The sequence below is a fragment of the Nerophis lumbriciformis genome, linkage group LG05 (assembly GCF_033978685.3).
Source record: "Nerophis lumbriciformis linkage group LG05, RoL_Nlum_v2.1, whole genome shotgun sequence".
NCBI classification, from domain to species: domain Eukaryota; kingdom Metazoa; phylum Chordata; class Actinopteri; order Syngnathiformes; family Syngnathidae; genus Nerophis; species Nerophis lumbriciformis.
In genome coordinates this window covers 42,193,727-42,337,905 of record NC_084552.2, presented here as the reverse complement: position 1 = coordinate 42,337,905, position 144,179 = coordinate 42,193,727, and the positions used below count along the sequence as shown (strand labels likewise).

Below are 144,179 nucleotides of genomic sequence, written 5' to 3'. Positions count from 1 at the left end.
CATTAGCATATAGCTAACAGCAAAACGGCTAATGACTGGCAAGAAAACGTAATGGTGGTTTATTTATTTTTACACTTGCATTGCAATTAGGAATGTTGACTTGTAATTTGATGAATATTTTATCATTGCCACGGCTTGACCCTGGAACAGACAAATTCACACAAACAACTAGAGATCGATATTATCGGCCGATAAATGCTTTAAAATGTAATATCGGAAATTATCAGTATCGGTTTCAAAAAGTAAAATTTATGACTAAAACGCCGCTGTACGGAGTGGTACACGGACGTAGGTAGAAATACAGAGAGCCAATAAACCTTAAAGGCACCGCTTTTGCGTGCCGTCCCAATCACATAATATCTACGGCTTTTCACACACACAAGTGAATGCAAGGCATATAGGTCACACTGAGGGTGGCCGTATAAACAACTTTAACACTGTTACAAATATGCGCCACACTGTGAACCCACACCAAACAAGAATGACAAACACATTTCGGGAGAACATCCGCACCGTAACACAACATAAACACAACATAAACACAACAGAACAAATACCCAGAACCCCTTTCAGCACTATCTCTTCTGGGACGTTACAATATACACCCCCCGCTACTCCCCCCCACCCCAACCCCGCCCACCTCAACCTCCTAATGCTCTCTCAGGGAGCTTAGCTTAGTCCTCTTGCACTTCAGGGTGCGTAGAGCTGACCATAGCAACCAGGTCTCTCCATCTGGGTCTGTTGTGGGCAAGGTGTTGAGCTTGTGCCATAGTCACATTGCAGGCCTTAAGGTCCTGGGCTAATACATCCAGGGAGAGCATGTCCCAAATTCCAAGCTGCTGTTTTGAGGCATGTTAAAAAAAATAATGCACTTTGTGACTTCAATAATAAATATGGCATTGCCATGTTGGCATTTTTTTCCATAACTTGAGTTGATTTATTTTGGAAAACCTTGTTACATTGTTTAATGCATCCAGCCGGGCATCACAACAAAATTAGGCATAATAATGTGTTAAATCAAATCAAATCAACTTTATTTATAAAGCACATTTAAAATTCCACGACTGTATATATCGGTATCGGTTGATATCTGAATCGGTAATTAAGAGTTGAACAATATCGGAATATCGGATATCGGCAAAAAAAGCCATTATTGGACATCTCTACAAACAACACATTGTGTTGCAATTGAGAGTCATCACTAAATTAGAGATGCGCGGTTTGCGGGCACAACCGCGGAGTCCGCGGATTATCCGCGGATCGGGCGGATGAAATTAAAAAAAAATTGATTTTATCCGCGGGTCGGGTCGGGCGGTTGAAATTAAAAAAAAAAGATTTTAAATAGATTCAGGCGGGTGGCAGTTAAACCAATTCGGAAATATATATACGTAGTTAAATGTTGTTACCCACATACGAAAAACGAGCAGGCACCTGCAGCATATGCCACAACAGAAGAAAAAAAGAAAGAAGAGATGGACACTTTTACGGAGCGGAGAAGGGACGCCTCGCCGGGGTCCGGGACCGAGGCCCCTTCCCCCGAGAGGGCCCCACCGGGAGCCGTAGCTGAGGCGATCCGCGAGAAGGGCCCGACGCACGTCCAGGGTCACCACCGCGCCCACCGCACCGACACCCCGCCTCGTCCGCCTTCGCCGCGGCCGGCGTCACGCGCAGCAGGTAAGCAGCTTACCTGCCCGCCACCCCCGTGGCCGGGGGCTCGTAACAGGGGTCACTCCGCGCGCTCCGCCCGCGCAGCTTACCTGCCCGCCACCCCTGTTGCCGGGGGCGCGTAACAGGGGTCACTCCGCGCGCAGTGCGCTCACGAAAGGGGTGGGGCTCACCCTGGTTGATATAGACAGCAGGACGGTGGCCATGGAAGTCGGAACCCGCTAAGGAGTGTGTAACAACCCACCTGCCGAATCAACTAGCCCTGAAAATGGATGGCGCTGGAGCGTCGGGCCCATACCCGGCGGTCGCCGGCAGCGAGACTCGCTTGGAGGTGCGCTCAGCGCGGCTCCCATATGATTGCGCACTGGTGTGCGTCTGGGCCGTGACAGCGTGGCACGCGAATGTCTGTGCTGCATTGGATCAGTCTCCTTTCTTTAACAGGCAAAAGCTTTATAACCTCACTAATGCCTTGCATCGTCTATATTAGATATATAACAACGGGCGGGTGCGGTTCTGATTAAATGTTAGTTCGGGTGGATGGCGGATGGTTGACGACTTTCTGATACGGTTGCGGATGAAATAATTGCCTATCCGCGCATCTCTATAAATACTCCGCTCTGCCTACAGTGAGCCTTAGCTAATAAAGGCAAAGTCCCAGGGCAGGTAAAATATTTTTACAAATAATAAAATATGTATTCATGGCACATGTTTTTATGTTGAGAAAGTAAACCGTGTGAAAATATGTTAAGAAACAAGAAGTTGTGATTTATTTTCATTGCAAAGTGGCTCCTGCTCGGATGGGCGCCACATTAGAACATTAGCTTGCTGCTACAGCTGACATATCCAAGTACCATTGGCTGCCGCCCGCGGGTAGGGGCGTGGCTCAACATTGAGCCACGCCTCTTTTTAGGCGCCATCTGGTGGCGGAAACTATGACCGGTAAATGCAGCACCGGAGTGCCGGCCAGCGGCTTCTCGACCAAATTGACTGTCGTCCTCACAACTTACACTGCAGTATGTGGGAGACCAGCAGGGCGGCGCTGTTGTCGTTACAAGTCAGACTTCCGGTGGACAAGTCCCGTTTGACCTGTAAGGCAAAAAGATAGCTGCACGTGCACAACATGGCGGTCAGCGAGCGGAAGATCAAAGAGTGGCGGCAAAAGGAAAGGAAGTTACCGAGTGAGGCTTCGCTTCAGTTGGCCAGGATCCGGAGGGAAAAACTTGACGATAAACCTGAAGAACAGATCGCTGGTGTCTGGAAGAGGACGAGTAATTTTGAATAATTAGTCTACATCCTTAACGAGCTTATATGGACGTCTTATGGACATGTTGACAAATATAATAGACATTCACACTCTTGGAACAACAACATAGACAAAGCCATCATGTTTCCTCTACAAAGAATCAATCATCAGCAGGGGACTATAGGGTTGGTTGGTTGTCACACTTTGGATTGAAAATATCAATGAAATTGAAGCTTAGTGTTGGATCTCATTTTGCAACTTCTTGTAACAAAGGTAATTTCCGAACAAAGACACTGTGACAGTAAGGTATGTTAACTTATCAAGAGGAAACCATTTAGGCTAGCCTACTGTAGCTATATGTAATATTTATGGAATATATGACTACAGTAGGGCAGCACGGTGGGACAGGGGTTAGTGCATGTGCCTCACTATATGAAGGTCCTGAGTTGTCCTGAGTTCAATCCCGGGCTTGGGGTCTTTCTGTGTGGAGTTTGCATGTTCTCCCCGTGACTGCCTGGGTTCCCTCCGGGTACTCTGGCTTCCTCCCACCGCCAAAAACATTCACCTGGGGATAGGTTGATTGGCAACACTAAATTGGCCCTAGTGTGTGAATGTGAGTGTGACTGTTGTCTGTCTATCTGTGTTGGCCCTGTGATGAGGTAGCGACTTGTCCAGGGTGTATCCGGCCTACCGCCCGAATGCAGCTGAGATAGGCTCCAGCACCCCCCCGCGGCCCCAAAAGGGAAAAGCGGTAGAAAATGGTTGGATGGATGACTACAGTACCCAGGGTTCGTAGGGGTGCTTAAAAACCTTGTAAATGCTCGGAAATGTTCATTATATTTCTCGGCAGTCTGACTCAATAGTGAAGTGAAGTGAATTATATTTATATAGCGCTTTTCTCAAGTGACTCAAAGCGCTTTACATTGTGAAACCCAATATCTAATTCACATTTTTAAACCAGTGTGGGTGGCACTGGGAGCAGATGAGTAAAATGTCTTGCCCAAGGACACAACGTCAGTGACTAGGATGGCGGAAGCAGGGATTGAACCTGCAACCCTCAAGTTGCTGGCACGGCCGCTCTACCAAACAAGCTATACCGCCCCAATCGGCTAATTATAAAATGAAAAAAAATAAAATGAGTTTCCTTAAAAATGAAAGGTACACGCTTGATCTGTTGGCTTTGCACGAGCCTTTACATTAGGTTGTGTCGCCCCCAAGAGGACAGTGGTGAATCGGTCCATCATGCCGGGAGGTTGTCGTTTTAATGAAAATTGGATGGAAAATGACAAATACAAACTTTGGATAAAAGTGGACCAAATCCACGTGTAGCCTCCTGCAAAATATGCAAAAAGGAAATCCAGCTTTTCGCAATGGGAGAGTCGGCTTTCTCGAGTCATATGAAAGGTAAGCCACAGAGATTACTAGCCCTACAAGTTAACTAACGTTACCTAAAGTTTTGTTTTGTAACCTTTTTGTACAAGCCAGACCTAAACTGTGAGATCAGTGCTAGGTTACATGTTAATTACGGACAGTTATTACGAGCTATGAAAAGAAAAAAGCGAAGGTTTGTCAATGATAGATTATAATGCTAAGAACTTCCCTCAACTAAAAATCGATTTGTTGTCATAGCCACAGTTATAAGGCTAGATATGCTTAATGAAAGGTGACTGAGGTGTTGTGAAACAAACAAAATATTTTCCTTTAATTTATTATCCTTATATCAATGTGGAACAGTTTTGTTAATAAATGAGTTAAATTTATATTTTGAGGGTGCGTGTATTTATATCACATTATGCAGTTTACAAGCACAAACACAGTGTGAATCAATCCGTGCTGTTCGATGTCATTGAGTGCTGCAAGTAAGAAAAATAACAAGAAATTTGGGGGAAAAAAACACAAATGGAGACATGTTCGCAAACACCAATGACAAAGTCTACAGAAACACTGCTTCATTTTGTATGTGTCACACCTGGGTAAAGTCTTGTCTGGGTTTCGTCTGGTTTCATGTTGTTTTGTCATTTCCTGTTTTATTTTGAAAGGTTAACTCTCCCTCTCGTTTCAGGTCACTTGCTCTTCCTCCTGTTTCACTGGTCTGATGTCTCCCCTGATTGCCTGATTGTGCCCACCTGTGTCACCCTCTCTCATGTGTATACCAGTAAATGTCTCGTCGTCCTCTTGTCCTGTGCCAGAATGTTTTGTATCGTCTTGTGCGTACCTCCAGCGTTCCTTTGCCACAGCCTTGTCTACAGCCATTGCCACGTTTTTTGTACTTTTGATCCACGGGAGATTCTTTGTTTGTAACCTTTTGTCAGGTAAGATTAGCTTCTTAGCATCGCTTCCGTTGGAGCGCTTTTTGTTGTATTTGTTAGTTTTTGTTCTTAGCCCTAGTGATGGGTTGATGAGGCATCATGAAGCGTTTCGACACATTGCAAAACTGTATTGATACTGTGTCGATACTGTGTCACTAAATACTGACATCTGCTGGACATTAAAAATCCCTACAGGCAACCTATGGACCGACTCAACTGACACTGATTTTATGACCTAGTATAGGGGTCACCAACCTTTTTGAAACCAAAAACTACTTCTTGGGTACTGATTAATGCGAAGGGCTACCAGTTTGATACACACTTAAATAAATAAATATATTGTCATTTGTAAGTTACACGTAAGTGTGATTTAAACAAGAATAGCTAAATAAATACATTTAATTATATATATATATATATATATATATATATATATATATATATATATGGGTATTTCTGTCTGTCATTCCCTCGTACATTTTTTTCCCCTTTTACGAAAGGTTTTTTGTAGAGAATAAATGATGAAAAAAACACTTAATTGAACGGTTTAAAAGAGGAGAAAACAAGAAAAAATTTAAAATAAAATTTTGAAACATAGTTTATCTTCAATTTCGACTCTTTATAATTCAAAATTCAACCGACAAAAAGAAGAGAAAAACTAGCTTATTTGAATCTTTTTGAAGAAATTAAAAAAAGAATTTATGGAACATCATTAGTAATTTTTCCTGATTAAGATACATTTTAGAATTTTGATGACATGTTTTAAATTGGTTAAAATCCAATCTGCACTTTGTTAGAATATTTAACAAATTGGACCAAGCTATATTTCTAACAAAGACAAATCAGTATTTCTTCTAGATTTTCCAGAACAAAAATTTTAAAAGAAATTCAAAATACTTTGAAATAAGATTTAATTTTGATTCTACAGATTTTCTAGATTTGCCAGAATATTTTTTTTGAATTTTAATCATAGTAAGTTTGAAGAAATATTTCACAAATATTCTTTGTCGAAAAAACAGAAGCTAAAATATTTATTATTCTTTACAATAAAAAATAAATAAATTTACTTGAACATTGATTTAAATTGTCAGGAAAGAAGAGGAAGAAATTTAAAAGGTAAAAAGGTATGTTTGTTTAAAAATCCTAAAATCATTTTTAAGGTTGTATTTTTTCTCTAAAATTGTATTTCTAAAAGTAATAAGAAGCAAAGTAAAAAATAAATGAATTTATTTAATCAAGTGAAGATGACCCATCCATCCAAATTCCTACCGCTTATTCCAAGTGAAGACCAAGTCTTTAAAATATTTTCTTGGATTTTCAAATTCTATTTGAGTTTTGTCTCTTTTAGAATTAAAAATGTCGGAGACCAGCTTGCTGGTAAATAAATAACATTTTAAAAATAGAGGCAGCTCACTGGTAAGTGCTGCTCTTTGAGCTATTTTTAGAACAGGCCAGCGGGCGACTGATCTGGTCCTTACGGGTGACCGCGGGCACCGCGTTGGTGACCCCTGCCCTAGTATATACAATAATATAAACCAAGTCATTGTATTTCATTTAGGATTTTTTCATATCTTCATTTAAATAAAAATATATTTTTATCTTTTTTAGATACAGTCAATAAATAATGTGAACATGTATCGTAACATGGAAATCTAAGAGAACGTGTTGTGGATGATTGTGGACTGGGAATTTTATTAATTTTATTTTTTACACATTTTTATAAAAAAAAAAAAAAAAAAAAAGTTTTTCCGACGTATTACATTTTAGACGATTGCTCTTCTTAGTTATTATTTCACCGGCTGTAGAAAAGAGCCGCTCACAGGGCACAGAGGAGGCGTCAGTGCGACACAGTTCGCGTATCGGTCACGTGACCAAAACAGCTCATGGTCGGTCACGTGACTTTCTAAAAGCGGTACGCGCACCGACACAGGGTTTTGCTCTATGAGCTCGACGCATGCGCCGATGCATCGGTGTTGCCGGACCCATCACTACTTAGCCCCTTTTTCCCTCCATAGCCGGAGCGTTTTGAGTTAATATTTTTGTTAGTTTAGTAGTCAGGTTAGATCTGTTTTGATAGCCTGTTTTGTTTCTCCCGTTTTGGACCCCTCCCCTTCTGAGAATAAACAACTGTTTTCAGTAATCCTGCATCTGTGTCCAGAGTCCTAGTCGGGGCGTGACAGTATGCCCCATTCAGTTAATGATAACTGCTGGTTCAATGTTAGGCTTAGGTTTTAGCAGATTTTCCGTATTTTTTCAACAGACAGCATTTGGTGACCTCAAACAACAAGGCTATGGATTGATTCACTTTGGTTTTTACCGAAAACGGGAAAATGGATCTTGAAAGTCCTTAAAAAGTGCTTGAATTTGGCCATGGAAAAGGTGTACGAACCCTGAGTACCTCAACTTAAGAATGTTTTGAGTAAATAGCTATCTCTCTGCTAATTATTGTACTGTAAGTTACGAGCAAAAATTTGAGTTACAAGCATCCCTGTCATTAGTTGGCATAGTAAATGTCACCGTGACGTCTGATGCAACATGTCTTTGATTGTTCTCATTCATCCAGGTCATTGTCATCTCAGCGTATTCAATAGATTGCAACTGGACTGTTTGGTTTGTTTAGAAGACGTTTCGCCCCTCATCCCAGGAGGCTTTTTAAGTTCCCAAATATTTATGCTCCAAAAACCATGAGGGTGTGCCTGGGGCAAGGATGGTTTCGCACTATCGCAGTGAGAAAAACAACAGTTTGTCTGATCCTACTCGCTAGAATTAGCTTATAGCTACAGATAGAAATAACTTTGGTTTTCCAAGTACGAGATGGAAGGAAGTGAGCGTGAAAGACCGTGCTGAGAAGAAGTGGAGGAAATCCGAGGAATTAAAGAAAGAAATAATCAAAAACATGACAGCGTGTAGTCAACTTGGTAAAACAGCTTGATTGTATCACTGCTATAGTCTGCACCTTACTGAAGCAGAATGAGTAACACCAGCCAACGATGTTCAAATAATATCTAAACAGCTTCCATACTTACCATGTAAGTATGGAAGCGCTGCTGATGGTGTGTTTGATGGCAAAGCGGCTCAAAGAAGGTGGTGTAGAAGTCCACTCTCCAAGGTAAATACGGTACATTATTATTACATTGGAAAAAAACTACAGTAATTATTTTGTACATTATATAGTATTGTTTTTTTATACAATATTTTTTATCTAAAAGTTTTTGGGGTTTTTTACATGTTAAATTGTGCTGTTTTGGGGGGGCCATGCGCCAATTAAATTAATTTCAATGGGAGACGCTGATTTGAGATACAAGCGTTTTGAGTTAAGAGCGACGTCACAGAATCAGTTAAGCTCTTTAGTTGAGGTACTACTGTATATTAGGCTTGCGCAATAAACAAAGCTGCCTAAATGCACCGGCTTACCTGGGCTGAAGCCCAGAGGCCCCACCCGATCAGGGACCCCGGATTTTGGCGACGGAATCCAATGATTGGTGTTCACAGCTGTCAAACAGCTCAGCTTTGTGTAGCGATTATGTACTCTCTGCCTCGGCTGCGTTGCTTTTCCCTACTGCTGCAAGCGGGGCTCGAAGCCATGCTGCCTGTGTCAGAGACCAGCGTACTACTACTACTGAGCTAAAAACACAGGCATTCTCCTGGATCGCCAACACTTTTCCTGCAGTTAACTGGCTTCTATTACACTCGCACAGATGTGCATGCATGAAGGAGATGTATTCATGACCAAAATTATTTTTAAAATAGGTAATATTTTTCGCATTGTTGTTGTTCTGTTGAGTAAAATCATGATTTATTTTTCAATCTTGTGGTTTCGTGGGGTGGGAGGGTATGTTGAGGTCAAAACCCTCTCAGCTCCAGTGCCCACCTTTGGGTTAATGTGGCCCTGGCGATATATATGATATAAAGTTGGTCGATGATAGAGCTTTTAATACAGTACTATCGTTTTATTGTGATAGCTGTGTGTCACAAATTTGACAGCGACAAGCAAATGAAGGCGTCCCTAATGCAATGGAGCATTTTCGTGAGCGGCTAAAATCCCTCCACAGTGCATAGCCACTTCTAAGTCAGCAATCCTTACCAAATAAACTACATTTCTTACAAGTATCATCCCTACTACGCTACACACTGTAGGAGGATATGCTAACCGCAAGCTAGAGGTCTTGAATGTAAACAAAGGTATCATTACTGTCGATAATACCAAATATAATATCATTATTTGGTAAAAATTACAGTGGTAAGATCAATACTTTAATTATAAAAATTATATGTTGAGTTTTTGTTTACAAATTCAAAAATTAAGTCCCTGGACACAGGAGGGTTTTAAGGGCAAAAAAACCCAAACCAGAATTAGGAAAGAATTTCCATATTTAATTGATATTGTTACACCACTATCCTGTGTTTTTGTTTGATTATAATTGTGATCAAAAAATGAAAGCATTCAATGATCTTCAAAATCAGAAGTATCACTATCAGCATTGGTATGACCGATACTACTTGGCTGTTGATCGATACCCAAATTTGTAATGTCAGCCAAAACTAATACATCCAAACAACAGAAGAATAAGTGTTTATTACATTTTAAAATAGGTATAGATGTAACATGTTACAACAGAGAATAACCACCTATTAACAAGTAGATTCATCAATCAAAGTTTATCTATATAGCCCTTAATCACAAGTGCCTAAAAGGGCTTCACAAACCACGACATCCGCGGATCTAAACCCACATCCGGGCAAGAAAAAACTCAACCCAAGAGGATCAATGAGAAACCTAGGGAGGGATTGCCGACCCCCCTCATCCCACCCCAGGCTGCAATATATATTGCGATATAGACATGAGGTCATATCGCCCATCCGTACTGTATATGTGACAAGCATAACCACCAAAAAATCCCAAATACATTTTTTTGTTAGCATCAAGGCTAACAACCTTGTGGATTCAGTTATCTAGCTATTAACAATCTAAACCTTGGCTTACTAATGAGCTGAATATTTACTGTTTGACATGAAAAACACCAGAAGTCCTTTCACCTCAAATTCAGCCGTCTGATTCTAGAGAAGACTACATAGGTGAGATCTGATCCCACTTCTGTAATTTTCTACCCAACAGTTTGAGACATAATGAGTGTGACAACCAACTCCATTTCTTCCCTGCTACTGATTTATCACACACATCAACACTTACATGTAATCTGCTTTGCTAGCGGCTTGAGCAGCTCCAGCCACACCTGCCACACACACAACATATCTCATCACTTCATTGTGTGTGTGTGTGTGTGTGTGTGTGTGTGTGTGTGTGTGTGTGTGTGTGTGTGTGTGTGTGTGTGTGTGTGAGAGAGAGAGAGAGAGCACTGACATAGTTGCCACTGTGGTGTCTGAACTCCAGGCCAAAGTATTCCTTCTCCAGCAGCTTCAAGTGACCACACACTTTGTTGAAGAAGTCACAGCCCAGAACCTTGTGCTGGCACATGCCATGAGAAGAAGTTAGTTGTTGAGTTAAAAGTGAAGACAAATTAAATTGTCTCTTTCCTGCAGGACACACTTTCCCATTTACTGTAAGTGTCTTCTTCACTGTCCTGACCCTTATGAAGAAATTATCATGAGCGCGTCAAAGAGGGGTGAGTCAAAGCACTTTTTCTGAAACTTTTCTGCAAAACATGTCATGAACGAACAGCATGGTAATTCCATGATCCAATCAGATGATTGCTATGATATGCTGTGATGTATGAAGCAGTGTTCATGTGTCAGGTGTGATGTCTTAATTTTAGTCTTTGCTGTCCACAAGCGTGTGTTTATCTCTGAAGGAGCGCTGTGATTAACTTGTCATGGTGTGTGTGTGTGTGTGTGTGTGTGTGTGTGTGTGTGTGTGTGTGTGTGTGTGTGTGTGTGTGTGTGTGTGTGTGTGTGTGTGTGTGTGTGTGTGTGTGTGTGTGTGTGTGTGCGTGCGCGTGTGTGTGTGCGCGCGTTTAGTGATGGGGGCAATGGGGTAGCATCTGTGGACAATTACAGAGTAGAGAGTGATTATTAGTGGAGGACAAGTCTCATGCTGTGTCTATACACTTACAACTCACCATTAAAAGGGAGAGAAGAAGAAAGTAAATATTACGATCCTCATTTTTGGTGTGCAGACAGTAATGTATTTGGGACAGCACTGCGCTCTTAAAGTTGGCACACTCAAAGAACTAATTACAAAATGTAGGGTAGAACAGGATTAGTTGTCACACTTTTTACTCAAGTGTGAATTGCTGATCATTAAACGGGTCATATAATGATGTTTTTCTCTTTTCAAAACACTTGGTTTTGGTCTACATAACATGTAATGATGTTCTTTTGGTCAAAGTTTAGTATAGACTGTGCTGTAAAGAACTATCTTCAAGCCACTTTTTGCTGTTTCCAAAAACGTTGTTTTGAGAGGTGGAGTTGTTAGATGCAAATGAAGCCCTCCTTGCCGCTCCCCCTCACGCTGACACGCAGACTTGTTTTGCAGGGTTTTACTGTTTTTGTTTTGCTAATACTGTATTGAATATGGACACCGGTGAGCGCCACCAGCCATCTAACTTTTCCTTGACTTTCACCACAACGCAACATCTCAGATGATGTAGCGAGAACAGCAGCTCATTGGCAAAAAGGAGACGACGCCGGGCACAGAAAAGGAAACCCGGCTGCTAATCTGGTACTATACGCTGGCTAAGGTTAAACTTCTACCGAGTCATTATCTCTACAATGCTGTACATGTGTATATTGACCATAAAATTATTTTCTATTCTATATCATGTGATACATTTACTGCACTGCTGCTTTGAACACTTGTAAACAATAGAGGTTCGAGCTGCAATACAGTAAACTTAAGCTATCAGCTACATCACAAACATAATAATGGATTATATTACTAACTGGTCCATTTCGAAACACAGTAGGCACTGATCCAATTATAAGGAGTTTTTAGGAAAATATTTTTTTTATTTTGCCGTAGGACAGAGAGACGCTGTTTTCTTACAGTAAGTAGAAGGCTAAGCTAGCTACACAACAAATCAGGCTAACGTATCATTTACGCATTTGTAACCTACTGTTATTACTTACTGTTTCATTGTGTCCTCCGTTGCCACAAATAAAAGGCACCGAGCCGCCATTAAAGCAGTTTTTCGAAAAATCAATATTTTTGTGAATGTCAGTGGTTGGTGAAGCAGGACTCTTCTTGGCACACACTCGGAGCGAATCATTCCCAGTTGAAGGCAAATTGTCATCTATCATGAAAGTTAAAAGGCACTTTTTACTTCCGATGAGGCTGAAAGTTTGTGTAGTGACTTAAAGCAACCAACAACAGAGCACTTTCCTTCATTAAGTTTTATTGTAGAAATGTTGGGGTACACCGGGTCCTATACATCATTTTTAAAATGGCTGACTCGGGCAAAGTATGAAGGAAGGCAAGATTGTTTTATAAATATCTCTGCAAAACCTCCACTGATTGATTTCAAATGTTCAGGACTTATGCAGATCCCAAATACACATAAACAGGTACCAATAGGTAAGAAATAATAGCAACCCTTTAAAAACGCTGATTAATAGTCTTTCCTACATTAAACTGATGATTTAAATGTTGGCTCGAAATATTTAGCCCTTTTATTTGACGACTCCATCCAACCAAGAGCTAATTATAACTATATATATTATTGTGTGAGTTTTTGTAATACCATGTTATCCTTTTTTTTTGGAATTTTAGGAATTTTCTTCACTTATGCACAGTAACCTCTGCATGTTTAAGTGTTCCTATATATATATATATATATATATATATATATATATATATATATATATATATATATATATTAGTTTCCGTTGCACTAAATTAACGCTGTATCATATGATGTATTGTTGAACGTTTATATATGGCAGTGCTTCGCAAATATTTTCTGTTACGCCCCCCCGGAAGAAGAAAATATTTCTCCACCATGACTAAAAATAGTATATTTTGTCGATATATTTGTTATGACAAAACCTCTGCATAACATTGTAAGCTCATCAAAAATAAAGGAAACAACACACCAGTCTTTCCTCCTCCCCTACCGTGGTTACAGTGAAGCCAAATGCGACATACGCTCATCATATTCTGGTACAGAAAAAAAGTGTTTGCGCCCCCCCTGACATTGCACCATGCCCCCCCAGGGGGGCCCGCCCCACTGTTTGAGAGAGACTGATATGTGGTAACATTACTGTAGCGTAAACATTTATTTCCTGTGTTTTATACGGTACGTTTTACTTTGCTATCGATAGCATCTGTTTTCTCTTCATTCACCGTTTTAGACGGCTGCAGAAAGGGTGCATATTTTCTCATTAGTTGCTTATACACAAATAAGGCAAGCGCAAAAATAGCTTTCGTGGATGTGGCCATCTTGATTTTCGATTTCAACTAGAACGCTCACAACTCGGCTCCGACTTCCAGCTTCCGACGTAAATGGAACGCACCATGTCACATGACTGCAAACTTGACACCTCATTGTCTGGTTCTGATACATCTTTGAATGCTTAGGTCTTAATTTACTGAAAGTGGATGTTGAGTATTGAAGCAACGAATATTTAGAGTTTTTCTTAATAGAATTTTTATAGACTGACTGAATTTTTAAATACTCATTTTGCGCAGCAATTTTTATTCAATTAAACTGTCAGCAAACTTTGTAAAAAAAAAAATAAAAAAGCATTTCTCAAATTCGAATACAAAAAACTCTGTTACATATTTTCAGTGTTAAAAAAGCTTTGGTAATAAAGACCCAAATTAACCCCTATAAAAAGTCCTCTCACCTTAAGTTCAGCTGTGGGACAACCAACCTTGTTAACCCCCACTTATAAAAGTATCCCGTTTCATACACAGCCTAAGAAAATGTATCCCAGGAGCTGGTTAGCGACTTGCTAATGTGACCCACCCATAATGTGTCACATTTTTGTGTTGATATATTTATTTTATTTTATGGTTTGAATTCGTTTTTGGAGCTGTCATTCCACATTTATCAATATTCACATTGGTCAGTAGGGGGCAGCAGGGCGTTTCTTCCCAATTGAATGCGATCACCTACAGACCGGAAGTGTCTTGTCATTCTGACGAGAGCGACCAGTCTGTGACCAACTGAAACGTTCTGTGTGCTTTTTTCCTCCTGTATAACAGGTTAGTTTTAGTAAAACAACTCACTGAATAATATCCATGTTTTTTTCTAAGTTTAAGTACACATTCTGATGGTGGAGCCTAACTCTAAAGTGTTTGTGAGTTGTAGTTTGTATTTGTGAATGAATCCGGTGCACAGCTGTATTAATCAATACAAAATGGCGACGTGAGTGCGCAATGTTTATATAGGAACTTCTGATCCTAATTCAGACTCCCCAAATTAGAGCTCCCGTTTTCTTATTGATTTCATATGTATATTTGTATAATGTGTGTGTTCTGAAATAGGTTTTACATGCTATTTTGTTATGTTTAGACATGGTTATATAAGTTAAGCTCTCAGGAATGGTCAATGAACATTTCAAGTACAGTAACTTAAAGCTGCTGTATAAGAAGAAGAATATGAAGAAAAGTAAAGTATTTAAATGAATGTTGCTAAATTGTGCATTAAGTTAAAGGTGAATATTCCTGAGAAAGACAAGACAGTGAAATAATGTCTAATTGAGCACTATATTGTATGTTTTGGAGTGATGATGTGGATATGTGAGAATATATGGCAAAGGCATACAGTATTGTTATGGTAATTATAACTCCAGTGATACAGTAACAGTTTAATGATAGTTTATTGAGTGTTTTGATGAAAATAGAGGTGAAGATAAAGTAAAAGACATTGACATGATAATACAAAGTGACAAAATATATGGGAAATTAAGTGAATTGTGGATTTGTAAATTCTGTTAATAAATTCTGACGAGAGCGACCAGTCTGTGACCAACTGAAACGTTCTGTGTGCTTTTTTCCTCCTGTATAACAGGACAATATTATCTGACTGCTTGTCCTGGCTACCTGGGACCTGCAACAGATATTTGGGGGCTCGTCCGGGATCGGCAACGCCATTGATGGTTTGACGGTTGCTGATCCAGTGATATATATATATGAACCCGTAAGGCCAGAGTGACTGCACGTTACTGAAGTGAGGTGGCGTGTCTGCGGTGCGGCAACAGAGCAGAGGTGGTGTGTCTACAGTGCGGCTACAGAGAAGAGGTGGCGCGACTGCAGGACAACTACAGTGCAGAGGTGGCCTGACTGCAGTACGACTTTAGTACAGAGGTGACGTGCGACCATAGAGCCAAAGCGACTACAGAGACTGCAGTGCGACTACAAAGACTGCAGTGCGACTACAGTGACTTAGTGCGACTACAGAGGCGAGGTGAAGTGGCCGCAGAGCGACGACAGAAGCAAGGTGTCATCACTGCAGCTAAGGCCATGTCTGAAGGACGAAAAGAACTCTTATGGAGCATCAAAAAGCAACTATACCATCTCTCAGGCACCGAAGCCTATGAGGTTGCGATGTCCATCGGAATTGATCATCCAGGCACAGATGAGCTGAGCTTAACCGATGAAGAAAGCTGCATCGACCATATCCTTTCCTTTATGCAATCTGATGATCTGTTTAATTCTAATGATGAGGGTATTGGTCGTTTGATGATATTGAATGATGTAATATTGAAGGTTATCAAAAAACGTGATTGTTTTGAATTGCCTGTTTTTGTTTTAAATGATGAGCCATCTCGTTCAAATGCACCACCCACACGCTCAGGTGATACTACATATCCACACACTAACCCCAGTACACACACCCACACAACCACACCAGATATGAAGCAGCTACAAGCCATGTATGAAGAACTAGGCAGGAAGTTACAGGAATGTGTGACTCCCATCACATCTTCTGGCCTGACAACCACACCTGAACAACCATGATGCAAATGACCCCCTAATGACTCAAAGAACCCCAGCACAAGTTGGCAGCCAGCCACGTCACCATAGTGATATTGAACCCACACCACGCCAAACCTCAGAGAGGTTGGTCTCCCTACAAGATCTTGCTTATCTCCAGCGAAAAGAGTACAGGATACATGGGGGCCAAATAAGTGACACTACATCTGACCTCAGCTACAACAGCTTATGCAAACAAATATATGAAGGTCTCAGAGAGAAACACACTGAGGGTGAGGTCATTAGAGGGGTGCTCCGTACAATCAAACCTGGCAACTTCAGAGATATGTTGACAAACAAAGACGACCTGACTGTCACAGAACTCAAAAGCTTCCTCCAGTCACACCTAGGTGAGAAGGGATGCACAGAGCTCTTTCAGGACTTGATGTGTGCCAAGCAATATGAAAATGAGACACCACAGCAATTCTTGTATAGAATGATTGGCCTCAAACAAAAGATTATGTTCACTACTAAACAAACAAGCTCAGTAGTTAAGTATGATACCTCCACAATACAGTGCATATTCTTGAACACATTATGTCAGGGAATAGGAGAGAAGTATGATGATGTCAGGCGTGAGCTCAAGCCTCTCCTTGCTGACCCAACAGTATCTGATGAAGCTTTGCTGCGACAGGTGATAAAGACCACCACAGAGGAAAGTGAGAGAAAGCGCAGATTTGGTCGCAGCTCTGCCCGCAAAGTAAGTCAGGCCCATAGCACCCAGGCTGAACCTGAGGAGAAAGTTAAGAGTGAGGTAAAAGTCAACACTGTTAATAAAGATGACACAATACAGAGACTTAGCTCCCAGGTTGAAGCATTGACCCAGGCAATGGAGACCCTGAAACAGCTGGTCACACAGGCTCATGCACCAGATCAGCGCTGTACACCAACCTCTTACTGTGACCCTGAAAAGCCCAGAACTGAGAGAAAGACACAGAGACCCTATGGCTGCACACAATGTGTCGCCCAGTCCAATCCAAATTGCAACCACTGCTTTGCATGCGGAGAAGAAGGCCATCGTGCAGTTGGGTGCTTGAAGAAACAGAAACTGTCGGGAAACGGGGTGCGGTCAAGACAGAGGGACTACCTTTGACCGCTCCTGCACCCATGTCCCAACCCCAAACAGGCCTAAAACAAAAGCCAGTTAAAATCAGTGATGCCAACACAATACAATCTCAAAATACCTCACAGCCATGCAAGCTAGTAGCCCCACTCATTGGCCGCAAATCCCTGCTGAAATGTAGTATGGGTGGCTACGCTGTCACTGTCCCGCTGGACACAGGAGCCAATGTGAGCCTAATTGACCGCACGTGGAAGAACAAGTATCTACCTAGCCAAGATATTCGACCTCTCTGTGAGCTACTGGACAATGAGCTGAATGTTTCGGCAGTCACGGGTGATGAAGTGCCTTACGACGGATGGGTTGAAGTGGTGGTAAACCTGCAAGGCAATGATGATCCAGACTTATCCATCCGTGTACCCTTCCTAGTGAGTTGCCTGAAACTAGACAGACCATTAGTTGGTTTTAATGTAATCCAAGAACTCATTAAGAGTAATGAAGGCCGGCCTAAACTCATGTCCATTCTGTCTAACCTCCTTGCAGGTGCCATGGAGATTGATGATGTTAGTGCTGGGGCCATAGTGAGTTTTATTCGGACTCAGAACTCCCCAAAAGAGGAAAATGCTGCTGTAAAAGTGGGTTTCAAAGAGGTCACAATTTGTTCAGGTCAGGTAGTTCACATTAAGTGCAGGGTTCCAGCCAATATCAACCCCTCAGAGTCATTTGTGTTGTTTGAACCCAACCTTGACAGTGTACAGCTGGAGTCATTGAGCATTGGAGCAGGCTTAATGGAGATTCACCAGACAGACAGGTGTTTCATTAAAGTTCCAGTGTCAAACCACTCCCAACATGATGTGACCTTGCCAAGCTTCACAGTCCTAGGCATCATTGAGCCCATTGACAAAGTCATAGAGACAGACAGTCCCCACAGTGACCATAAGAGTATTCATGTTAACACTGTTGACTCCTCACCTCCCCCCAATTCTAATCAGGTCCCACCCACTGCAGACCTGTGGCACCCACCAGTGGATGTCAGTCATCTGACAGATGATCAACAAGAGGAGGTGAAACAAATGTTGATGGAGGAATCAGGAGCTTTTGCTCGCAATGATGGTGACATTGGGAACATCCCAACCCTCCATATGACCATCAGTCTGAAAGATGACATTCCAGTCCAAAAAACATATTCATCCATTCCCAAACCACTCTATCAAGAGGTCAAACAGTACATCCAAGAGCTGCTTGCAAAGGGCTGGATCGTCAAGTCAAAATCACCCTTTGCAGCACCTGTTGTCTGTGTCAGAAAACGTGATGGATCTCTAAGACTGTGTATTGATTACAGGCAGTTGAACCAGAAAACAGTGCCAGATCGCCACCCACTGCCTCGCATCCAGGATCTCTTGGACACCCTGGGCGGCCACAGCTGGTTCACCATTCTTGACCAAGGCAAAGCCTATCATCAGGGCTACATAGCTGAAGGATCCCGCCACATGACAGCCTTCATATCGCCTTGGGGTCTATTTGAGTGGGTGAGAATACCGTTTGGTCTCAGCAATGCCCCTGCTGCTTTCCAACGCAGCATGGAGGAGATGCTTGTCACCTTGCGTGACGACTGCTGTATTCCTTACCTTGACGACATCCTCTGCTACTCCAAGACCTTTGCTGAACATGTCGATGCAGTGCGTCGTGTCCTGAGAGCCCTGCAACGTTATGGAGTCAAGCTGCGACCCACAAAATGTGAGTTGTTCAAACCAGAGGTCAGGTATGTGGGGAGGTTAGTGTCAGCTAATGGGGTGAGAATAGACCAAAAGACATCGAGGCTGTAATGTCACTGAGGGAGAAAAGACCCACTACAGTGGGGGATGTCCGTAAACTGTTAGGTTTTCTGAGTTACTATAGGATGTACATTCAAGATTCCTCCCGCATTGCTAAGCCAATATATGGGCTGCTACAAGTGAAAGGAAATCCTGATGCAACACAGGGGAAGATAAAGAAAGGTAAAGGAGCACAGTTGCCTTCAAAGACCCCCATACAGTGGACTGATTGTCACCAGACCATCCTCGAGCAGCTCATTAACGTCCTGTCACACCCACCTACACTAGCATACCCTGACTTTGAACTTCCCTTTACACTACACACAGACGCCTGTCAGCAGGGACTCGGTGCAGTCTTGTACCAGCGACAGAGTGGAAAGCTGAAAGTCATTGCATATGGTTCAAGGACATTGACCCCCGCTGAAAAGAACTATAACTTTCACTCTGGAAAGCTGGAGTTCTTAGCCTTAAAGTGGGCGGTATGTGAAAAATTCAGGGATTATCTGTTTTACGCCCCATCCTTCACAGTGTATACAGACAATAATCCACTAACATACGTGATGAGTACTGCAAAGCTGAACGCCACAGGCTACAGATGGGTTGGAGAGCTTGCTGACTTCAGATTCAACCTAAAGTATAGGCCAGGAAAAGTCAATGTGGATGCTGACACACTGTCTCGTCTCCCACTGGACATAAACCGTTATGTTGAGGAGTGTACTGAAGAGCTCGACAGAGATGCAATACATGCTACTTGGGAAGGAAGTGAGGCTGCAAAAAGGTATGACATTGCCTATGTTGCTTCTCTTAACCTGGCCCAAAGTTCAGAGTCTCAAGTTAAGTCCCCAGTACCGACCATCAGCCAAAGTGAACTAATCAGATCTCAGAGGCAGGATGCAGCCATCAGTGAGATAATCAAGCTGAAACAGACAAAAACAGCACTGACAAATGAGGACAGGAAGAAAGCAGGTGGCCCTGTGAAAAGACTCATGCATGAGTGGGGTAAACTGTATATGGAATGTGGCCTACTGTACAGGAGTGCAGGGGGTCGACAGCAGCTTGTCCTACCTTCTGAATATCGGCCCCTTGTATTGAAGCATCTCCATGATGACATGGCTCATCTAGGATCAGAGCGAGTCATTGGGCTGGCAAGAGATCGTTTCTATTGGCCCTTCATGAAAAAGGACATTGAGGTTTATGTCACAAAACAGTGCCCCTGTATCAGTGCCGGCCCAAGCCTCCATGGGGCCCTAAGCAAAATTTGATTTTGGGGCCCTCTATTTCTGCCAATAATATTGATTGTTGATCATTCATACACCTACTATAAACTCATTGCGGCTCTGGCAGTGTTGTTTACATTATCCTATTGTCAGCCTGGCATGTCTTTACAAATGGCGTGTCATTTATAAAGATATGGGGGTGGCCCAGTTAAGAACATAAATAATACCAATGAATGAACGAATGATGTCCAGAGTGCCACATATGGTTCCTAATCTTAAAATGTAGAAAACATTCAGCTACAAGAGTGGCCTGGGGTTGAACAGTCCAAGTGATAAAGCTTTGTATTTACAGTAAAAGTGTCATCTTGTCTCATCAGTCTTGTACATATTAGTCTTTAATTACTAGTTTATATTTTTAGTTATTGTTCATATTTAATGTTTACTTTGTACAAAGAGAGCGCAGTCTACTGAAGTTAAATTCCATGTGTGTTAAACATAACTGGACAATAAAGCTGATTCTGATTCACTTTATTATTTTTGGTAACAAAAACCTGAAACAGCAATGTGCAAAAATAATTCGTAGTGCAAGAAAAACAATAAAGTGCAACAATAAAATCACTTAAATATATATAAAAAGGAACAAATTCAATTGTACAAAAAACAACATAATTAAATTAAATATCAAGCAAATACTTAAATAATATTAATGAACAGAGTTACCAGAAACAAGGTAACATAACGGTTTATAAACAAATATAAAGTTACTACATATTAAAACTATGTAAATGTACATAACGATGTGCAAAACATTTTTGGGGAAAAAATCAAAATAAACTACCTTAAATTAACGTCCTTAATTCACACATTTGACCATCACATCACAGTTTTGTTCCTCTGTTCTTCACCACCCACACCACTCCACTCACTCCTTAAAACCTGTGCTTCCTGGCTTTTCTGGAGGCAAAGTCATTTATGACATCACTGTAAGAAATCTGATGGCCGACTTTGTTATTAATACTAATCACTGCCAGTCCACTCAGTCTTTCTTGAGCCATGGAAGATCTCAAGTAGTTTTTTATTAGTTTGAGCTTGGAAAAGCTCCGCTCTGCAGATGCAACAGTCACAGGAAGAGTGCAGGCTATCCGCAGAGCTACCCAAAGATTTGGGTACAACTCACAGATCTCATTTTGAGAGAGGTAAGTGAGCAATTCAAAGGGGGTCATCTGTGCTCTAGGGAGTTCTGGAAGGTTCTCCATCTCTGTGGCCAGTGCACTCCCATCAATATCAAACTGTTCTCCAAAGGTGAGTTTGTCTCTGAGAACTTTACACTGGTCCTTCCTTGCCTGTGCATCAAGTTGGCTAAAGTTGAAAAGCACTCCAAAAATGCTTCTAACCTCCCCTACGGACTGAAAGCGGTCCTCCAAAGACTGGATGGTACAGTCTACCACAACATTAAAAAAGGTTACTTCCAGCCTCTTCATGGCATCAGATTGTGGCTCATCAGTCATCTCATAGGCAAAGTGCCTTTTTGTCGTTCGCAACCTCTTCTGTTTCAGCACTACTTCAGTGTTCATTTGTTCACATGTCTCTTTTGCTGAGATCTGTGCATCTTTAAAACCAGTTGCCCTGTAACTGATTAAATTTTCTTTGTTTTTCTGAATGAGCCCCACTGCAACATCCAACTGCATGTTGGCTGACTGAAGTAGTTTGCTTGTGATGTTAATCTTGGAGAGAATGTCATACCACACCACACAGCAAATGTGAAATCTGAATGACCCGATTTCTTCAGCAAGCGAGCGGGTCTCAACTTTTAGTGTAGGGTCAGTAGTTTTTTCCCTGACTTCTAACAAAGCCTCTCTTACCTTGTCTGCTTGGTAGCGTAATGGTTCAATACTTTTAACACGGCTTTCCCATCGTGTCTCACTCCAAGACTTGAGTGTGATGTTCACATGTTTCTTCAAGATTGCCCACCTTTGAGGGGAAGCTGAGAAGAGTTTATATAATTTTTCCACGTGTCCAAAAAAGCAAGTGGCATCCAGGGACCCTTTAGCAGCATCGGAAACCACTAGATTTAAGCTATGGGCTGCACAAGGCACATAAAAAGCACGTGGATTTTTTTTTTAAAGCCTTGCCTGTACACCTTTATTTGCACCTTTCATGTTTGCGCCATTGTCATATGATTGTCCCCTACAGTCCTCAAAGGGGATGTTCAACTCTTCAAGCCTCTGAATAATTAGTTCAGACAAGCCTTGACCAGTAGATTCAGGAGCTAGAAGAAACCCCAAGAAGTGCTCCTTTACCTCAGGTGTTTTGTCAATATTTACAGTGCGCACAACAACAGACATCTGTTCTTGATGACTAACATCTGGGGTGCAATCCAGTATTACAGCATAGTATTTTGACTGTTTGATTTCAGACACCATTGTCTCCACTATTTTATCACTTATACAGGTTATCAACTCATTTTGAATAGTTTTCCCCAAGTATGTGATATGCTCTGCTCCACTGTCAATGCGTCTCACGTGATCTTTCAACACAGGATCAAATTTAGCAATCAGTTCCACTTCTTTTAGAAAGTTCCCATTGTTCGCCTGATGTAATGTGTCAACAGATCCCCTCAGTGCCAGGTTCCTTTCTGCCAGTGACTGGATAATAGTGACTAAGCGTGTGAGAACGTCTCTCCAGCGATTCTTTTCTGCCTCCAGGAGGCCAATTTCTGTCTCATCAATAGTTTTCCCCTTTGAAAGACGCAAGGCAAATTCCTTCCATTTCACCATGTTGCTACAATGATCTTCAGTGTTTTCATGCTGTTTCAGCAGTGCACCTATGTTGACCCAATCCCGCTGTCCCTCGGCTGCCAGTTTTAAGGACTTTTTGGAAAATAATTTGCAGCAAAAGCAATAGACTGCATCTTTACTTTTTGAATAAGTCAGCCAGCTACGCTTGACTTTTTCCCCATTGACTAGCTGTCTGTAGGTATAATGATGATGAAAACTTCGGCCATCATGCCGTTTGGGGAATGAAAAGTTCTCCTTAATAGACAGTGGTCCTCTGATCACCTGCTCAGTCCTGTCTGAATCTGAGAGGAAAGAAGGCCACTCAGCTGGGTCAACTGGCGGAGCTGATGATGGTCCATGGTGTGAAGAGGACGTTGTGGTGGAAATTGCTGAGGAAGTGACCAAAGAAAGACATTGACTAAAAAAGAAGGACCTATAAGGTCATTAAATTGCACTGTTGGACATAATTATTAATCTCAGAATGTTCTGCAGTACAATGAGCAATTATAAAGGGTGTTTTGCAGTTAACTTACTAGATAAATCAGCTGTGGCTTCAGACATGGAGGGAACAGTGGGCACAGAGGATGGAGGTGTGTGAGAGAGCACTGTAGAGGATGGAGATGGACCTAAGATGAAATACATACATATAGGCACACATATTAATGAGATACTTTGACTATATTAATTTCCCTTGAGGTGTAATGTTTATACTAAGAAATTAAATGTATACTGTATGGTGACAGTCTTTTCCTCACCTGATTCATCACTCACAGTTGAGCCTGAGGATGTGGACTGGCTCTGGGCTGATTCTGTGCCTCCAAAGTATTTTAACAATGCTCCTGGGGAAGTTTCACATAACTTATGAGTTGATGTAAAAAATAATGTTTATTTTACTCACATAAATTACCGTATTTTCCGCACTATAAGGCGCACCGGATTATTAGCTGCACCTTCAATGAATTACATATTTCATAACTTTGTCCACCAATAAGCCGCCCCGGACTATAAGCCGCGCCTACGCTGCGCTAAAGTGAATGTCAAAAAAACAGTCAGATAGTTCAGTCAAACTTTAATAATATATTGAAAACCAGCGTTCTAACAACTCTGTCCCAAAATGTACAAATGTGCAATCACAAACATAGTAAAATTCAAAATGGTGTAGAGCAATAGCAACATAATGTTGCTCGAACGTTAATGTCACAACACACAAAATAAACATAGCGCTCACTTTCTGAAGTTATTCTTCATTCGTACCGGTAAATCCTTCGAATTCTTCGTCTTCGGTGTCCGAATTGAAAAGTTGCGCAAGCGTGGGTTCCAAAATGGCCGGCTCCGTCTCTTCGAAGTCATCGGAGTCAGTGTCGCTGTTGTTGTCCAGTAGTTCTGTGAATCCTGCCTTCCGGAAAGCTCGGACCACAGTTGTGACCGAAATATCTGCCCAGGCATTTACGATCCACTGGCAAATGTTGGCGTATGTCGTCCGGCGCTGTCTGCCCGTCTTAGTGAAGGTGTGTTCGCCTTCGGTCATCCATTGTTCCCACGCCGTTCGCAGTCGTGATTTGAATGCCCTGTTGACACCAATATCCAGCGGTTGGAGTTCTTTGGTTAATCCACCCGGAATGACGGCGAGTGTTGTATTTGTGTGCTTCACTTGTTTTTTGACACCATCTGTGATGTGGGCGCGCATAGAGTCGTATATCAACATGGACGGAGCTGCGTGAAAAAAGCCACCCGGCCTCTTCACGTAAACTTCCCTTAACCACTCGCTCATCTTTTCTTCATCCATCCATCCCTTCGAGTTAGCTTTTATGATGACGCCGGCTGGAAAGGTCTCTTTTGGCAAGGTCTTCCTTTTGAATATCACCATGGGAGGAAGTTTCTGGCCATTAGCATGGCAAGCTAGAACCACAGTGAAGGACGACTTCTCATTCCCTGTGGTGCGAATATTCACCGTACGTGCTCCCGTTGTATCAACAGTGCGGTTCACAGGAATATCAAAAGTCAGTGGAACCTCGTCCATGTTGATAATGTTCTCTGGCCGGATCTTTTTTTCCGCTATCTTGTTTTTACAATATGCACGGAAAGTAGCCAGCTTTTCTTTAAAGTCGTTAGGCAGTTGCTGTGAAATAGTGGTCCGTGTGCGGATGGAGAGATTGCGTCTTTTCATAAACCGGAAACACCAAGAAGCACCACCTTTAAAATCATCCAGGTGAAGTTCGCTTGCTAGCGTTGTTGCCTTCATTCGAATAGTGATGGTGCTGACACTTCTGCTTGCTGCTCTCTGCTCAACAACCCACTGTTCGAGTTCGTCCTCCAACTGTTGCCATCTTGCTTTGTTCCCTCGGAAACTCTGTTTTGTCTTCTTTACCTGGCGCAGGTCATCTTCTTGCTTCCTCCACCTACGCACCATTGATTCATTTATGTTATATTCTCTTGCTGCTGCTCTATTTCCGTGTTCTTCGGCATGACTTATTGCCTTAAGTTTAAATTCTGCGTTATAAGCGTGTCGCTTAGTAGGAGCCATTTTGTAGTCTGGTCTTTACAGATGTAAACACACAAAGGAAATGAAACGAAATATCCTCGCGCTTCTTTTTCTTCCGGGGGCGGGCGGTAGCGCTTCCTGTTCTATGGGGGCGGGTGCTTACCTTGGCGGTTGCTTGCGTAGAAGAAGAAGCGCTTCCTGTTCTACCGGGAAAAAAGATGGCGGCTGTTTACCGAAGTTGCGAGATCGAAACTTTATGAAAATGAATCGTAATAAAGCGCACCGGGTTATAAGGCGCACTGTTAGCTTTTGAGAAAATTTGTGGTTTTTAGGTGCGCCTTATAGTGCGGAAAATACGGTACCGTGCTCTGCTGCAAACAATTTGTGCAAACATATCTCACTAGTAACCTGATGCTAAAAACATATTGCTAGCACCGCGCTAGCTAGCTAACGTCACCTAGCTAAAGCTAATTACAGCTACAAATCTCTTTGATAAACTTTTTATTACCGAGTCATGCAAACATACCTTTATCATGGCATTTTTTCTCCTCTTCCACTTTCTTCTTCTTCCTTTTTTCTGCACCTGAAGGATATGTTCTTTTTTGTGACATTGTTTTGCCTCTATCTGCGCTTTTGATGCCCAGTGCGGCAAACGTCACAGGTGCAGCAGAGGCAGCTTTACATTTAAAGAGAGGCAGGAAGAATCACTAGGCCTAGATCAGCAGCAGCACTCTGTTGACCTAAAATTGTGTTTTTGTACAATAATATATCTTTGATCATTTAGAATTCATCAGTCAGACTCGTACATGCAAAAAATAAAAAATAAGAATTTTTTGTTAATTGCTTTTGGGGGCCCCCTGGTGGCCGCGGGGCCCTAAGCAAGCGCTTAGTACGCTTATGCCTTGGGCCGGCACTGCCCTGTATCAAGAAAAAGAAACCTGTGGTCCATGATAGAGCACCAATGGGCAGTATCACGACCAGTGCACCTCTTGAGCTTGTGTCTATCGATTACATGCACTTGGAGCAAAGCAAGGGTGGATACGAATACATCTTAGTAGTCATAGACCACTTCACCAGATTTGCCCAAGCATATCCAACACGAAACAAGTCAGGCAGAACAGCTGCAGAGAAAATATTTAATGACTTCATCCCTCGGTTTGGTTTTTTATCCAAATTGCACCATGATCAAGGCAGAGAGTTCGAGAACTCCCCGTTTAAGACCCTTCAGCAACTGTCTGGGGTGGGACACTCTAGGACAACCCCGTACCATCCACAGGGAAACCCTGCCGAGAGATTCAATCGGACGTTGCTTCAGATGTTGAGAACACTGCAAGAGGAGAAAAAGAGCAACTGGAAGGATCATTTACCACAGGTGGTGCACGCATACAAATGCATTAGACACGAGGCCACAGGTTTCTCACCTCACTACCTCATGTTTGGGCGCCACCCCCGCCTCCCTGTTGATCTGCTCTTTGGTCTGTCCTCTGAAGAGGAGGGTGAAACACCCCAAGGGTACGCCGACAAATGGGCTGTGAGAATGAAAGAGGCCTACCGCATTGCATCTAAGAACAGTCAGCAGTCCAGTGCACGAGGCAAGAGACGATATGACCTTCATGTGAAGGGGATTGTTCTACAGCCTGGTGACAGGGTTTTAGTTCGCAACATGAGTGAGAGAGGAGGCCCAGGAAAGCTCAGGTCCTACTGGGAACAAACGGTAAACATTGTTAAGGAACAAATAAATGACAGCCCTGTTTACAAAGTGTCTCCAGAGACAGGTGGTGGCAAAGTCCGTACTCTACATAGGAATCTCCTCCACCTTGTAAACGACTTACCTGTGAGTGTGGCTGAACAGTCAAAGAACCAAGCACCGACTTAAGAGAGACAAAGGAATAGGAGTCAGGTTGAAAGGAATGCAGAGAGAGAGACATTCCAAAGCAGTGCTTCATCTGACTCTGATGAAGATGGCCCAAGACCACAGTACTGGCTCAGAGTATCAAGGCCAGCCGAGTCACAAAGGTCAAATATAACAACCACCCATGTGCCAATAGAAACCATGTTACTTCTCCATCCTTACATGAACAAGCAAGGATGACCACACAAGCAGGAGAGCACAGACAGCCTCCCAGCTTCACAGCAGAGGAACCTGAACTGATGGAGCAAGAACAATCCAGTGAACATGAATATGAACAGAATGCTGAAAATGAACATTGCCAACCCAGATATGACACTAACCAGGACAGTCCTACTTCCTCTCAGTGTGGTTCAGTCAGGAGACCAGTGCGAGTCAGGAGACCACCCAGGACACTGACTTACGAGTCTCTTGGCCAGCCATCCTACCAGTCAATTGGGTCAGTCAACAATATTGGACTTTGTGGGCCGCAGACATTGCCAGCATGGGGAATACAGTCAGGCCCAACACCACATTACCCACCCTATCCCACACTATACCCAACCCTGCCATACACCGTCATGATGCCATACATTGTACCTTCCTTTGCATCCTAACATACAAGTTTTGATTTGAAAAAAAAAAGTGTATTGAAAAGAGTATTTTGTTTTGAATGCCGGGAGTCATTTTCTTTGTCGGGGAGCGTGTGACCCACCCATAATGTGTCACATTTTTGTGTTGATATATTTATTTTATTTTATGGTTTGAATTCGTTTTTGGAGCTGTCATTCCACATTTATCAATATTCACATTGGTCAGTAGGGGGCAGCAGGGCGTTTCTTCCCAATTGAATGCGATCACCTACAGACCGGAAGTGTCTTGTCATTCTGACGAGAGCGACCAGTCTGTGACCAACTGAAACGTTCTGTGTGCTTTTTTCCTCCTGTATAACAGGTTAGTTTTAGTAAAACAACTCACTGAATAATATCCATGTTTTTTTCTAAGTTTAAGTACACATTCTGATGGTGGAGCCTAACTCTAAAGTGTTTGTGAGTTGTAGTTTGTATTTGTGAATGAATCCGGTGCACAGCTGTATTAATCAATACAAAATGGCGACGTGAGTGCGCAATGTTTATATAGGAACTTCTGATCCTAATTCAGACTCCCCAAATTAGAGCTCCCGTTTTCTTATTGATTTCATATGTATATTTGTATAATGTGTGTGTTCTGAAATAGGTTTTACATGCTATTTTGTTATGTTTAGACATGGTTATATAAGTTAAGCTCTCAGGAATGGTCAATGAACATTTCAAGTACAGTAACTTAAAGCTGCTATATAAGAAGAAGAATATGAAGAAAAGTAAAGTATTTAAATGAATGTTGCTAAATTGTGCATTAAGTTAAAGGTGAATATTCCTGAGAAAGACAAGACAGTGAAATAATGTCTAATTGAGCACTATATTGTATGTTTTGGAGTGATGATGTGGATATGTGAGAATATATGGCAAAGGCATACAGTATTGTTATGGTAATTATAACTCCAGTGATACAGTAACAATTTAATGATAGTTTATTGAGTGTTTTGATGAAAATAGAGGTGAAGATAAAGTAAAAGACATTGACATGATAATACAAAGTGACAAAATATATGGGAAATTAAGTGAATTGTGGATTTGTAAATTCTGTTAATAAATTCTGACGAGAGCGACCAGTCTGTGACCAACTGAAACGTTCTGTGTGCTTTTTTCCTCCTGTATAACAGGACAATATTATCTGACTGCTTGTCCTGGCTACCTGGGACCTGCAACACTAACGTTGACATTTTCCCCACTGTTGCACCCTCCCCATCATTCCTTGCCCCAGAGGTCTGAAGATGGAGGTTACACACCCAAACCTAAAAAGCATTAAAAAGTTAATTGCTAATTTCTTTTGAGTAATTTTGTCTGTTGCTCTCATAAATATTTCATAATTGTGAGCAAAATATTGTAACACATTTATTAACTGTTACTTTAAATGAAGCAATCATACGACATCATTAGCTGAAATCATTAGTCGATGGCTTGAGCAAATATTACACATCTTAAAAGACAAAGAAAAACAATGGGCGTCTATAAGATCAGAACTGAGGAACCAAGCAACCAAATGAAAAGTAGAAGACGACCAAACTGACCTCCACCTCAAAGGTCCGTTCACTGTCGTCCAAGAAGATAACACGAAGTCTGAGTTTGGTCTCTTTGGACACTTTGCTGCGTGTCTTTGCCTCGTACTCGTCCATATCTTGGCACTCAGAAGATGTGCGCCATGCTGACAAATAGTCCCACAAATATGGCTTCACTCCTCCTCCTCATCCTTGTGTGTGTGTGTGTGTGTGTGTGTGTGCGCTTCCATGTGTGTGTGTGCGCTTCCATGTGCACCAAGGAATAGTTCCATTCAAAACTATTTTTGATTTATTCATTATTAGCATGTTTAATACATTTTTATTATGTGCATGAGCTCATGCATGGTTATTGATTATCATTTGTTTTATTTAATGCAGAGCATATAAATATATATATTATAGTTTATTTTATTTCTCATGAATTAGTCTGGATATATTCGTAATCAATATATTGTGTACAATACATGTTTGTTAAAAAGGGACTTCATTTTAATTATTTTGTTAAATAATGTGATTATTTAGTATATCGTTTCCTTTTTTTTTACCTTTAAAATGATGTACACACACTTTCATTATATGTCCAGATTGTAAAGGGACACCATGTATAATATGTAAATTATATGACACATTTATTCATAGGGATAGATTATCTTTTGTTAATAGAGTCTGTCACATTTGCCTTGCGATATGTGTGCATGAATGTGTTCTCTTTCAACGGACACACACTCCTTACTCTGTGTGTGTGTGTGTGGGGGGGGGGGGGATGTTGCGCGTGCGTGTATGTGTGTGCCTTTTGTTGGAATAATGTAGATTTCACGCTGGCTGGGCGCTTTTAGACAAGTGACCTGTCTTCAAGTAAAGTAGGTTAGTAGTGCAAAAGTCTACTGTAGCCTCCAGCCGAGCACTCCGTGTATGTGTGTTTGTTTGTAAGTACTTAATGATTCTTCTCTTGTACCCACTTGTGGGGTCCCTTTTGAGTATTTCATGTGTTGGAGTCTTTGAGGTGTGTAAGCGACTGGTTTTGGTTGTGTTGAGAATGACTGTACAGCTCCCCTTGTCAGCTGGCAGGATCGTGATGTTTTCATCCTTGCCCTGTGATCTTACTGCCTTCCTCTCCTCCAAGGAGAGGTTTGGGGGTGGGGGCTTAGCATTAGAAAGAGCTGCTGTCACTTTCAACCGTATATCCTCCCCTTCGGTTTCTGTTAGGGTGTTTTTCCTAATGGCTGATTTCATCACTGTGATGAATTCAACTGTAGGAACTTAATGTGGAGTCATGGCAAAGTTCACCCCTTTCGCCAATACATCTTTTTCTGGTTGGGTAGGATTTCCTAAAATTGAGCCTTGAGGCACACCACATGCGATTTCATGGGTCGTTGAGGAGCATGTATCCATTCTTACCTGTCTGAAAGATGGGAAGTGAACCATTTGTGAACAGTACCAGATAGGCTCACCAGGTGTTTCAGTCTATTTAAAAGAATGAGGTGATCTATTGTATCAAAGGCAGTCTTAAGATCCACTAGAACCAAGGCCATGTCCACAAGAACACGGACAGTTTCAAAAACTCATATTTGGGTTCAAACTCCATCCATACAAGTGTAGTTTCAAAACTGTCTATGTCAACACACAAACGCATACATGCTGTCATGCACATTTTGTCCAATCAGAAGCCTGAAAAAAGCAGCAACAGCTGACTTGATGGCATTACACCTCCTTTATGTTTATTTTGATATACTAGACGTACAATTACATGTACATTATTTTTAAAACCAACCTGTGCGTACACAAAGCCCTGGGAACATTATCTTTTTTTTTCAGTGTTTAAAGCGCACATGCACACCTGATACCCAACACCCATAGAATTATAACATGCTTAATCAGCAACATGGTGATGTATTACATGTGTACATTATATCTACAATCAGCACGCACTAACGAGCCAAGTTAGCCTGCCAATATCCAGCAACTTTGCACAGCCATTGAAGAGGAGTGGACCAACACTCCTCAGGCCACAATCAACAACCTGATCAACTCTATGCAAAGGAGATGTGTTGCACTGCGTGAGGCAAATGGTGGTCACACCAGATACTGACTGCTTTTCTGACCCAACTAGACTCCCAATACAGCAAAACTGCACATTTCAGAGTGGCCTTTTATAGTGGGCAGACTAAGGCACACCTGTGCAATAATCATGCTGTTTAATCGGCATCTTGATATGCCACACGTGTGTGGTGGGATGGATTAACAATATTGAACAATATTTGAGAGGAATAGGTCTTTTATAATAAAATATTTAGATCTTTGAGTTCAACTCATGAAAAATGGGAGTAGAAACAAAAGTGTTGCGTTTATATTTGTGTTCGGTGTATGTTCACTGTATTAGTCTGACCAGCAGGTGGCAATATAGACTTAACTCAGACATACAAACCTTGGGTAATGATGGACTCACTAGACTTGGAGGATGATCATTCAGTTGTTTAAATGTATTTTTAAAAACCACCAGATATGACCAAAAACTATAGCCATTTCTGGATTGAAGAACTAACAAAAAAAACTACACCATTAATGACAGCTTGCTATCTCTGAGGTATGGACCTAACGATTGACAGTCATACTAAATCTTGGTTAAACGTTCTCTGATTGCTGTTTTCAGATTAATTTTGCAGGATGGAGTCCTGTCATGGACCATTTCCTTCAATTTCCACTACATATTTTTAATTGGATTTAAATCTGAACTATTTGCCGGCCTTGACATTAACCTTATGTAACTTTCTTCAAGGAGTTTTAAAATTTTTTGTCCGTGTCAAAGATGCATTGTCATCTTGAAAAAATATGTCATTATCCCCAAACATCCATTTGATTGATGTAATAAGAAAAGTGTCCAAAATGTCAATGTATAATTTGATTTAGTAAAGATGTAATGACATTCATCTTCCCTGTGAGTTACCTGACATACAGCCCCATAATCAATGACTGTGGAAATTAGCATGTTTTCTTCAGGTAGTCGTCTTCATAAATCTTTTTTTTTTTTTTTTTGCCGTCTATATGGGAACAGCTTTGGTTTAGCTTTTCTGTATTTAAGTCAGGGCTGTATGCTAAGTTTTTTCACTAGGATCACCGATACTAAATGGGGAAAAAAATGTAGCATCGAAAAAAATTAAAAGCACAGAAAAAATTAAGGAACAATATGAAATGTGTTAAATATCACACTCAAGCAACGTACACATGTGCAATCATACATATAAACACAATGCCATCAGAAGGCCTATTGCAACCCTCAATTAAACACAAAGAACATCCCTAAACTGTGCTAGCTTGCACTGTTACTAACACTAGTGGGGCTGGGCGATATGGACCAAAACTCATATCTCGATATTGTTTGGTTACACCCCAATATTTTTTTCTGTAAAGTGAAGTTGGACAAAGCTAAACTCACATGTGTGTGTGTGTGTGAGTGTGTGTGTGTGTGTGTGTGTGTGTGTGTGTGTGTGTGTGTGTGTGTGTGTGTGTGTGTGTGTGTGTGTGTGTGTGTGTGTGTGTGTGTGGTTTTATTGAAACAAGTACTTCACATAAGTAACTTTTTTTAAATCTTAAAGTTTCATGTGAAGATGTACGTTATTTATTTATATATATATATATATATATATATATATATATATATATATATATATATATATATATATATATATATATATATATATATATGTATATATATGTATATATATGTATATATAACTCTTGTAGTTTTTAGCGCTTCCATTTGGACTGTACTGACATATTAAGTTGGAACTATACGCTACTTTGTATTAGAAATGGCAACAATGGAGGATGCATGTGGATGTACAAGTCAGTCTTCCCCACAACAAGACGATGGAGAAAAAGAAGGAAGTTATTGAGTACAGCATCAGACAATGGCAGACTCACGCACAGCTCTGTGGGTAAATCTTTACCATATATAAAAATATATCTGTTGACCTATCTCCACCATGCTTTGATTTTTCGGGACTGATGGGGATCCCAAATACACAGAACAGGTACCAACAAGTAAGAAAAGTAGGTTTTTGCATAATAGGACCCTAACTTTAGAGGTGTTTTGAGGTAAGAACAAAGAAAAAGCCATGAAAATAATATAACAAAAGTAAAATGTAATCTCCAAACTTCCTTTTAATAAAAACATTTTGCTGTGCTCAATTATTTAGCTTACAAAAACACAAAAGAACAACATATGGAATAAAGTGCCTTGGTTAAGAGGAAAAGTTTAATTGTCAGCAGCAACTTGAAAATAATTGACCTTTAACAATGGTGTTTTTATAGGTAAACATTATTATTAGACATAAGCAGGTTTGTTCCCTTCCACGTGGGCAGGGTCTCCTCCCCAACCCTGAGATGGCACTCCACTCTTATCCGGGCGAGAACCATGGACTTGGACTTGGAGGTGCTGATTCTCATCCCAGTCGCTTCACACTTGGCTGTGAACCGATCCAGTGAGAGCTGAAGATCCAGGCCAAATGAAGCCATCAGGACCACATAAACAGCAAAAAGCAGTTTTAAGGTGAAGCCATTTTTTTGTCTTTTACTGACCAGTTCCTTCAACTAAGATGTTGTTTTTTTCGTGTTTAAAGACTTTGAGTGTGTGAGCGTGCCAGGAACAGCCAGTGGTCCTACCAAAAGTTGATCTCCTCCGCTTGTTAAATCTGCACTGTTGGGGCTTTGTCTGTCCACAACTGATTGATATATACTACCTGTGAGACAAACATTTAACATTCGTGAATCGTGGTTACTGTAAAGATACATGTTTAAAATGATTTAAGCCTTTATTGTGTTCGAAAAATTACCGTTTTCTTTCTCTATGGTATTAATGAGATTGCAAAGGACTGGTTTTGATCCAAAGTTTAATGTGCTATAACCTCTCTCTTGTTTACCAGCTACATATATACAATTGTAACTGTTCTTTTTTCCATTGTATTATTACCAAGGGCAGCATGGTGGAACAGGGTTAGTGCATGTGCCTCACAATACGAAGGTCCTGAGTAGTCCTGAGTTCAATCCCGGGCTCGAGATCTTTCTGTGTGGAGTTTGCATGTTCTACCCGTGACTGCGTAGGTTCCCTCCGGGTACTCCGGCTTCCTCCCACCTCCAAAGACATGCACCTGGGGATAGGTTGATTGGCAACATGCCCTAGTGTGTGAATGTTGTCTGTCTGTCTGTGTTGGCCCTGCGATGATATGGCGACTTGTCCGGGGTGTGCCCCGCCTTCCGGCCGGGTGCAGCAGGAATGAGCTCCAGCACCCCCCGCGACTCAAGAGGGGACAAGCCGTAGAAAATGGATGGGTGGATGTATTATTGCCTGCCATTTATCATAATAAAGCACACACTGTAATGTTTACATGTTGAAGTATCCTTTACAAAGTTGAAATCAAACCCAAATGACAATATGGTGGTTGTCATAAATTGATTCAAAGTTATGTTTTGATATTGACACCGTTTTTCTGTGTATCAATGATTAGAATACTGTGAGGAGTATTACATAGATCATAAGTACAGTACATTCAAATACTTTTTAGAGACACCGCAATCTGGGGGTGATTTCAACATTTCAAAAGGATACTTCAACATACAAACAATACAATATGTACTTAATTATGATATATGTAATACATATAATACAATGAACATTTAAATGTAATGAATTCATCCAAATACTTTATACTGTAAATATATAATATGTGTATGAACAAAGAGCATTTACAATTGTATGTAGCTTCTAAACAAGAAATAGGTTTTAGCACATCAACATCGTGCTTCCGCCGTAAGAATTAATTATTGACAAGGAATTAGATTTTGGCACAACTACGGGGCTCCAGCCCAGCTCCCCTCTGTGCAAGGAGAATGAAGGACATTCAGAGTGATTAGTAACATTACACGTCAATCACTTGTTCTTTTGTATAGAGATGCACAAAAAATGTACTTAAGTTTGATCAACAGTGTACAGTATTTATTTTAAAAGCAAAGTGCAAATGAAAGAAAATTTTTGTTCGCTCGTGTGCTTTTTTTTTTTTTTAGTCAGACGACATATTTCTAGTCGTGAATGCGAGTAAAATGCTGGCATTGTGCAGCCCGGATTGAAATCCCATTTCTTTTAGGCGCTTTCTTAAAGTTTGGTCACAGACAGTGACTCCAGTTTCCGCCCATTTGGTCTTCTTTTGTTTTGCTGTGCATTTTCCGTTTTCAATACATATTGCTTTAAGTTTTCTGTCTCTGCGCTTTGATGTTTTCCCTGGTTCTTCCAGTATGCTTGCCTTTTACAACTGTCCCATGTTGTTTGTACTTGGTCCAGATTTTAGACACAGCTTAATGTGAACAATCAACATATCTTGCAGCATTGCTTGACGATTTACCTTCTTGAAGAAGTTTGATAATCCTCTCCTTTGTTTCAATTAACATCTCTCGGGTTGGGGCCCTGATTCATGTCAATCCACCTGATGCAACAGCTTTTCAAAGTGTGAACACTTTTTTTTTTCCACTGCAGACTAAATAGATGTAATCTGAAGCAGGCGTTAGCTTTCAAAATAAATATGGGTGATTCCATATTTTCCTTAGAATTGAGTGATTACATACTTTTTCACTCTGCTTGATTAAAAAATGAAACTGTTACTGACTACCACAATTTATGTCTATCTGTGGTGGCCCTGAGAGGGACAAGCGGTAGAAAATGAATGGATGGATGGGTTTCTTAAAGCCAGAAAGTTGCCATTTGAAATTACTATAGTTTTTTGTCATGTTTATCTGCTTTCATTTCTACAAAATGAACAACTGAATGAAGATCTTCCAAGTCTGGTGATTCCATAATTGTTTGCAGGGGTTGTCATTTATATATATATATACACACACACACACACACACTGGAAAGGAGAAAAAGTGTTTCTGTGTGCTAATGGCAGCAAATTAATGTTTGATTGTAATTTGGGAATGTTGATGACTACGATTCTATCAGCTGGTGGGAAAATAAGAACAAATCCACAACTCATGCGTGTTTGCAGCTACAAGTGAGCTTTGTGCAACAAGAAGAAGAGTGGAGTGGCTTTAATGTGTGAGGAAAGAGCAGGAAAGATATCTCTATTGGTGCACTTTCATACTTAGTCTTTTGAGTGCATAAAGTAAGTGCGCTCAGTGGCACTGCATTTTTCAAAACTTCTCAGTGTAAACACACTTATGCACTCAAAATGTCAAGTGTAAGTATGGAAGTGTGTTATTTGAGACTGTTATGCTGGATGCTTTGCACCCTCAATAGTGGGTGTAGCTATGTAGCAAACAAAAAACGACAACGTAATTGTTGCCCTATTTGAAATTGGGATCACACACGAACAGGAAAAAGTCATAACCAATTTTTTTTTATTTTTTTTTTACTTAATGGAAAAATATTCTTATAGAGTGATAATCCATCATCAAGCGGTTGCAATTTCCTATCAAAAGGAGGGTAGAAAAAAGTGCACAATGGCTTTAGGACAGCACTACTCTGTCAAAATGTGCAAACTTGTAAATTAAGTACACAGTTTACACAGTATACTTATCGAAGTACTGTATACTGACAGAAGTGTGCAAACTGAGACGCAGCCAAGGATTTGAATGTCCACATAAAAGGACACCAAAGAGGATTTTGGAGTGCGACGTGTTAAGCTTGTTATCGCTTACAGAGCATAAAATCCCATCAAAATCTTCACTGAGTTCAAGCGCTCGCATTGTTTAAGCTTTGCTAATTCACAGTCATTGGCGGCAGAACATTGACCATTTCACAGCTATGAGAAAATGTGCGAAACCTACGCTTTGTGTCCCCCCAGAGGATCCTCACTAGGACACTGTCCCCCCCACCAAATATGACACATGAGCATATCAATTAGAGGTCAAGATGATGTTAAAAGTTTCTCCTTTAAATCTCCATGTTTGACTCTAAATGACTTTATGGACTTATGTGTGTGTGTGTGTGTTAAAAGGATTGACTACATGTCTTTGTGACTGTGAAAGGATTAATCATAGTTCTTTTTATACATGCTTTTTTCTACTTTGTTCACTCCAAGTTTGCTTATTGTGCCCAACTTGCCAATGTGTCTGTGTGTGTGGAGTATTTCTGTCAGTACTCCTTATGTATACTACTGATTGTGTCCTTCAAAGGCTCCTCTAATGCTGACAACATTGGCACTTATTTCGTAGTTGTGGACCTAAAAATGATGTCTACAGGTAAAATCCCCCCCAAAGTAGATGCAGTGGTGATTTGATGCTTGTTTTCTAGTAAGTTTCAGCACACTTTTAGCTTCAAAATGTGGGTGGGGCCTGCATCAGCCTGCTGACGTCACCTACAGAAGACTGGGGGCAATTTCATATTGTATGTGTTTCGGTAGTATTTTCATCCCACATCATGATACTTTGGTGCAGAATTTGAATGAATGATCGAAAATGGCTGCCATTGCTGAACAGCAACATTGAGGGTGTCCGTTGAGTGCACTGACAGTGCACTGCATTTTGCCCTACTTCCGCACTGTGAATGCACTCAAAATACTAAGAAAGTGTGGAAGTGTGCCAATTGGGACATGCCTTCTGCACGTGTGCGTGCATCATGTTAGCATGGCTACTACTGGGCTCAACAATGTTTTGGTTTCATGCTTGAAATCAAAGTGCACTGTGACCACTGAGTCACTGTTCAGTTGAACTTTGAGGTGTTTTTAGCTTCGTTCAGCACTGTGCCACTTTCAGCTGTGTGTGTGTGTGTGTGTGAGATCATTAAAGATGCAAAGTGTGTGTGTGTGTGCACATCTTTGCCTTTTAGCGTGCTTGTTAATGACGGCCTCTGCTGAGTCAGCGGGCCCGCAGAGTGAAGAGGATGAAAGTTGAAGGGTGACGGAAAGAGAAAGCGAGAGAGAGGTTATACACGAGTGTTTTAAAACAGCAAGATTAAAAAAAACACACTTTAGAAACAACCTAACTGAAGAAAAAGGGACACTTGGTAGCGCTTTTTCTTGCAAAACCCTTTGCGGACACGTGTGTGTGTGTGTGCCAGGACAATGCCAGTCTCTGTGTGTGCGTGCGTGTGTGTGTGTGTGTGTGTGTGTGTGTGTGTGTGTGTGTGTGTGTGTGTGTGTGTGTGTGTGTGTGTGTGCGCGTGTGTAAACAATAGAGTTGATTAGGCGTTGCGTGGCAGTGACAGCACTGAGCGGAGATGATTAATGATTCTCTGTTTAATGTGATTAGTGCATTAATACCTCCTGTGATGGCTCAGACTGGCTAACACTGAGAAAGGTCAACACACACATATGCACACGCGCACACACATTCAGCCGTAATGGATCCTCCAGCAGGTCAGAGAAGTGCTGATGTCGTTTCCTGTTTGAGAGTCAATATCTTCTTTGCTTTGTAATGTAACTTCCCTCTTTACCGTCTAACAGACCAAGCAAACACACATACGGACAACAACGTGACGTCACAAAACACAACATGGTTTTTGTTTTATGAGACCGAGTCATGATGTCAATCGAGACGCCACTGCAGTTCTTCTTCTGACCACTAAGTGATGCTGTGTTGAAGGCATGTTATTCAACTGTCTGATGGTCTTGTCATTCATTGTAGTCTTGTGCAGGTCTACAGTCTTGTCCCTGTGCTTCGTTGACACAGACAAGGTATGCGGGGGTCAGAATGCTTGCTTAATTAATTAATGGCTTTTATAACCTTTATTTCATTCTTTTTTTACCTAATAAAATCATGCATGTGTGATGTTTCTCATCTCATTGATCACTCGCTGAAGGTTTTTTCGGGCAAACGTCTTTGTCTGCATGAGATGACTGTCATTTGTGTCATGTTACGCCACCTGATTGTGTTTCTTTTGACCCTAAAAGCAATTAAAGTCTGTGTGTTTGTGTGCGTGTGTGAATATGTTGCTGTGGTACTCTATTAGTTAGTGTTGACAGCTCATGATTGATCTTCTCATCACATTACCCTCCATCACCCTGAATGTGTTTGTGTGTGCTTTGCGTCATTTCTCAGTGGCACCCTCCTGTGGTCCTGTGCAGTAAGACATGTCCTCCAATACTCGCGCTCTTAAAGGGGAACATTATCACCAGACCTATGTAAGCGTCAATATATACCTTGATGTTGCAGAAAAAAGACCATATATTTTTTTTACCGATTTTCGAACTCTAAATGGGTGAATTTTGGCAAATTAAACGCCTTTCTATTATTCGCTCTCGGAGCGATTGTGACGTCACATCGGGAAGCAATCCGCCATTTTCTCAAACACAGAGTCAAATCAGCTCTGTTATTTTCCGTTTTTTCGACTGTTTTCCGTACCTTGGAGACATCATGCCTCGTCGGTGTGTTGTCGGAGGGTGTAACAACACGAACCGGGACGGATTCAAGTTGCACCAGTGGCCCAAAGATGCGAAATTGGACGTTTGTTCCGCACACTTTACCGACGAAAGCTATGCTACGACAGAGATGGCAAGAATGTGTGGATACCCTGCGACACTCAAAGCAGATGCATTTCCAACTGGACTGGACAGATCAGCTTTCAGGAAAAGAGAGCGGATGAGGGTATGTCTACAGAATATATTAATTGATGAAAACTGGGCTGTCTGCACTCTCAAAGTGCATGTTGTTGCCAAATGTATTTCATATGCTGTAAACCTAGTTCATAGTTGTTAGTTTCCTTTAATGCCAAACAAACACATACCAATCGTTGGTTAGAAGGCGATCGCCGAATTCGTCCTCGCTTTCTCCCGTGTCGCTGGCTGTCGTGTCGTTTTCGTCGGTTTCGCTTACATACGGTTCAAACCGATATGGCTCAATAGCTTCAGTTACTTCTTCAATTTCATTTTCGCTACCTGCCTCCACACTACAACCATCCGTTTCAATACATGCGTAATCTGTTGAATCGCTTAAGCCGCTGAAATCCGAGTCTGAATCCGAGCTAATGTCGCTATACCTTGCTGTTCTAACCGCCATGTTTGTTTGTATTGGCATCACTGTGTGACGTCACAGGAAAATGGACGGGTGTATATAAGGATGGTTAAAATCAGGCACTTTGAAGCTTTTTTTAGGGATATTGCGTGATGAGTAAAATTTCAAAAAAAACTTCGAAAAATAAAATAAGCCACTGGGAACTGATTTTTAATGGTTTTAACCCTTCTGAAATTGTGATAATGTTCCCCTTTAAAGGGGAACTATTTTCTAGCGTATGAACACATCGGCATGCTTCGGTATAAGCTGTAAAAGCTAGCTACGGCACCAGGTGAGCTAGTTTCTATGTCAGCACCCGAATCGCTATTAAGTTTGTAATGCACTACACAATCTGTACTGATTGAAAAACATGACAAATCCTATTACAGTATCTGTAAAGTATTAGCCCACATTTCATGTTTTGTTTGACCACAGCTAGCTCGACAGTGTATGTAGTTGTAATAACACGCATGAAATGCTGCATGTATCATGATCAATATTAAAGTGACTCACTGAATGGACAGTTGTCTGTTTGGTCCAGCTGGCCGGGGACATTTTTTTCCGGTTTATTTTGGGTAAGTACTCCATTTATGTCAAAATAGCTGGGCTCCGAGCCCCACATTTACAATGTCAAGTCACGCCAATCACACTCTCTCGGCTTCCGTCTGCTCCAGAGTTCATTCTCCGCATTTTCAGCTTAAAAAAAGATAAGGTTGTAAATCCTCATTTGTAAATCCTTTGTTGTCTGTTACCAAGTCTGCCATGATTAGAAAACACTTGTGTTTGTTTCCGGAAGTAGGAACACACATTTATTGCTGGAAGTCAGAAGTGCGCTGCTATGGAAATAAATGCGCTGAGTTCGGGCAATGATTAAAATGACCAAAATAAGGAACATTTTGAACATGTTACACATTGGTATTTAACGTGTCTATCACTACATTATATACTTGCAGTGTGTATATAAAAAGTTGATAGAGGGCTTTGAAGGCTACAAAAGTGACTCAGCAGCTGCATCTTCCAAGCGTTTTTTACCATCTTTAAAATCCCCCCACCAAAATGTTCTTGTCTCTCATAATGATTGTGAACAATAGGCAAAATTCCAAATAAAGTGCAGTTCCCCTTTAAGTTAGTTGGGACACACACAGTTACAGCAGCGTCCCGCATGAATGTTAGTGTAAAATGTTAAAGAGGCTTGTGATGCAAGATGTTATTTCAGTCCCCCCCCCCCCCCCCCCCCCCCCCCCCCCCCCCCCCCCCCCCCAATGATTGTGAACAATAGGCAAAATTCCAAATAAAGTGCAGTTCCCCTTTAAGTTAGTTGGGACACACACAGTTACAGCAGTGTCCCGCATGAATGTTAGTGTAAAATGTTAAAGAGGCTTGTGATGCAAGAAGATGTTATTTCAGCCCCCCCCCCCCCCCCACGTCTGTGTTTAGGGGCGCGATAAAGGATAAAGGTGGAGAATTACACCCCCCAACCCCCAGTCTTCCATCGTGGTCGTTACGGCGACAGAAGCCCGGGGCAGGGCCGTCGGGCGATAAGGCAAGCTTTACGGCGTCTACCTGCGGCAGGTTTCACCTTCCTGTGTTTTATTGGGCTCACCTTGGCGGAGGCCTCGCGGGGTCCGAAGTCGACCTTGGCGAGCCGATGTGGCCAATAACTCATGGGGAGACTCTGAGGGACGCCGTCATTTCCCTGAGAGCCACTAGGCCGCTTTTGAGCTGCCCCGAAAAGTTTGAGACGCTAACGAGGACGTTATCTACTAACACTGCAGCGCTCTCTCCCTTTTTTCCCTCAATGGCAGCCATGTTGATCTCCTTATCGCAGCTGGCGGGCCTTGACGCCACAAACGTCCGCATGCACGTTAATTAATACATAGATTTAAAGGGCGGTAGTGATATCTTGTTAAAAGTCTTTTATTGCTTCTTCAATGTTGGAATGAGTATGATCTAACACGTCTGCTGGCTTATTAATTAGAACGCTAATTAAGCTAGCATTACCGCTTTGACCTCGGAGTGTGCGTGTGACACCGTGGGCACACATGCTAATTTGAATGGCAGATATGATGGATTATAGCGGTTTACGATAGCGACACTAAAACTTCCCTTCAAAGCGCTCGCTCTCAGTCTCTAATTCCACCGGACGCTTAGATCAATAAAGTTTTCCAAGTCTAATTTGGACGTCTTCCTCGTTGAGGTGACGGCCGCACCTTGAGGGAGTGGAGGGTGTTCGTTGGCGTCTTTAAACGAGGACATTACAGATAAACTTTAATCGAACCTTGCTCGTTCATTGCCAGCGGTAAAAGCTACAACCCAAAAGAGGCGGAGCGAGGCACAGTTTAGCCTCTTGATTGGCCAACAAACATGTGACTTACCAATACAACATCCTTCCTTCGTCCTTCCTTCCCCAGTGACTACCGGTTGTGCGCGCTAGTTGGACCCGTGCGACCCAAACCTCGCTCAGCGGGGCGTGGTGACAGCCGGCTGCCACTAGGGGGCTGTCACAGTGATGGATGGCGCTGATTAGCTGTGAATAATGAAATAATGTATTAAAAAATCCTCCTAAAGCTCCTCAGTGATGACCCATTGTGGCACTTCTGTACAACTTGGAACACTGGTGCTAGCGTTAGCTGCTTGCCAATCACTAGCATGCTCTTCGCATTGTGCTTTTAAGCTTCATGTGGCTTTTTTAATGATGCAAAAAGTAATACCACAAGGAATGTTGGGCTTAAATTCACACATACATTACATTTTCAGTGCATAAGTGTAATCACAGTATAGAAAACGGCAAAAGGTTTAGCGGCACTCTCCGTACTCAGATGTTGCACTCAATGAGAAACCTACCATCCTCATCATCGCCAACATTACAAAAAAGGGAAGGGTCCAACTTAAAGGCCGACTGAAATTCACTACTACCGACCATGCAGTCTGATAGTTTATATATCAATGATGAAATCTTAACATTGCAACACATGCCAATACGGCCGGGTTAGCTTACTAAAGTGCAATTTTAAATTTCGTGCGAAATATCCTGCTGAAAACGTCTCGGTATGATGACGTCAGCGCGTGACGTCACGGATTGTAGAGGACATTTTGGGACAGCATGGTGGTCAGCTATTAAGTCGTCTGTTTTCATCACAAAATTCCACAGTATTCTGGACATCTGTGTTGGTGAATCTTTTGCAATTTGTTCAATGAACAATGGAGACAGCAAAGAAGAAAGCCGTAGGAGGGAAGCGGTGTATTGCGGCAGGTGTTGTGCCGGAAAACGCACCCCCGCCGTAGAATGCACCCCCTGACTGTTTTGCCGGATAACACAGCTGGTGTTTCATTGTTTACATTCCCGAAAGATGACAGTCAAGCTTTACCATTGGCCTGTGGAGAACTGGGACAACAGAGACTCTTACCAGGAGGACTTTGAGTTGGATACGCAGACACAGTACCGTGAGTACGCATGCAGCTGCGGCTTACAAACATTTGATCGCTTGCCTGTATGTGCGTGCCGCTATGTGCATGTCACGTACGTAACTTTGGGGACTTTGGGGAAATATATGTGCTGTATGATCTTTGGGGAGGTGAAGGTGAACGGTACTTTGGGCGGTGGGATTGAGTGTGTTGTGCAGGTGTTTGAGTTGTATTGGCAGGTTATATGGACGGGAGGGGGAGGTGTTTGTTATGCGGGATTAATTTGTGGCATATTAAATATAAGCCTGGTTGTGTTGTGGCTAATAGAGTATATATATGTCTTGTGTTTATTAACTGTTTTAGTCATTCCCAGCTGAATATCAGGTCCCACCCGCCTCTCACAGCATCTTCCCTATCTGAATCGCTCCCACTGCCCTCTAGTTCTTTACTCTCACTTTCCTCATCCACAAATCTTTCATCCTCGCTCAAATTAATGGGGAAATCGTCGCTTTCTCGGTCCGAATCGCTCTCGCTGCTGGTGGCCATGATTGTAAACAATGTGCAGATGTGAGGAGCTCCACAACCTGTGACGTCACGCGCATATCGTCTGCTACTTCCGGTACAGACAAGGCTTTTTTATCAGCGACCAAAAGTTGCGAACTTTATCGTCGATGTTCTCTACTAAATCCTTTCAGCAAAAATATGGCAATATCGCGAAATGATCAAGTATGACACATAGAATGGACCTGCTATCCCCGTTTAAATAAGAAAATTGCATTTCAGTAGGCCTTTAAGTGGTTGCAATACAACATTTAAAAGGAGAGGAGAAGAAAAAAGGGGTCATTATTGTGCTCGTCATTTTTTTGGAAGTACACAACAACCGTAACAGATGTCAGTGCATCCCACAAATAGACAATCTATTTGTGGGAGCGGGGGCGTGGCCAGGTCAATATGATGTCATCATAGCATTTGCATAATTGGTTATGACGCAAAAATGTATTCATGTACAAATGACAAATGTAACAAATTGACATAAAACATCAAATATATTTATATTTACAAGCATGTTGTTACCAAACTTTGTGGATACGAATATGTACACAATGTATATGGTGCAGTATACTTATTAGGCATAAGTACAAAAGTGTGCGAACTGAAACGCAGCCTTGCCCTTCTGTCCTCGTTAGTTGACTCTAAAGACTACTAATTAGGATGAAGACTCCTGTGCTGCCTTGTCTGAGCTCTTTTAGGTCTTCTTAGCTCAGCCGAGAGAGTTTTTGGAACCCTCCATCTTGCCATTCCTATTGTGACGCGCCTCCTCCTCCAAGTGTGTTCTTTCTGGATGAGCAACTTTTATGTGGCGGTTGATGAAGAGGAGGAGGAGGATGAATGTTAGAGCGGGAAGGAGAGGTGGAGGACGAAAAGAATGGAAGTATCATAGGAGTGTGATGGCAGCCATGTTGTCCTCATTCATCAAACGAACCACGGTGACCACGAAAGTTTGTTTACAACGGCGGGAAGGTTCCTGAAGCGTGTGTCTTTGAAATGAATGAACTTATTTTGGGAACAGGAAGTGAGTCACTTGCCAACGTGATAATATCTTGTACTCAAACCTTTTGTCAGTACACGTTAATAAGCATTGTGTGTACAGTGTACACGATGTACTTGGGTCCTGAGTGTAGAGATGTCCGATAATGGCTTTTTTGCCGATATTTCCGATATTCCGATATTGTCCAACTCTTAATTACCGATACCGATATCAACCGATACCGATATATACAGTCGTGGAATTAACACATTATTATGCCTAATTTTGTTGTGATGCCCCGCTGGATGCATTAAACAATGTAACAAGGTTTTCCAAAATAAGTCAACTCAAGTTATGAAAAAAAATGCCGACATGGCACTGCCATATTTATTATTGAAGTCACAAAGTGCATTATTTTTTTTAACATACCTCAAAACAGCAGCTTGGAATTTGGAACATGCTCTCCCTGAGAGAGCATGAGGAGGTTGAGGTGGGCGGGGTTGGGGGGATGGGGTTGAGGTGGGGGAGGTGTGAGGGGGTAGCGAGGGGTGTATATTGTAGCGTCCCGGAAGAGTTAGTGCTGCAAGGGTTTCTGGGTATTTGTTCTGTTGTGTTTATGTTGTGTTACGGTGCAGATGTTCTCCCGAAATGTGTTTGTCATTCTTGTTTGGTGTGGACTCACAGTGTGGCGCATATTTGTAACAGTGTTAAAGTTGTTTATACGGCCACCCTCAGTGTGACCTGTATGGCTGTTGACCAAGTATGCAGGGCATTCACTTGTGTGTGTGAAAAGCTGTAGATATTATGTGACTGGGCCGGCACGCAAAATTTATTGGCGCTCTGTGCTTCTCCCTACGTACGTGTACACAGCAACGTTTTAAAAAGTCATACATTTTTCTTTTTGAAACCGATACCGATAATTTTCGGTATTACATTTTAAAGCATTTATCGGCCGATAATATCGGCAGTCCCATATTATCGGACATCTCTATCTGAGTGCATACATTTTGACAGCTGTCCCAAATCCATTACTGTCTCGCACACTTACCGGAAGTGACATTCACAATATTGCCCTGTTTCATCTTCTTCTCTCCTTTTTATGTTTGGAAAAGTTTGGTTATCCCCTTGTGCCCTTCCATGACCAAGATGGCGACTGTTGTGTGTGAATGCACTGATGCACTCAAAATACTAAATGTAAGTACGGAAGTGTGGCAATTGAGACACGGCTATTATTGGTGTTGGCAAAGTTTGTCATGATTAGGAGTTGAAGTAATAGATTACAATTACATCAGGTGGTTGTTGTGACAACAACGTCATGGCTCGGGCTGCTGATGATGAAGACACACACACTTGTGCACACATGTATTAATGAAGACTGGAGGCTGTGTGAGTGTGAGGTGGATGGTCTGACTTGAAGCGTGTTTGAATATAGCTAAATAAATCTTGATGGCCTCTAGTGACAGCAGTGTGTGTTTGTGTTGCATGATGTGTTAATAATAACACAATGAAGACTTGAATGGTTGAAGCCTTTCTTAGAAAACTCCCCCGGGATAAAGATCCATTTTGATGTCAAGTCTTTCCATTTTTTGTCCTCTCGTCACCTCTTGCTCCATGTCTTTGTTGTCGGTGGTCCCAGGGGACAAACTAGTCCCTCTCCTCTTTCACTGCGAGGTGCTCGAGTCGCTCTTCAGAAAAGAAACTGGGTACCTTTTCCATTGAGCGAGCGTCTCAGTGTAATGGGATTACACAGGATTACAAAAAGCAGGCAGTCTGTAATCCACACTGCTCAATCCCATTGTCGTGTAATTGCTTCTTTTAATCTTCTCTGTCTTCCGCCTAGATTTTGTTTTCTTTCTGACTTTTACGGGGTCAAAGGTCAGAGCCATCCACTCGTGGCCACCAGAGAGTGCACGTGGGCCACATGCAAGGGCGGTAAAGTAAAAACAGGTGGAAACAAATACAATCATAAATAAAGTCAAACTTTTAAAGTATAAAGTTGCTGAAAGTGAGACTTTTTGATCCAAGTTCAACCCCCCTTCACCTTTTCTAATGGCCAATCACAATGGTCAGCCTGCACACTTCCTCCTCTGATTGGTCCAGCCAAATGTTGGAGGCGGGGCCAGCACGCGGACAGACCTGGAGTGTGTTGAGGTGGATTTTACGCACAGAGAGGACACTGTGGGGACGACAGTGGACTGTGAGGAAGACAACAGCGTGGACAAGGCGCCAAAAGTGGACACAAAAAGCGTTTTCCCGCCAGAGCAAAGTGTGCGCGGAATAGCGTCCTCTCTTCCATGTCGCTGCCCGACTCTCCCTCACTTCTCTCGGCGGGCTCGGGTGCCCCCACTCCGGCCACGCTGTACCGCTCGGCACCTCCGGAGACCCTCCTCACTTCCGTCGCCCCCAGCGGAACCTCCAGCCCGGCTCACGGCAACCCCCATTCATTGTCCCCGCGGCTCAGCGGCGCCATGCTCGGCGGCTTTCTGGCCGCACCGGGAGGCGCGCTGGCCGGCTTGGGCAACGGCGCATCCGCCCCGCTTGTGTCGGCGCTGGGCTCGCTGACCCCCGGCGCGCCCGCCTTGACTCAGAGCTCGTCCGGCGAGTGCAAGCTGGTGGAGGTGCACGGCGTCAAGGTGGCCAGCTTCAGCGTGCACGGCCAGGAGGAGCTCATCTGTCTGCCGCAGGTGTTCGACCTCTTCCTTAAGCACCTGGTGGGCGGCCTGCACACCGTTTACACCAAACTCAAGAGGCTCGACATCACGCCGGTGGTCTGCACCGTGGAGCAGGTGCGCGTGCTGCGGGGGCTCGGCGCGATCCAGCCCGGCGTCAACCGATGCAAGCTCATCTCCCGGAAGGACTTCGAGATCCTCTACCAGGACTGCACCAGCGCCAGGTCAGTGACTTCAAAGTTCACTTCGCACTTTAGCGCGCCTTAGCCCGATTTGTGACGTCACCACCCACCCACCACGACTTTTATAAAGTCATCAATTTCTGATTTTTATTTGTCTTTGTTGATTCTGTGCATCCATCATAGTCCATCATTTACGCGTACACACACACACACACACACACACACACACACACACACACACACACACACACACACACACACACACACACACACACACACACACACACACACACACACACACACAGCAGTCCGTGTCAGAGGTAATAATGAATCATGTGAATGCTCATGCAACAACACTGCAGGAGAGCCATTGTGGCTGAAAACACATGCACCTCCCCCCTAATCATATTGACATTCCTCTAATGCCCCCACCCCTTGATGTTAGATCCTGGGAAAAAATACAAGTTAAAAAAAGATGAACTCCCACTGGGCTTCATCTTCTCTGTGTGCGTGTGTGTGTGTGTGTGCGCGCGCACACACAGCAAGAAGGACCACCTTCACAGTGCACAGGTGCAACTTTTTGTAATAGTTTTTCCTCTTTCTTGTTCTGTCATCTTAACTCAAGCTTCTCTAAAGTTGTCTTGCAAACTTTATTGAAAACGCTGCCAGAAACAGGTAGTCCGAAAATCATGTAAAAGTAGACCAGGCTTTATCGACTCTTTCAACACTTCCTGTTTGGTGCTTAAAACTACATGCATGTACAATTGCTAATGTGACTTACAGCCTCCTTCAAAATGTGTGTGTAGTGTGTGTGTGTGTGTGTGTGTGTGTGTGTGTGTGTGTGTGTGTGTGTACAAGTATGTGTGAATGGATAGTGAGTGACAGAAGGGGGCGGTGGGGGGTTTGCTGATGTCAAAGTGTTATTCTGGGCTCTTCTTATCATGACAGGCTGTTAGAGCACAAACACACACATGCACACACGTTCCGAAGATGGAGGTCTAATGTCTGCAGCGGGGGCAAACGCTCAGTTTTGGTTTGCTGAAATGCTACACACACACACACACACACACACACACACACACACACACACACACACACACACACTGTGGTTGTGCACTTACTTTGAACTCCTTTCATTCTGTGTTTTTCATTATTTGACATGGAGTGTTAAGTTGTTTTAATGGCACGCACACACACACACACACACACACACACACAATTGTTTTGCCTTGTGGCTGAGGTGAGCGTGTGTGCCTAAGTGTGCACAGCAGCAACTGAGCTATCAGTTGTTGCAAGGGTTCATCTCACTTGTGTGTTTGTCATCAAATAGTATCTCCAATTGTTGTCTGTGACTGGTGTAAAAACCTTAGAGCAGTGATGTTCAAACTGTGGCCCTGGAACACATTTTTGGCCAGCTACTTGTGTTTCATTGGCCCTCAGCATATTGTAAAAATATAATCAATTCAATATTAATGAAATATGTTATTAGATATGACACTAATTTGCTTTTTTAGCTAGAGCACAAATGTGCTAAAATGTTTGTTTCAGATAGCGTAGCATAAATCAACCTACATTGGATGGGTTTTAGTATATCTTAAATGCACAGAATGTATTAAAGTGGCCCCTCTGTATACTTCAGTGGTAAACGTTTGGACATTCCCGAGCTGGATGGTCACCTTGAACATCCTTTTGGCTGCACTTACTGATTTAGTGGTTTAAAGGCAGATTACTGCTCTGTTTAATTCACATACTGCGTTAATTTTTGTATTCTATGCAGAAAACGTAGTACCAGTTTAAAGTACAGGGTTAATGTCATGGGAGTTTGAAGCACACTTCATGGAGAGTAGCCTGTGAGAAACTCGCCACATATTTGTGATACTCAATTAGACATAACAACAAGCAATGCAATTCTTTTGTGCTTATGAGTGGCTTAAAACATCATGAAAACTGTCGTTCAAAACTGCTGCTCTGTTATTTATTAACTACAATTATGTTTGAATTGCACTTTAACTTATTGTGTACCAAATAATGAAATTTGCCAATATTTTTGGTGAGCAAAAGGTTCGGCCTATTATTCCTTCTTAATTGTTTTTTTTTTAAATTATGACTTGTGAATGTAATTTCAGAAAAAGTTGTACATTTATGTGAAATGATACATGCATACATGATAGACGTTGCAAACTTATGAGAAAATGGTTGTACTTCAACCAGGAAAAAGGTAGTTATATGAAAAAAATATTTGAAATGTTATGAAAATTGTGAGGTTTAAAAAAAAAAATGTTTGCAATTTACAAAATGAAAGTCCCAATTTTACAAGGAAATAATTATACTTTTACAAGTAAAAGTAATTTTATTAAATTCGGAATATTGCAAACATTTACAAGAAATAATTGAGATTTTACAGGATGAAAATCCAAATATTACGAAAACAGTTTTTACAAGAAATTGTTCCAATTTTACAAGATGACAGTTGCAACATTTAGAGAGAAGGCCATAATGTTATGAGAAATAGTCGTCATTCCATGAGAAAAACAGTTGAACGTATAAAAAAAATTATTGGCGATTTCACCAGATGGAAGTCGCAATTTTTAAAGAAATAACTACCTGTCACGGATTGTCACACAACGACGTGCCTTATTTTGAGTTTGTTGGCGTTTTCCTGTGTTTGATGATTTACTGTAGTTCCGGCCTAGCGCTCTTATTTTGGTTTCTCTTCCTGTTGTAGTTTGTCCTTTTTGAAGTGACTTGACTTGTGCCTCAAAGCGCTGTTAGGTCCACCTGAGTTTAGTTAATGATCAGCAGCCTATTTAAGCCAGCCTTGTATCTTAGTCAGCGTTTGGGAATTGACTGCTGTGGCACGTTGTTCTTTCTTTTCACGCCGTAAGTGTAGTCTTTTTGTGCGGTCCTAACCGCACTAGTGTTCTGTTTTTTCGTGTACACCCCTGCACGAGAGTCTTTATGTAGAGTTTGACTACTGGTGTTATTAAATATTCTTTTACTGTATTCGTGCATTCTAGTTGCATCTCGAAATCACGACAACTACCATTAACATGCGGCCCCGCAAGCGTGACATTACCTATACGAGTAAGAGTAATAACTTTATGAGAATAGTTGTAATATTGCTAAAATAATAAAAAATGCCTAGAAATTTTTGCTATTTTAAAGGATGAAAATAGCAGTTTTACAAGACAAAAGCTGTACTTTTACGAGAAAAAAATTATGAGAAAATATCAGAAAAAATCTAATTATGAGAAATTAACATTTTGAGAAAAAGTCTACATTTTTACAAGATTTATTCATAATTCTATTTAGAAAACAATTAAACATTATGGGAGAAAAATCTGAACTTTTTTCTCATTGTATATATTGGATCTACTAGATACTTTACATTATTATTGTATAATTTCATAAAACTATTGGATTACTGAAGTTGTTTGTAGTACATTCAACTGTACTAGTCTTTTTCTTGTATAAATTTTTTTTTTTTTTTTTAATTAAGTTTTTTTTGTGGGGAGCAAGCATAATTGATTTTAATTATTTTAATGGCCGTCGCTGATTTGAGATACTAGTGTTTTGAGTAACGATCTCGGTCATGGAACCGTTTAAGCTTATAAATTTAGGTATTACTGTGCGTACCGAACTGTAATGATGGCATACAGCTACAACCCTAACTTATAGGAATTCAAAGATTTAAGGAACTTTATGCATCCTTTGCCATGTTTTGTTTTATTAAGACGCAGGTTCATGAAAAATGAAAGTATATGTGCAGCGCCGGCGACTGAAACAAGCATCTACTGTGTTTTCTTGCATAGTGGGCGAGAGACACTCTCTCTTTGACTGTGTGTTGTAGATGAGAGGGGAGAGCAAGGGATCATAGACAGAGAGAGGTGAAGATCAAAGATAGAAATACGACCCTCCGTCACCATGGAAAATAACTGTTCTCTCTTTCTCTCTCTCTCTGTGTGTGTGCGTGTGTGTGTGTTTACCTTAGTGCTGCAGGGACACACTTTTAGGAACTAAATTGTCACAATTAGGAAGTTAGACACTTTAGTGTTGTGTTGTCTCCTACAAGGTGGCATTTTGGCTCAGGCTGCCATGACTATGTTGAGGACAAGATATGAGACGGGACGTTGTCGTGCTTCCGACGAGTGGGCGTAGCCTAAAAAAATGGCTAGAGGGGAGCGACAGGTCACTGCGTGTGTGTGTTGTGAGCGTGCGTGTGTATAATGTTTCACAGAGACTGCCACCAATGTCAGAGGACACAAAGATGCTAAATATGCTCACTCAATACTGAAAGTGTAGCTATGACATACAGTATATGCCATGTGTTTTTCAATTCCAGCACTTTCATGCACTGTCTTATAGTGCTAAAAGAGGCTGTTTGCAAATGGCTCAAATCAATTTTTTAAAACCAAATAATATGACAAGAACACCAATGGCGAGGTTATGTTGCTATTAGTAGTTTGAAAGAACCAGTTTTGTACTACCGATACCAAAATATTTCGTACCAAAATGTATTTTGATACTTTTTGAGACTTATACTAATGAAGGGGACCACAAACATGTCATTATAGACTTTATTTGAAAAAAAAATCTCACGACACATAAAATATGCATTCTTATTGCACTAAAAGAACAACCTTAGAGCGCTGAAATGAAATGGCATTAAATAACATCGTGAACAACGTCAGTCTACCCAATGGCAGCTGTGGCTACAAATGTAGCTTACCACCACCAGGTGTGAATGAATGATGGGTTCCCACTTCTCTGTGAGCGCTTTGAGTATCTAATAATAGAAAAGCGCGATTATAAAATCGAATCCATTATTATTATTATTATTGAACACTAGTAAACTAGTAAACAAACGGGTTACAAAAGCTCCTAATTTGGCTGCTGATGTATGTAGTAACATATTGCGTCATTTCCGATAGGTGTAGAAAATGGATGGATGAATGTATTATTGAGCTACTTGTTTATTTACGTTTAATATCTGTTTCCTTTTTGTTTTAACATATTCTACTAGAGGTTGGAAAAATAATCGATTCTCCGATGCATCACAATTAGAACGTGGTAGATCATGAATCGAAGAACAAATGTACATACATCGATTATTTACATATGCTAAATAAAGTAATACAGGCGGTTGTAAAATGCTGCATTAATGCTACTTTTCTTTACACCTTAGTTTATGTTTGGTTCTAACTAGCCAAAGGAGAATTTTTTAAACTACATTCTTTTAATGTTATGTGTTATATTTTTAAGTTTAATTTGGTTGTTAAGTTTTAAATTTTCCTGAGGGAAGTCTCCTGAAGGAATCAATAAAGTACTATCTATCTATCTATCTATCTATCTATCTATCTATCTATCTATCTATCTATCTATCTATCTATCTATCTATCTATCTATCTAGCTGGGTCAGTGCGGACACACACGGAGGAAGACGGAGTAGAGGACAGGCTAAATCTGAAGTAGTGAAACAAAAGAATAAATGCTTTGCACACTTCAACAGAAAGCCAATATAAACCGCGTTGCAGCAGAAAGTAACCAGCTAAGAGGAGGAAATGAGCAACTATAAATCAGGAGAGACAAAAATATCCACACTGTAAGGCAACACGTGTTGTCTGTCAGCCATAGATGGTGGAGTGGCTGGCTACAGCTTCTAGCCAATGGCTTTGACTGGGGGGTGGGACTTCCGTGACAAGAATAGGAAGTGACGTACAGTATGTTGTGGGGGTTAAAAGTTGTGTGAGGTTTCGCGGGGATAGCGAGACATGTCGGAGATTGAGCTTGTTGTAGTGGCGTGCTGAATTTTGTGAGAAACAGCGACACACCGGGACCTTAATTTTTTTGTAATGTTATAATACGAATGCAGCTGAGATAGGCTCCAGTGACCCCCTGTGACCCCGACACATAACTTTTTCACTAGTAGCACTGGTGCTACTAGTGAAAAAATTTAGTAGCACAGAATTATTTTTTGTAGCAAATATGAAATGTCTTAAAAATCACAATTTCATGATTAACACTCAAACACAGTACACATGTGCACTCTTACGTATACACACAATGCCATCAAAAGTTATACTGCAACACTCAATTAAACACAGAAAACATCCCTAAATAGAGTGTCCGCCCTGAGATCGGTAGGTCGTGAGTTCAAACCCCGGCCGAGTCATACCAAAGACTATAAAAATGGGACCCATTACCTCCCTGCTTGGCACTCAACATCAAGGGTTGGAATTGGGGGTTAAATCACCAAAAAATGATTCCGGGGCACGGCCACTGCTGCTGCTCACTGCTCCCCTCACCTCCCAGGGGGTGATCAAGGGTGATGGGTCAAATGCAGAGAATAATTTCGCGTGTGTGACAATCATTGGTACTTTAACTTTAAACTGTCCTAGCACTGTTGCTAACACAATTGTAAGGCTGGACAATATGGATCAAAACTCATATCCCGATATAGTTTGGCCCATAAACTAACCCATAAATAGAAATATTTGTTGACGTAACTAAATATCTCCAGACCCGGCGTCATGGTCGGGCCGTGGAAGCTGTTTATTTAATTTATTTATTTATTTTAGATTGGAACGGGAAATAATATGACTATATTTAATCAAAACAAAGACTCGTTGACTAAGACGATAACACAATTAACTGACAATTCAGTCAAGTATAAAAAAGAGCTGAAACGAAATCCAATCATATTTAATTTTTTCCTGTTGATGAGTGGGACAAGTTGGGCGTATATCCAATCACAGCTCTATAACGGCGTACATTGAAAGAGAGGTGTGGCTATGAATGACAGCCAATCAAATGTTCTTCCTCTTCAGATGAGGAAGTCAGGAGTCCCCGCCAAAAACGAAACCAAAATGTGTGGCTTTAACAATTTCCCACATCGTATTATGTGTGCAACTGGGATAAACACAAAAGAACAAAATGTGAAATAAATTGCCCTGGCTTAGTAGGACATGTTTAACATGAAAATAATTGACCTTTAACAATGGGGTTTTCATAGGTAAACATTATTATAAGACATACACACAAAGATGTTAGCCAGGAACACCAACCTGCCAACTGCTTCATGATGCTGTATGACAGGCTGTGTTCTGAAAATTACTTTTAAAAAGTAATTAGTTACTTGTTACCTTACCAAAAAAGTCATTTTTAATTACTAATGGAATTTCTCTTTAATAAATTACTAGGGAAAGTAATTAACTTAAAATAAACTTCCAATGTCTGGCATAGTGCAGTTGAGATAAGTTTCATTTGGATGGACATACATGGGGCGGTATAGCTCGGTTGGAAGAGTGGCTGTGCTAGCAACTTGCGGATTTCAGGTTCGATACCCGCTTCTGCCATCCTAGTCACTGCCGTTGTGTCCTTGGGCAAGACACTTTACCCACCTGCTCCCAGTGCCACCCACACTGGTTTAAATGTAATTTAGATATTGGGTTTCACTATGTAAAAGCGCTTTGAGTCACTAGAGAAAAGCGCTATATAAATATACTTCACTTCACTTCATGACAGCAGCGTGTGCCTTTTAAAAGGCGGGCCCTGTTGCCGAGTTACGTGTGACGTCAGCGAGTCCACGCAGCTTGAGGTGTTTTGGTTAGTTTAGCAGGCTAGCAGCAATTGTTTGTCGGCTGTGACGGCAGCTCTTTTGAATCTTTCACTGGTTTGTTTTACCTCATCTTAATAAATAGATTGAATGTGCTTCCATGATTGTATATTCCTGTCAACAAACGCGGTATTATTTGAATGGCAAGTTTGTCACTTCAATCATTGATTTGTTGTTCAATATTCCCTCCGACCCTCGTAGTTGGTAGCACGCAGTTCAGTTTGTTTCAAGTGGTATTGGAAAAAAACGTTGTCTTTTTTAGATCTAGTTTTATCCGTGTGTGTGAGCTCAGACAGGCTTTTTTTTCAAGTCGCACAGTCTATTTTTAGGCGCATTTGCGATTAAATTTGTCGCACCGTACAGCACTGCTTTAAGCCGCATGTTTATGGCGACCAGGACCAACGTGTCGAAACATTCTGTTAAAGTTAAGTTAAAGTTAAAGTATCAATCATTGTCACACACACTAGGTGTGGTGACATTTGTTCTCTACTTTTGACCCATCCCCTTGTTCACCCCCTGAGAGGTTAGGGGAGCAGTGAGCAGCAGCAGTGGCCGCGCCCGGGAATCATTTTTGGTGATTTAAGCAGGGAGGTAATGGGTCCCAATTTTATAGTCTTTGGTATGACTCGGCTGGGGTTTGAACTCACGACCGACCGATCTCAGGGCGGACACTCTAACCACAAGGCCACTGAGCAGGTGGTTTTTGAGGGCACAAAAATTAAAGGATATATGTTCGCCAAGGTGGGACTTAAATGTATTTGTTCTCTTAGCAGGCTACTACAGTCCTCACGGATTTAGGCTTCCATATTTATATTTGCTGTGCGCACTAAACATAAAAATGGAAATAAGGCAATACTGTATTCATAGTATACAAAGTATGAGTCTTGTAGACATGTTAAAAATATTAATAATTAAATGTAATACATTTAGAATATACTGTAACTTAATAAGCTTCCCGCATGCCAAACTAAAGACGCCGACGGGCCGCACCTGGTCTATATTGTCCAACCCAACACCAGCTGTGATGAGACAATTGATGATTCAGGTTTGTGAATCCTATTTGAAAAGTGTTGGTTACTCTGCTCGTTTGCTAAATGTTAGCTCACTATCAGTAAACTTATGGTACAAATGTGCTTACATGGGAACACTCCAAACCAACCGGGATAATAATCGTTTAGCTTACTTAAAGTATAATTATTTCTAAGTCTAATCCAGTGCGTTTTAATCTGCTTCAAAGTGGGCAGAATTTGAAAGTTGTTGTACTAGGGAATTGATTTTTGTACAGCACTACATTGTCGAACTTTGTGCCCTATAGAACTCGGTAGAGCATAGGGATGAAACGATAAAAAGTATTAATGATAAGCTCGCTAAAACTCTGGACGGTTAGTATTATTGAAAAACCATGGTTGGTAACTGCACTTTGATAAAACTGGCGCCAGCACACGATCTTAAATGCTAACATGAAAACAAGAGGGATTAACGTGTTTCCCCATTAAGAAACATCTTACTCCAATCCAAACTTATACAAACGCAACACTGTCTGAGAAACTAAGCTATTCAATTGTGCACATTGGACTTACAAGCTGTGCTCTCTTGGCACCACGTTCTACTGTATACACAGAGGAAAAAAGGACAGGTGTTTTTACAGTGCATTCAAGGACCGCTGAACAGAGTAGGATGCCACAATGCCCGCCAGAAAGAGTAAATAATAATAATAATGCATTTTATTTGTTACGCAATTTTAATTTAATTACATCTGAAAGTGCTACAGTACAAACCATCCATCCATTTTCTACCGCTTATTCCCTTCGGGGTTGCGGGGGGCGCTGGAGCCTATCTCAGCTACAATCGGGCGGAAGGCGGGGTACACCCTGGACAAGTCACCACCTCATCGCAGTACAGTACAAACCATTGTTTAAAACATTAGAAGACATAAAATGCTAAGACTAAAACACTAGGATTTCCATCAGTCTGTCTTTTTATTTAAGTTATAAAAACAAATCTCAGTTAAAAGATTTCAGTGTGTGCAAGTACTTTTTAAACACATTCAACAATACCGCGTCAATAATAACTAATGATAACCGAGATAAATAATTTTTGTCACGATAACCGTGATATGGAATTTCACTACTACACAGTGTACAGAGTATACTTACTGTACAGAAGTATTCCGTTTTAAATGTTAACACTGATGAATACGTGCTCACATGGCCACAAGAAGGCGCCTGTCAGTGTTGGAGGCGACTTTTTAACGCACCATTTATGAAAAGAGCAAATAAAAATGACGGAAAAGGATGTGGACATGTTTGGCATTAGGTGACAGGAGGAGGGGGAGGGATGTTGTCGACGGCAACAAGATTATTTGATGCCTGCAAACACACACACACACACACACTCTTAGATGCACTTAGCAGATTGGTTTAGAAATGACATTAGGCCGTGTCACAACAGCTTTTCCTCTCAGCCACCAGGTAATCTCTCCATCCCTCCTCTTCCTCCTTTTACCTTTCCGCAAACAAATCCCCTCTTCCTGTTTAAGTCCCTCCCCCTGCTGTCTCTCCTGCCCACAGGCGTCCACGATGTTCTCCTCACTCCACTTCTTCATCTTCCTCCACAACGTCTGTCTTCCTTCCCCATCTTCTTGTCATCTGCACCTAGACGTATCTTTCTATTTATTCTGACAGCATGTCAGAGGTGTGCGTGCGCTCTGGACAGTCAAGCACAACACACACGCTCACACACACCTTCATAAAATAAAACAAGATTTACAGTTGTGTGCGTGCGTGCGTGTGTTGGGCGGGGGTCAGAGGGGAAGATGAAAGGAGAATGTGTGGGCGGAGTTTAGTGAGGGTAAGGCGAGGGCAGCGATAGGATGACAGGTGATGTGTGTGTGTGTGTGTGTGTGTGTGTGTGTGTGTGTGTGTGTGTGTCGTTGTTGTTAATGAAAACATCTTAAAAACGCGCCACTCCAGCGTTGTTACAAAGTAATTGCAGGCAAAATCAATTAAAAACATGACAAGATTTACAGTTATATGTGCGTGTTTGTGTGTGTGTGTGTGTGTGTGTGTCCTGTGGCAGACAGCGTGTCATTAACACAACTTTAATTAGCGATTGCACACATGAAGGAAGTGTGTGTGTGTGTTCTGACAGGCTTTCTGTCCTTTTCGTTTCATTTATGTACGTGTGTGTGTGTGTGTGTGTGTGTGTGTGTGTGTGTGTGTGTGTGTGTGTGTGTGTGTGCTCTCATCAAGAAGAAGACATCATGTTATTAATGAAAGCGTATAATAATCCATTTAAAAACATGTCATTATGATTACAATAATAACAGTGGTTAAACTGACTGAGACGTTTCTGGACGGACAACCTGTGTGTGTGTTTGTGTGTGCGTGTGTGTTAAATGTGACAGTCCACCCCCTTCATTTATTTATTTCTTTAGTTTCTATTGTTTTCTTGCTGCCATGATGGGTGACAGCATGAAGACAAATGTGTTGTTTTTCTCTTGATGAAGACACACACGTTGATTACCTGTGTGTGTGTGTGTGTGTGTGTGTGTGTGTGTGTGTGTGTGTGTGTGTGTGTGTGTGTGGATAGCTTGTCATAGAAGCATCACATCCACTGTAATTTTCTCCTCACAGTGAACAATGTGGCCGCCTCCTGTCACTTTGTAACTTCCTGCTTGTTTTGCTCTTCTTCTGTGTGCGTGTGTCTTTCTTCCGCCTTGTTTGATTTATTGGTGTCGCCTATAAATCAGTGCACTCCCCCTCAAAGATGAGGGTGAGCCTCAGCGAGTAAAAAAAATAAATAAATAAACTTAAATCCTATTAATGTCTACACTGTCTACACTGTTAAAATCTTCAGTGGTCACTCATCTTTTTCTTTCAACAACTTTATGACGTCATGATTAAAAATGTCAAACCTGTAGCTGAATTCCAGAAAAAAACTTTGACTTTAGTTGATTATAATGATAACACTCCTTTACTTCTTCAATTGGGCTGAACATGTGCACATGCAGCTTATTTGTACGTATAAATATTGAAGTGGTTATTCTTTTGAGATCGTCCAATACGTTATTTTTAGGGCTGATTATTAGTAGTAAAGGAGGCCAACAACCGATATTTGGAGCCAATATTCATGCATTAAAGTTATTTAAACATGACCAGTATGTGTCAGTAAATAGCTGGACAAGGTTTTAAGTTGTCATTTTTTAAACATTATTTTTGAGTACGTCACAGTAATAGCGACATAATGTTTAATGCAGCACTAAAGTTGTGGTTAATTTAGGGCCAAACAACATCAGGGGATTTCACGAACACCTTTAAGTCGTGTGTCTAATGCGGGTCAGAGGAGCATCAATATTTGCATTTCAAATATAGAAAATCTCCTGGGAAAATGTGTAAAAATATGAGATTTCTCCACATCACAATAGTGCGCCTTCTATTCCTTTTTAAACAATTTTATAGCAGTGTATGGATATAGTACATTGTAAGGTTCCGTCATTGATGCCTAATGTCTGTCTGTGTGTGTACGTTTTGTGTGCTAATTGCACGGGCGCGAGATTAGCCTTTGTTGCATTGAAAATTGACACTGCTTTTAAAAGTACTTGAATTGGCTAAAATTATAGTTAGTTATTTTTCACACAACTTCATCACAGTTGTTAGATAGCTAGTAAGGTGCAAGCCAACACTCTCACGGAGTTGAGACCGTATCTTCCCTCCAAAAGTTTGACATACATACATCAGCTTTAAATGCTCGCGTATCACAGATGGACTGCCATAAAAAACAAGGTAAAAATTAGCAAACAATTCATGCCTTCAACAAGAATAGGAGGAAATGTTCTCACACTTTACATGGTTTCACTGGCAATGTTTTTACGAGTGGCGGCCCGGATCCGCTTCTGCCCGGAAAAACACACCTGATGACGTCACGGCTATTTTGGACAAATATAATTGCGGCGACAAGTTTTATTGTTGAAATTTGTCAACAATGTCGACAAAAAAAAAGTCTATCTTAATTGTTGCACTCCTAGTTTAAACCCTATAAAATGTCTGTAACTATTTTTAAACCCATTTTAAATTCAGTTTTACACATGAAAAAATGTTTACAAAACGTGCAGTTGCTTATGTACTAGGGGTGTAACGATTGATTGATAGATCGATTTATATTCCTAAATCCGTGCTAGACAAGTTTGCCTTCTGGAAGATAGGTATCGATCCAACATTGTTTTAAAAGGGAATTGATCGATATTATCTAAAGGAAAATATTGGATTTAAGTGCGGCAGACTGTATATTGAGTTTAACAATTCTAAAAATAAGGACGTTAAACGTTACGTCTATTTTGCCCGTCGTCTGCGACTGCGACGTCATCAAAACAAAAATGGCGGCAAGCTACGGTGGCTGAGAAAGGTCACAACAAACCCAAACGCCACAAGCCAATATCATTAAATACAACACATCAACTTTCAGCTACAGCACTATTGCAAAAGCCACATTAAATACATTCGATACAACACAATTTACAGCCACAACACAACTTTAAGCCACAAAAGACGTGACCGCCACACCGTAAGTGACAGCGGAGCAAGTTAGGCGACGCTCTGACTTCCAGAACACAATTACATGAGGTGTGACACACAACACACAACTGGCAGCTAATGAGAAGTCATTTTATTTATCCAACCCTAACCAATCAACTGGGATGAGGTTGCATACATGCATTAGCAGTATGTATTAGGCTTTGTATACAACTTATGTGTTTAAACATATTTACATTGGCCAAATATGTTAATTGGAGGGTCGTACTTACTGTGCTGAAAAAGTAAAACTTGCAATTGCTGCGTTACAACTTTTCAGTCCACAGGTGTACCAGTCTGTCTACCAACCCCGAGGCAGTGAGGCGTAGTTCATGATGCACATATGAAATGTAATTATTAATTATAAAAGTATTGACGCACAATCGATAATTTCAAATGCATAAACCAGCATAAACCTAACACAAACGAATGAGACCATTTTGGTATAATTTGGAGCACAAATGCGACTGGTCGAAAATGGAGAATTACTTGTGGCTGGTGATGTCACTTTTTGCAACGTAATCTTTAACTCCTAAATCATATCAACATAGTTGATAGTTTCCATGACACAAACCAGCAAACACATAGCACAAACAAATGAGGCTATTTTGTTATTGTTTGAACCATAAATCGGACTGTCAAAAACTGGGACTCTGGTTCGCTCATCATGTCACTTCCGGAATCGTTAATCGTTAATAATTCATAAAGTATAGCAGCACAAAACTAGCACAAACGAATGAGACTATTAAAGCTTAATGTGAGACTACTTTGGTAGCGTTAATATTTCAACAACGAAAGTATCCTAAATTCCTGAACAATAATTTGAACTGCACAAACCAGCACAAATTAAAGATATTATTTTGTCTTAATTTGGAAAAAACGGGGGGCTTTTGACTTCACTTCCGCTAACTTTAATATTTATTGTCTTAAAAACGAAAACGGCACAATCAATAATTTAAACAGCAAAACCGAGCGGAAACCCAGCACCAATAAATGAGACTTCACACAGGTTAATTTTACTTGATAATACATCCTAAATTAGGATTTGTATATCTAGAAATTAACAGGACTTTTAAGCTAGAAGTACTTTATTCTTACAAATGCAATTATTTTTCAACTTTCAATTCTTAAATTACATCCTTGGGATGTTGCAGAATCTATGTGGGGGAAATTTTTTTTTTTTTATGGGAATAGTTATTTTCGCAATTTTAACATATTAAACTAGAATAGAGAAAAAATAATTAATAATGCTAAAATGAAGAATATGACTAAAAATAAGTATATACCTCCCTAAAACTAGGGAAAGTTTGGGAAATAAATGTTGATCCTGGCAAGTGGCAAATAATTTGCAGTGGAAAAAAAATCGAATTGCAATTTTTCTCATCAAAATTGCGATTGGAATTGTGCTTTTAATGTTTTAAACATATACATGCATATACTGTTACTGTGAAAATAACGACTGAAGGAAAACATGTTACTTTTACACTGTCACTCAACATATTCTTGTCTCAAGTTGCCACACATTAGAATAATATGCAACAGCTTACTTTAAATTATATTTGACTTTATACAGACAGACTCAGCTTTTGTCTAAATCATGCTCCTAAACTGAATAAATACCCAATACAAAGTATACAGTGTTTATAATGTAATACATCCCTAATACATGATAATAATCCAAGTAACCATTAAAAGGGATTTAAACTTTTTTGTATCACTATTGTCGAATTGTTTACCAATGTACTGTAATTGGAAAGTAAATAACTTTGTTATTCTAAATCAGGTGTGGCCAACCAGTCAGAGACCAAGAGCCACATTTTTGACTGTGTCACCGCAAAGAGCCACATTATACACATGGGCACACATGGACATCACCCCATCAGTTCCTCACGCACGCATGCAGGCAGGAACACACCTTTGCTCAGCCCGATTTATTGTAAATGTCACACACCAACATGATAATGACAGAAATGGACTCCTACAGTTCTAAGACCACAGGCCAGTCATTTTCAACAAAGAAACATTGTGTGTACTGTCTCACACAGACAAACTATCAGTTCAACAAAGTCCAAGGCGCTGAGTTTTTGAAGCTTTGAAATGCACTAATGATGCCTGACATATAAGGCAGAATGGCTTACTATTGTGTCCAACAAAAAATATTTCTCATTACTGTAGAATTGTTTACCATTGTACTGTAATGGGAATATAAATAACTTTCAGTTATCCTAAATGAATAAACAATCAAAAAATCTAATTTCTGACACATTTCTGTAAGCAAAAAATGTACCTAAATAAATAGGTTGATTGGCAACACTAAATTGACCCTAGTGTGTGAATGTGAGTGTGAATGTTGTCTGTCTATCTGTGTTGGCCCTGCGATGAGGTGGCGACTTGTCCAGGGTGTACCCCGCCTTCTGTCCGATTGTAGCTGAGATAGGCTCCAGCGCCCCCCGCGACCCCAAAAGGGAATAAGCGGTAGAAAATGGATGGATGGATGGAAATATTGAACATCTCAAAGTGCATTTTTTTCCAGTTAGAAAAACAAAGTCCGATTGTTTTATTGTTTGTTGCCATCACATGATCACCACATTCTCGCTCGTTCATCTGTGTTAATGGCCGTATATTGTAACCTGACTCTCGCCAGATCCTTGTAGTTCGCTGAGCTCCCCACAAGGATCTGGGCTCGAGGGCAATGCAAACTTCTTCAAGATAGCAAAAAATAATGAATCAGTCAGGATCGCCGGGCGGGATTTCATAGGCGGCACGCAGCGAGGAGTCGTGTGCTGACATTGATTCTGCTATTGCAACTGTTTAGTCGAATCTATCGAATATTAATTCTGTAGTTTAGGAGCTGGGGGAGCAGTAGGTGTCGGGGGATGGGGACACAATTTCGATGGAGTCGGCACCCTGTCCCATTTATGTGCGACAGACACCTTTGCACTCTCTGATGTCGCTGTCGCCGAAGGAGATGACCGTTCAGAACTCAGTTCCTCTTCAGTTTTTAGCCATCTTTTAAAAGTGGACAGAGTGTCTTCGAGTTTCCCTATAAAGCGAAAGCACCGTAAGCATTTTCGACACGGTCTCTCCCGAACGTTCAACAATTTCAAACAAAGTTCTTTTAGACGTTCGTCTATGCTTTTTTCGTTGGCAACTTTGTGAAATGTTTTTTTGCTGTTCCCAATGAAGCCTTTTATTTGCATATTTTCTTTGCACAAACGACATCGATCGTCTACTGACATTGCTGCGTTGTTTCAGTAAAAGTTCTCTAACTTTTCGCTCTGTCGTTATCCAATATGTCCACTGTTCTGTTTTGGATTTCTCAGTGTCGCTCTCATCAGCGTCATGGGTTGATTTGGATGTGAGTGGTTGAAGTAGCACGTCATTCAGGATAACGGACAAGTGGTTTATCCAATCACATACAATTATTTTCTTACAAGGCCCCACCTTCTGAAATACATCTCCTATTGAGAAGTCCCAGATCCTTGTGTGGAGCTCAGCGAACTACAAGGATCTGGCGAGAGTCAGGTTATGTATATTGCCCATCCAATTTGAAGCTGAAATATTCCCAAAATGGGACATTTGGCTTCGTGAATCATGTTTTTTCCCCTCATATTTTTGTTACTTTGCAGCGCTATTCCTTAGTGGGTCCTGAGCAGTGTTTGTAATAATGGTGTTATTTTTTTCAGTTACAAGTAATCTAATTAAGAATAAACATTGTCAGGTGCTAAGAGCCAGAGCGCTGAGAGCGATGCAAAGAGTGAGCTGTCTTTCTCCCTGACAAACAAACGCAAGGTTTGACAGTTCTGATTGGCGAACATGAGAGCCGCGTGAAACCGGAAAAAGAGCCGGATGCGGTTTGGCGAGGCCTGCCTAAATAAACATCCATCCATCCAACCATTTCTCTCGCTTGACCCTACAGGGTCGCGGGCGGAAGGCGCGGCACACCCTGGACAAGTCGCCACCTCACCGCAGGGCCAACACAGATAGACAAACAACATTCACACTCACATTCACACACTAGGGCCAATTTAGTGTTGCCAATCAACCTATCCCCCAGGTGCATGTCTTTGGAGGTGGGAGGAAGCCGGAGTGCACACAAAGTCACGAGAAGAACATGCAAACTCCTCACAGAAAGACCATAAACAAATAAAAATTAAATGTACACTCATTTGGGTTAGCAAACATTTAACTTAAATAAATATTCGACATATTAAAGGTAATTTTTTCCCCCCAGTTTTCTGTCTGTGCTTCCTGTGTGTGCAAAGATGGCGGGGTAGCCCTCTGCCTACCAAGACATAGAATGTGAATAACTGAAAAAAGGGCTCACTTTCTTCATTTAATTCTACTGTTAAAACTCAGGTGCTGAGAGCGATGCACAGAGTGAGACATATTTCTCGCTGTTTGAAGGGAGAGGCGAATCAACGGCAGTTTCAACAATTGTGATTGGCGAACATGTCTGCCAGTCAAATGCCAGTGACAACGAGAAAAAAATTTGTCTTTTTGCGGTTACGTTATCGAACTAATTCAAACCTCAATGACGATTCGATCTCGATTAATCGTCTCGCCCTATTGTCCGATATCTTCCTGCTGGAAAATGTTGAGTGAATTTACTCATGAGACAGCGCCCTCTGCTGATACAGCACACCTTTTCCCCCGGAAGATAGTGCCATCAACCAGCCGATTCCCGCTGAACCAAACTGTCCATCCATCCATCCATTTTCTACCGCTTAGTCCCTTTGGGGTCGCGGGGGGCGCTGGAGCCTATCTCAGCTACAATCGGGCGGAAGGCGGTGTACACCCTGGACAAGTCGCCTGCGATGAGGTGAACCAAACTGATGAATTCCACAATGAAAGTGTATAGAAAGTAAATGCGAGTCTGTAGCAAGTCTTATTGCGGGTTCGCTGGGAACGGGAAAGATCAGGCTGGTTAACAGGATTTTTAGTTTGCTTTATTTTCTTTTTCTTTCCTTTCGGTATTTCTTCACTCGCTCTCCTTCTCACTCTTCGTTTTTCTCTGCCTCTCCGGGCTCCTCTCTCTCCCCGGGCTCGTCACGCTGCTTTAAATACAGGAGACAGGTGATCAGACAACCTTTTCCAGCTAGGTCATCTACTCACCTGTAGCTGCTCTATAGTCGGCTTTCGCACATGCTCCGCCCACAGGCGACGCGTGGACCACGCCCCCTCCACAGAGTCATTTAAAGAAAATAAATTAATGCTAAATAAATTCAACTTGATTCGCTGATCAAACGTCTGAGCTCATCTAATGTCGTAACTCTCCTTCACATCTATTTGGCAGAAAGCTGGCGTCTTGGCGCTGATGGCGGCGGACACCAGTCGCGACGAAGCGAGAGGCATTAAAAAGAAGAAATAAATCGCCTTCAAATCTCAATTAAAGACCTTTAAAAAGTCTTGTCAAGCTACACTAAGCTAGCCGCCTCACCGCTAATCTACGCCCTCATTAATCATTTATTTGCTATCTGCCTGTAACTGATATGTAAATAGCGTGTTTAACCTCCACTTACACGTTTGTGTGTGCGTGTGTGTGCAAGATGCAGTGTGGAGGAGTGTGTGTGTGTGTGTGTGTGTGTGTGGGGGGGGGGGGGTTGCTTTCAAGTTACAAAAGAAGTTAATTAAAAATGAAAAAGGAGAGCGGCGGGAGGAGGAGTGGATGGAGTGAGGGAAGGAATGGTGGGGGGGGGGTGCAAGGAGCGTTTTTATTGAAAACGGGTGGACAAACAGAGCGTAATTGGCTGGGGCCGCAGGGGCCAAAGAAGAGCTTCAAAGAGCAGGAGAGGGAAGAAAAAGTGTTAAGACAGGGGGTGGGGACAAAAAAAGTGTTGACTCGGAAAAAGGGAAGATCAGCTGCAAAAAGTTTGTCATTAAAGATAAAAAAAATAGTACATTGATTCATTTTTATCTATACGCCATGATGCTTCCAATAACACCCCCTCCTCTGGAGAAAGAAACCACAGTTGACTTGGTCGCATATAATATTGCGTCTCTTCATCAATATGAATAATAATCAGGTCCCTCAAGTACGGATATACAATATACACATAAGATACATTATACAAAAAAGTTTAGTTAATAATTAGAACAATTGATGATTAATAATAGTTAGCACTTGCATCCCCACAGCTGCCTCTGCATACTCAGCTGTCTACCTGCACCTCAGGGAGAAACAGCACTCCTTTGAGAATAAAAATGTACAGATTCCGGACAGGGAGGACTGATGGTACGCAAGAGGAGTGAAGAAAGTCATCTATGTCAAGGTTGAAAAACCATCCCTGAACAGTGGAGGTGGTCTCCGACACCACCTGTCTCCCACATACAACACTGTCCTTTCAACCATTCCTAAAAGACTCTGCAATTTATCCTCCAACAAATAACAGGAGTTAGAAACATTCTGATCACAAAATATGACCAGAATGCCATTTGTGCCATCTGTTTACAACATAGTGGAATGCTTACGCGGACAACAGGGTGGGAAAGGGGTTAGTGCATGTACCTCTTAATACGAAAGTCCTGGGTTCGATCCCGAGCCCGGGGTCTTTCTGTGTGGAGTTTGCATCTTCTCCCCATGACTGGGTGTGCACTCCGGCTTCCTCCCACCTCCAAAGACATGCACCTGGGGATAGGTTGATTGGCAACACTAAATTGGCCCTAGTGTGTGAATGTGAGTGTGAATTTTGTCTGTCTGTCTGTGTTGGCCCTGCAATGAGGTGGCGTCTTGTCCAGGGTGCGCCTACCGTATGAATGCAGCTTGTCCCGAAAGGGACAAGCGGTAGAAAATGGATGGATGGAATACTTACGCGGGACATTCCCACTATTTTGGACTGGTAGTAGTTGATCCACAGCGATCGTTCTGCCACACAATACCTCAATGTTCACAAGGGGAAATTACACTTCAACGACTGTCATTGGATTTGACAGTAGAATTGCTTGTTTGCATCAAAAACAGTTGTTTCTGTCACTACAATAGGGAGAAATCATCCTTGCCCAGGTACACCCTCCTGATTTTGGAGTATAAATAGTTTGGGTGTTGGCACCAGCCGCTAGACTAGATCTGACCAATCTAAGTCTATGAGCATGAACTGATGAAGACTACTCAGATGAGCGGTGAAACATCTTCTGATACGAACCAGACGCTCCGGTTGCGATCGTTTAAATGCCCTGATGGATGAATGAGAACATCCATAGACAACACTTGCATAGTTAGATGACAATAACTAGGTGGTTCCCAATACAATATTTTACATTTTTCTATACAATATAGATATTGGAGCCTTGAGTATTGGCCAATATAGATATTGATCCGATGTGACATCAGCATGAATCACACATACTTTTATTCTTTGTAGTGTGGACTATTCCAAAAGGTTTGATGAAAGGAAATTGCTCAAACAATACAAGGCATGACAAACACTAACCTATTTATTATTAACTGTCTGGAATGTACTTATGCTGTCTTTCAGTTGAAGTGGAGTGGTATTTTCTAGCCACACATATTGGCCACAATAATATAGTAAGTTAAATTTAATGACAAAATAAGCTGAATGATGCAGACAAGTTTGTTACTGGATACTTTCTAATACACTTCTGCCTTGGAGACTTTGTTTGTGTAAAGAATATGGAACTATAACTATTTCATACTTGTTTATGTTGACAAATATTGGGTTTTAGACTGCCATGTTGTTCAATTAAGGACACTTATTATTTATGTCTCGCTTGTGCTTGTGTAGCTGCTAGTTCCAAGTAGCCTATAGCCAAGTCATTTTGTAAATGACTAGACTAAAGAAAAGACCAACCTCGTGTGCTTATTGGAGGACATTTATATGTTAACTAGCTATTCACCTTTGCACAAGTAAACTTTAGAATCCAATATTTCTTTTTTTTGTTGTTGTTGATATCGGACTGGCATCTGATATCAGGACACCCCTAATAAAATTATACACTATTTAAACAATGATTACAGTTAAATTGTCAATTTAAATTTTTGTATAAAAATATATATAGTACAAATACAAATATAATAGCATGTGCATATTAGAAAGTATTTTAATGCTCTGTATATTGAATAAAAGAGTTATTTAAAAATATATATATATATATATAATTCTATATGTGCATTTTTGCCTATGTGTTGACTTATGGGACACCCTTTTGTGCAGGTGTGTTCCAACTTTTTCTACTGAGGCCCGCATACTGAAAAATCAAATATTATTAGTAATCAGTACAACATTTCACCTGTTTTCCTTATACTGTATTATACGTTTTGTGGATTAAAATACTAAAATCAATCCAATTTAGATCAATATATGCTAAGCTACACAGAACATCTTAGCCTTGTGTTAAAGGCAACACAGCAAATTAGTGTAATATCTAATAACACAGCTCATTATTAATATATTAATGTCACTCTTTATTGTGAGCATGTAGACAAGATGGAGGCGTTTGCTCGCTCGCATCTGATTTGAATGGAAGCTGAAAGGTTGTAACCTCTTTCTTAACACTGCACTGTTCTCAGCATCAGTCAGATAACACACACACAAACACGCACACACACTACTGACCTTCACACACACGTACACATTGAACACGCGTATGCTTAAAAATAAAAGAGAAAAGTGTATGCTTATCTTCTGGATTATGTTATGTGTGTTTGTGTTTCAGGTGAACCTATAGAGGATTACACATTTACACTACAGTATCAAAGGCCTTGTGTGTATTGTGTGTATGTGTATTGTGTGTGCGTGCGTGTGCGTGTGCGCATGCATGCAAGCGTGTGTGTGGTTTGGAAGGGTTGTAATAGTGACATCTGCACCGTTGGCTAAACAGCTTGCAAATATGCTGATAAAAACAATGCCGGCAGCCAAATTTACAACATCTATAAAAGACGCACATACACACACACAAACACGTACACGTACACTCAGAGGACGTATTATTGTGAGATTTACAGTGTGTGCATGTGTGTGTGTTTGGCTTTATTGCGCTTTACAGGACAGCAAGAGCGTCTATGTAAGCAAGCCACAGAGTGTGTGTGTGTGTGTGTGTGTGTGTGTGTGTGTGTGTGTGTGTGTGTGTGTGTGTGTATGCGTACGTGTGTGTGACTGTGTGTGTTTGCACCTCTAAAAAGGACACACATTTTAATAATCAGAGTTTGTTGCGCTTGTAATGAAATGAAATGAGCCCACTGCTTTTAATCGTTTTCGTTAGCTGCATTTGTGTTTTTAATTATGATTAATTTTTTGTTATTTAATACCGCCTTAGCATGCTAACATGGTACTTCAGCATGCCATGATGTTTAGCTTCTTGTTCCACAACAACGCCACTTGGTGCCATCATGGCTGCTAAGTCCTTGTCCCTCCAGTCTCTGCATGCATTATTGGTGTGTTGTTAAGGGGGTGTGAGAGTTTTCAACTAGGAAGTCGTTAAACTCAGCGCAGATGATATTTTTACCCGGCGTCATTCTTTAAAAAGAGCCCAAATAAAGTCTGTTTATAGAAGCTCTATAAGCATGGACTAAATTTAGTCTGGGACTGTTGAAGGTCCTGGGACGATGGGTGATGTGACCTGGCTCCATTAGACCAAGATGGGTTGGAATAGAAACGGAAGATAGAAGGATGTGTGTTGTTGGACGACAGCAGACACTCACCCCCACGTCAACAATCTTTTGAGTAGTGCAGTAGTACTATTATCACGGTTCAGTTAATTTTGAGTACGGAACGGGAACAAAATGCAAAACATAAAACTGATTTATAGTTTTTTAAAAGGAAAAGTTCTCCGATAAATACAATCTTGTGAAATGACAGCTCCTTACAAGTTACTACCAGTATATTTTAGAAAAATATATATATTTGAGACTATGCCGCCATACCAGTATTTTTTGATGTACCTTTCTTAAGGCAGTTTGCTCTTCTCTGCGCCTGAAGGCCACAGCACAGAGCATTCTCTTTGGCTCAACCCCGTCCCTTACGTGTTTACGTAGGGTTCTCTTGACGCACAACAAACTTTTCAAAATAATATGGCGGCTACGGTACCGACTTCTTGACTTCCGAGTGAAGCACCGACTGCATTTGGCTATCGGTAAGGGGCAACAGCATACACCAATTTGCTGAAGAACCCATTTCTCTTTTTGTAGCGACTTTATCACTAATCTCATCTGTTTATGTTTTTCAGTTCTGTTAGCAACAGCAGCTAGCAATAGCTCCTCAATGCTGGTGTGTTCACCAAAGTGGGCGAGTAGAAGCTCCATCTATCCCCGTGCACAAGCGTGAGGCAGCAAGTATGAACCTAACGTTAATAAACAAAATTAACAAAAAACGCTTTGACATAGTACTGGCTAACTAATTACTTTATAACAATAAGCAACACGTTGCGTTTCTACTTACAACAAAAAGTAATCTGAGTACTCGCAACACTGGTTATCTAGCCATAAAACACTGAGGCAACTTTAAGCACTTTGCACGTTTTGTTTAAGATACCGGTATATATTGAAAGTAATTTATATTGGAAGATATGCTTAAAGACCTTGCAAATGCCAGCAAATGTTGTGGATTGAAAATGAATATGAAGATAACAACAATTATGGCAAATTCCATGGTACCTCATGGACCTGTGACTGTTAATGGAAATGAAATTGATGAAGTTAATGAATATATCTATCTGGGGCAGAGATTTAGCCTGAAAGAAAAGAGTCAAGAACAGGAGATAGGGAGGAGAATCAGATTGGGCTGGTGCCAATATGGAAAACTGAGCAACATCATGAGAGAAGAAAAATACCGTTAAGCCTAAAAAGAAAGGTCTTTAATCAATGCGTGTTACCAACCATGACATATGGAGCTGAAACCTGGGCATTGTCAAATAAAATGGAAAAGAAAATAGCAGCAGCACAACACAACATGGAAAGAAATATGCTTGGAATCACATATAAAGACAGAAAAACTAATGAATGGGTGAGAAAACAAACTCAAGTCCAAGACATTATGAGAACTATCAAATTAAGTAAGTGGAAGTGGGCTGGACATATCAGTAGGAGAACAGATAATAGATGGACTTCCCTAATGACATCATGGAGACCCATGGATGGGAGCAGAAATAGAGGAAGACAGAGAGTGAGATGGCGAGATGAAATAGACAAATATTGGGGAACAGTGCAGTGGCAGGGAGCAGCTAGAGATCGTTCACTATAGCAGAAACATGCTGAGGCTTTCGTCCAGCAGTGGACTGACAACGGCTGATGATGATATATTGTATAGTGCCATTTGGCCTGAAAATACCAGTTTTGATCCATATCGCCCAGCTCTACTCATAATATTACAAATCTTGTAAATTTTTGACTTTTGTGGTCAAATGGTGACTTTATTATTTGTAATGGTCAGGTTTTTTTTCTTGTTGCTGCCACTAACGACTAAGGGCATGTCCACACAAACACGGATAGTTTCCAGCGTGAAAACAATCTCCAACCACACTGTTTATTTTCAAAACGCAATCACCCGCTGTCATTTTGTCCAATCAGAAAACCGGAAAAGTAGCCACAGCTGACTTGGTGGCATTACACCTCTGTTAATGTGATCATGTTAATTGTAATATATAAGACGTTTGTAAAGTGCATTGTCTTTAAAATCAGCCTACACTTAGAGTCCACGAGACATCATGAATGTTTTTTTTAATTGCATAAAGTTCCTGCTGCACAAACTGAAACCAACACTCATTGCATTATAATGCCTTGTAAATTCATGTTCTGTTGTTAAATAAGGGTTAAAAACATAAGATAATGTCGCACCTTTCCTATGACACAAAACAAAAAGTCATGCTTGTCAAAGTTGTCTAATCAGATGACGCACCAACTGGAGTCTGCCTGTTTCAGCAGCACTGTAAAGTAACAGCATGAGCATCAAGTCCACATCAACACGTTTTCAGCAATGTAGAGTGAAAGTAGAAGTATGTTTACAGTCAAACACATGACCCACCTTCTTTAGGGGTTTAACAATTGATTACATTTCAAATATATCGATCTGTGCTCGGCAAGTTTGCCTTCCAAGAGATAGATATTGATCCAAGATTGTTTTAAAGGGGAATCGATCGATTTCATCGATGCTAGAAAAAGAAAAACGTTGGATTTTAGAACTGCAGACATTATATGATGTTTATCACTTTTAATAATTAAGATTTTAAAAGTGTTTTCCCATCTGTGGAGTCATCCAAACAAAAATGGCAAATATCTGCGGGGGTTGAGAAAGGTCATAACAAACACAAGCGCCTCAAGACAATAGTGTAAAATCTGTGACATGTGTGTCTTTGTGCCTTTAAGAGGTAGTGCTGTTGTGTGTGACCTGTGCGATTCCCGCAAGAGTTTGGGTATCTGTGTTCAGTGTTTAAACGTGAGTTGTGGCGAACAGCAGCTCTTCTGTGTTTTGACTCCCTGAGTTTGTTGCCGCATGGTAAGAAAGCGTCTGAGAGTGTATCTCCGACTGTCTCTCCTCCACATTTCAATATCATAACTTTTAGTTACAGCACGATGTAAATGTAAAATCACTAATGCTAATCAGTAGCATGTCAATAGCGAAGTATGTATATTAGCATTAAGTTAGCACATATTTGGAAAAGTGGAGCCTCAGTCTACCTACATAGGAGCGTTTATTTTTTTTTAAATTTTTGAATCAACTGCTCTTTTGGCATTGAAAGTTGCAACATTACCTCAAGGTAGTTTGGCTGAGTCTGCTCTCAGTGCTGCTGGAGTGATCGCCAAGTGCCACAGTGCGAAGAGCCGACAACTGGGCGTGACGTCACGCGCAACCCAGCTACAATAACAAGGCACCGTTGGATTTTACGTAGGACCAGCGGGATTCTTAGTTGTGTAGAGAGCCCGGTCACCTTGAGGTCACAGATGAAAATTGCTCCTCTCAACCCTCATCACCTTCAATAATGTTTTAATAAAGGTAAAAGTGATGTTAAAAGTTAATGTTTCCTTCAAAACAAAAACAGAGGTACCACTGTTTTTAGTAAATGAAAAAGACCAGTGTGAATGATTTTTTTTAATGTTTAATAAAGGAAAGTTACTTATTGGCTAAGTGTTCATTCTTTATCTCTACTGAACAGTGGTGCCACACTGCTTTAGTCTTATCAGGGTTCTTACAAAAACATGGAAAGTTTTGAATTAGATTTTTATTAATTTCCAGTTCTGAAAATCTATGGACAATGGATATTTGTGTATGGAAAAATATTAATGTTTCAAGACTGTTTTTTTTTCTTTCTGAAATGTAAAATTATGAATAGCTTAAAAACAAATAAATGAAGTGATCCGTTTTTCTAAGGTGCTTGCAAAATGTAAGCAGAGGGTGCATGGAAACATTTGGGAAGATTGACAAGTTGAATGCTCTGCTCTCATCCTCCTTCATTTAAGGCCCGCCCAGGCGTCGAAGTTTTACTGCTCCTTCAACTGCCAGGTGATGTCCACACACCTGTGACATCTATTCTTACTCCAAGAGTTTTAGAGGTTGAAGACAGTACAAGTTAATTATTCATATGCAACTTCAAATAATGGCGTATATTTAAAAAATAAATAAAACAAACGATTAATTCCATGATTTGTTTACGTGATACTATTTACTCAACTCAGGGTTGGCGTTAACGGCGTTTTTGTGTCTTTTTACGCATTGAAATCAGAAAAGACGCAAAATTCCGGAAGTCTACGCGTCCCCTGGACGCGGATTTGTATTTATTTAATTTTTTTAACGATTATCGCTTTCCACCGGTGTTTTGTTTATATTTGCCGGGTCAAATTATCATTTAGTATTTGTTGACTTCAAAGTAATGCACTTTCCGGTACAATTTCTTAAATTTGTAAGTTTTATCGATCACAAATACGGCATTTCCGGTATTAGGACTGCCGGGTGTTATTGTTTTCGTCATGGCGAGCAATAAACCTAAAAGCAAAGCTTCAATGAAAAGTGGCTTCAGGAGCCACTTTTCAGCAAATGGCTCACTTATGACGATGGAAAGATGTTTTGCACACAATGTAAACGGGCTAAGAAGGGAGAACACCTTTACGACGGGGTGCACTGATTTTTAAAGATCCAGCCTCACCAGGCACCAAGAAACAGCCTTCAATTTGGGTCCCTACAATTTCGCTCTTTGGTCGATTTGTTAGAACTCTTTATTTATGTTTTCCACAAAGCCAAGCGGAGATCCACCATGCTATTAACACTCCTGAACATGCTAGCGCGCCCTCTCCTAACTTGCCCACTCACTTACACACGTCACTCACCCCACATTTTGCCATTCTTAAAGGGGAACACACAGCTTATGGCCATCACAAAGCCAGAGATGAAATGCTAGAGGCATTGGGTGCTTACTGTATTAAATGACATTGAAACTAACTTGCCAAATTCTAAGCTTGTTGCATTATTTGCCATGTAGATGTGTAGATGTGGTGTTTTTTAAACGACTGATTATCTACATACAGGTGAAAATAATCAATTCCATTTGTCATATGCATGTATGCCCTGGCACACGATTATTATAATTTAATGACCGAAGCAAACAACTTTTTACACTTTTATACTGAAATAAATACACCTACAACTTATTGAATAAAAATATAGAAAAAAATATTGGCAACGGTAAAGTTTTGATCCAAGAAGGAAAGAAGAAAGTGAATGAATGTGTACAACTGAATACATTTACATATGCATAAAAATATGATTTCTTTTGTATTATTTTTTTAATGAATTAAGTAACGTTTATGACAACCTTTTTTCAAAACACAATATAGAATGTGAGATATAACAGGACAATGCATACGTTTAGCATTTGTTTTCAAAAAGGTTACAAAAAAGTGGGACCCCATTTTGAAAATTCCTAGCGCCAACACTGCAACTGTCACAATTGTTTTTGAAAGAATTGGAGTTTAAAAAAGTATAAACCCTGTCTTATCCACTTGTCTATGTTGGTTTTCTTTATTTCACCAAAAAGGCCAAGTGTTCCCAAACAGTAGACTTTAATAACACTCGAGAGTTTTCAACCTCTGGCTTCTCCTTGGCACTATTAATAGCTGCATGACTCCTGCTGGCCAACATATTGTATTTGTTGACAGAGTAAACAACTGTATATTGTGATCCACTTGCACTTCCTGTACCACTGCGTGAGAACCCATAAACCTCTGTTCAGATTTCAAATACATGCACTGTTACACTCCTACTTTGTTGCCTTAAAGTCCAGACTGAAAGCAGGAATGTGAATCCTCACGCCGTTCTGTCCTCCCCCAACCCTCCATCCCACCCTGTGGTTGAATTAGACAATGAAAACAATGAATTTGGTGTCTGTTTCTTTCTGGGTTAAAAAAAGCCCCCATCTCTCACTTGACCTGGTGACTCTCTTTCTCTCTCTCTATCTTGCCCATGCCAGCGACCCCCGTCTCTTCTCGTCTTTCGCTTCCTCACTCGTGTCATTTTGTTCTTGCAGCCCCCCCACCCGCTTTCTTTCTGTGTGATTTCATGCTCCAGCTGCTCTGTTGTCAGCCTGAACCAGCTTGTGTTAACATCAACGCATCATCTTACTTTTAATTTACATTTTATCAATACGTGTGCTTCGTGTCAGCCTCAGAAACCAGAGTCAAACGAAGGCTGTCTTCAAAACGGAAACCTTACATCAGTTTACTTCAAGTACTAAGTATACCGTGTACAATATGTGCTTAGTTCCTGAGTGTGCACATTTTGACAGTGTAGCGCTGTCCCAAATCCATTACTGTTGTTCTGCACTTTCCAGATATGATGTAGATTTACCTGCTTCTTCTTCTTCTCTCCTTTTTCAGTGGGGAATTGCCACCACTTTACAAAAAATGATCGCCCCATGAAATAATTGCCAGCTTGGAAAATGACAAAAAAATTAATTTTCTCATCCTTTTTCATTTCTATAAAAAAAAAAGTGCCTAACTTATATTGATGTTCACAACTTTCCACCACTACTGGTTGCTCCTGAACAACCATTATTTCAAGTTAGTCCCTTTACTTCTGCTGTATAACAACTATTAAGGGTGGTGGGTGACCAATGCTGTCTCAATTTGCACACTTCCATACTTACATTTACTAAAGGTTTGCGTGTATTAAAACACATGCAAACTTAATAGCACACGCAAAGCTGATCTGTTAAACTTGTGCGCAGATGATTGCATTTCTTAGTGTAAGTGAGCAGCGTAATCCATTTAGTGCGCCTGTCCTTATAAATATGTAGAATATATGCTGATCATTAGAACGCAAAAGTAGTGAGAGGAGAAAAGACTAATCTAATTATTTAGCACACGCAGTGTGATCTATCAAGGCTGAAACTGTTCCGCGGGTGCTGTGTTGCGTCTTTGTTTAGTACATCGAGAAAGGACGTGCAATGGCAGATGTGCAGAAATAGCTGTAAGAAAGGAAGCGATCACGCTGCAGCCCTATGTTACAAATGCTTGTCATATATGGGCTGTCAAAAAAAAAAAAATTATTATTGCAATATGCATTTTGTTACATCTGCATCATTCCAGGGAACACTCGCAGTCAGTGCCAGCATCTTCCTTACTGCGCTTTCAGCGCGCTTAAAAAGTAGTTTCAATTGTAGATGCACTGCAGGACTGCGTCTACAATGCCCATAAAAAGTGGTCCATAATGGTCTGCTGCTTGTTTTAAAACACAGCAAAACACCTCAGATGACTGGCTGAAAGTCATATTTAGGGATGAATCGCAAAACTGCATTGGGCAAGGTGATGAAGCTCTAACTTTTGTTTGGTGTCGTTTCAATGAGATTTAGGACGACCCTGCCTGAAGAAAACATGCTAATTTCCATGGTTATCAGTGATATGGGGCTGTGTGTCAGGGAATGGCACTTTTATTACATTGTCAATAAATGCGCAAGTTTGCATTCACGTTTTGGACACTTTTCTTGTTCCATCAATTAGGGCTGGACGATTATGGCAAAAATAACAATCACAATTATTTTGATTGATATTGTAATAACGATTAATAACACGATCATTTATTAATTTGAAAACAGTATTTATTATCCCACCAAAACTCAAGTTTAAATACACGGATATAAATTAGTAACGTATAAACCGCAACAAATAATACAAATAATAATAAAAGTATTAACAATGCATTTAAATAACAATAGCAATATACAAAATCCCAATAAAATAAAGTTCTTCTGTTTTAATTATTTTTCATTCCGTTTTTTATCTTTTACACTTATTTTACCACTGTAGAGTGCATGCTTTGTGTGTCAAAATTGTATAAAATGTTTCTAGATTAAATACAAAAATCCCCACATTTATTGGTGCAATACATCTTAGGACCATTTTGACCAATATTTTAAGTTAAAGCATAAAAATTGTGAAAATGTATCAATAGGTGCTTTAGTACATTATGCTTGTGTAAAGTACTTTTTTGAAACCTTTAAGTTGTTAGCACAGTCAGACCGGATGTGGTGCACCTCGCTATTATTGTGAATGGCTGAAGTGTGCTGTGCTGCTGTTCTCAGCTTGACGAGTGAAGAAAGGACTTGTGACTGTAAATAGGAAGAGAGCGACTCTCAAATTGTGGCTGCTGTACTCCTGTTTGTACATTGATCTTACATCGATGATGTCATTCACGACAACACAAACAGATAAGATGTGTTCTGTGTGTATGGATTCTTCTTGCTAGCCTTATCTTCGTAGTTTGTGCATGGGGTGTGGTATGGTATTTTTTTTTTTTTTTTTTTTTTTTTTTTTGGTCAATAAAAAAATACAATCATGTGTGCTTACGGACTGTATCCCTACAGACTGTATTGATCTATATCAATACATACATATATATATATATATATATATATATATATATATATTTATATATATATATATATATATATATATATATATATATATATATATATATATATATATATATATATATATATATATATATACATTGTCTTTATAATCCGTTTTGTCATTTAACATCAATTAACATTGATGTTCATCAACATTTAACATTGTCACGTTATCGATTGGAAAATTAATTTTTAGACAATATGATTTGCCTGAGCGGCTAGGAGACACTAAGAGTAACAAGCGGTAGAAAATGGATTAGAAAATAATTTTAACTTGGGACTTCCTGTTTTGGATGCTGGGGGGGCGGATCCGGCCCGCGGGCCGTAGTTTGGGGACCTCTGATCTATATTGATGTATAATGTAGGAACCAGAAATATTAATAACAGAAAGAAACAACCCTTGTGTGCGAATGAGTGTGAATGAGTATAGATGGGGGAGGGAGGTTTTTTGGGTTGGTGCACTAATTGTAAGTGTATCTTGTGTTTTTTATGTTGATTTAATAACATTTTTTTTTTTTTTTTAATTTATTTATTTATTGTTTTTAAATTTTATTTCTTGTGCGGCCCGGTACCAATCGATCCACGGACCGGTACCGGGCCGCGGGCCGGTGGTTGGGGACCACTGCTGTACATGAAGTCAATGTCATGGCGCTAATAGTACACATGCTTTTATAGCTTGCACAAGCTGATTAGCACGTGATATTTGGATCTCAGTAAATGAGGCCCTTTTGACTTATGAGTGCACTGAAGTGCAGCAAAATGCAGTGCACTGTCAGGACCAGGATCTTGCACTTAACACGACCAAAATGGTAAATGCTGGGTTGTATCTTAAATGGAATACTTCTGCCAGACTTCAATGATATTTACACTCTGTACTTAGTTCCTGAATGCATGTACAGTATTAGTCAAAATGGTGTGTATGCCGTACTGGACACTTATCGCCCTCAGTAATGGTCCTCCTGGCTATGTAACAGAAGTGAAACCCCTGGATCTCCACAAGATACATCTGCTGAACAGTTATGCCGCGAAACGTGTCCGTACTTTGCCGGCCATCAGTGCCCACTGGCAGGCGTCTGACTTGACTTGACTCGCGGAAAAGACGGCAGCTTTGCCTTGCAGAAAACCTACTTTATTTTTGGACTTGTAGTAGCAATTACCAGAGGTGTGGACTCGAGTCACATGACTTGGACTCGAGTCAGACTCGAGTCATGAATTTGATGACTTTAGACTCGACTTGACAAAATGTAAAAAGACTTGCAACTCGACTTAGACTTTAACATCAATGACTTGTGACTTCACTTGGACTTGAGCCTTTTGAATTGACATGACTTGCTACTTTCCCCAAAACCCAAAGATGAAAAAGTTATTCGGGAGCGCTACGTATTTTTCATTGTGTACTTGTCTATCAGCGTTGCGTGTGTCAGCTGGTGTGCTGTCAGTACAACAGCCAATCAAATTAGATCTACTTTGTTTTCATCACACAGCATTCATCCAATCAAATTGCAGGACAACCAACGAAGAAGACATGTCCAAACCACACGCCAGTGAACAAAAAATGATACCTAAAATAATTTTGTTTGGGTATACAAATTACGAGGTGGTCAACACAAAACGGTTTGCAGTATGCAACACATGCGGTTCGAAAATTACTGATGGAGAGGCAACAACTTCCAACTTCGTCCGGCATTTGAAGTTGCACAAAGAACGGTAAGTTTTGAATGTAAGATAACGTTTATTGGCTAAGTAACGTGACTTTTATTTGCTGTGTAGTTAAATCAGTGAGGCTGTAAACTCACTGCTAACGTTATAACGTTATTGCAAACACGGGAATCTGTTGCAGTTCACTACCTTATTCATACTTTTTGTTCAGTGATTTTTTTTTAAGCAGGGTTACGTTAGTCAATATATCACACGTAACGTTAGACGGCGGTCAGCAGCACCGCGTATTTTAGCCACCTAAAAAAAGACAAAAATAGTAAAATAAAGGTCAGTTAAAATGTATACTATATTATGAATATGTGTACCGTTTTAGCTAGCTTTCTGACATACTGTTGGTTGTTTACCTCAGTGGTCCCCAACCACCGGGCCGCGGCCCGGTACTGGTCCGTGGATCGATTGGTATCGGGCCGCACAAGAAATGTTTTTTTGTTGTTGTTTTTTTTAATTAAATCAACATAAAAAACACAAGATACACTTACAAGTAGTGCACCAACCCAAAACAACTCTCTCCCCCCTTTTGTTCTGGGCATTGAACATGAAGACTCTTCCTTCACTGTTCCGAGTGGCCATGAGAGTCTTGGCAGTGCCTGCCTCCAGTGCTCCAGTGGAGCGAGTTTTCAGCCATGGTGGCATCATACTACGCCCCCATCGTGCACAAATGACTGACAGACTCTTGGCTAATTTGGTCTTTTGCAAATGCAATGCAGCATAGGGCCCTGACATATAAAAAGTACAACTTTTTTGTTATGTTCACGTATATGTCATGTTTTTTCAATGTTAACACTTTTGTACAAATAAGTACATTTGCACTTTATTTTTCAATGTGTTTGTTCTGTAAAGGAATGAGTTAATGTTTAAAATGACTGGTTAATAGTGCTATTATAAAGTGCAATGTCAGCACAATTTCCTTTCCTGCAATTTAAAATGCACTTTTAATAAATACAGCGTTTGAAAAGCATACACTATCTGTGTTAATATATTAGTCTGTGGTTAAAAGGACTTGAAAGGACTCGAAACTCAAAATGCAGGACTTAGGACTTGACTTGAGACTTTCCAGTCTTGACTTTGGACTTGACTCGGGGCTTGCCTGTCTTGACTCGGGACTTGACTCGGACTTGAGGGCAAAGACTTGAGACTTACTTGTGACTTGCAAAACAATGACTTGGTCCCACCTCTGGCAATTACATCCCTAGCAAGTTACCACACAGACTCCCTCTAACCACTCCCTCTAGTTTCTCCCGCCTCTGTGTCAGGTTGTAGTTCACCCAGCATAGCTGTCCAGGTTATGCCTGTTACATAATTCTTTGATTTTGGACCACCAAAATCAGCATCATGTCAACAAGGTAAAATAACATCTGAAACTTCCCCTTCCGGTCTGTCACTGCCCATTAGGAAATTGACACATTGACTAGAATTGAAACGTATTGGCTATGCTGCAGTCGTTATGCATCTCGTAGAAATCCAGGGTAAGGCCAAACTTGAAATACCGACGACCCAGGAGCAACTTCTAGCGGTGGAAATTAGTGAACAGAAAAAAATGAAGGGGTAAATTTTGTGATTGCCATTTTCAGTACAGGCTTAAACATAGTTGGGTGAAACATACAGTACACGGAACGGAGTAGCAAAGGTCATGCGCAACACTTTACTCAGAGCAGCCGGTAGCAAGTACTCAGAGCAGCAGTCGTCATGTAATGGCCGACACACCACCGTCTGGCTGCTTTGCAGCGCCAGCAGGCATAGCAACTCCATTTCCTCGTCAGTGCTGGTCACCATTCACAGACAAATGTCAACATCCATCCATCCATCCATTTTCTACCGCTTGTCCCTTTCGGGGTCGCGGGGGGTGCTGTAGCCTATCTCAGCTGCATTCGGGCGGAAGGCGGCGTACACCCTGGACAAGTCGCCACCTCATCACAGGGCCAACACAGATAGACAAACAACATTCACACTCACAAACTGTTGGAAATGTAGTGTTTCACAAACATTTCAAAGGTAACTACAAAGCGGCAGTGGGCACTACTATGGAAGCTCTGATGGATGCTGACCAGTGACGTGCTGTCAGGGAAGGCAAGTGAGGCAGTGCCTAAAGGTAAAAGGCTTAACCATGAGATAATGAAAAACGAAGTAATAAAATAAAATAAGTTTGAATATTTCTCTTTTGGTCTATACTTTCTATGTGATTTTGGTGTGGTTCCTGTATATTTTGATACTTTTCATGGTCAAAATCGCGAAAATTCCGTGTTTCCTGATCAAAATAGAAAGGCAGACGAGAAGTGAGGCAGACACAGGTGGTGCCTCCACCACCACGCGTGTGCGTGCAAGGGTGTGCATGCTTTTTGCCAGGGTAAAATGCAGGCCATGAGGCGGCATGTACCTCTGCCTCAAAGTAGGGGGCGATATATTGTCAACTTGCAGTTCAATGCCTTAGCATTGAACTGACTTACCAAGTGGAGGCGCTCAAGCTAGCCGACACATGTCTCTCCAGCGGAAGTCAGCTTTTTTTTTTTTTTTTAACTGTATTTATAACAAACATGGCATTTTTATTAGAGTAAGTCGGTGTTTTTTGTCAGATGCAAAAATATTGTTTTATTGCTTGGAATGAAATTGAATTAAATGAATGTGTCTGCCAATAAGGAGAATTACCGTATATACTGTATCCACGATTAATTACTTCTCTAAAATGGACTTTAGGACAAAATGAATGTGATCATACAAAGTATGTTTTCATGGAGGATAGCTATTGCTGCTTCAGATACAAATACAGAAAGGTCAGATACACTCACAGTACTTGATTTATTTTGTTAAAAGCAAATGGGAACCAAAAAGTATTTAATAACAACTTTATCAAATACTTTTTGGACCCATTTATCATATCATAATATCATTATGATAACGTTTTTATGAAAGCGACTAACTCTCTTCTTTTTCCTGTTTCTCTAATGTGCAACCTAAATCAACAATGATTAGAGCTGCAAATATGAATTTAAGTAAAAAAAAGAAGAAAAAAACCTATCTATGCCTCACCTGGTGTTTAGTTCACCGCACATCACTGATGTGGACATTCACGCATCACGTTCAAGTCTATGAGCACTTTAAGTGTGTGCCAAAAGGAAATTAAGGACAGCACAACACTGTTATAATGTTGGCGCTCAGAAACTAAGTACACAGGATAGTTTAATAACATCTCCAGTTTCAAGCCTTTTTAATCCTTAGTGACATGGCTTTAGTAGAGGTCCTATTGCAGAGCCCTGAGGAACACCACTGTCAAGGGTCCATCCATCCATCCATTTTCTACCGCTTGTCCCTATTGGGGCCGTGGGGGGTGCTGGAGCCTATCTCAGCTGCATTCGGGCGGAAGGTGGTGTACACCCTGGACAAGTCGCCACCTCATCACAGGGCCAACACAGATAGACAGACAACATTCACACTCACATTCACACACTAGGGCCAATTTAGTGTTCTTAATCAACCTATCACCAGGTGCATGTCTTTGGAGGTGGGAGGAAGCCGGAGTACCTGGAGGGAACCCACACAGTCACAGGTAGAACATGCAAACTCCACACAGAAAGATCCCGAGCCCGGGATTCAACCCAGGACTACTCAAGATCTTCGTATTGTGAGGCACATGCACTAACCCCTGTTCCACCGTGCTGCCTTACTGTCAAGGGTCATCTTGATGAATTTAAGCCTATTTTTTTCTGGGTTTGATAGTTTTAGTTCGTTGACTTTTCAAGTATATGTCTCACTCGCTAGGTTGCTCTTTTTTCCCATAGTTTTGATGTTTCTATTTGCGCTAAATGTGCACACAAGTGATTTAAATTGTGGCCCACGTCTCCCAAATAGAGGGCCCATCTATTTCCTGGATGCTCCCATGAGAGTGGGGGTATTTTAGGGTCAAACTAAATGTGATCTATTGGTTTTGGAGCGAACTACACGTCTGTTGTGTTTTTGTGACGTCGCCGGTCGCTAACTGCGTGGTGATTGTGTGCAATGAAACTAGGACAGGAGAGAGACGATAGCTTCCTTGAATCGACCTCAGGACACAAACGATGAGAGACATTTTGTAGCTTTAATTAAAGCTGGTGTGTGTGTTTGCCGTAAGAGATGGACAGGACTGAATGTCTTCGTCTTCCTCCTCCTCTTTCATTAATCACTCCCCGCTCCTAACTCCGCTCGCCTGTCACATCTTTGTCTTCCTCTTTTCTTCTTTATTCTTTCTGTAAGTGTCTTTCTTTCTTGTGCTCTGATTTATTTCACACGCTTTCTTCTCTTTTCAGTGTTGTCCTTTGCATTCTTTGTCAAAGCTCGGCCATGTTTGTAGTTTTTTTTTATCTTCCTCATTTCACTCCTCATGTGGGGTTTTAAAGGGGAAAGGAATGTGTGTCCTCGCGATTACGCGAGTTTGTTTTTTTACGCTCGGACATCAGTGTGTGTGTTGAACATGAGAAAGTTTGTGTTTGCACACACATTAAGAGCAGCATTTCCTGCCGTGGAGGATGAAAGCTTTGTGATTATTTGTGTTGTGTGAGTGAGAACATGTGGTGTGTGTGTGTGTTGAATGTATGCACCTGTGTGTGTGTGTGTTTTCCTAATGGGGTGCTTGAAGATTAGTTGCGGAGGGCCAAGAGTGCATATGTTTGCGTGTGTGTGTCTGTGTGTACTTTGTTAGGAATGACCTACGAAACAGGCCGCCACATTCTTCTGCCCTCGCTCGTCTTCCTGCTGCTTCATGCTTACAACTAACAGCGACAATGATAAATAGCACGAGTTGTTTAAACTCCACTTCTGACTTTTTACAATAATGGTACATTATTGGGTTTGTATAATTTTTTTCTGACCTTCATCTTGTAAAACTGCAATAATTTCTGTGAAGTGCTCTGACTTTTTTTCTTCATAAAATTGCAGTCGTTTCCTTATGAAATTATTACTTTTTTCAGGAAATTGCAACTTTTTCTTTAAAAATTCGACCCTCTTACATGTGTGTAAGGTGTGTGCTATGACTATGAGTTGTTTTTTTTTCCCTTGGCCTCAGTCTAGATCCTCTCTCCAGGGGCCCAGGCTTAGACCGATTTATTTTTTCTCAGCCCCCATTGTTTAAATGTATCTCACCTTTTTTGTAAGGAGCGCCGGAAGTTGGCAGACCCGTCAGCGATCCTGTTCTGTCTCCCTATAATGTTTGATCCTGTTCTGTCTCCCTGTAATGTTTGTCTAATCTTGAATGGGATTGCGCTGAAAATTGTAATTTCCTCTCGGGGATTAATAAAGTATTTCTGATTCTGATTCTGATATACACAATAATCAAGAGGATGTTTTGTAACCACCTTTTTAAAATGGTTAATTTAGTTATAAATATTTTTTATTCATATTTATTTATTTTGATGAATTTTAATTTTAATTTTTCTATGTAATTAGTTTTTTAACTCGTTAAGTTTTTACTCAATTATCCCAAACATTTTTATTAATCAGTTATTTAAATGTAACTTTTTGTATAATGTATGCATATTGTATATAATCAAGCGGAAGTTATGTAGCCACCTGTTTTAAACTTTTGATTATTATAATTTTTTGATTATAGATATATATAGACATTTAATATGAAAAATAGTATTTTTCATTTTTTTTCAACGTAAGATAGTATGTTCTTTGTATTGTATGTAATACACACACACACACACACATATATATATATATATATATATATATATATATATATATATATATATATATATATATATGTATATGTATATGTATATGTATATGTATATATATATATATATATATATATATATATATATATACTTAAATATATAATTTATTATCATTATTAACTTTTTGTATAATGTATTTGCAGCATATTATGTGTATATCAAATGGCCAGACTTTTAGGTACACCCTAACTTCTCGGCATCCTCACAATAACAAGAAGCTCTTCAGTCAGCTGTAATTAACACAGGAGCGACGCAGACTATATTAAAGCAGCTGGATGCTGACTCAGCACCATGCCGTGAAGGCATAATGAGCACGGTGGCCGGCTTCTGGTTTGGGAGACAAAATTGGGTCTGTGTGAACGCCGCAGATGACATGTGTTCCTAGAAAGGGGGCGACCATGTGACCAACTCTGGGCCTGATGGTTACTGGAAGCATGAGCAAGCCTTTCTATCATCAGGCTGTTGAGTCATGGAGGAGAAAGAGTTAGAAACATCTTCATAGTATTTCTTCATAGTGGACTCAAATAGAGAACACCATGCCTGTGTTCACTTCTTGTTGCTCCCCCTGTGCGTCCTTTAATGCAGGATGACAAGTGTGCTGGTTTGGGAGCTGCTGGAAGCTCCTGACGTGTCATTTTCTTTTACGGACGTTGCCTCTTGGAGCCGCGCATTTCAGAAACGATCACATGTTCACTTACAGCGTACTCCAGTGTTGGCGCTTGGAATTTTCAAAACGGGGTCCCAGGGACCCCATCAAGTCATACCAATGGGGTCCCACAGTAAATTTTTGGGCTCCCACTTTTTTGTAACTGTTTTGAAAACAAATGATAAATGTATGCATTATCCTGTTATATCTCACATTCTATATTGTGTTTTGGAAAAAGGTTGTCATAAACGTTACTTAATTCATTAAAAAAAGAATACAAAAGAAAACTATTTTTTATGCATATGTAAATTTACTCAGTTATAAAAATTCATTCACTTTCTTCTTTTCCTTAATGGATCTAAACTTTACCGCTGCCGCTAGATTGTTTTTTTAAAATCTGTATTTAATAAGTATTTATTTTAGTATAAAAGTGTAAACAGTTTTTTGCTTCGGTCATGAAATTATGATAATCATGTGCCAAGGGATACATACATTATTTATTTAACGCTTAAATGTCTAGAGTCTACATCATATTCAGATCTGTCCGTCAATTCTAATTTTTTTATATTGTTTTTTTGTTTGTTTGTTTTCTGCCCTTTTTGTCAAAGAAAACTGTTTTTTATGGCAAACACACAAAGTATGCAAAATCTTTCACAAAAAATATTTTTCAAAGTGTAATATTTTATGTGGAGTAATCGTAGCCTTGGATAGGTCAATAATGAATAAAACATTGATTTTGATTCAATATTATGTTTTGAGCAATGACAGCTTTGTTTTATTAGTCAACATTGCAACTTTTTCTAAAATACATTTCACCTGAAAGCTTGTCTATGCCACTTTTTTTATGTTTATGTTTATTTTAATAGTATTTTTAGAATGTGCCGTGGGCCTTTTAAACATTAGCTGCGGGCCACAAATGGCCTCCAGGCCACACTTTTGACACCTCTGCTATAGATAATTAAAAAAATGTATCTATCCCGAAAATCTCCCGAAATTCAGGCGGACCTGGAGGCCACGCCCCCTCCAGCTCCATGCGGACCTGGAGGGTCTGCATGGAGCAATGTTGTTGTAATATATTGAGTTGGAGGCAATAAACAGGCGAGGGGATGAAGTACGTCTCTTTACTGTAGACTTCAGAACAGACTCACACACTTGACGTCAGGTGCGCAACACCACGTAAATCGTTGGCCAACCAAAAAGTAACCACAGTACGCTATAGCCAACATTCACCAGGAGATGGCAACAGACAAACATAGATCACTCTATTACATTCCAGTCTCTCCATGTTTTCTCGCCATGGTAACATGTGATCCACATGCACTGTGCGCTGTCTCTGTCCCTCTTGATGTATATATATATATATATATATATATATATATATATAAGAAAATACTTCACTTTCAGTGAATTCTAGCTATAAATATATATATATATATATATATATATATATATATATATATATATATATATATATATATATATATATATATATATTTTTTTTTTTTTTTTGTTGTTGTTGATTTTTTTGATTTTATCATGTATATATATATATATATATATATATATATATATATATATATATATGAAATACTTGACTTGGTGAATTCTAGCTGTAAATATACCCCTCCCCTCTTAGCCACGCCCCCGCCCCACTCCGACCACGCCCCCCACTCCCCACCTCCCGAAATCGGAGGTCTCAAGGTTGGCAAGTATGGAGTAAATAGACTTGTGAAACTGCGCTCTCTGCTGGATTCATAGCTGCCTGCAGGGAGAGCTAAGCTGCGGCGTTTATTTAAGTTCTTGTCAAAAAAATATCTGACTGTTTACCATTTTAAAGAGGAACTGCGTTGTCTCACATTCCTTATGTGAGACAAGCACACATGTTTTTCTTTATGCATTCTAATTAGTAAATAAATGCTAGCAAGAGTTGGCTAAAGGGATTTGATATATTCTGCCTTTAAAGCGCTCTAAAACATCCAACATTTTTATATGCACGCTGTAAGTATATATGTACTGTAGTAACAGGCACATTCATTCAGGAATAACTATTTAATATTTACATATTTTGGTCATTTTAAACATGCAGCGGCACATTAATTTCACGGACGCATCACAAAGCTTGCTATTTCCATCAATAAAATAGCAAATGCTAATCATAGCAGCCTTTGGGACATTGGGACAAATGATGATCCAGAACCTTATATTTTTTAGCCTGAATATAAGGAGGATGAGCTACAAGTTTTAGAAGCTGAGCAATAAGCAGATCCAGCAAGTAGCACTATTGTTAAGTGCTAAACAAGAAATACTAACTACAAACATAATAAAACAATCCCTTACTGTACAATGTCTGCTCTCACTAAGATACCAACTGATGAAATGTCCATATATTCCCTTTCAGATGAATAATTAATCATAATCCTCACGCATGTTTAAAAAAAGTGGGTACAAACGCGTGTCTTTTCGTGTCTCCATGTCTAAGTTGAATGTCATATTTGACCAACTTCTTGGTTTATTGCCACAACTTTCTACTATCCAGGTGGGAGGCCTGATTTATAATATAGAATCAACTCTCACCAACTTAGAGGTGATGCAGCAACTCACCGGCTCACTCAGTATGTCAATAGCTGCAAGCTAGTTAACTCTCTATTATCAAGGTGCCGCTTAAAATAGTTCCTCGGCGTTAGCGCTTGTAATAACAATATCGCTAAAATACTTGGTTTTATTCAGGTCACGAGATGAAAATAGAGTATTATTGCCGTTTTTGGGATGATTTTTAGAGGGCATCACAGTATGGGCGCAATAAGTTTCATTGATAGTTACCTCGTACTTGGCGTATATTACAAACTAGAATGCATACAAACAATAAACTTACTGTGTGTTGTTGTCTTACAAAGGGATTGTGAATGATAGGCAAAGGTCCATTAAAAGTGCAGTTCCACTTTATATCAGAGAAAATACATCTGTGATTATAGGACATTACTATCCTGTAATGCCACACGACCTGTCCATTGCTGTGATTGGACGGTTTGTGTCGCGTACAGTCTGGAGGCGGAGTTCAGCTCAGGGTTGGCGGTGCCTTGTCATGAGGCCTGCTTCCCACCTTTATTGTAACTGATGATGATAATGATGATTTGAGGGGCTGGTCTAAAGTTTATTTAGGTCATATACGCAAGCTCAGAACTGTTTGTCTTTCAGTTTGTATCTGTAAAACTTTACAACTCTGTTTTATTACATTACTGTTAGCACTTGTGTGTGTGTGTGTGTGTGTGTGTGTGTGTGTGCGTGTGTGTGTGTGTGTGTGTGTGTGGGGGGGGTATATTTGCTTGCATGACCATCGTGACCCTCTCTCCACCCGTCATTCCCTGCGCTCAAAATGTGTGTGTGTGTGAGTGTGTAAATCTACAATAATAATGATAATAATATTCTGGGAGATTCAATGTGTGTGTTCTTGAACGCACTGCAAAAGAGACGTGTGTGTGTGTGTGTGTGTGTGTCCACTGTGACCCGGTGTAAACTAATATTGATTCAGCTGTTGGCGTTATACACGAGTCATAAAACTGGACTTATTGTAGGATCCAGGCTTTAGCCTCTCAGTGTGTGTGTGTGTGTGTGTGTGTGTGTGTGTATGTGTGTGTGTGTGTGTGTGTGTGTGTGTGTAGTGATGGTGGGGGATATTGGGCACATGTGATACATGTTGGGCAGTGTGTTGAAAAAAAAGACACTTTTGTGTCAACTTTTCATAAAGTTGACATGATAATATTTTACATCGAGGCCCCGCCCAAAAAGCACACTACTTCTTCTTCTCTTGTTGCGGCATCCTATTCTTCTTCTCGTTATCGTGTGTCCTCCTTTGTTCCCTCGTTCTCTTCTCCTTCTTATCCAAATAGAGGACACAGACAATCCAATAAACCCCCGCCCCGCCACCACCACCTTGTCTCTCAACAGCTGGAGTGTGTGTGTGTGTGTGTGTGTGAGAAGCACCGACTCAGCAGAAAAGGAGGATGACACCCTCCGAGTCGGACAGGAATGTCATGGAGGGGAGAAAAAACAGGGGGGGAGACAGATGGGAGAGAGAGCGGGTAAGGAAGGACGTGAGGATGAGGAGGAAACTCTCGGGACTTTACATCATCATCAACATCGTGGAGGCCACGACGTTTTACCTTTCTTATCGTTCCATGCCCTCCGTTTTTGGGTGCAAGTCCACTTGTGACCGCACATCAGTGCTGAGAGATAAAGATGGCGACATACACACACACGCACACACACACACACACAGACACACACACAAGAGTGAAGGAGGACTTAAGCGATGGCGAGAGGAGCAACATGGAGGGATGAAAGATGACAGGCGGCGAGCGAGCAAGGCAGAGACTCATGGGAGAGGAGGAAAAGAGAGAGAGAGAGAGAGAGATAAAAGATGGTGGAGTGGGGGGAGATGACAGGGCGATGAAGAAGGAGAGGATGAGGAAGAGGAGAGGTGAGCGTCCTTGCACTGTCAGGGGCGATCGATGGCACATCATTTACATTACACTGACTTAACGGCTGGGGGAGGACAGGTTGGGGGTAGGAGGGTGAGGAAGAAGAGGGATGAAGAGTCGCGGGGGCAGAAAATGAACTCCCGTCAAGATGCATGGATGAAAATTGATTTGAAGGAGGCGGAGCAATTCCAGCGTTCTCTGACGACAACACTTCACGCCTTTTGCTTTTGAAGCGTCCATTTTGAATAATATTATAATTAAGGCATTCCGTTGAAATGAATCCATGTTGTGTTTCTACAGTCCACATTCCTTCTCATCGTGCAGCGTCGAAAACTTCCTGTTGTTCCACTTTGTTAGGGACCACTTCAAAGCTCATGGGCCGGGGGGAGGTGGTTGGGGGGGGGGGCTGTTATAGTTTTACCTCCTAAATGCTAACATGTGAGAGCTGTGTGTGTGTGTGTGTGTGTGTGTGTGTGTGTGTGTGTGTGTGTGTGTGTGTGTGCATGCCGAGGAAGTAAGGTAATGACGCTTGAAACCGTCACACACACACACACACACACACACACACACACACACACACACACACACACACACACACACACACACTCACACTCACACTCACACACACTCACACTCATTTGTACAGACATGCAGACACACGTTAGCCCATCGACCTGTATAACTTGTCTCGTCAGCAATCGTGTGTGTGTGTGTGTGGTGTGTTTAATATTTAATAGGTGCTGGTTAAAAATGCAGGAGTGTTTTTTGCCTCTCGTACTGAAGCACACCTGTTCCTCCATACAGAAAGGATAGATGGATGGATCTGATGGGAAGGACAGGAAGTGATGCGTGTCATTAGTCAATTAGACTTCCTGTTTCTTCTTCTTTGTTTTTAAGGCGATTTCTTCTTTTTTTCTCTCCTCCCTTTCAAATTATTTTTGCTCTACTTCTCTTATCAATCAATACTTGTTATTGGCTGACTTATCCTCGTCTCTCTTCCTTTAGCACACACACACACACACACACACACACACACACACACACACACACACACACACACACACACACACACACACACACACACACACACACACACACACACACACACACACACACAATGAAGTCATTCATCTGTCCAATCAAAGAGACGGAAGCCCTGAGGAAAGTAAACATCCATCTCTCTTTCTGTGTGAGTGTCCATGATTATGATGTGTGTGTGCGTGCGTGCGTGTCAGCGGACCGGCGTACATCCCATTTCTCTGGTGTCTCTTCAAAAAGAATAGATTGTTCTTCTTCCACAAAACAAATAATAAAGACACACACACACAGAGGATGCGTGTGTGTGACAGGATTTATGACCATGTCGGGAGGACAGGGAGCGGACAATCGGCGACATCCAGATAACAAGTTAGATGATCCTTGCTTTTATGTGCTTAAGATCTAGTCTGTATAAAGTAGACATGATTCCAGGTTGCTTAGTGGCACTTGATTAGGAAACACCAGGACGACTGCGACAGGATAAGGACAGTCCAGCAGGACAAACTGACGGCACCCAGATGAAAGATGCTAGCTAAAGAGGGGCCGCCTCTCTTTCAGCCCAACGTATCGACTGCACCCGCCTTTGATAAACTGCAGTGTATGTATGCGTGCGCGTGTGTGTGTGTGTGTGTGTGTGTGTGTGTGTGTGTGTGACCTCTGCTCGTCTCCCGCTAAATCAATCTGTCAAACGTGTTAGCAAGCCCGTGCTTATTCACCGCCATGCCTGTTTGTGTGTGTGTGTGTGTGTGTGTGTGTGTGTGTGTGTGTTTGTGTGTGTGTGTGTGTGTGTGTGTGTGTGTGTGTGTGCATGAGACTGACCCTGACCGGCCATCAGAGCCAATGACGAAGTATTGATCAAGGCTCTGTCGCCATAGGAACGGCCATTTGGGAGGACTGGGCTGTGTGGCGTGTGTCAAAGTGGGAAGACTTACTTCAAGGTGGTTCATTGGACTGTGTGCGTGTGTGTGTTTTTGTGAAAAGGTCATTAAATGATGAAACGGCCTGCGTCGTCTTGTGTTCTTAGTGCGACTTTTTGTTCTAGTGGATGGCGGTTCAATAAGAAGTGAAGTAGGACATGAAGGAAGAGAACTAACTATTTAGGGCTTTGAATACCTTCAAGGTGAAGTGTAACAAATGAAAGTGTGTGTGGTGAGTGTGACCTGCTCTTTATGAGCAAGTTCTGTGCAGAAAAAAAGAGTGGACGGCTGATGAGGATTAATACCCAACATATGGCAACCCTACGGGACACAAAATCCAACACAAAGAACTGTATGTTTAATGAGAAGGCGATATCATGTGTCTTTTTACACACACACACACACACGGTCATCTAGTACAGTGATATGTGTGACAGTGAGAGAGAAGGAGAAAGGGGTGAATCCGAGTTCAAATGAAAAGTGAATCTTCATGTTTTCTTTTCTTCATGCTTCTTTGCATCACTCCTCGCGTGCGTGTGTGTGTGTGTGTGTGTGTGTGTGTGTGTGTGTGTGTCTCACACCTAGAAACAATCTCTGCTACTTTTCCCTGCATATCTCTTCACACCCTCCACCGGACTCCTCCCAGTGGGGCCTGGGACCCAGTGAGGTTCTTCTTTTCCTTTTTGCTCCTTTTTTCTTCTCCTACAAATACAATAATTGAATTGGAATTCTTGTTATTGGACTGCATTTGGAATTGTCCTTTAAATTATTTTTGAATTATTTTAATTTTTCATTTTTGTATCAATCCATCCATCCATTCTTAGAATTCTTCAAATTTGGAAAATTCTAGTTTTGAGAATTCTTCTTTGAATTCTTCAAATTCTTTGAATTTGAAGAATTCGTCTTTAAATTCTTCTTTAAAATCTTAGAATTATTTAAATTATGAGAATTTTCTTTAAATCCTTCTTTGAATATATATTTTTAATTCTTCCTAACATTTTTCTTTAAATTAGTTAAATTCTTAGAATTCCTGTTTAAATTCTCCTTTGAATTCTTAAATGTTGTTAAATTCTGAGAATTCTTCAAATTCAATATTTCTTAGAATTCTTATTTGAAATATGTTCAGAAATATTCTTCAAATTATTCTTACAATTATTTTAAAATTATTAGAATATTTGTGTAAAAAAAAAAAAATTATAATTGTTTTTCGATGTTTTTCTGCAAATTCTTTGAATTATTATTGAATTGTTGTTTTAAATATTTTTTTTACTTGTTCTTTGAATTCTTTGTAAATTATTTCTTAGGACTCTTTAAATTGTTTTTTGATTTGTTCTTCAAATTCTTCAAATTATTTTCTTAGAATTCTTCTTTGAATTATTTTTTTAAAATTGTTCTGTTAAAATCCCGTTTTTAAATGTAAGTCCTTTTCGAATTCTTAAAATTCTCCTTTGAAGTCTTAGAATTCTGTAAATTCTGAGAATTCTTCTTCTGTTTATTTTTAGAATGATTTCTTAAATTCTTATCATTCTTCTTTGAATTCCTAAAATTCTTATTTTAATTCTTCTTTGAATTTTTCTGTAAAATTCTTCGAAGTATTTTATATTAGAAATCTTTTTTGAATTATTCTTTGAATCCTTCTTAAAATAATTTTTTTAATTCTTTAAATTTGTAGAATTCTTCTTGCTATTCCTTGAAATTCTTATTCATCCTGTAAGAATACGTCAGTGTTTCTCGCCTCAGCCACTTTTGACGGCAGTCGCACTCCTGCTAACTTACTGACTAACTAACTAACTAATTAGCATGTTAGCCAGCGGTCCAATTGCAGTCATGTTGATGTTTACCAGGAAGTCACATGACCATCAAACATCATGTCTGAGTGTGTCCATGGTGCTCTCTTGGTCTCTCTCTCTTGCCTGCTTGCTAGGTGTAAATGACTTTGCGAGGCCATCTGTTAGCGAGCCGCCCTGCCGAGAGTTGGCCTGCGTGCGCGCCTCCTGAGCGCGTGCACGTGTGTTTTGTCTGTCGTGTCATCATGTTGGAGTGTACTCGTACCTACGTGCATGTGCATAAACAGCCTTGTTAATGTATTTGTGTGTATAAGCTGCGAAAGGCACACTTTCACATTCAGCCTGTGCCTTCACAATAAAAGAGTTTGAAAAGAAAAATGCTAACAAAAAATATTATGGGATATCGTTCATTTGTGATTTCTGTTTCTCGCCTGCAGCTCTCGCCCGGGTCGTCCTCCCAAGCGTTGTTCTTCCGGCGCCGGGATCCAGGAAAGCCCCAGGCTGCTTCACCCGGGCCTCCCCGGCCTGCTGTCCCCCAGCCTGCTCTCGCACACCGGTCAGAACCTTTTTGTGCTTCTTTAGTCTAAACTGGGCCACTGCATCCTCTCCTCCTTCCTGCCTTCTCTCCTGGTCCTCACCCGCACCTGCAGGACGCGATGGATAGAGAGAAGGAAGGAATGAGAAGGTTTGGAGGGGGTAAGAAGAGATGGAGAGAGTAATGAGTGAATAAATGGAGGGAGTAACAGGAGACGTAAGAGAGAGAGAAGGTGAACGAGTGCAGGCAGCATGCTGGTGTGATGAATGACTCGTCTCCTGGGTCTCACTCCTCCATCTGTCCATCTCTCCCTCCTCCCTCCCTTTTTTCCATGTGCTCTCTCCTCGCTCCTTCCTCACTTTTCTCCTTCCCTCCCAGTTCACTTTTGTCCCCCTCCGTCTCCTCGTGGCCTTCTTTCCTCACATCCATCCTACCTTACTTTCCTCCTTCCTCTCCTTCTTTTCTCCCCTTTTCTCCATCCTACCTTTGTCTCAACGACCGTCTCTCCTTATTCTCCTTTCAAACTTTCTTCTAATTCTCCCTCTTCTTCCTTATCATCCCTTTTTCCAGGATTAATAAAACATGGTTGTGTTTAGTGACATATGGACACGGCTCACTCTGGCATACTAATCTCTCTCTCACACACACACACACACACACACACACACACACACACACACACACACACACACACACACACACACACACACACATGCTGCACATAACCAGGTGTGTGTGTGTGTGTGTGTGTGTGTGTGTGTGTGTGTGTGTGTGTGTGTGTGTGTACAGAACTAAGAGTGTGTTTGTTGAGCATTAGTGAATCCCAGAGAAAACATTTGCTCACTTATGAGCGCTCATTAGTACACACACACACATGCACGCACACACGCACACCAACACACACACACACACAGTGTTGGCAGTCATCACATGTCACATTCCACTTCTCTTGCCGACACACACATACGCAGAGCTGGTCGTGCAGGCGGGCCTCGCGTCCATGGAGACGGCAGGTTGCCGGGGGAGACGGGCTGTTGTTTACGACCTCGCGGGCACCGGTGGGGGGCGTCGGCCAATCACAGATGGACATTTATCACACTGCTGGAAAGCAGGGAGCGCAGAGAGGCGCTTTGAGGAGGGCGGAGTGGGGGGGCGTGAGAGGGCGGTCCAGGGGGTGAAAAGTGGCGGAGATATTGAGACGGACAGGAAAGGAAGGAGGATGAGGACATGATGAAGGCTGGGTGCGACAGATGTTGACACGCAACTTTCCACATGAAGGGGGTGAGGAAGAGGGGTGCGACAAGGCGTGGCCTACGAGCAGATAACGATATTATTTTAATTGGCCTCACCTTGTCCAACAAAGACACTGTGATGGTCAGCGTGGGAGTTTGCATGCTAACCTTTGCAGGCGCTCATTTGACTTGTTAATTCATTCTCTTTAAACACACACACACACACACACACATGCACACACAGCTCAATGATGCGCCTTGTCTTTCACACACAAACACACACATGCAGCGCTTCCTCGAATGCATAAATCCACGCTGCATTGACAACTTATTGCACTCGCACATTTGGCACTGATAAACACACACACACTCACACACACACGCTAGTGATGTGTGTTGATTACAGATGAAGGGCTTTCAATCTTCTCCTGAAAAGAATACACTCATCTCAAGACTCTCATGTGCACCTGCAGAGAGCCAGGATGAGCGATCGGATACGAGATGAAGGGGAGTGTGTGTGATGGGTGGTGGTGGGCGGGTGCGGGGGCGCGGGCGGGGTGTCATAAGATGAGCTAAAGTGGCTTTAAGTCTTTTTCATCTTCTCATCTTTTCTTTTCTCTTCCAAGGTTAAACTGTAGGGAAGTTGCTAATTTAATACTGTCTATTTACAATGTGATACTTGGCTTAAGAGGGGACAGAAAAAGAAAACAGGAAAAAAAAACTATTGGAACAACTCTGGGAAGTAGTCGAAAAGAGGAGAAATTGAGAAAACAAACAAAACAAAAATTACAACAGCAAAAACAACACAGGAAAGTAGTTGCTATTCTGGATGTGAGAGGGGACAGAAATAATTAGAAATAGCAAAAGACAACCTTAGCATCAACATTAATTAGCTAGTATTTGCTTAAATGTGACAGAGAGTGGGGCAATAAAAAGTTAAAGTCCCAACGATAGTCACACACACACTAGGTGTGGTGAAATTATCCTCTGCATTTGACCCATACCCATGTTCACCCCCTGGGATGTGAGGGGAGCCGTGAGCAGCAGCGGTGTCCGCGCTCAGGAATCATTTTGGTGATTGGGCAATGGATCCCATTTTTATAGTCTTTGGTATGACTCGGGGTTTGAACTCACGACCTTCCAGTCTCAGGGCGGACACTCTAACCACAAGGCCACTGAGCAGCATAAAATGACAGTAACAAGTTAACACAACTTCCTAATACTTGACTTAAAAGGGGACAGAAAAGAGAAAAACATCAAACTCGCATCAAGAGGAACATGAAATGAAGAAAACTGTTAAAGAAACAACATGAAGAGCAATAACACTGGAAAGTAGTTGATTTTTAAGAGGGTACAGACAGAGAAGAACTAGCAATAGCAAACCAGCAGAAATGTTGGCTAATATTTTGTGTAAGGGTGGACACACGGAAAATAGCAATATAAAAATGCAGGACGCGTCTTAAGAGGAGACAGACCAAAATGAAGCGGCAATAGGAGGCGGATTCAGATTTAGTTTTTACAGGATGAAAGCTCCAACTCTATACTTAATCTTAACCTTTATCAATTATAATCCCTGGTAATGTTCAGTGGGCCAGTGTTTTTCAAACACTGTGCCGCGACACACTAGTGTGCTGTGAGAAACAGTCTGGTGTGCCGTGGGAGATTATGTAATTACACCTATTTGGGTTCAAATCTTTTTTGCAAACCAGTAATTATAGTCTGCAAATGATGTGTTGTTGTTGAGTGTCGGTGCGGCCGAGAGATCGGCAGAGTAACCGTATCAGTAGGTGGCAGCAGGTAGCTAATTGCTTTGTAGATGTCGGAAACAGCGGGAGGCAGGGTGCAGGTAAAAAGGTGTCTAGTGCTTAAACCAAAAATAAACAAAAGGTGAGTGACCCTAAGAAAAGGCATTGAAGCTTAGGGAAGGCTATGCAGAACAAAACTAAAACGGAACTGGCTACAAAGTAAACAAAAACAGAATGCTGGATGACGGCAAAGACTTACTGTGGAGCAAAGACGGCGTCCACAATGACATGACAATCAACAATGTCCCCACAAAGAAGGATTAAAACAACATAAATAGTCTTGATTGCCAAAACGAAGCAGGTGCAGAGAATAGTGTTTAAGGAAGACATGAAACTGCTACAGGAAAATACCAAAAAAAGAGAAAAAGCTACCAAAATAGGAGCACAAGACACGAACTAAAACACTACGCACAGGAAAACAGCAAAATACTCAAAATAAGTCACGTTGTGATGTGACAGGTCGTGACAGTACACCTACTTTGAGACAAGAGCTATAGTGATGCATTCTTGGTTATAGTTTAAAGTCATATCCAACAATTGCGAGAACAACTTTTTACTGTCAACTGAGTTTCGTTTTTTTAATGATTTCTGCTGGTGGTGTGCCTCCGTATTTTTTCAACGCAAAAAATGTGACTTGGCTCAAAAAAGGTTGAAAAACACTGCAGTGGGCCATCGAAAATACAAAAACAAAAGGTGGCTCAAAAGTGTAAAATGACTTGATACTTCAACATCGTTTTTGTGAGCCAAGGGTACCAGAGATTATTTGGCAAAAGGGGAAGCTATGCTTAAAGCTAATGTTGACTAAACAAATTATCGGCAAAAACGGTAGTCGTGAAAGGAAAATGTTAGCGACATGTTTGAATGTTTTTGAATTTGTACTATTTTTGTAAGGCTGGGCTGTATACCGGTAATATGAATGATTCCAGTATATTTTAGGAAAATGTATGTGTTTGAGACAATACCGGTATATGTAACCCTTAATGTCTCTGTTCATTGTGTCTGCACTGGGTGCTGTCTCGCCTCCTCCACGCACAGGTTGAGGTGTGGTCGTAACTGCGCTCACTTGACACAAACTCCACAATACGAGGAGTGTGAGAAGCATACTTGTCAACCTTCTCTCCTATTTGCTGGGAAATCACTTGTTTTGTCCTCCTGTCTTGCTGATCCTCTTTTCTCCCGGATTTCACTCAATGAAAAAAATGATCCTGCGCAGTATTGCCAGCGATCAGACGCGTTTGACACAAGCCTCGGCATCACTGGGGGCAACATGTGTTCACCACAGCAACGTGGCGAGTTGCAATTTACAATTTCTATAAAATCAACAACGCGAGAGAGATGGATGCACTTAAAAACGATGAAGACATTTCTGTCAAAAAAAACCCCAACTTTGTATAAATAGATATGTTCCTAGTTGCAACGGTATGGAAAAAAGGAAATAATTAGTTACTTTAACTTCCCAGTCAAAACTACTTTGCTCAAGAAGCACTGACACAGCAAATGTACACAATCTGAAAGCTGCAGTGGCAATATTGTCACCTGCCACTTGACAGCTTGTTGTTCCTGGATTAAATGTTTAAAGGAACAAGGTTCTTTTAAAAAAGTTGAGTTAAAAACACTATTGTTAATAATTATTTTCAAATTGCTGCTGATGTTTAAAATGTCCTCTTAAACCAGGGACTTTAATTTATATTTTGTTATTTTGTGCTATTGTTATTAGCTGATTTTGTTTTAAAAAAATTATTGAAGTTTAAACATTACTATTCTTATACATGTTTTTCAAGGCTTTTAAATATTTTATGTGCATCTACAGTATCTATGCATGAAACTTCAACATTTCCAGAAATTTAAATGAAACAACTTGACGCGCATATTTGGGTTTGGCTTGGTCTAAATTCACTTTCTGGGAAAAATATTGCGATATTTATCGCATATCTGTTTTCAGACAAAATACATCGGGATATGGGTTTTGATCTAAAATTTTACTTTGATAGTTGTTTTTTAAAACAAGTACAACCCCTGGAAATTTGTCCATATTCTCATCGCCACTGTAACAAAACAAGAGGTCTAGCTTGATGCTATATGTGTAATTCATTTTGTCAAATTAAGTTAAAGGCCTACTGAAATGCGATTTTCTTATTTAAACGGGGATAGCAGGTCCATTCTATGTGTCATACTTGATAATTTCGCGATATTGCTATATTTTTGCTGAAAGGATTTAGTCGAGAACATCGACAATAAAGTTCGCAACCTTTGGTTGCTGATAAAAAAGCCTTGCCTGTACCGGAAGTAGCAGACGATATGCGCGTGACGTCAGAGGTTGTGGAGCTCCTCACATCCGCACATTGTTTACAATCATGGCCACCAGCAGCGAGAGCGATTCGGACCGAGAAAGCGACAATTTCCCCATTAATTTGAGCGAGGATGAAAGATTCGTGGACGAGGAAAGTGAGAGTGAAGGACTAGAGGGCAGTGGGAGCGATTCAGATAGGGAAGATGCTGTGAGAGGCGGGTGGGACCTGATATTCAGCTGGGAATGACTAAAACAGTAAATAAACACAAGACATATATATACTCTATTAGCCACAACACAACCAGTCTTATATTTAATATGCCACAAATTAATCCCGCATAACAAACACCTCCCCCCTCCCGTCCATATAACCCGCCAATACAACTCAAACACCTGCACAACACACTCAATCCCACAGCCCAAAGTACCGTTCACCTCCCCAAAGTTCATACAGCACATATATTTCCCCAAAGTCCCCAACGTTACGTACGTGACATGCACATAGCGGCACGCACGTACGGGCAAGCGATCAAATGTTTGGAAACCGCAGCTGCATGCGTACTCACTGTACCGCGTCTGCGTATCCAACTCAAAGTCCTCCTGGTAAGAGTCTCTGTTGTCTCAGTTCTCCACAGGCCAATGGTAAAGCTTGACTGTCATCTTTCGAGAATGTAAACAATGAAACACCGGCTGTGTTATCCGGCACAACAGTCAGGGGGTGCATTCTACGGCGGTGGTGCGTTATCCGGCACAACACCTGCCGCAATACACCGCTTCCCACCTACAGCTTTCTTCTTTGCTGTCTCCATTGTTCATTGAACAAATTGCAAAAGATTCACCAGCACAGATGTCCAGAATACTGTGGAATTTTGCGATGAAAACAGACGACTTAATAGCTGGCCACCATGCTGTCCCAAAATGTCCTCTACAATCCGTGACATCACGCGCAGGCATCATCATACCGAGACGTTTTCAGCAGGATATGCCGCGCGAAATTTAAAATTGCACTTTAGTAAACTAACCCGGCCGTATTGGCATGTGTTGCAATGTTAAGATTTCATCATTGATATATAAACTATCAGACTGCGTGGTCGGTAGTAGTGGGTTTCAGTAGGCCTTTAAGTAACTAAACTGCACACTATGTAGCATGTTAGCATGCTTGTTGTCTTACAACAGGAGAAAATGGTCGTCTCGGACCTTTCGTTGAGAGCCAACGAGGGCCGACTTAAGTGCTCGGGTCTCAAATCACTCACGGGAGCAGAAGAAAGAAAGAACAGTGTGTTTCTAAATCCAGAACACAAAGAGCAATTCCTCTCTTTTGCTGTTTGTTTTATTCAAAGTGTCACTCCGTCTCTCAAAGTGCGCCATCAAATATTGACGAGTCGAATGGGGCTGGGTTTCACGCGAGCGCGGTTGGGGCGGTGGGAGGGTGGTCTTTGGGTCGAGAAGATGCTCCACCAGCTCCTTAATGACCCGCAGTGGTCCACTGCTGCGACGTGTCAGCGTGGACTGAAGTTGCGTTGGAAAAGAGATGAGTAAACAACGTACAGACAACTCACGGGGGAACCACAAGCGCACACTTGCATACATTTAGCAAACACACACACACATACACACACACACACACACACGCACACACACACACACACACACACACACACACACGTTGTGATGATGCAAGTGTCTTCGAAGCACTCTGTCAATCAATCACACGCTAATTCTCAAGCTTCCTTGGTCGCCATTAGCGACGGGGGTCGATGCTCAGTAACCGTGGACGCAGCGGAAAGCCATCGATCTGAGGAGGCGCGCGTGTGTGTGTGTGTGTGTGTGTGTGTGTGTGTGTGTGTGTGTGTGTGTGTGTGTGCGTATGAGTCACGATGGAGAACAGTATTGTGACTCTGCTCTGGCTATTGATTGTCTTCTGCTTGTATTGAAGTGAAGCGGCCATTCCGTGTTTCCGAGTGTGTGTGTGTGTGTGTGTGTGCGTGCGTGCGTGCGTGCGTGCGTGTGTGCGTGTGTGTGTGTGTGTATTACGAGTGTAGGTAACTGATGAGCTTTATCTTCAGACACTCCCTTTTCTGTCCGTATTTTTGTGACTTTTTATCGTTTGCCTCGCTTCATACTTCCAGGAAGTTATGTGTGCGTGTGTGTGTGTGTGTGTGCGTCAACAATGATTACCAAAATGTTACAAATCCCTCTTAAACCCCCCACCAACCTAAATGAGGACTTTTATTTACTGCACCCCTCTTCATTTCTCTTAAAGCTTGCAGATAACTGTAGTCTGTGTGTGTGGGTGTGTGTGTGTTGGACATTCCACCAACGCCCTCAACCGTGATGGGGGCAAAACCAGTACACACACACACACAGATACATGTTATGCACAAAAAACATGCGTGCATTCCTTCACACTCACATTCATACAAGAAATCACACACAATGTGATGGAACAATGAGACAAAACACACACACACACACACACACACACACACACACACACACACACACACACACACACACACACACACACACATACAGAGGGTCATCGCTCTCACTCTGCTGGTTGTTGTGTATAGAAGTCAGTTCCAGGTCAGTACACTGAGCCAGAGATCTTAGTCCATACAAAAGAGTGTGCGCGCTGTGTGTGCACTATGCATGCGTGAGTGTGTGTGCATGCATGCGTGTGTGCTTTGTCTTCCTGCATGTCGGTGAAAGTGGCCTCTGGGTGGTGGTGGGGGGGGCGTCTGAAACTGGCCCAAACACTTGAACACAACGCACTGACTTCAAAGGCAACATGTGCACAATGAAGGCCAGAGTCAGTCTGTGTGTCGCCTCAGTCACACCCCCTGGAGGAGACAAGAGGAAGTTATTCTCTCAGACTATTGACATATTGAATAGTGTGTATTTATAAGTGTGCGTGTGCGTGTGTGTGTGTGTGCGCGTGTGTGTGTGTGTGTGTCAGGTCTGACAGCAGCCGCCATGGCCGAGCTCCAAAAGCTGCAGAAGATGAAGATGATGATGAGTCTCCAAAATGGAAACGAGTCGGACAATGACGACTTGCACTCCAACGCAGGTAACACACACACACACACACACACACACACACACACGCACACACACACACACACACACACACACACATACACACACACACACACACACACACACACACACAAATACACACAGATGCTTCTTCTTCAAATGAGACTTGATTACTCCCCAAAAAACGGAAAGTTTAGCTTTTTACTGGGTGACCTCATTGTCAATTAAAACATGTCGTGTGTGTGTGTGTGTGTGTGGGTGTGGGTGTGTGTGTGTGTGCTTCAGGCTTGAAGTGCATTAAACAAAGAGTTCACATGCACTTTTCCATCTCTGCCGTGTTTGCTGGTGTGAATTATTGAAAGGAAGCAAAACAAAAAACAGAGAAGAAAGGCGAGCGATTGTGGCGCTGACCCGTCAAATCGCTCCATCTTTTTTCTCTTCACTTTTTTCATGAATCCTTTTTCCTCGACCCTCCATCTTTGATTTAATTCGCAAAGGCGGCGGTTGCAATTCACAATTAAAAAGGAGAGAAGAAGAAGAAGAAGAAGCGGGTAAATATTGCCACGATGCGTAATGCATTTAGGACGGCACTACTGTTAAGTACACGTTCTATAGTACAAAGTACACTTAAAAAGTGCACTGACTGAAGCATTTGAGAGACAGCACTTTTTACACACACATCCCTTTTAGCAAGAACACATATCTGTTTTCATATGTGTGTGAGGAGAAAGAGAGCGAGAGAACATCTGCCCATCTGTTTATACTTCTTTTCTTCCCCGGTGTCAACGCAGAGGGGACGCAGCCCAGCTGTCTCGCACACACACAAACACACACATACACACACACGGTGAAGGGAATTCAGTAGGCAATAATAAAGAGAGACGGCTGCTAATTCAAACTAATGGAGGGAGATGAAGATGGATGAGGGAGGGAAGAAGAGTTGATGTGGCGGCCGAGCGAGGTAATGTTACAGAGAGAGAGGGGGCATTGTTGTGTTTGTGACAACATTCAAAGTGAAAGTGAGGCAGGAAGTAATACACATGACGTGTATGCCTGTGTGAGAGTATAATATTATTACAATATATGTACAATATATTTGTGTGTGTGCCCAGGAGGAAGTGAGTGCTCCTGGGACAAGGAGCGCCTGAGCAGCCCCCCGGCCGGAGCCCACTGCGGTGGCCCTGGAGGAGGGGGCGGAGCCACCACCCCAGCAGGTGCGGTGGGAGGCGGAGGGCGGGGCCCCTCTCTGGGAGCCGTCAATCAGCAGCAACTCCAGCAGCAGCAGCTACTTGCTAACAGTAAGCACACACACCTCTCTTTCTCCATGACGACATGACAGTGTCCATCGTGGCTTATAACCGCTTGATGACCTTGTGCGGTTGTGTTACATTCTACTAAACCCCTCACAGCCGCACACTCAAGTCACTTTAACTGTCATGTGTTGCGTCCTAAAATAACTTTGTCCCCATCAAAGTGTCTAAAAGGACTCTCAATGAAAGGTTCTAAACGTCTTCCTGATAACAACAACACAGCACATGAGGCGAAAGGAAAGATCTGTATGTGTGTGTGTGTGTGTGTGTGTGTGTGTGTGTGTGTGTGTGCGTGTGTGTGTGTGTGTGTGTGTGTGTGTGCGTGTGTGTGTGTGTTAAAGGGGCTGGCAATATGTGTTAATGTACGCCATTTAATCTGTTCCCATCTCCTGTATTAACACTCTGCCTGGATTAATCAGCACACACTCAACTAAATGACTCAATTCATCAACATCACACACACAAACGTGTGCAAACATTGTGCTTCTTATTGCGTACATGTGTTTTGCACACACACACAAACACGCACGCGACGGGAGGTGACAAACACTCACATTGATTGTTGTCACGACAACAGCAATCAGCTTTATTGTTTCATTGAAGTGAAAGTGGCCGCCGTGCATACACACACACACACACACACACACACACACACACACACACACACACACACACACACACACACACACACACACACACACACAGACACACACACGCGTACACTGACTGTTCACGTGCACGCTTCCAGCTGAGGCCACCAACGTCTTCACACGTGAGAACAAAGAGCTGCTTTGGGAGCAGAGTTGAAAGGTGACGGCCTTTGGACGTTATTTCACCTTCCCTCTTTAACCTCGCCTCCTGGTCGCCCTCGTCTGTCTCGGCCACACCTTTGACGTATCTCAACGAGGTTGAAGTTCAGCAGGAGGTCACAGTCGTCGCCTGTCCGCCTCCATCAGTGACGATGTTGATTATGTCATTGCCATTGTCTCATCCTCTCAGGGCTGGACCTGCCGTTCATGATGATGCCCCATCCGCTGCTACCCATGGGCTTGCCGCCTGCCTCCGTTGCTATGGCAATGTCACAGATGAACCACCTCAGCACCATCGCCAACATGGCCGCCGCAGCTCAGCAGATACACATTCACCGGGCGCCCGTTATTAAGGTGACGTCATCGAGCGGAATGGGAAATCACGATGTACAGGGAGAGCGTTCCTGAAAGGCCAACTGCACTTTTTTAAAGATTTTGCCTATTGTTCACAATCATTATGAAAGACATGACGACAGATGGATTTTTAAAAATCCATTATAATTATTAGATAAATTCGATCAAATGTCCGCTTACAATGGAGCCTGTGGGAGCCGTTTAATTCTCCCTACAAAGCCCCTAAAAAACATCCGAACACCTCCATTAGGGTTTTATATACATGATGTAAGTATATATGTAATGTAGTAACAGGTACATTTATAATAACATTTAATATTTGCATATTTTAATAATTTCAAGCATACGCTGCGCATTAACTTAAAAAATGTATCACGTTTGCTTATTTTTCTCTGTCACTGATTTTTGCTCACTTCAGATTTTATGACAGCCAACAAACATAATAAAACGTCACTTACTGTACAATGTTTGCTGTCATTAGGATGCCGACTGCTGGGATTTTTTACATATTCCCATTCAGGTGAAGAATGAACACATGCTTTTTGTGTCGTTCTCGGAAGTTCCAGATCCTGAAATGGCTGTCAAAGTGTCCCAACGTGTCGGATTATATTCTCAGCCATCTACTTTTTAGGTGAGAGCCATGATTTGTGATTTACAATAAACTTACAAAGATCAGGGAAGCGAGGAAACAGCAGAAAACTGGATTATGTAAACATAGGCACAGGAGCTTGTGATCACGACACCGCTATAAATAGTTTGTATGCGTTAGTGCTTATAATAACAATATCACTAATACTTGAATAATATGCAAGTCACCTAATGCAAATTGAGTATTGTTAGCGGTTTTGAATAGTTATCTACCGCTTGTTCCTCTCGACCTTGAGAGGGACAAGCGGTAGAAAATGGATGGATGGATGGATTTAGCGGATTTTATGGGCGGAATTGTCGAGCTCCCATTGGCTCCGCTGTAATGCATATTTAGAATGCATTAAAAAAAAAATACATCCATTGTCATGTGTTTCATAATAAATGATTGTGAACGATTGGCAAAATTCCCCAAAAAGTGCAGTTCCCTTTTAAGTCTGGACATTAAACATACATTAAACAAAAACTTTTTATTCGTAATTTATTAATGAATAAACAAGTGAAATATTTCTTTAGTGGAAATATAATTAGAATGTTTTATATTATTAATTTAAAAAAAAAATCTTTTGGATATTTATTATAATTTTTTGTATTTATTTTTAATGATCTTTTATGAATTTATTGTTTGAATATTGAATAATTAACTTGCTATTTTTTTAAATACATTTTTTTATTCAGAATATTTGTATTTTCCAAACTAATCCATGTATTAAATGTATCCTTGTGCATTTATTTATTAATGTAATACTACGAATACAGTACAATTATTATCACATCTATTATATATTTTAGTTAAATTATAGGGGTGTCAAAAAAAAAAAGATTTTAGATTAATCATGATTCTTATTTGTAACGATTCTTAATCGATTCCAAAAAATCAAAAAACTATTTTTTAAATGTATTTACATTTTTCCCCCCCAATCATTCCTGTCCAGCCACTCAGGCAAATCATATTGTTGATGTATATGCCCACATTTGCTGTACAGATTGACTTTAGAAAGAGAAGTGTTGCATACTTCTCTTTTTTCCTTTCTTGTATTTGACTTTATTAAATGTTTGGGAAGCATTTTATTAAACAAAATCAGTTTTCTTTAAAAAAAATAGATTTTGAAGAAGTAGAAATTGATTAGAGCTGTTTATCTATTTTATGGAGGAATGTAGTTAATCATAGAACTTTCATCCAATGTTATTAAAAAGGTATAGATTTTGAATTGAGAATTGATTCTGAATCGAATCGTTACCCCTATGAATTGAATGGAATCAAATCGTGTGGTTCCCAAAGATTCACACAGCCTTATTAGATTATTCTATTTTCATATGCGCATTTACCTACGTGTCCAAACATTAGTAACATCCTGTATTCTACATCTTTTCACTTTGTGTGTGTGCTTGTGTAGGAGCGTGTGTGTGACAGCCCCTCTCTGTCGCCCTCCGTTGACGACACCAACACGCCTCTGCAGTCGCAGCCCAGTAGCTCGGCCTCCAGCTCGCCAGAAAGACTTGGTACGCAAACAAACACACAGATGTACACACACACACACACACACACACACACACACACATACTGTATACAGACTCACGCTGGTTTTCCTTCTTCAGGCCTGCTTTCGGCTGATGCAGATGTTGCACTGGCCAACTCCGCAACACCCATCAAGAAAATAACAAAGGACAAAGGTAAGACCACACGTACGCGCACACACACACTTACATTATACACCTCCATCCAAACATCAGCCATTTTCTTTTGACAACTGACAAATCATCCTCGCTTTCTTCATCACCTATATTTGCTCACACACACACACACACGCACACACACACACACACACACACACACACACACACACACACACACACGCAAGTGAAGTGTCAGGATGTTCCGTCGCTACTATTGATCACCTGTCTCCCAGCCATCAATCAACCAATGAGGAAGCGGATGGGAGCTTGTGTCTGCATGTGTGTGTATTGGGGGGGGGGGGGGGGGACAAGGCAGGGCTAAAAGGGGTCAAGGGGCCGCCCACTAAAAGCAAACAGGGCCTCTCCCATTATTTTCCATCCGTAGAACCAACATGTTCTCCCGGGTAGAAATAAAGCGCCTGCTGGCGTTCGACTCTGAGGCCGTCGCTTTGTCTTTAACGAGTCAAAGACGCGTTAGAGGAACTTCAGCACACACAATCACATCCTGTGTGTGTAGGGGCGAAGGCTGACCTCTCTGTGTGTTTCGCTTCTAACTAAGCAGGGTTCCAACAGTAAAATAAGTATTTGATCACCTGGGGAAGACAGATTACCGTATTTTTCGGACTATAAGTCGCAGTTTTTTTCATAGTTTTACTGGGCTCCAGTGCAATTTATATATGTTTTTTTCCTTCTTTATTATGCATTTTCGGCAGGTGCGACTTATACTCCGGTGCGACTTATACTCCGAAAAATACGGTAATCACCCAATTCATTTTGAGCGTACATGCTCCTTTACCTCAACCGCAGATGGTTACTTGAAAGGTGGTGCGAGTTGTTATAAGATGAGTGCAGGTCAATGCATATGTCAGTGCAAAGATGAGTAAGGAGACTGCGGCTGATGTGTTTGCTAGCAAATTTCACTCCAATATAAACTCAGACTGGACTTTAAATAAAACTGTAGATACTGTACTTGGCTAAAAGCAAATAAATTATGTACACCCAACATTGGAAAAATGTTCCTGTATGACATTGTGACAATAAAATTGTGGTCAAATGTTGGCGTCTTAAAATCTAATTTAAATTATGCACAGAGGTAAATGACCTGTGATGAATCCAAATTAAAGTGTGATTAATGTGATAAAAAAAAAACTTTAATCATTTAACGGCACAATTTCTTTTTTACATTCTATCTATCGCTGTTATAATAAAACTACCATAAAAAATATGGTTGGTTCTTATCTTTGTAAGAAAGTAAGAACGAAGAGGATCAAATACCTTTTTTTGGGGGCCTAAAAAGCTACTCTTTGTTTTGAATCATTCTGAATATTAGACATATTTTCTACAGCATCTTTCTTCTGCGTATTTTTGTCCTTCAATTGCGGCGTCCGGTAACATTATTGGTAAAAAAATGAGAAAAGCTTTCAGTCCGACACGGCTCAAGGCTGCGTCCACTTATTCTAAATTTTAGCTTTAAGGAGGAGAAAAAAACACATAATAAAATAAAATGAACCGTAAAAATGAAGGAAGAAAGAAATGGTAAATATATATATAGAGGAAGTTAACAGAGGATGCTAGATAAGGGTTTAGGGTTTAAGAGCAGGAGTAGACGTACGGATGAAGAGGTAGATAGGAGTGCGTTTGCGGGTGCGCGTGAGTGCGCATGTGTGTGTGTGCGCGCGGGTGTGTGCTAGAGTGCATCTTAATCAACGTTAATTTCACAGCAGAGTTAACTCTCTTGTCAGTATGTTAGGCATTAAGAGCTGAGCAGACACTGTGACACACACACACACACACACACACACACACACACACACACACACACACACACACACACACACACACACACACACACACACACACACACACACACACACACACACACGAAGGGTATGTTTAATCCTTGCCAATTAGTACCTCACATGATTGTCTGAATACTAACGAGCCATGTGTGTGTGTGTGTGTCAAGTGTAATTGATCCCTCTGATGCTGCATCATTGACTTTTACACTTTAATAACAACACGTCTCCAACTTCTCTGAGAGCTACTTCCGTGTACGTCTTTCTGTCTTGAGGCCCACTCTGCAAATATTCCACCTTTGCTTTGTCCTTAAAAGTGGAACCTTTGCTGGGACAAGCCCTACCCCCAGGCTTCCCCACACCCTTCTTATTCGCCGACAGCCTGTCTTCCGTGGAGACGCTCCTCACCAACATACAGGTACTCCTTTGTTGTTCTTGTCAATTCTTGTGCACTCTCTTACGATGTGTGTGTGTGTGTGTGTGTGTATGTGCGTGCTCAGGGCCTTCTGAAGGTGGCGGTAGAGAACGCCCGTGTACAGGACAAGCAGATTCAAGCAGAGAAGAGGGAGCTGAAGATGGAGCTCTACCGGGAACGAGAGATGAGGGAGAGTCTGGAGCGACAGCTGACCTCCGAACTGCAGAGCAGAGGTTACACACACACACACACACACACACGCACACACAAACATACACGCACACACACACACACACAGGTAATAGACCTACACAATAGTTAACACATTCCACCTACAGTAGGGCTGTCCAAAGTGCCGCCACTATTTTCTTATTTCCCCACAGCATCATTAAACAATATATAAACGTTGCAATGTTGAATGTTACAAGATATTATAGATCGACCAATATGTTTTTTTAAGGGTTGAAACCGATTATTAGTACTCTTAGAGGCCGATAATGGATATTTGCAGCCAATATTCATTTGCAGCAAAAGTTGGCTAAACATGACTAGTGGACTTCCGTAAACAGCTGGACGTGGCTTTAAGTTTTTTAGGAAACGTCAGCTCAGGTGATCCAAATTCCCAGCGCTTGCAATCTATAAAATAGCGTGTAGTGGGCGTGTTGCGTGTGATCACTAAGACTGCGTGTACAGTCTAGCATACACCAGATTGTTTTTGTGAGTGTGAGGTGTCCGATCTTTAGGATGCACCCGTCTCTTACGCGGGGGATTCCAACTATTTTGTACTGGTAGTAGTCGATTCACAGCGATCGTTCTGCCACACAATACCTCAATGCTGACAAGGGGAAATTACACTTCAACGACTGTCATTGGCTTTGACAGTTAAGATTGCTTGTTTGCATCAAAACAGTTTTTCTCACTACGATAGGGAGAAACAATCCTTGCCCAGGCACACCCTCCTGTTTTTTTTTTAGAATAAATATTTGGGGTTTTGGCACTAACCGCTGGACTAGATCTGACCACTCAAATTTTTTGAGCACGAACTGATGAAGCCTACTTGGATGAGCGGCGAAACGTTACGTCTTCCAAGACAAACAAGCAGTCCAGTTGCGATCGATTGAACTCCCTGAGATAACAATGACCTGAATGAATGAGAACATTCATAGGTATCTTAATTGTCTATTTTTGGTCCTCAAAAATTATCCTGCAGGCAGGCGGTCCGATGTTATCCAAAATCACAAGAGTGTCCACAGTTCTGCCCACATCGTCCAATCATTTGTGGCATCTTTAGGATACTTTGAAGGCTGCCAGGATCTTCCAATTTGTCAACAAACCAGAGCAATGCTTACTCCAAACAGCAGATGTCCTGTTGTCCTAATTCCGAAGAGGTAGATATCTTCAACGTCCTCAACTGAAAGGGTCGCCAGGCATGCGGCCAGCATCATCATCTTGTCCTTATTGGGAACAGTGCTCTCACAATATGTATCCTGCTGGTAACGCCAGAAATGTAATGGACCCAAGTGGTGCGATATTAAAATCTAATAAAATTTTGTTAAAAACTAATATAAATATTAAGAACCCAATGTAGTGAGAGCAGCCGCCCAAAATAAGGGAAGATGATTATGCTTGTTCGTACTTTATTATAATCCAAATTACAGCCACGACAAGAGAAGTGAGTCAATATCCCGGCTCCGCCCACTTCCACGGCATCCTCCTGCACACAGAAGTAAAACAGAGGCAGGACACGGGGATAAAATCTTCTAAAACCAAGGAGACGCTATCTGGGCTGACGTCACACTTACACGCAAGGCAGGGTTTCCACTGGCTCTGCTGTAGTTCCGCGTCGAAGTATTGGGTACGCCCACTCTCCTCACCAGTCTCTTGTGGGACATACGTGGCCGTACTCGTCCCGTCTCGCCCCGCCTCTTGGTCGCTCCTGGGGGTCACCGCAGGTCTCTAGGTTCCGATCGCCCCTGTCCACAGAACCACACAGCCAGCGCACAACGCACGAGCCCGCAGCCCAAGGCAGTTGGATGCCCCCACAGATCCACAAAACACGACACTTACTTCGGAGGCAGAGTTTCCTCTGCCCCTGCGGGTTGTGGGCTTCTTGGGGTTCGCTCCTGTAGCCTGCGGGGTCTGCTGTGTAGTCCGGGGGGTTCCTTCCCAGCCTGCGTGTGTCGACCCGGTCGCTCTTGGCAAAGCCTGTCGATCCTCTCCGGTCGCTTCCTCCTCCTGTCGCTTCCCCCTCGGTCTCTCCCTCGGTCACTCTTCCTTCTTCTGGAGCCTGTTGGATGCTTCCCTTTTAAATGTGTGCAGTCCTAATGCTCCACAGGTGCGTCTGATCTCAGGTGTTTGATTGGGCACTTTGGTTGTCAGGGGAAAGTCTTAAAACGCCAGCAAAGTCCACAAGGAGTAAAAAGATGTAATTAAAAATACAATCAAAATCCACAAAGTGTAAAAACATGCAACTAAAAATACAATCAAATTCCACAGCAATAAAAACATGCAATTAAAATCCACAACAATAAAAACACTCTAAAAACATGCATGGCAATGAAACATAAAAAATAAAATTCACAACAATAAAAACACTCTAAAAACATGCATGGCAATGAAACATAAAAAATAAAATCCACAACAATAAAAACACTCTAAAAACATGCATGGCAATGAAACATAAAAAATAAAATCACCTACTTGTGTCCCATCACATCTGCCCACATTGTCCAATCATTTGTGGCATCTTTAGGATACTTTGAAGGCTGCCAGGATCTTCCAATTTGTCTATGAACCAGAGCAATGCTTACTCCAAACAGCAGATGTCCTGTTGTCCTAATTTCGAAGAGGTAGATATATTCAACGCCTCAACTGAAAGGGTCGCCAGGCATGCGGCACTAGTCCTCCCAAGAATCCATCGTGTGTCCAGCAACAACCGCTCCGTCAAGACAGACAGATTCCTCCAATCCTGAGATCTTGTCAATTTCGTTCAGAGGCCAGTTGATCAATTCCATTGTTTAGATTTAGAGAGCAGTGCAAAAAGAGGCAACAAGAAGTTTAAGACAAGACAAAACGAAGAAGCAAGCAACAGAGATAAGAGAGAGGAAAAAGGAGCGTCTGCCCACGATGAGTGCCAATGAAAAAAAAAAGAAGAAAGAAGCTAGCTCTTGGGACGTGGAACTTCACCTCGCTTAGAGGAAAGGAGCCTGAGCTGATGCGAGAGGTGTAGAAGTTTTGGCTGGATCAAGTCGGACTTGAAAACCTCCTCAATCCCACTTATACGTCTTCCTATCAGAAAGCAGTGATTCTTTGGTAGGCGATCCCATTTCTGCGCTAAGGTTGCGAGGTATTTAAAAAGCTCCTCCATGGTTTCTTAAGACTCTGAATGCTGTGGGGCTGTTGTGGTTGACAATACTCTGCAACATTGCAGGACATCCGGGGCGGTGCCTCTGGATTGGCAGACCGGGGTGATGGTTCCTCTCTTTAAGAAGGGGAATCGGAGGGTGTGTTCAAACTATCATGAGATCACACTCCTCAGCCTTCTCCGTAAGGTCTATTCAGGTGTACTGGAGAGGAGGCTATGCCGGATTCAGGAAGAGCAACCAGTCTACATGTGCTTTGTGGACTTGGAGAAGGCATTTAACTGTGTCCCTCGAGAAGTCCAGTTGGGAGTGCTCAGAGAGTATGGGATATTGGACTGTCTAATTGTGGCGGCTCGCTCCTTGTATGATCAGTGTCAAAGCTTTGTCCGCATTGCCGGTAGTAAGTTGGACCTGTTTCCAGTGAGGGTTGGGCTTTGCCAGGGCAGCTTTTTCTCACTAATTCTGTTCTTAACTTTTATGGACATAATTTCTAGGCACAGGTGTTGAGGGGATCCGGTTTGGTGGCTGTAGGATTAAGTCTCGGCTTTTTGCAGATGATGTGCTGTTGATGGCTTCATCTGGCCAGGATCTTCAGTCCTCAATTGGTTGGTTGTGTAAAGCAACTGAGATGAGAATCACCACCTCAAAGTCCGAATCCATGGTTCTTGCCCGGAAAAAAATGGCATGCCATCTCCAAATTGGGGGAGGAGATCTTGCTCCAAGTGAAGGAGTTCAAGTATCTTGGAGTTTTGTTCACGAGTGAGGGAAGAATGGATCGTGAGATCGACAGGTATATCAGTGCGGCGTCTGCAGTGATGCGGATCCTGTATTGGGACATGTTGAAGGCAGCCGCCACAGACAATCATCACGCATGTGTGGAGGAGTATGCAGAGTCGGTGTCCGCCTACATTCAGACGTGCATGGAGGTTTTTTGTGTGATCAAGATCTACCCCACACGGGCCAATGAGAAACCCTGGATGAACAGTGAGGTACAGTACGTGCAATGCTGAAGGCTTGGAACAGGGCTTTTAAATCTGGCGACATGGTAGCACTTAAAACAGCCAGAGCTAACCTGAACCGTGCCATTAGGGTTGCAAAACGTGATCACAGTCAGAAAGTGCAGGACTTCTTCGAGAACCCCACGAACACAAGACGAATGTGGCAGGGCATACATGTCATCACGGACTATAAAGCTACCCCCCGTCCCTGTGACAACAGCATCAGGTTTCTTAACGACCTCAACAACCACTTTGGGAGGTTTGAGGCACTTAACACCACTCCGGCGAGGAAATCCATCTCTCGCCCTGATGAGCAGCCGCTCAACCTAGACACAGCGGGACCTGATGACATTCCGGGCAGGGTGCTTAAGGGATGTGCAGATCAGCTGGCTGGGGTTCTCACAGACATCTTCAACACCTCGCTGACCCAGGCTGTGGTACCATCATGTTTTAAGACGGCCACAATCATTCCAGTACCTAAAAAAATCCACAATCTCCTCCCTCAAAGATTATTGCCCCGTGGCACTCACCCCCATCATAATGAAGTGCTTCGAGAGGCTGGTAAAGGGACACATTATCTCCAGACTTCAGACATCCATACCAGTTTGCTTATCGCCCTAACTGCTCCACAGGGGACTCCATCTCCTCTGCACTCCACCTGAGCTTAGAACATCTGGAAGGAAAGGACACACACACGTGCGGATGTTGTTTCTGGACTTCAGCTTGGCGTTCAACACAATCATCCCGCAGCACTTGGTGAGCAAACTGGCCCCCCTTGGATCCAGTACCCCCCTACGCAACTGCCTGCTTGACTTCCTCACAGACAGACCCCAGTCTGTGAGAGTGGGCGACAACACCTCCAGTGCCATCTCCCTGAGCACCGGCTCCCCCCAGGACTGCGTCCTGAGTCCGCTGCTGTTCACATTAATGACCAATGACTGCTGCGCCAGGTCCACTACTAACCACATTGTGAAGTATACAGACGACACAACAGTACTGGACCTCATCCGTGACAACAATGACATGGACTACAGGGAGGAGGTGAAACATCTGGTTGACTGGTGCATAACCAACAACCTGGTCCTGAACGTCGACGAGACCAAGGAGATCGTCGACTTCAGGAGGCACCAGTCCAGCCACTCTCCACTCTTCATCAACGGCACAGCAGTGGAGATCGTAAGCAGCACCAAGTTCCTGGGGGTGCAGATAACTGACAATATGACCTGGTCCCTACACACCAAAGCTCTTGTAAAAAGAGCTCAGCAGCGCATGCACTTTTTGCGTCGGATGAAAAGAGCACAGCTCCCTCCCCCCATCCTCACCACATTCTACAGAGGCACTATAGAGAGCCTACTGACCAACTGCATCTCTGTCTGGACTGGAGCCTGCAGTGCCTCAGACTGGAAGTCTCTGCAGAGAGTGGTGAGGATGGCAGAAAAGATCATCAGGACACCTCTTCCTCCTATCCAGGAAATCGCAAAAATCCACTGCCTGACCAGGGCTCAGAAAATCTGCAGAGACTCCTCCTACCCCCACCAAGGACTGTTTTCACTGCTGGACTCCAGAAAGAGGTTCCGCAGCCTCCGTAGCAGAACCTCCAGGTTCTGTAACAGCTTCTTCCCTCAGGCCATAAGACTCTTGAACGCATTATAAGAATCCCCTCAATTCCTCCCTAAAACAGATTAACTCGCTGGAATATAAAGACAATATAATATACATCCATAAACGTGGATGCATATGCAAAAGTGCAATATATTTATCTGTTCAGTAATCTATTTATTTATATCTGCACCTTATTGCTCTTTTATCCTGCACTACAACGAGCTAATGCAACAAAATTGTGTTCTTATCTGTACTGTAGAGTTCAAATTTGAATGACAATAAAAGGAAGTCTAAGTCTAAGAAGCTCTGTCGTTCAAGAGGAGCTCAGAGTAAAGCCGCTGCTCCTCCACTTCAAGAGGAGCCAGATGAGGTGGTTTGGGTATCTGCTCAGGATAGATCCACTGATCAGTGTTCTTCAGCACAAAGATTCCCCACAAAAGTTCCTGCAAGTCGAAAGTTCCTTTGGTTCTTCTTTCTCTCCACTGTCACGTTTGTTGTAATAGTATTACGAAATGTAAAGAAATAAGAAATAAACAAGTTGCCTAGCATTCTGTAAATGGCGGTGCTGGGTTTGAAAAATACGTTTTAGGAAAGCCCACAACTATGTTCAACCAATCAGCGTTCGACAGCACAGCCTGCCCCCGAAAAAGTTACGGGAACCTTTTAAAAGACCCACGTAGCGGGCAGAAACTCCGAAAAGTTCCTGATGAACTAAACCTACCCAGATAGTTTTTGGTGGAAACACGGGGGTAACTTTATTTACCCGGGTAAGTGGGACAATTCCTGTTAAAGTTTCTGCGGTGGAAAAGGGCGTAATGTTCAGTGTCCAAACATTTGTGTCAATCTGTGATGATGTGAGCATGAATGGAATCTTTTCGCTGCAGCCTCCATCCAGAAGCGTCTGAAGAAGGAGAAGAAGGCCAAAAGGAAGCTGCAGGAGGCGCTGGAGTTCGAGTCCAAGAGGAGGGAGAGAGGGGAAGACACCCTAAAACACTCGTCTTCATCCTCGCCGGACAACGACACAGCCGGTACACTTCTTCTCGCCCGCGTTTTTGTCTTCATAGTTCTTTTTTTTGACACGTCTCTCCTGTTTTGACCGTCTTCCGCACAAACAGATGCTGCAACCCAGCAGCGAGATGAAGTCAATGGAAGCCAGCAGGACGACGGGGACGTACAAGGTACACACACACACATAGCACACACGGCAATGAAAGATGCGTGTAAAAACATGAACACACATCGACATGAAGTTGGTAACGTGTTTACAGGAAGCAGCTTTTGATTAGGATTGATCACTGATAATCATTCCAGGTTCAAATTTTACTGGTGAAGTTAAGACCCAACTGTGTGTGTGTGTGTGTGTGTGTGTGTGTGTGTGTGTGTGTGTGTGTGTGTGTGTGTGTGTGTGTGTGTGTGTGTGTGTGTGTGTGTGTGTGTGTGTGTGTGTGTTAGTTACCACACATGTTGTCCTTTTTCCAGCAGCTGTCCGCGGTCCATCTTGACATTGAGAAGCTTCTTCTGTATGTGTGTCAATGACTCGCTTCCTACACTTCCTGTGTTTCTGTGTGCAAGTGTGCGTGCGTGTGCGTGTGTCTTTAAGGGTGTGTGTGCGTGCGTGAATTTGTGCATGTTCGAACCGCACTGGGGTGAGACAGGGAAGTCCAATTAGCTCGCTCTCCTCTTTAGACCCCTTTCAGATCTGTTTTCTCTTCTGCAAGCCAAGCACACACACACACACACACACACACACACACACACACACACACACACACACACACACACACACACACACTCGCAGACCTGATTTCATTAATGTTGATTGGCCCAGTAGGACCCCTTTTCTGCCCCCCACACACACACACATTCATCCCTCCTGCCATAAAAGCATTTTGCACCTACAGTGGTTTTAACACACACACACATGCGCGCGCACACATACACATACACGTCCCTCGCCTCTTCCACCTTCCACACTCTTAATTAACGAGTGAGGAGAAAAGTGCTGAATACAAAGAAAGAAGATGTGGTGTTAGGATCAGATGCAGGGTGGAAAAAGAGGACAACATGTTTTAAAAACAAAGCATTGATGAAGAAGAGGTAGAGGAGAAGAAGGAAGAGGAGAAGGAGGAAGAAGAGGGGAAAGGAGGGCATGAGGAGGAAGAGTTGAAAAATGTGACCTTGTTGCTAGACCTGGTGACATTTACTGCAAACTGCTGATAGACTTGTAAGGCAGGTCAGCACCATTTTAACTGGGGCACACACACACACACACACACACACACACACACACACACACACACACACACACACACACACACACGTCCGTGACAAATAGAGGCTTGCAGGTGGTATGCATGGACAAGGAAGAATGAAAACATGCTCTGTGCAAGCTCCACTACAAACTGAACATTTGGCGTGAAAAAAGTCATTTTGACGAGGAGGATAAAAATAATATCAGCTTAGCAGATGGGGGCGGGGGATGCATGGCAAACAGCGGGAGTATAAAGGAGAGTGGGTGTTAAAATTGTTAAAAATAGCAGAGGGCAGGAGGAAACACGTGAAAGAGAAACTTTCTCCTTTTTTTACCTGCTTGTCTGAAAGGAAGTGGCAGCAATATGGCCGCCCTCATGCACAAGATGTAAACACTTTGCAACGTTGGCACAAAACAATGACACCACAGGGGAAAGCTAGGTGTGTGTGTGTGTGTGTGTGTGTGTGTGTGTGTGTGTGTGTGTGTGTGTGTGTGTGTGTGTGTGTGTGTGTGTGTGTGCGTGTGCGTGTGTGCCCGTGGGTGACGCGCTACAGGGAGCGGAGGTGAAATAAGAGCCGAGCGCTGCAAAACTGCAGCCATAAAGAGATGCTGTATCAAAGGGAAAAGAGGCGTCACTCTGTTTTTTTTTTTTACCTGTATGAACATTGTCTCATTGTATGTCACAGTAATTCTGTATGATATACTCAAAAAGAACTACAATGTCGATACACGCAAACGTTACGCTCCATGACACTCAGCAAATAGCGAAAAAACAAGAATAATGGATGAACCTTGAAAAAGCCCTAAGAACTGCTTAATTTTGATACTAAACAACTGAAAAATGAAAAAATGAGGAGGAGCCTCAATTGATTGCACTTATGTTGCTCTTGGTTATTCATATCAACATTTCAGTTTTCTCTCTTTACGTTGTTCCTCTTTAATCTCTATTTTGCCATTTTTGTACCGACCAAATTCCATCGGTTCTACACAGTATGGAGTCACATAAAATCAAGCGGTATGTGATGTCATGTACGGTTGCAGACTGGGCACCGGATCAAGCATTTGGCTGGGAAACAAGCATTCAAAGCGGACTCTGCTAAACTGCCTCTTGGTAATGTTACAATTTGTCATGCCAACATAGCAAACATGACTGATAGAAAGCGCTTGTAGGTACAGTAAGGCTCCACCTTTCAAAATGTGTTAGCTCAATGCTAACTTTCATAAGATATGCAATATAAATGATATTAGCGATTTTACATGGCGAGTTCAACACCTCCAAATTTGGTAATGAAAACTACAAATAACGTTACAATCAAACAGCTGGTGTGTAAAAATATACATCATTTAAGTACAAACACTTTGTAGGGCTCAACAATAGAAAAGACTAGCACATTCAACTTAATGGCAAAGACTATTTTTAGCTAAGCAACACAATGTAGCCTACACAATACTGCAGTGTAATATCTTGGAAAGGCAACTACTTACCAAATCTACTCTATAACACATGCAAATGAGATTTAGAAGTTTAAGAAAACAAGCTATAACAAGTGGACCGCACACTTATCATTTCTGGTATCATTTGCCAAGTACTGGGAATTGGTACTGTATCGATTCGAATGAGAAAGGTACCCTTCCTAGCCGCAGGGAACTAAAAAACAAGCCACAGGCCACAAATGGCTCCCAGACTACACTGTGGACCCTAATATGCCTCTCGCAGTTATTAAACACATTTTAAGTTCCGTTTTAGGCGTGAGTTCACAATTACATGCATAGGGTACTGTACTTACAATACAGTACAGTACAGTTACACAACATCACCTCCTGTAAAGCAACATCCTGCTGTAAATTGTTGACTGAATAGATTCATGCGCCCTCTGCTGGATTCATAGCAACAGCACAACTTGTTACCCCCTGCAGATAGCGCCATCGAGCTACTTTGTATTAGAGTTACCAAAACAAAATAACATTTTTTTACAAAGAACTGTGAATTTGTGGTGAGCCAATGGATGGCGTGGCGCGGTTGGGAGAGTGGCCGTGCCAGCAACCTGAGGGTCCCTGGTTCGATCCCCACCTTCTACCAACCACGTCACGTCCGTTGTGTCCTTGAGCAAGACAATTCACCCTTGCTCCTGATGGGTCGTGGTGAGGGCCTTGCATGGCAGCTCCCGCCATCAGTGTGTGAATGTGGAAATAGTGTCAAAACGCTTTGATTACCTTAAAGGTAGAAAAGTGCTATACAGGTATAACCCATTTACCATTTTACCATTTAATGCCTAACTTCTACACCATATCAAAATAATAATATATGACTTTTTCCTCATCTATTGTTTTTTTTTCTTATCAGAGTCTCGCGCTTTCCTGAAGACCACCATCATGTTCTAGAGAGAGGCGGAGCGAACCACCTGAAACGCCGCCCCTTTACTTACCACTCCCACCCACCCCCCCATCTTTATTTGATGCCCTTTTTGTTACTCACAAAAAAGCTTCCTTCAGTCTCCAGCGTGAGCACTCATTCCCGTGCAAAGCATGCTGGGAAGGATGGACCAAACATGACCACCTCAAAAGTTCTAAGACTTTGCTGAGTCCACCTCAGACTCGACCAGAATCGTCTTATTGGACTGGAAGGAGGAGACTTTTGGGACGGGATCAAATAAACTTGGTTCCCCTCGTCTTCATCTCCCTCCTGCCTGCAAGGAGTTTTTAGGACTGACGTGTTTTCTATCACCTCAAAGGACGAAAAAACATGTAAAAAAAACAACAAACAAACCTTTTTTATGACGTCGTTTCTAGAATGTTGTGTCCTTCAACCTTTGACCTGCTGTGACCAGGAAGTGACTTGAGTACCACCCCTTCACCCTCCCCTTGTTGTGTTCATGAGAGCAGCAGGTGAGCAAATCAAGCACTCCTCTCAAACTCTTCCTGTCACGAGAGGGGGGAGGGGTCTGATGGAGGCGGGGCTAAAGGGTTCTTGTGTGTAGATAGAAGTGACCACTCACTGGTTTTTGTTTTTTCCCCCCCTCAGAGTGTCACTGTTGTGTGGCTGTGGTCGACTGCAAATATACAGTATTACAACCTTCACTGTCGCATGGTGCTCTTTTAAACACACACGGGCCACGTTCCATTTCGCTTGTGTATTCACTGTTAGGGACTTGATGAGGTGGCGCCTTCCTGTCTCCTTGTGTCCTTGTCTCCTTCCTGTCACACCTTTTGATGTCCATCTCTCCGTCTCCATCTCCCTCCAAATAGCTGATGTCACTTTTTCCATTTCCCCATAATGGAGGCAGAAACACTGAGGGATGGGCATGAGGACGGACGGGACATGATGGAGGGATGAAGAGCGGACGGCGTGAAGGATGTGAGTAACCATGGGGGGAGAAAATTAGGGTGTGGGGTTGATGGAAAGTGAAAGCTGGAGGATGTGACAACAAAGTCACGAACCTGGCACGGTAACCATGGTAATGCCCCATCAGGACCAAGTTTTTAGTACAGCGGAACCCGTTTATGTTGACGCCCCTTGGACTGGCTGACTCATTTCGACATAGGCGGTTGGTGACATAACCGAAACATGTTTCTCTGTAAATAATTGAATGCATTAAAAAAGGAAGACTCCAAACCATTTTTCACCAAGGACCAGATACTCAGAATTATTAAAGAATGTCAAGTCTATTTTCCAATTCAACTTAAATATGCTAATAAATTCTATGCTCACGTTACATTTAAATATATATTATCACTGGCAAAGCACATTATTCCAGTAGTTCCCTGCCTATTCGTGTATTTTTAATTGTTTGTCTATGGGAAAAAACCTGTCCATCTACACATTTTATCTCCAAAATATTATTTCCATAGAATGCCACACCAACCACATTCATACAAAGTCGACAATAATGTATTAGTATTAATAAAGCATAGAAGAGTAACACAGCATACAGCCCATGTTTCTCAAGTGCAATGAAAAGTGTTTCCAGAAGGTGGCAGTATAACAGGAGCAGAGATACGAGTACTGCGTGTTGAGACAAGCGCAGAGGAAGAATATTTTTTGGGGTTTTTTTAGCAATCAAGTGAGTTTGCTAAGAGCCTAAGACTAAGATAACAAGACAGTAGTGATGGGTTGATGAGGCCTCATGAAGCGTTTCGACACATTGCAAAACTGTATTGATACTGTGTCGATACTGTGTCACTAAATACTGACATCTGCTGGACATTAAAAATCCCTACAGGCAACCTATGGACCGACTCAACTGACACTGATTTTATGACCTAGTACAGTGGTTCTCAAATGGGGGTACGCGTACCCCTGGGGGTACTTGAAGGTATGCTAAGGGGTACGTGAGATTTTTAAAAAATATTCTAAAAATAGCAACAATTCAAAAATCCTTTATAAATATATTTATTGAATAATACTTCAACAAAATATGAATGTAAGTTCATAAACTCAGTGAAGCACAAGCTCAGGTTTGTCACTAAAATGTCTGTCAAAAAGAACTGTGAAAAGAAATGCAACAATGCAATATTCAGTGTTGACAGCTAGATTTTTTTGTGGACATGTTCCATAAATATTGATTTTAAAGATTTTTTTTTTTTTGTGAAGAAATGTTTGGAATTAAGTTCATGAATCCAGATGGACCTCTAATACAATCCCCAAAGAGGGCACTTTAAGTTGATGATTACTTCTATGTGTAGAAATCTTTATTTATAATTGAATCACTTGTTTATTTTTCAACAAGTTTTTAGTTATTTTTATATCTTTTTTTCCAAATAGTTCAAGAAAGACCACTACAAATGAGCAATATTTTGCACTGTTATACAATTTAATAAATCAGAAACTGATGACATAGTGCTGTATTTTACTTCTTTATCTTTTTTTTTTCAACCAAAAATGCTTTGCTCTGATTAGGGGGTACTTGAATTAAAAAAAAATTCACAGGGGGTACATTTCTGAAAAAAGGTTGAGAACCACTGACCTAGTATATACAATAACATAAACCAAGTCATTGTATTTCATTTAGGATTATTTCATAACTTCATTTAAATAAATTATATTTTTTGTCTTTTTTAGATACAGTCAATAAATAATGTGAACATGTATCATAACATGGAAATCTAAGAGAACGTGTTGTGAATGAGGATGCTTGTGGACCTGGAAATTATTATTTATTTATTTTTACACATTTTTATTTAAAAAAAAACAGTTTTTCCAACGTATTAAATTTTAGACGCTTTCTCTTCTTAGTTATTATTTCTCCGGCTGTAGAAAAGACCCGCTCACAGGGCACAAAGGAGGCGTCAGTGCGACACAGTTCGCGTATCGGTCACGTGACCAAAACAGCTCATAATCGGTCACGTGACTTTCTAAAAGCGGTACGCGCACCGACACAGGGTTTCGCTCTATGAGCTCGACGCATGCGCCGATGCATCGGTGTTGCCGGACCCATCACTACAAGACAGACTTTTATGTTTTATTTGTAGATTAAATTAAATATTGTTGACAAAGATTGTTTACAGTGTTGGTGTTAAAGGTGAATATATAGCCAAATACTGAACATTTCCATTTTTATTGACATATGTTGATTGGCTCGCATCATCGTGACACACAGCAAATGTCATATTTCATCCGTTAGTGGTGAGTACAATGTTTAATTTAAAATATGTTTGAGTGTGACAATCATAGTCGTAGATGAACTGCCGGACAGTATCGGTTTACTTCATTTACAATTCCGATATATGCGGAAGTTCCCACCTCAAACCAATGTCACGTGACATATGGTACACGGCTTTTTCCAGCCATCCATTTCCTACCGCTTGTCCCTCTCGGGGTCGCGTTTTGACATTCTTACCTAAATATGTGGACGTTTTAATCTTACAATTATGACTTACTATGGCAGTGGCGGATACACTGGGTACATTTCACAAATAAACATAGTTTGTGTAAAGTCATACTTGCCAACCCTCCCGGATTTTCCGGGAGACTCCCGAAATTCAGCGCCTCTCCCGAAAACCTCCCGGGACAAATTTTCTCCCGAAATTCAGGCGGACCTGAGTGACATGTCAACAGCCTGTTTTCACGTCCGCTTTCCCACAATATAAACAGCGTGCCTGCCCAATCACGTTATAACTGTAGAATGATCGAGGGCGAGTTCTTGGTTTCTTATGTGGGTTTATTGTTAGGCAGTTTCATTAATGTCCTCCCAGCACGGCAACAACACACAACAACAGCAGTCACGTTTTCGTCTACCGTAAAGCAGTTTGTCTGCCGTAAACAGCAATGTTGTGACACTCTTAAACAGGACAATACTGCCATCTACTGTACATGCATATGTGACAATAACATCTACGGCTTTTAGAGAGTGCAGTGCACCACTGCGCACACAACAAGGAGACGAAGCAGAATGCATCATCAGAGAGGGTGTTCAGCATGGTTAGAAAAATAGTGACAGAGAATAGAACAAAGATGGACAATTCAACCCTTAACTCAACAATGAGTAGATGAGTGTTATGTGTGTGTATATGTGTAAACAAATGAACACTGAAATTCAAGTATTTCTCTTATTTATATATATATATATATATATATATAATAAAATAAATAAATATATATTTATAGCTAGAATTCACTGAAAGTCAAGTATTTCTTATATATATATATATATATATATATATATATATATATATATATATATATATATATATGAAATACTTGACTTGGTGAATTCTAGCTGTAAATACGATATAAAAGACGATATAATATGATGGTTTAATATCTTAAGTCAATTAAAAAAAAACATTTAAAATTTTGATAATTCCTCAATTAAAACTTCCGCTGCGCTACGAATTATTGCTGTACTGCTTCCTCGCTGTGCTGGTTAGTGGTGAGCAAGGCAGCGCAAGAAGGCAATTAAAGGTGTCATATTATGATTTTTTTTTTCTACATTTAAAACACTTTCTTGTGGTCTACATAACATGTAATGTTGGTTCTTTGGTCTAAATCAGGCCTGGGCAATTATTTTGACTCGGGGGCCAAATTTAGAGAAAGAAATGTGTCTGGGGGCTGGTATATCTGATTTTTAGAAACACTAATACAAAACCTCACAATAATGTCTAATTGAAGGCTAAAAACGTTATGACAGACCACCTTAAAATACGGAATGGAATTTTAACTTTTTTTACTAAATGAGACACCCAGAATGTACATGAAAATAAAGAATGTGGGATTTACAATATTAACTATGAACGATAAAACACTGAATATTGACAACATATGAACGTCTCACCCCCTCTCGGTAGACATTATTTACAATCAAGCGAAACACAACAAAAATGCAACAAACACAGCGAAATATGAACGCGAAGGGAAACCGCCCTCCCCCCCACACACACACACCTACCATATGATATATCACTAAGCTTTAGAACTTTGTTGTAAAAATCTCTTTCCGCATCGGTCCCTGACACCCGCATTTCAGGCTGGCCGCAGGTCTGGTCTAAATGTTGCAAAGATTATGTTTAACAGACCATCTTCAAACTGCTTTCTGACCGTCTCTTCAGGATGCGCCGTTTTGTGTGCGGTCTTATTTACGTGCCTCCACTACGACTGTGTCGTCTCGCCGTCATCCATATTGTAGTTTTTAGTGCTTCCATATCAAGTCTACTGACAGATAGAAGTTCAAAGTATTCGCTAATTTGTAAAAGAAAACAACAGCAGAGGATGCATGTACGAGCCAGTCTGCCCCACAACAAGAGAATAGAGAAAACAAGGAGCTTATTGACTATAACACGTACAACAAGGCACTCTGGGTACATATCTACCATGTATGAATAAGACACTGACGTCACACACAAATTGTGCACATTCCAAACAGCTTGTTTGGAGGCAGTATGAAGGCAGGCAGGATTTTTTGTATAAATATCTCCACCATGCCTCCATAGTTTGATTTAAAATTTTCAGGACTTATGCAGATCCCAAATACACAACAGCAGCTACCACCAATAGATAAGAAATGTTGGTTTTGCATGATAGGTCCCCTGTAAGAAGTAGAAAGCTTTTTTTTGACATTTAAGTATCAAGAAACTTGATCGACTTTCTGTACAATTGTAATAAATGGAAATGGATCATAGTTTTGACTCAGTTTGTCCAACAAATTTGTATTACTGTCATCTAGTGTACATACAAGTAGATATTTTAAACAGCATTTTTAAAATCTATAGGTGAACTATGTAGAATATTGCCATATATTGTAATACTGTATCACATCGTTACCCAAGTATCGTGGTAAGTATTGTCTGGTGAAGCCATTGCCAATATCCAGCAGCCTTATGACACAAACATACGTATGATTGCAAAGTAAAGTGCAAAATATGAAACTATGGACCATTACAATCAGTGAAATGTTAAACTAGTTATAGCTGACTATTTGTCATGGTATCATCATCAGTGTTTTGGTTTAACTAAGTCCAACTGCATCCAACTTATCTTTTTGTCCACAACTGCAGAATCGTCATTTCCTCATCCAGATTCATTAAAATGATCCACCTGTGGTAGTGTTCATTAAACACGATAACTAGTGTACACTACGACATCTTTGTATATTTCCAAAAATAAACCTGTTGTGGAACAGCGATACTAGTTGATGTAGCAGCAAATATATATCATCCATGTGCGTTAGCTACTAGTAAACAACTTAACCTGATTGCATTATTTACAACAAACTCACGTTCATACATAGGATAGGATAGACTTTATTTATTCCACAATGGGGAAATTATGTGGTTGCTGTGCAGATTCAAAATATCCACAGATAAAGTAAAAACACATGAAAACAAAAAGAAGGGAAAGAAAGAAAGGGGAAAGGAGAGAGAAAAAGAAGAAGAAAAAAAAATGGAATTTTTAAAAATCTTTTTTGTAGTCTTATTCCTTTTTTATTATTGTTATTATTTTTGTATTGTTCCCAAACTACCATTGCTTTCTTGTGTCACTTTTGATATGGTTTTGTCACGGTTTACTTGCTTTTTTTTTGTGACTTTTTTATTTTTAATTTTAATTTTTTTTAGTTTTATTATTATTATTTTTTGCAGCTGATCAAGCCATGAAAATGTGACTTTCTTCTTCTTTTTTAAGGGTGAACGGTGGAGAGATCCCCGGGAGGTGATCTAGTGATCACTTCCTGAGGATCCTTGATGCCGAGGAATATTCATCCATCTTGCTATGGTCTGGATCCTCTGCTGATCCTGAGTCAGTGCAGGATGGATGGTTATATACAATATCTGGGTACTTTTTCTAATAATGTCTATACCGTAAACCTTGAGTTGTTAAAGCCCAAGTGCACCTCTCTCCTCAAGCGTGCATGTGAGTGTGGATGTGTGCATGTATGAAGGGTCTGAGCGAGCAAAGTATGATTGTCAAATGTGATTTTAACTGTAAAATTAAAAAAACACATGAAAACAAGAGGGAAACATAAAAGGGCACACAGCTGCAACCGGCTGTCACTTCAGCAACACCGTTTTTACATACAGCTAAAAAGTAAAACGCAATAAAAAACTAACAGGGCTAATGATAACATAATATATTATGACACACCAACTATAACTATGTGTGAGTGCGTCCATTATTTGCGATAATTCATCATTCGCTCGGTTCTCTGACTATTACCCCACGAATGGTGGGGTTCCACTGACTGAATCATTATCAACCAGGCTTGTGACAGATTCCGAACGGAATTGAGAATATCTCCCAAATTCTAACTCACCTCCATGAATTTCAATTGGGATTGCAAACTAGAAGTATCACTGCAATTTTTGTTTGAATTGAAGTAAGTGCAACTGAAAATTGATACTTGTGGTGTACTCTGGAATCCTGCATTAGACTACACTATATTTGTTAATACATGAAAGTTTTACACATTTCATAGAATTATTATGCACTATGAACCTCATTTGCAGAACATGTTGTATGTGAAGCAAATGTTTCCCATTAACAACGAAGAATAAAATCATCTTCTATGGAACGGATCACCTCATTTGATGTATTATAACTTTTGATACTTTTATACTTGTTTTACTTTTTTCAAGTATTCAAAAAGCAGATATTTATGTTTAATTAGCATATTTGTGTATCATTTTAGAAAAAATCCTGTTTCTTGGCTTTGAAGAATTTCTCTGATTTGCATGAAACTGAATTCCACTTCACATTGATTATTAATTAAAATTCAACATTTAAATTTTTTTTGCTGCTCTTTTTTTTTTTTTTTTACATTATATTTTTAGTAAGGACGACCAAAAAGACGGAGGATGAAACTTTCTCACACACACACACACACCTTACTCTATCATTAGTCTTCATCAAAGTCTTTATGAGGAAAATCATAAAGAGAATTGCCTCCCAAAACAACAACACACAGACACACACACAAACATGCACACACACACAAACATGCACACACACTAACATGCACTCACACAAACATACACACACACGAACATGCACTCACACAAACATGCACACACACAAACATGCACTTACACAAACATGCACTCACACAAACATGCACACACACAAACATGCACACACACAAACATGCACTTACACAAACATGCACTCACACAAACATGCACACACACACAAACATGCACTCACACAAACATGCACACACACTAATATGCACTCACACAAACATGCACACACACAAACATGCACACACACAAACATGCACTCACACAAACATGCACTCACACAAACATGCACACACACAAACATGCACTCACACAAACATGCACACACAGTTGACAGTTGTCATATGTTGTGATCAGTGTTTTATTGTTTGTTGCAAAATATTAGTTTTTCTTCTTCCTGTCATTTGTTCATTGAATTGTTGATGGATGGTGGGCGCTGATTCAACACACCTCTCTCTCTCTTTCTCTCTCACACACACACACACACACACACACACACACACACACACACACACACACACACACACACACACACACACACACACACACACACACACACGTACGTTCCTGTATTTTTTACATTCTTGAGACCTTCCTACCTCTTTAGGACCACCCTTTCTAGATATATAAAGATTTATATTTACAACGTTAATAATATATACATACTATGTAAATATAAAAAAGGTAAGCTTTTAGTTTATTTTTTGTAATTTTTTTAATCTTTTAAATTTTTTTGATTTCAATCTTCATTATTTACTTCAAATTATTAAAGTATGTCTCTATATACATCTTTTAAAAAAAATACATTTTGGCCAAAGGGGGCGCATTTCAATTTCTTACACACACTTGTTATTACATATTTTGGCCTGAGGGGGAGCACTTCAATTTTTTTATTTTTTTTTATTTTTTACACACACACTTGTTATTTCATATGTTGACTTGAGAGGGAGCACTTTTAAAACCGACACACAGTCAATTTGAAAAAAATCCCTCCTTTTTGGGACCACCCTAATTTTGATCGATTTCACCACCAGGGGTGCAAATGAGATCTCTATTTTTTGTTTTTTTGCAATGTGCTTAAGGCCGATGACAAACGAGTCACGGACCACAGATGGCCCCTGCGCTGCACATTGGGCAACCCAGCTGTAGAAGCTAACTGTTAATGGCCACTATAGTCTTAGTACCGTAGTGTATTTGTTCATCCTATGGCATACTTGCCAACCCTCCCGGATTTTCCGGGAGACTCACGAAATTCAGCGCCTCTCCCGAAAACCTCCCGGGACAAATTTTCTCCCGAAATTCAGGCGGACCTGAGTGACGTGTCGACAGCCTGTTTTCACGTCCGCTTTCCCACAATATAAACAGCGTGCCTGCCCAATCACGTTATAACTGTAGAATGATCGAGGGCGAGTTCTTGGTTTCTTATGTGGGTTTATTGTTAGGCAGTTTCATTAATGTCCTCCCAGCGCGGCAACAACACACAACAACAGCAGTCACGTTTTCGTCTACCGTAAAGCAGTTCGTCTGCCGCAAACAGCAATGTTGTGACACTCTTAAACAGGACAATACTGCCATCTACTGTACATGCATATGTGACAATAACATCTAGAGCTTTTAGAGAGTGCAGTGCACAACTGCGCACACAACAAGGAGACGAAGCAGAATGCATCATCAGAGAGGGTGTTCAGCATGGTTAGAAAAATAGTGACAGAGAATAGAACAAGGATGGACAATTCAACCCTTAACTCAACAATGAGTAGATGAGTGTTATGTGTGTGTATATGTGTAAATAAATGAACACTGAAATTCAAGTATTTCTCTTATTTACATATATATATATATATATATATATATATATATATATATATATATATATATATATATATATATATATATATATATAATGAAGAAAAAAAAATATATATACATAGCTAGAATTCACTGAAAGTCAAGTATTTCTTATATATATATATATATATATATATATATATATACATATATATATATATATATATATATATATATATATATATGAAAAACTTGACTTGGTGAATTGTAGCTGTAAATATACTCCTCCCCTCCTAACCACGCCCCCAACCACCCCCCCTCCCACACCCCCCACGCCCCCCACCTCCCGAAATCGGAGGTTTCAAGGTTGGCAAGTATGTCCTATGGTCACATATGGGACGCGGGTTGTCTTACGTCAGCACCGGAAGTCGTACAATCAGCTGTTCACCTGGCGTGTTTTTTCGGGGATGAATAGTGAAGTCCTTCTTTAGCTGCTGTCTGGTTGTATCATATATTGCTGCTTTTGCTCCAGTCAATGTTTACTTTTGTATGCACATTAAATCAACCAAAAATCCTGACTTTGGAGCAATGTTCACTGACTCTAGTATTTGGCTCTCTATTAGATGCAATGGTTTTCCATATTGGGACCATGATTTCCGTTCTAACTTGTTCACCGGTCCTCATGTGGAAGGTACTTTCCCTTGTTGATGTCTCAAGAAGGGTAGCATTACAAAAACACACACACGGTAACAAAGCACACACTCCCATAGAACATAGCGATGGATCGCCATCCAAATGATTATCAGTTCTTATTGTTTTTAAAAGAAAAGGCTGCTTGTCTTTGTGATACAAAAGAGGACAGGAAGGAGGTGTGATCATGTCTGCTCGGCTATCATTTCACAGCCTAAATGTGCAAAGGTCAGCTGTTATTAATGGCAGGCCCTGAGGAGTATGTGTGTGTGTGTGTGTATGCTAATGTTTGCCAGTGTGGAGGCTTGCATGTCACACCTTTCTGCTCCAAATGCCATGTAGCTCGCCATTAGCACCTTAGCGTATTAGCGTTCACGCCGCACGCTTTCCTCCATGCACACGCGACATTTGTGTTAAAACAATACACAATGTGTCACTAAAAGCTACTCCAAATTGTTTGCAAAGTAGACTGTCCTTAATTCCATGAGCGGACGATAGTTGTTGTATTAATCTGTCCAATGAGGACATAATGAGCAAGAATGAATGGTATTGTGGGGATGTTTTTAACGTCTCACAAGCAAGTCTTTTGGAGCGAGGAAGGCGTCCCGCTGATAACGTAACGCCAAATGTCACTCGGTTCTGCTCCGCTTGGTGCGCGCTAAAAGGACAGCAAATGTAGCGTGCAGTAGTAGAACCGATGGCCGACGGATGCGGAGTTTGTTTTGTGTGCGACCGCTGACAAAATGGCTGCCGTGTCGGCAATTTGACGCCTGTTGACCTTCCTGGAGTGAGGAGAAAGAAGATGAATGAAGGTGCTTCTAGCCTCGGCCTCACGCTAACTCTTGTTCTTCGACTTTCACCTCAAAAGGAAGCAAAGAAAACAAAAATGGATCACAGTTAGCGCTGATGTGTCTGCTTTTTGTTGTTGTTGGTATTCATTCAACTTTTTTCAACTTCTTTTTTATGCGAATGTGGTGTTTTATTCGAAACATAAAATTGCTTTTATAGTAATTTGTTCCAATCAGTTTACATTAACACACTGACTTCTTCTTTGAATGTAATTTGACCATTTACAGTCTTGTCACCCTCTGCTGCCCCACAGTGGCCAAAACGTTAACTGCAATTTTATTTGCTGTTAACGTTTTTTTTAATGAGAAAACTGCCACAGATAAAGCATGTGTATGTGTGTGTTAGGGTTGTACGGTATACCGGTATTAGTATAGTACCGTGATACTAATGAATCATATTCGGTACTATACCGCTTCTGACACCATGGGTGGATCTACACCTAACATCCACTGTAATGATACCAAAGTACAGTAGCGTATCTAGACGATACTACTATGATTACGTCGATATTTTTTTGGCATCACAAAATCTTCTTTCGATTTAAAAAAAATGTATATTATGTTTATAAACTCAGGAAATATGTCCCTGCACACATGAGGACTTTGAATATGACCAATGTATGGTCCTGGAACGACTTGGTATAGGATTGATTTGTGGTATCATCCAAAACTAATGTATAGTATCCAAACAACAGGAGAATAAATTATTACATTTTAACAGAAGTGTAGATAGAACATGTTAAAAGAGAAAATAAGCATATATTAACAGTAAATGCACAAGTAGATTAATAATTCATTTTCTACCACTTGTCCTTAATAATGTTGACAAAATAATAGAATGGGAAATGACACAATATGTTACTGCATACGGAGCCTTTGTTTGTTTATTTACTACTAAAAAAAAAAAGTTGTCTTGTATGTTCAATATTTCATTTAAGGACAAACTTGCAATAAGAAACATATGTTTAATGTACCCTAAGATTTTTTGGTTAAAATAAAGCCAATAATGCAATTTTTTGTGGTCCCCCTTTATTTAGAAAAGTATCAAAAAGTATCGAAATAGTTTTGGTACCGGTACCAAAATATTGGTATCGGGACAACACTAGTGTGTGTCACAATCACAATCAGTGTTGGGTTAGTTACTAGTGAAAACCAGTAACTAGTTACAGTTACTAGTTACTTTATTTCAAAAGTAACTCAGTTACTAACTCAGTTACTTACACCAAAAAGTAATGCGTTACTGTGAAAAGTAACTATTTAGTTACTTCTTTTTTTCTTCTTTTTTTTTTTAAAGCTCCCATTAATGCCCTTTTTGCCTTCATTTCAGTACTGTTATTGCACTGGAGAATAATACAATCTGTTGATCAACTTGACATACATTTTTATTTTCCTTTTAACATAATTAATGAAAAACAGTGCAACATAAAAAGGCATTCCTCCTTTCTTTAAACTTGGACCAATGACCATGAATAAAAAACAAGTTAAAGTGCAACATAAGAAGGCACATAATCTTCCTTGAAACATAAAGGCTGACATCTGGAGTGATGCTGCTGTCTTCCACACTTGGAGCCATGGATTGTAGAATACTTGTTTTCAGTGGCAGGATCATTGACACAGATGGTGAAGTTTCAGTGCTCAGTAGAGATGGAACACTTTTGAGGGGTTTAAGCACCTGGAGGACCTCACCTGCCACTCTCACATCATCTTTAGACAGGGTGACATTTGTCTTCAGGGTGTTGTGGGTCAATGCAGAGTATATAGCTGCCTGCTGCTCCAACATATCATGAGTGGAGTTCCACCTCGTTGGGACATCATGTATGAGCAGGCAGCTTTAGCATTTCTTGCTTTGTCTTAAGCACATGAGCAGCTGTGCTTGGGTGGAAGTAAGAAACCTTCCTGATCCTCCAAAAGAGGCGCTCCATCCTATTGACTGAGATTCCCTTCTGTGATGCCAAATTCACTACATGTGCAAAGCACCTATCTGTGGTCCCAGTCCTGCCTCATTCTCTGTAATTATTTGATTTTTGGCATTATCACGTGTGACTGGGATATCTTTATCTTCCAGTCCTCCACTGCTTGTGTCAGTACCTGCGCAAGGTGACTCTCGTAGAGGGGGCGTGTCTTCTCATCTCCCAGTCTGCTGTGATGAAGTGAGCGCTTATAGTTCCGCTGGACGTCCACCCGTCTGTCATGAGCGCAACAGATGATGCTCGGGATAGTTTTTTCTTCTCCTGCTCATAAAGATCTGGCACAATCTTATCGCTGAAGTGGGTGCGCGACGGGATGTCGTAACGTGGTTCAAGCACGTTCAGCATGTGTTTAAAACCCTCGTTTTGCACAACCGAGTCTGCACTTATAAACACACCGATTCAATGGCGGGGGGCGTTCAAGCTCCTCCGTTACTGCGCTCGCCATGACCACGCTGTGTGTGGACTGAACGTGACAACAACTTTTTTCCCCCACACCCACACCCACACACACATAGACCGCGCCTCTTTTCTTCTCTCCGGCTTGTGACAGAGGAAGATTCAGAAGAACGACACCGTAGCGCTTCTGTTTCTAGCCGATACTACATCAAAAGTAACGTAAAATAACGCAGTAACGCATCATGTAGTAACGGTAACTAAATTACTGAATAAAAAAAAAATAACGCGTTAGATTACTAGTTACCGCCGAAACTAACGGCGTTACAGTTAGTCCCAACACTGATAACAATACACTCTTTCTGCCTATAGTGTGCAGTCTGTGTGTTTCTTCATAAATGACACACTTTATGCCTAAATTCAGGACAGATTGTCAAAAGAGAAACAAAATATTTGCAGTCATGTTGTTTAAGATATACATTTAATAATAGCTAAAGAAGTGGAAATTACATTGTGTTGTTAACGTAGTAATAAAAGACAAATTAAATTAAATAGAAATACATGTAGTGTTCATATGTAATGAGGCAACACAAATACAATACAAATGGTCAATGCTATCGGGGACTGCTATTGGCGACGGACACTATCCGCCTTCCTGCCTGTTTGACTGTGGCGCAGTGGAAGAATGGCCGCGCGCGACCCGAGGGTCCCTGGTTCAATCCCCACCTAGTACCAACCTCGTCATGTCCGTTGTGTCCTGAGCAAGACACTTCACCCTTGCTCCTGATGGGTGCTGGTTAGCGCCTTGCATGGCAGCTCCCTCCATCAGTGTGTGAATGTGTGTGTGAATGGGTAAATGTGGAAGTAGTGTCAAAGCGCTTTGAGTACCTTGAAGGTAGAAAAGCGCTATACAAGTACAACCCATTTATCATTTATCCTGTTTTGTGATGTTGTGCCTGAGCCTTTTGTTGCAGTGCCTTTTTGTTTTATTGGCAGTGTAGTTTTTGTTTTCTGAATCATTGACAGCGTGGACAATAAAAGACTTGTCACACTCACCGCTCGTGTCCTCGGCACTTTTTAGGATCCACCTCAGTAAGCCACAAAATATACACATCATGTCCCGCTGGGTAGCAACTTAAACAACTTTTTTTGGAAGTGTTGTGAACACAGCGCCCTTGGACGAATGTCCGTGTGTGAAAGTGCTATTCATATAAAACTTGCGGGCCGCACTAACATTAAACTTTCATATTAAGGTGGGGGCCACAAAACACCGTCTCAGGGGCCACAAGTTTTAGACCCCTTCTCTAAAACATAATAATAATGCTAATGAATTTCTATCAACTAGATACTCAAAGCGTTCATTCACTCCACAGTCACACAAACGTGATGGTAAGCTACATTTGTAGCCACCGCTGCCCTGAGGTCAACTGACAGAAGCGTGGCTGCGTGGCCCCTCCTACTGTATCATTCATTCAGCAGTGTGCATGCGCGACACATGCGGTATGATGTCGCATTGTTAAAAAAAAACTCTACTCCCATCCAGTGGTGATAATGTGACATGACAGCCTACACAGAACTGCTTTCTTTTTGTATAATTGTGTCTATTTTACAGAATGTGCATACTTAAGGAACCCCTTGAAGATGTTTTGGGTATTCTTGTAGATTAAACTGATGAAAGTAACACATTTTAGCTCTCGCATCAACCCTCCGTGAAAAACGGTATGTTGTTGCAGTGTTAAAAACAAACTCTGGTTCCCTCTTGTGGTGATAATGCAACACTACACTACAGACCAGAGAACTGCTTTATTTTTGTACAACGTATTTATTTAATGTGTATATTTCACAGTATTTATTTACTTAAGGGACCCATTGGACATATTTGTTTTTGTTGTATATTAAAACTGATAAAAGCAACAAACTTTACTTGCTTTATTTATTTGTTATGCTGTACTAGTAACCATAATGAATATCACAATAAAATAATGAATAATAAAATCCATCCATCCATCCATCCATTTCCTACTGCTTGTCCCGTTCGGGGGTGCTGGAGCCTATCTCCGCTAATCAATTTCAAAAATAAAAATGATGGATATTGAAGTAAATTGACGACTATTAAAATAAAATAAACCATGAGTGTGTTTAAAACATTTTATTTTCAGACAGCATAATATCACACAAACATTCAAACAAAGCAACACAAATCAGTATAAACACACACACACACACACACACACACACACACACACACACACACACACACACACAGTTCCTGCAGTTCTGTGGATTTCTCAGAAAGTTCATTCATATTTCCCCTCACAGCTCAGTCTTCACTCCAGACAGAGACACCTGAGGCTGAATGTCCTCTTCTGACATCCCCCCTTCCTCCGTCCTGTCTACAGGGGCTTTGCTCCTCTTCTTCTTTTTCTTCTTCTGGCTGTCTGTTCCCCTGTCTCCTGCCTTGTTCTGCTTCTTCTTCTTCTTCTTCTTCTTCTTGTCTTCTGCCATGGCTGCCTGGTCTCCCTTCTTCTTGGGTTTCCATGCCTCCTGCAGGCAGGCTGGACAAAAACACAGGTCAGCCTGTAGACGTGGTTAAACAGAGTCGTGTACAATGAGAGCATGGCCAACTAAGCAACAGGCGCCATGACTGCTACCAAGGACGTGTGCGGCTGTGCCCAGATGCATGCAATTGCTGTTGTTTTGACGTTCAAGTTTTTCTAACGAAATAAACCAAAATAATACCCTTTATATACTCCAGCTCATAAACTTAGAATAAAACATCCTCTAATTTTGTGAAAGTATAATTTTGCGGCCAAATTGTATGCACTTTGCTGCTACATTCCTGCAGTGTTTTGTGACCAGCAGGCACTCTTAACACGCACCCGACGGCGCAATAATAGAAATGCACAGAAACAATAACTTATTATTCTCATTTTGCCAAAATCCCCATTAGCTTTGAAAAATCATGAATTGTGTGTGAAGTATGCCAACTGTGGTGTCTGCCTGCAATGAACCATTGTATGTATCACTCATTATGTATTATTCTAACTGATCTTTCTTTTTTGTAACATGGTAAGTAAATAAGTGTACTTTTGTACTTATTTCCCCATATTTCTGCACAATAACTGGTAATAATGGCGAGCAGTAGAGAATATGGAGTGATTTTTGGTTCAGAACATATTTTGCTTTATTCATTATTGAGGCATTTCTTGCCACTTTATGTTGTTTATTATTTATGATATTACACTTTAAACGTGGTTTCTTTTACTCTTTCAATGTCTGTCTATTTGTGGTGTGTTTGACTTTCTCTTCTACTGTTACCAAATTGCAATATTATTGTTATTGTTTGTATTAGCTTCTGTGTGTTCTGTCCTGAACAAAACGCAGGCGTTGTTGTGTGTTGACCTCGCACAACACCCTGTAATGGCTGGCTCTCCAGTGTTGAGGGCGAACTTTCACCTCCCAAACTTGTCTTCTTTTCGAGTTTTGGACGTAAAACCTTTTCACAATTCTCGAGGGTGGAGCAGCCCCATGCGGCACAACGGTGCATTTTTACACATCAAAAAACTTAACGAGGAAGCGTTGCAAATACATAGAATTACAAAACCTCAAAGTTAGGAGCAGTCAAGGTGCCCTACAGTCATGTGAGTGCCTTTGAAACAATCATTGAAGACATCACCTTAAACCGAGTTGGCCATACTCTCTTTATACAAGACTGTGTTAGCCTAATCTAGTGCTTCTCAAATATTTTCTGTTATACCCCCCCTAGGAAGAATAAAATATTTTGCGCTCTCCACCGTGACTATAAATAGTGTAATTTGTCTATAAAATGGTTATAATTATACCTGTGTATAACATTGTAAGAGTATTAACATTAAAGTAACAACACACCAGTCTTTCTTCGTCTCCCACTGTGGTTACAGTGAAGCCAAGCACTACATACGCTTCATCATATTCTGCTACGGCCCTGAGGTCACTATTTGAGAAGGACTGGTAATCAATCGTGTGTGTGTGTGTGTGTGTGTGTGTCTGTCACCTGCATCCTTTCCTTTGAGCACATGCTTTTCACACAAGTATGTGGTCAGGTCTTCTTCCTGGCTGCCTTTATACCAGTCTTCAATCACGTCCTCATACTGCTCCACCAGCACGTCACACTGACACACACACCAACACATGTTACAAATACTGGTTATGTGTTTGTGTGCGTGTGTGTGAGATAACACACCCTCTTCTTGAGGTCAGCCACCTCTGCTGACGTCTCGTTCCACAACTCATATGGAATGTCCATCACCACATTTACACCTTTATTGACTAGACCGTGGAGGGTTGAGAAGGTCTCTGACATGCCCTGCACACACACACACGCACGCACGCACGCACGCACGCACACACACACACACACACACACACACACACACACACACACACACACACACACACACACACACACACACACACACACACACACACACACACACACACACACACATTTTTAGAGTGAGCTAATAAACACAGAATTACTTTGAAGCGTGACTAACTTTGGCGAATCGGTTGCTGCCGCTTCTCTCTTTGTGCAGGTTGTACTCCAACAGCCGCTGACACACGTTTTCCACGACCTCTATGAAGCGCAGGTCACTGGAAAGATGAAACTTGCAGATGAGGCTGACCTTTGACCTCATTCCCCGGCCATCAGGTATCTTTCTAACAGTGTATGTATGACATGTTCAACTGACACACACACACACACACACACACACACACTCACACACACAGGCAGTGTCTCAAGTACCACACCATCAGGAACTAAGAAACTTAATAAACGCATACATATCTCTGCGTTTAGGGCTCTCGTCCACACACAGACGCATACTTTTGTCTTAAAAGACGCAGACTTTTACAAAGGCTGGCCAAAGTGTAGAGATCCAAAAGTCTCCGCTGCGCGTATGCGTGTACACGGCACAAACGGAGACTTGTGATGACGTCACAGGTGTGTGCTGTCATTTCCAAGCTCAACAACATTGCTGAGAGGACTTAATGTATGTTTGAATGTAAATATGCTGCTATTTTCACTCAACATTAATAAAAAAGACACATCAAAATGGGCTATGTGACACTCTCACCGGCGCAAATGACAGTCAGCTGTTTTGGATACGATTGCTGTGGAACCTCCACCTGATGTTCTAGTTTAATGACAAATCATGAAGGTTAAAGTTAAAGTACCACTGATAGTCACGCACACACTACGTGTGGTGAAATTACCCTCTGCATTTGACCCACCCCCTGGGAGGTGAGGGGAGCAGTGAGTAGCAGCAGTGGCCGCGCTCGGGAATCATTTTGGTGATTTAACCCCCAATTCCAACCCTTGATGCTGAGTGCCAAGCAGGGAGGTAATGTGTCCCATTTTTATAGTCAATTTACGTGTGCTGTTTCCAGTTTTGTAGATGGAGCTGGACGCGACCGTGCTCTTGCGTAAAAAGCGACAAAGCAACTAAAAAACAACATGATGTACCATCCTCCTTGTAGTGTGTACTGATGTTAAAGACAATATACACTTCATTGCACATGTACTATATCACTATATCGATGATTGAATGCTTTATAGTTTCCTTAAACATGCAAAATGGTTTCCTTGGCTCGTGAGTGCGTGCTGATAATAATGTAGATTTGATTTGATTTGTATTAAGGATCCCCATTAGCTGGTTGCCTCAACAACCCACTAGTCTTCATGGGGTCCACAATTCAATACAATTACAAGTAAAAGTATATAATTATAACTACACAATACAGAAAAAAATAAAAGCATCAATAAGAAAACAAGCAAACAATGTACAGTCACAGAATAATAATTACCATATAAATATAACTACACAATATAAAACCAAACAAATCATCAACGAGCAAACTCATTTAAAGACTTAGATAAAATATTACTTTCTTTTTAAAAACCTGTTTACTTTCAATGCCGGTGAGAATTTGAGGCAGTTTATTCCATAGCGATAAAGATCTATAAATAAAAGATTTCCGCAAAGCATTCTTCCTGGGACGAGGGAGTACAAAATGCCCCTCACTGGACGCCCTGGTATTATGATTATGTATAGTGCTACTTTGAACTATTTGGGCCATGAGAAAAGCAGGAGTTTTACTAGCGGTTACTGATTTGAACAATATCAGAGTATTAGCTGACAACCTGTTCTGCACTGTTAGCCAGGAAAGAGAAGCATGCATTTGGTTCACATTGGTTCGTAGTGAACAACCAAGAACCAGCCTTGCTGCCCTATTCTGGACAATCTGGAGCTTACTGATCTCACCTTTTGACTTGACTGCACATGTAATACATCACCATGTTGCTGATTAAACATGTTATAATTCTATGAGTGTTGGCTTTCAGCTAACCTGACTCTCACCAGATCCTTGTAGTTCGCTGAGCTCCACACAAGGGTCTGGGATCGAGGGCATTGCAAACTCCTTCCAGATAGCAAAAAATAATGAACCAATCAGGCTCGCCGGGCGGGATTTCATAGATGTGACGTAGCGCCGAAGCGACTGTTTGATTCAAACAACAATGGCGGCACGCAGCGAGGAGTTGTGTGCTGACATTGATTCTGCTATTGCAACTGTTTTGTCGAATCTATCGAATATTAATTCTTTAAAAGATGAACAGAAAACGGTTTAGAAGGCATTTATTGGTCGCAAGGATGTTTTGGCTCTTCTTCCGACCGGGTTTGAATTTCCCAGCGTCGCTCTCATCAGCGTCACGGGTTGATTTGGATGTGAGTGGTTGAAGTAGCACGTCATTCAAGATAACGGACAAGTGGTTTATCCAATCACATACAATGATTTTTATACAAGGCCCCGCTTTCTGAAATACATCTCCTACTGAGAACTCCCAGATCCTTGTGTGGAGCTCAGCGAACTACAAGGATCTGGCGAGAGTCAGGTTAGGTTTCAGCAGCATAGGCGTGCTTTCAATCTTTAATAATGTTCCCAGGGCTCTGTGTAAGTGCAGGCTGGTTTTAAAAATAATGTACTTGTCATTGTATACGTCTAGTATATCAAAATAAACATAATAGGAGGTGTAATGCCACCAAGTCAGCTGTTGCTGCTTTTTTCAGGCTTCTGATTGGACAACATGTGCATGACAGCAGGTGTATGCGTTTAAGTGTAGACATGGCATACTTGCCAACCCTCCCGGATTTTCCGGGAGACTCCCGAAATTCAGCGCCTCTCCCGAAAACCTCCCGGGACAAATTTTCTCCCGAAAATCTCCCGAAATTCAGGCAGACCTGAGTGACGTGTCGACAGCCTGTTTTCACGTCCGCTTTCCCACAATATAAACAGCATGCCTGCTCAATCACGTTCTTGGTTTCTTATGTGGGTTTATTGTTGGCAGTTTCATTAACGTCCTCGCAGCGCGGCAACAACACACAACAACAGCAGTCATGTTTTCGTCTGCCGTAAACAGCAATGTTGTGACACTCTTAAACAGGACAATACTGCCATCTAGTGCATTTGATGAAAGCACTTTTGTGCGTGCCACACAGCAATGCATCATCAGAGAGGGTGTTCAGCATGGTTAGAAAAATAGTGACAGAGAATAGAACAAGGATGGACAATTCAACCCTTAACTCAACAATGAGTAGATAAGTGTTATCTGTGTGTATATGTGTAAATAAATGAACACTGAAATTCAAGTATTTCTTTTATATATATATATGTAACGGCTATAAGAAATACTTTGATTATTTGAGTGAAATTCCTGCTAAAATATGTATATTGTTTGTTATGCAATGAGAGGTCCAATTGCGCCACCTGCTGGTACCTGAAAGTCTGTAAATATGACCGCAAACCGGAAGCTTATTGGCAGACTTCCTGTCCTCTGCTAATGGTAAGCCACGTTCTGATATTGCTCTGCAAAATATTATATATTACACTAAAGCTAACGTGAGATTTATTGTAAGATACACAGTTATTTAACAGCAGTTGAAATGCTATGTTGTGGAATATTCGTTTTGAATTGGTTGTTGCTCGATCACGTCAGATGTATTACTATTTTGCACTGAAGTCGATATTATTTTCCCCCTGTAGACATCGAAATCAGCAGAGGTGCTAACCACATATTGTGTGTATGTGCGTTCTGATCACTCATTGCAGGTAATAATTGTTGCACTATGTGCGTTTTACGTGTCAAGACGTTCATATTTAAATTTGTATTGTTCGCCATTTTAACATGCGAACAACGTGGTCTGTCATATTCGCAAGTCACCACCAGAGAATGCTAAAAGTCCA

General features: G+C 41.2%; 3 protein-coding genes across 3 annotated transcripts in view; 1 reads left to right on the top strand and 2 right to left on the bottom strand.

Annotated features, from left to right (window-relative positions):
* Positions 1-29,694, bottom strand: part of LOC133606373 (FERM domain-containing protein 7) — a 36,201-nt gene extending 6,507 nt beyond the window's left edge. Inside the window, exons 1-5 of the mRNA XM_061960242.2 lie at positions 29,562-29,694; positions 10,580-10,684; positions 10,409-10,451; positions 2,841-2,919; positions 2,673-2,770 (exon numbers count right to left, since the gene is read on the bottom strand). Coding sequence (XP_061816226.2) covers positions 2,673-2,770; positions 2,841-2,919; positions 10,409-10,451; positions 10,580-10,684; positions 29,562-29,666 — 430 coding nt within the window. The 5' untranslated portion in view covers positions 29,667-29,694. The remainder of the gene's footprint in view (positions 1-2,672; positions 2,771-2,840; positions 2,920-10,408; positions 10,452-10,579; positions 10,685-29,561) is intronic.
* Positions 29,695-47,634: 17,940 nt separating this feature from the next.
* Positions 47,635-122,837, top strand: dachb (dachshund b). Its single transcript, XM_061960254.2, has 12 exons — positions 47,635-48,355; positions 96,079-96,197; positions 104,463-104,573; positions 105,655-105,840; positions 106,852-107,015; positions 109,058-109,163; positions 109,260-109,334; positions 111,451-111,551; positions 111,634-111,781; positions 118,395-118,538; positions 118,626-118,688; positions 122,106-122,837. The coding sequence occupies exons 1-12, from the start codon at positions 47,757-47,759 to the stop codon at positions 122,141-122,143; spliced, it is 1,854 nt and encodes a 617-aa protein (XP_061816238.1). The 5' UTR covers positions 47,635-47,756; the 3' UTR covers positions 122,144-122,837.
* A 15,193-nt stretch (positions 122,838-138,030) lies between these two features.
* Positions 138,031-144,179, bottom strand: part of cnpy3 (canopy FGF signaling regulator 3) — a 7,535-nt gene continuing 1,386 nt past the window's right edge. The window contains exons 3-6 of the mRNA XM_061960251.2: positions 140,432-140,528; positions 140,119-140,241; positions 139,930-140,047; positions 138,031-138,451 (exon numbers count right to left, since the gene is read on the bottom strand). Of these exons, the coding sequence (XP_061816235.1) occupies positions 138,210-138,451; positions 139,930-140,047; positions 140,119-140,241; positions 140,432-140,528 (580 nt within the window). The 3' untranslated portion in view covers positions 138,031-138,209. The remainder of the gene's footprint in view (positions 138,452-139,929; positions 140,048-140,118; positions 140,242-140,431; positions 140,529-144,179) is intronic.

Excerpts from the sequence above, each read along its gene's own strand:
- dachb (XM_061960254.2), top strand. The coding sequence starts at position 47,757 with ATGTCGCTGCCCGACTCTCCCTCACTTCTCTCGGCGGGCTCGGGTGCC. Across the intron at positions 118,539-118,625 it reads GCCGGACAACGACACAGCCG|ATGCTGCAACCCAGCAGCGA; the intron begins GTACACTTCTTC and ends CCGCACAAACAG. Across the intron at positions 118,689-122,105 it reads GGACGACGGGGACGTACAAG|AGTCTCGCGCTTTCCTGAAG; the intron begins GTACACACACAC and ends TTTTCTTATCAG.